Here is a 143764-nt window from a genome sequence, read left to right as displayed (position 1 = left end):
TTAGAGTTGAGCAATAGCATAAAGCTAAACAGTAATAATCCAACCCAAATAGGTAAGCAAGGATAGGGATAACAAAAGCTAGTCAATCCTTAGGTATAAATGTGTAAAGCGGGAGGTGAATTAAATAATGAATAGGACATAGATAGGTCAAAGGACACTTGCCTCCACCAACCGACTGCTGCTCAGGGGCTTCTCCTGCGAATTCCTCGGGCTCTTCGACCGGATCGTTCTCTATGCGAGCGCAAACATACATACATCCATATATTTAATACAAAAGAACAGTACACCATACAAGGGAACAAATAAAGTGAGTATGCATCAAGTATGACATTTGATATCGCATTTATTATGATTAAAAAGAAACGGGAAAGGGTCTCGCAGGGGGTTAAATCTTATGCACTAATGATTAGTTACAACTGGTTCTTGACAAAAGAATTCTGTTATATGCACTAATGGAAACCTATTCATTTTAAGTTGATCAACATCGCACGAGATAAACAGTTAATCACATGAATCAATTAGCGTAACGGAATTCTAAATTAAGCTTCCTATTTCAATGGCATGAACAATGATTAACCTACCTAAAATAAAGTAACTAGGATCACAGAAAGTAAATAAAATAAACTAAAAAAAAATAAAAAAAACAGAGGGGGGGGGGCGGTTGAACCGGCCCTAGGGGCGGTTGAACCGGCCCTAGGCAGGGCGGCCGAGCTGGGGCGGGCGCGCGGGGGAGGGCGGCTGAGCCGGGGACGCGCAGGGGGGGGCGGCCGGGCTGGCCAGGGCGGCCGAGCCGGCCGAGCGGCCAGGGGGCGCGGCCAGGGCGCGCGCGGCCAAGGGCCAGGCGGACGCGCGGCCAGGGCGGCCAGGCGGCCAGGCGGCAGGACGGCTGGGCGGTTGGGCCAGGGAGGGAGAGGAGGGGAGAGGGGAGAGGGAGAGGGAGAGAGGGGGGGGGGGCTCACCGGCGTTGGGGAGCGACGACGAGGGGCGGCCGGCAGTAGGGGGCGGCCGAGGGCGGCGGCGGCGGCTTAGGGCAGGGGCGGGTAGGGGTGATAGTCGCCTAGAGGGGGGGTGAATAGGGCGAAACTGAAATTTACAAATATAAACACAACTACAACCCGGGGTTAGCGTTAGTAATAAAGAAACGAGTCCGCGAGAGAGGGCGCAAAACAAATCCCAAGCGAATGAGCAAGTGAGACACGGAGATTTGTTTTACCGAGGTTCGGTTCTTGCAAACCTACTCCCCGTTGAGGAGGCCACAAAGGCCGGGTCTCTTTCAACCCTTCCCTCTCTCAAACGATCCACGGATCGAGTGAGCTTTCTCTTCTCAATCACTTGGAACACAAAGTTCCCGCAAGGACCACCACAAGATTGGTGTCTCTTGCCTCAATTACAAGTGGGTTTGATTGCAAAGAAAGGATCAAGAAAGAAGAAAGCAATCCAAGCGCAAGAGCTCGAAAGAACACAAGCAAATCACTCTCTCTAATCACTATGGCGTTGTGTGGAGTTTGGAGAGGATTTGATCTCTTTGGTGTGTCTTGAATTGAATGCTAGAGCTCTTGTAGTAGTTGGGAAGTGGAAAACTTGGATGCAATGAATGGTGGGGTGGTTGAGGTATTTATAGCCCCAACCACCAAATGTGGCCTTTGGGAGGCTGTCTGTTCGATGGCGCACCGGACAGTCCGGTGCACACCGGACAGTCCGGTGCCCCTGCCACGTCATCACTGCCGTTGGATTCTGACCGTTGGAGCTTCTGACTTGTGGGCCCGCCTGGGTGTCCGATGCACACCGGACAGGTACTGTTTGCTGTCCGGTGTGCCAGCATGGGCGTTTCTGACCCCTGCGCGCGCAGAGCGCGCATTAAATGCGCGGCAGAGAGCCGTTGGCGCGGAGAAGACCGTTGCTTCGGAGGCGCACCGGACAGTCCGGTGCACACCGGACAGTCCGGTGAATTTTAGCGGACGAGCCATTGGCGTTTCCCGAAGCTGGCGAGTTCCCGAGGCCGATCTCCCTTGGCGCACCGGACACTGTCCGGTGTACACCGGACAGTCCGGTGAATTATAGCCGAGTCGCCTCTGGGAATTCCCGAAGGTGGAGAGTTTAAGGCTGAGTCCCCCTGGTGCACCGGACATGTCCGGTGGCACACCGGACAGTCCGGTGCGCCAGACCAGGGGTGCCTTCGGTTGCCCCTTTGCTCCTTTGTTGAATCCAAAACTTGGTCTTTTTATTGGCTGAGTGTGAACCTTTTATACCTGTATAATCTATACACTTGGGCAAACTAGTTAGTCCAAAGATTTGTGTTGGGCAATTCAACCACCAAAATTAAATAGGGACTAGGTGTAAGCCTAATTCCCTTTCAATCTCCCCCTTTTTGGTGATTGATGCCAACACAAACCAAAGCAAATATAGAAGTGCATGATTGAACTAGTTTGCATAATGTAAGTGTAAAGGTTGCTTGGAATTGAGCCAAATATAACTACTTACAAGATATGCATGGAATGTTTCTTTCTTTATTTAGCATTTTGGACCACGTTTGCACCACATGTTTTGTTTTTGCAAATTCTTTTTGTAAATCCATTTCAAAGATCTTTTGCAAATAGTCAAAGGTAAATGAATAAGAGTTTGTAAAGCATTTTCAAGATTTGAAATTTTCTCCCCCTGTTTCAAATGCTTTTCTTTTGACTTAACAAAACTCCCCCTAAAAGAGATCCACCTCTTAGTGTTCAAGAGGGTTTTGATATACCATTTTTGAAATACTACTTTCTCCCCCTTTTGAACACAATAGGATACCAATTGATAAATACTTTTGGAAAGCACTAAGTTTTTGAATTTGGTGGTGGTGCGGTCCTTTTGCTTTGGGCTCATTTCTCCCCCTTTTTGGCATGAATCGCCAAAAACGGAATCATTAGAGCCCTCGAAGTAATTTCTTCCCCTTTGGTCATAAGTAAATGAGTTAAGATTATACCAAAGACGAAATCCGGTCCTTTTGCTTTGGGCTTTTACTTTCTCCCCCAAAGACAAGGTCCTTTTCTTGGAGCGATGGCGAAGGATGAGTTACGGAGTGGAAGCCTTTGTCTTCGCCGAAGACTCCAATTCCCTTTCAAGGGGCGGCGCTAGGGAGAGAGAGGGAAAATGAGAGGGAGGGGGAGGGGAATTGAGGGGAAAAGGGGAGGTGGGGGGGGCGGCTGGGCTTGCCAAGGCCCAAGAGGGGGCGCCAGGGGCGGCTGGGCCGGCCGGGGTCGGCCCACGGCGCGGGAGAGAGAGAAAAAGAGGAGAGAGAAAGAGAGAGAAAAAGAAAGAAAAGATCTCCTCATTTTCGAAATCCGATCTTTCTACATGAATGCATTTGCACTTTCAAAGCAATCAAAAGAAATGCAAGGTTCGGCATGGTGCATCAAACAACATAAAGTATTTAGGGTTTTTCATTACACGGGAATTCCAAACCGAATCCCGCTAGAACTTTGGAAAAGGTCAAGGTTTAGCGAGGGAAAAAAGAAAAAGAAAAGGTAACGCCCGAATTTTGGCGAGTAAAGAAAAGAAAAAATTCAACTGCAAAATTCGGGGCGTTACAAACCTATCCCCCTTAAAAGAATCTCGCCCTCGAGATTCAGGGCTGGCTAGCAAAGAGCTCAGGGTACTTGGCCATCAGATCATCTTCACGCTCCCAGGTTGCTTCTTCCTCAGAGTGATGATTCCATTTGACTTTGCACATTCTGATGGTCTTCCTTCGGGTGACTCTGTCTGCAACCTCAAGGATTTGCACTGGCTTCTCAACGTAGGTCAAGTCCTCCTGGACTTCCAGACCTTCCACTGGCAACTGCTCTTCTGGCACACGCAAGCACTTCTTCAACTGAGACACATGAAAGACATTATGCACAGCAGACAAATTCTCGGGCAAACTGAGCTGATAGGCCACTTCTCCACGTCTTGCAAGAATCTGATACGGACCAATGTAGCGGGGTGCTAGCTTGCCTTTCACTCCGAATCTTCTGACTCCTCTGATCGGTGACACTTTCAGATAGACAAAATCTCCGACTTCAAAACTCAGCTCTCTTCTTCTTGTGTCTGCATAGCTTCGCTGCCTCGACTGCGCTATCTTCAGATTCTCTCGGACCATCTTGATGTTCTCTTCGGCTTCAAGCAAAATATCTGGCCCAAATACTTGCTTCTCTCCAGGCTGATCCCATTGCAACGGAGTTCTACAACTCCTTCCATAAAGCGCTTGAAACGGTGACATCTTCAAACTGGCCTGATAACTGTTGTTATAGGAAAACTCTGCATAAGGCAATCGCTTATCCCATCCGGACTGATCTTGCAACGCACAGGCTCTCAACATATCTTCGAGAATTTGATTGGTTCTTTCGGTCTGGCCATCTGTCTGCGGGTGATAAGCTGAGCTGAAATTCAGATGCGTGCCCAAAGCTTCATGCAACTGCTGCCAAAAATGAGAGGTGAACTGCGTTCCTCTGTCTGACACTATCTTCTTTGGCACACCATGAAGACAAACGATCCGAGACATATACAACTCTGCCAATACTGCACTGTTGTAGCTGGTCTTGACAGGTATGAAGTGGGCTGACTTGGTCAAACGGTCCACCACTACCCAAATAGAATCGTAGCCGGCTCGAGTGCGAGGCAATCCGACTATGAAATCCATACCAATTTCATCCCATTTCCACTGAGGGATCTGCAACGGTTGCAACAATCCAGCTGGTCTCTGGTGCTCTGCCTTAATTCTTCGGCAACTATCGCACATAGCCACATGCTCTGCGATTTCCCTTTTTATTCTGTACCACCAGAATTTCTTTTTCAGATCCTGATACATCTTCTCACTGCCAGGGTGAATCGAATAGGCTGTCTCATGAGCTTCCTTGAGAATCAACTCCCGAATGGACTGGACATTGGGAACACACAAGCGGTCTTTGAACCATATCACGCCTTCAGCATCTTCTCGAAAATCTTTGCCTCTGCCATCTAGAATCAATCGCCGAATCTCACTGATCTTCTCATCATTCTTCTGCGCTTCTTTGATTTCACGCTCCAAGGTAGGTTCCAATTCAACTGTGACTCCTCGCGAATTGTTCAGAAACCCGAGACTCAACCTGTCGAACTCCTTGGCCAACTCATAAGGCATCGGGCGAGCGACCATCAGATTGACTTGACTCTTTCTGCTCAAAGCATCTGCCACTACGTTTGCTTTGCCTGGATGGTAATGAATCTCCAACTCATAGTCTTTGATCAGCTCTAACCATCTTCGTTGCCTCATGTTCAACTCTGTCTGAGTGAATATGTACTTCAGACTCTTGTGATCTGTGTAAACATCACATTTCTGTCCATACAGATAGTGCCTCCATGACTTCAGTGCGTGAACCACTGCTGCCAACTCTAGATCATGGATTGGGTAATTCTTCCCATGAACCTTCAACTGTCGGGACGAGTAAGCCACAACTCTTCCCTCTTGCATCAACACACATCCCAAACCTGTGTAACAAGCATCGCAATACACCGAGAAGGGCTTGTGCACATCAGGCAAGACTAGGACAGGCGCTGTAGTCAACTTCTCTTTCAGCGCTTCAAAGGCCTCTTGGCATTTCTGGGTCCACTTGAACTCAACTTTGTTGCCTAGCAACGCTGTCATTGGCTTCGCAATCTTCGAAAACCCTTCAATGAATCGCCGATAGTATCCGACCATTCCAATGAAACTCTTGATTCCTCTAGCATCTGTTGGCGCTTTCCAGTTCAGAATGTCTGCCACTTTCTTCGGATCCACAGCCAATCCTTCTTTGTTGATTATGTGACCCAAGAACAGGACTTCATTGATCCAGAACTCACACTTGCTCAACTTTGCATACAACTGGTGCTCTCGCAATCTCTGCAACACCATTCTCAAATGATCTGCATGCTCTTCTTCGCTTCGAGAGTAAATCAGAATGTCATCAATGAATACCACCACAAACTTATCAAGGTAATCCATGAATACACTGTTCATCAAGTTCATAAAGAACGCTGGCGCATTGGTCAAACCAAAAGACATCACTGTGAACTCATACAACCCATACTTGGAAATGAATGCCGTCTTCGGAATGTCCGAAGGTCGGATCCTGAGCTGATGATAACCTGACCTCAGATCTATCTTGGAGAACACACTGGCTCCTCTCAACTGGTCGAACAGATCCTCTATTCTGGGCAAAGGATACTTGTTCTTGATCGTGACCTCATTCAAAGCTCGATAATCGATACACATCCTCTTGGTGCCATCTTTCTTCTCCACAAATAGGACAGGGGCGGCCCAAGGCGAGGTGCTTGGCCGAATGTAACCTTTCTCTGACAGCTCATCAATTTGCTTCTTAAGTTCATCCAACTCTGGTCCAGATATTCTGTAAGCTCTCTTGAAAATAGGGGCGGTTCCAGGAAGAAGCTCTATAGCAAACTCAACTTTCCGCTCTGGTGGCATACCCGGTAAATCCTTTGGAAACACATCTGGGAATTCAGACACAACCTTGATACTCTCAACTGGATCTGCTTCACTGCTATCGACAGCCATCTGATAACAACTTCCTTTCTTCGGCTCAGGTGGGACTAACTCGGTCACCACTTCCTTTCCTAGTGGGGACACCAACTTGATTGTCCTTTTATCACAACTGATAACTGCCTGATACTTATCTAACCAATTCATCCCTAGGATGACATCTATTCCCTGAGTACCCATTACTATAAGGTTGGCGGGAAACGCTATCCCCCTTATTTCCACACTTATATTTAAACAAATGCTATCAGCTCGAATTCTACCACCAGCTGAGTCAATTTGAATGGGGGTTGACATGGTAGTAGTTGGAAGATTATGTGCTTCTACCCATGATGCAGTAATGAAAGAATGCGTTGCTCCAGTATCAAATAACACCTCTGCAATATGGGAGTCGACTGGGAACATACCTACTATCATGCCGGGGGTCTCCTGAACTGCTTCAGCCTCCAAGTGATTCAGTCTTCCATGATTATAGCGCTGTTGAGGGCGGTTGCCTGCTCCAGACTGAGGCACATTCTGCTTTGCTGGGGCATTGGGGCCTGACTGCTGCTGGGCTGCCTTCTTCGGACATTGCATCACCCAGTGGCCTTGCTCTCCACAGTGGAAACATGCCCTGTTTCCAACCTGAGCTGGTGCTGCCTGACTGTTCTGCTAGTTTGCTGGGGCAGGAAGACGAGGTGCCTGCTGATTCTGCCTTTGAAACTGACCTCCTGACTGATTGCTCTGGCGGTTCTGGTACTGGTGCTGAGGATACTGCCTTGGGAACTGCTGATGCTGCTGACGCTGCTGAGGTGGACGCTGGTTCTGCCTGAACTGCTGAGGTTGATTGCCTGAAAAACGAGGGCGGCTGCTGCTTCCAGGCTGGGGTCCACTGATCTTGCGCTTACGATCTTCCATCTCCTTACGCTTCCTTTCTGTCATGATCGCTCTATCAATCAGGTGCTGGAATGTCGGGAAGGTGTGATTCATCAGTTGATACTGCAGGGGGTCGACCAAGCCTCTCAGAAAACGGTACTGCCGCTTGGCATCGGTGTTGACATCTTCAGGAGCATAGCGAGACAATTGCAGAAATCTGTCTCGGTATTCACTGACAGATGATGACCCTTGCTTAAGGGCCAGGAACTCCTCCTTCTTCACTGTCATCAGACCTGCAGGAACATGGTACTGACGAAAGCTACCTCTGAACTCTTCCCAGGTGATGGTGTCGGGGTTGACATGGGTGGCGAGGTAAGACTCCCACCATGATTGGGCTGCTCCTCTCAACAGACGGGGACCATACAAGACTTTCTCCCTGTCATCACACTGAGCGGTATGCAACTCCCGCTCCACAGTGCGCAGCCAATCTTCAGCATCCATAGGGTCAGAAGAGTGAGCGAACGTTGGGGGATGACCTCTCATGAATTCAGCACGCTTGTCTCTGGGCATCTGAGGCATCTGAGGCTGGGGTGGTGCTTGCTGCTGTTGCTGCTGCTGCTGCTGAATGGCGGCCAAAGTCTGACAGATGGCTTGAACTGCCTGAGTTTGCATCAGAAACATCTGCTCGATGGACATCGGGGGCGGGGGCGGCAGGTGCTGCTGCTGGGGCACCTCTTCCTGTTGAGCGGCTCGCTCCTGCTGAGCACGCCTTCCTCCTTTGCGCCTGTTCTCTGACATCTGCAGAATGCAACCACTCATCAAAACTGATCTGGCAAATCTTGCAGCATAAGAAAAGAGTATAGAATTCTTCAACAGCACTGAACAGATGAGCATCTTCACTGATCTCCAACACAGACCACACAACTTCTCAGATAAAGAGGAGAGTGGAATAAAAGGTTTCCCAACTATATAACTAACTCCATTAACATAATATGTAAACCAAAATGCAGGGGATACCCACACTCTGGTGACAATCATTACAAAGATCCAAACCAAACATAGTTCATCATGACAAACATAAATGCACAGGATATAGCAAACTACCCTGTCTAACTAAGACTAACTAAGACCGAGACTAACGCTAAGACTGAAGCTTCTACGTATATATTTCGTATTAATTACAAGATCCAACTCTAACGATCTATGGTTCTAGAGTTATCTTGGTCTTGCAGTCGGGATTGCCATAAGACTGGTGTCCACGCTGAGGTGAGCGGTACGGGTGCTGAGTCCCGACGGGAGCGGGGGAACCACCATCCAGATGACGACGTTCCGCGCGCTCAGCCCGCAGCAGGGCGATCTCAGCACGAGCCCTACTCAGCTCATCTAATGCATGGTCCAGCTCCGTGTTTAGCACGGCGGCTAGGTTGACTGTGCTGCTCAACCTAGGATTGCCCTCACCGACAGGTGAGACAATCACGCCTCCTGTGCTGCCAGATGGACGGCGGGGGTAATACTGCAGGTCAAGACCGTCAGCTGCCCCACCGAAAACCGAGCAGTAGTGCGAAAGTGCACGCCGTGCAGCATCTTGCATGGCTGCCTCAGCTGAGTCCCGTTCAGAGATAGAATAGTGCTCTGAGCAGGCCTCTGCACCCTGGAGACTGTCCTCCGGGCAGCGCACCAAGCAAGTCGCCTCCCAGCGGTCCGGGTAGACCCCGTGACTGTGCTGGTAGACCACACAGCGATACTCGACGGACCAAGTATGCCGGTCGAATGCCCGACGTAGCAGGGTGTCGAGCGCGTCGTGGAAGTGACACCCGCGAGCAGCGTCGCGAGTGATGGGTCGAGCAACCCATCCTTCCGGCTCAGGGTTAGCAGAGAAGTCGGTGTCGTGGCTCGAGCTGTCGTCGCCATCTCCGTCGTCTGGGTCTCCTCCAGCAGCTACTCCAGAAGCTGGGGCGCCCAGTGGTGGTGCAGGGGGCGCCTCCAGAGGAAGCACAGGAGAGCAGCTCCTCACAGACTCTATCTCCTGGTGGAGCGAGAAAGAAGAGCTCTGCTGCTCCTGTCGTCGACGTTCCTGCTCCTCACGCAGGCGGTGGTGTAGTCTCTCCAAGTGGCTGGACTGTCCGGCCACGGGACGGCGAAGCGGACGCTCAGCAAGGCGGGAGGGTAAGAAGGGGATGACGGACTTTCGTGCAGTGTGTCTAAGTCGAGCCATCTACAGAAGACATCGCAAGCAAAAGGGTGAGAACAGAATTAATATGACCAGCAAATAATGAATCATAATTAAATGAAGGATTAGAATAAAACATGATTTTCAGCAAGGTATAATATATAGTAGAACATAGGTTTGGTCGGTATGACCAACTTTTGAAGGGATGTCAAAGTCAAGGCAGAGACAGAGGTCTATAGTCCTTAGAGCGACCATTCTACTCTAGGTTAGCGGTCCTACAGTCAGCACGGCTTTGATACCACTTATGTCACACCCGGTTTTAAAAGGCAAACCGAATGCGAACCATGTACGTGCCAGGATCAGTTATTCACGTACACAGCAGTTACATAATATGGACATCATCACACAGTGCTCAAAATAGTATTAATAAGGGAAATAGTCGATTACATCATACGTCTGAGACGTCCATATAGTTCTTACAATAAATCAAAGTGCGGAAAAGAAACGTAGATAAACGCGGCCTTCACAGGCAGCCGACTGGGGGTTGCCGCTAACCCACACCTAGAACTCGTCGTAGTCTTGGAACTCCTGGAAGTCTCCTTCCACAGCTTCATCTTCGCCTGAGCAGTGGTTGCAATGCTGACAACCTGGGGGGGGTTTGGTGTGTAGAGCAAGGGTGAGTACACATCAACATACTCAGCAAGTATCCTGTTTGGCTGTAGTGGACTAGCTTTATGTGGGGATAAGTCAAGCAGTTGCTTTTAGTTGGTCAGGTTATTACTTACTAGTAGAAAGCCAGGTTTTAACATTAACCCAAGTTATTAGCCCAATGTATCCTTTCCAAACGGAAAGAATACCACTTACCAATACCATAATCGTAATCAGAACCATCAATCTCATTGTCACCTGTACCAAAGTATCTCTGATCAAGTATCACTAATCTCTGGAGCTCCCTTGGCCGCTCATAACCGCGAGCACGGCTGATATATCAGTTTTTCAAACACTCTGCAGAGGTTGTGCACTTTACCCACAAGCCGTGATTCCCATTCTGCCCGGAGAGAGCTACTCCCCATTGACCACTACCTAGGTGGCCTAGCAGGGCATCACTACGTAGCCTTTACAAAGATTCCCCGGGGCTGTAGCCACCCGTTAGGTTTCCTAAATGCACCGCACTCCTCCCCAAGGGGCGAACCCAAACTTGGCAGAGCGAGCCGCATACACCGAGCCCCATTGACGGCACGACGGCTAAGTGAACTACACCCCGGATCCTCTAATTATTCAGCTAAGGGCACCCCATTCTACCCTCATGGTTGCACTGTTTTCCCGGGCGGTCATCCATAGAACAGGTCCTTACGGAGAGGCACTCGAGAAACCGCTCGAGCCCCCTTGAAGGTCACAAGTACAACATCATCATAAGAGAAGGGAAAACAGCGTATCATAGATAATCTCATCATGTTCATTGATTAGAGTTGAGCAATAGCATAAAGCTAAACAGTAATAATCCAACCCAAATAGGTAAGCAAGGATAGGGATAACAAAAGCTAGTCAATCCTTAGGTATAAATGTGTAAAGCGGGAGGTGAATTAAATAATGAATAGGACATAGATAGGTCAAAGGACACTTGCCTCCACCAACCGACTGCTGCTCAGGGGCTTCTCCTGCGAATTCCTCGGGCTCTTCGACCGGATCGTTCTCTATGCGAGCGCAAACATACATACATCCATATATTTAATACAAAAGAACAGTACACCATACAAGGGAACAAATAAAGTGAGTATGCATCAAGTATGACATTTGATATCGCATTTATTATGATTAAAAAGAAACGGGAAAGGGTCTCGCAGGGGGTTAAATCTTATGCACTAATGATTAGTTACAACTGGTTCTTGACAAAAGAATTCTGTTATATGCACTAATGGAAACCTATTCATTTTAAGTTGATCAACATCGCACGAGATAAACAGTTAATCACATGAATCAATTAGCGTAACGGAATTCTAAATTAAGCTTCCTATTTCAATGGCATGAACAATGATTAACCTACCTAAAATAAAGTAACTAGGATCACAGAAAGTAAATAAAATAAACTAAAAAAAATAAAAAAAAACAGAGGGGGGGGGGGCGGTTGAACCGGCCCTAGGGGCGGTTGAACCGGCCCTAGGCAGGGCGGCCGAGCTGGCGCGGGCGCGCGGGGGAGGGCGGCTGAGCCGGGGACGCGCACGGGGGGGGGGGGCGGCCGGGCTGGCCAGGGCGGCCGAGCCGGCCGAGCGGCCAGGGGGCGCGGCCAGGGCGCGCGCGGCCAAGGGCCAGGCGGACGCGCGGCCAGGGCGGCCAGGCGACCAAGGGCCAGGCGGCCAGGCAGCCGGACGGCTGGGCGGTTGGGCCAGGGAGGGAGAGGAGGGGAGAGGGGAGAGGGAGAGGGAGAGAGGGGGGGATCACCGGCGTTGGGGAGCGACGGCGAGGGGCGGCCGGCAGTAGGGGGCGGCCGAGGGCGGCGGCGGCGGCTTAGGGCAGGGGCGGGTAGGGGCGGCGCTAGGGAGAGAGAGGGAAAATGAGAGGGAGGGGGAGGGGAATTGAGGGGAAAAGGGGAGGTGGGGGGGGGGGCGGCTGGGCTTGCCAAGGCCCAAGAGGGGGCGCCAGGGGCGGCTGGGCCGGCCGGGGTCGGCCCACGGCGCGGGAGAGAGAGAAAAAGAGGAGAGAGAAAGAGAGAGAAAAAGAAAGAAAAGATCTTCTCCTCATTTTCGAAATCCGATCTTTCTACATGAATGCATTTGCACTTTCAAAGCAATCAAAAGAAATGCAAGGTTCGGCATGGTGCATCAAACAACATAAAGTATTTAGGGTTTTTCATTACACGGGAATTCCAAACCGAATCCCGCTAGAACTTTGGAAAAGGTCAAGGTTTAGCGAGGGAAAAAAGAAAAAGAAAAGGTAACGCCCGAATTTTGGCGAGTAAAGAAAAGAAAAAATTCAACTGCAAAATTCGGGGCGTTACAACGTTGTGGCGTCCCAACGGACGAGGGTTGCAATCAACCCCTCTCAAGCGGTCCAAAGACACACTTGAATACCACGGTGTTTTGTTTGCTTTACTCAATCCCGTTTGCGAGGAATCTCCACAAATTTGGAGCCTCTCGCCCTTACACTTGAAATTCACAAAGAACACGGAGCAAGGGAGGGATTAGCAACGCACTCAAGACAAGAAATCACAGTGACACCACGCACACAAGTCGCAACGAGAGCTCACAACACAACTCAATGAGTTCACCACTCAACTAGAGCTCTAATTGCTATCGCAAAGAATCAAAGGCGCGGAATCGATGTCTTGGTGCTTAGGAATGCTTAGGAGATGCTTGGTTTTCTCCTCCATGTGCCTAGGGGTCCCTTTTATAGCCCCAAGGCAGCTAGGAGCCGTTGAGAGCAATCTAGGAAGGCTGATCTTGCCTTCTGTCGACTGGCGCACCGGACAGTCCGGTGCACACCGGACACTGTCCGGTGCCCGATTTCCTTCCAAAAATGGCGCAGTCGACCGTTGGCAGCCTGAGAGCCGTTGGCGCACCGGACAGTCCGGTGCCCCCTTCTAACCGTTGGCTTGGCCACGTGTCCCGCGCAGATCGCGCGGCCAACCGTTGGCCCGGTCGATCGTTGGCTCACCGGACAGTCCGGTGCACACCGGACAGTCCGGTGAATTATAGCCGTACGTCGCCGGTGAATTCCCGAGAGCGGCCACTTCGCTCGAGCCAGCCTGGCGCACCGGACACTGTCCGGTGCACCACCGGACAGTCCGGTGCTCCCAGACTGAGCAGATTGTTGGCTGCTCGAGCCAAGACATTTCCAATTGGATTTTCCTGTTTCCAGCACTTAGACACAATACATTAGTCCATAAAACAATGTACTAAGTCTGAGAAACATACCTTTATCCTTGGTTTGTACTTTGTCCACCATTTTACATTTTAGCACTTGTGTTAGACACTAAATCACCAAAATACTTAGAAATGGCCCAAGGGCACATTTCCCTTTCAAAATACACCCAGCTACCCTCTCCCTCTCCACACACACTCAACACCCTCAGCCAAGGCAAACACCCCACCCACTCAGTTACTCCGCTCTGTCGGCTACACGCATAGTGTCGCTTCGCCTCCAGTCCACTCTCCTGGTAAGCACCTCCACTCCACCACCAGTAATATCACAACACCACATGACACAGATTCTACTCAAGACTCTACCCATCCATATATCGCTATTCTGACCACTATACTAAATATTTGTTGGTATACTTGCTGGTTTGTATGTTTGCTTGTTCATGTTGCATAGTTATCGGAGCGTTCGTGTCGGCTCGTGGAGGCCAGATCTGCAAGTCTACACCAGGCGGTGGAGCCAGAAGCCAGTTCCGCGAGCTCCCCTTCCCCTTCGCCGAATAAGCACGGCAAGCTCACTGGATCCCTTTGATGCATAAATTACCTATGTTTTACAACCACAACCCTCAGCCTGTTATTTTATGCATAATATGATTTTGAGACAAGTTATTATGGCCACCTAACCGCTTGCCGCAATCAATCCCTGATATAATTGTTACAAATGATTTGAGGAAAGGTGTGAGTTTTCAAAAGAAAATGCTTTTCAAAATGTGTTTGATGAAGGGTTTTCACCCTTATCACCTTTGAGTAGGGATGATCAAGAACTCCCTGGTTTAGGGGAGGGCCTAAGGTGATGGCTCAGCTGGTTTAGGCGTGAGCAGAAGGATTGTCCCCTCTTATAAGGACCAGTTTGTCATCTTTCACTACCTGTACTCATGATAAGTACAACCACTCGAGACTGTGTGGGCAGTCACTCAATCTGAACTCGTACGGTCCAACCCCAGGGTTATGAAGGCTGGGGAGCACCGGGAGGATAAGGAGGGGGAAAGTTTTGTCCGGTTTGGACATGGCGGTGGCTTGATTCCTTCCGGTATAACTGTTAAGGTTAGGACGTGCGAGGAAAGAAAGAGATTCGGATTCGGATCTCATCGGCCATGAGATCGCAGAGCCGGACTAGTGGGTAAAGTGTACACCTCTGCGCAGAGTTTGAAAACCTATTCGAATAGTCTGTGTCCACAGGAATGGACGAGTCTGGGGTGGTATGGCAATTAGTATTTTGTTTTCCAAAAAAAAGGTGCGTTTGAGAAAAGTGGTTTTTAAAAGGACCGGCGGTTGAGCCGTGAGCTATGGTGGACGGGAAGTCCAGTAGCTGTTTTTGAAAATGAAAACTAGTGGGAAACTGCTGAGATACCTGGATGGTTTAGTCCAGGGGATTTTGTTCTAATATTGAAAAACTTCATGCTCCTTTTGGAGAGGATGCGCTTTGCAAAATACAAAATGTTTTTCAAACAACCCTGCATAACATATTGCTGTCTCTGCAAATATCCTGAGCTCTACATATTCCATGCATTATATCTGATTTCCCCATTCCGCGGGTGAAGGTGGGCTGCTGAGTACGTTTGTACTCACCCTTGCTTATTTGTTGTTTTTCAGAAAAAGGAGATCGGGTAAGAGTTACGACTGTTCCCAACCTTGCCTGTGGCTGTTGGACCGCTGATTTGCTTCCTTGCGTATATCGGGCTGCTTCAGCCCCACTCTGATGATATGTCCCGAGTTGTGGACCAACTCTTAAAGTTGTTCGCCACCTTTGTAGGTTTGTCTCGTTTAAGCAGATTTGGTATCATCTGATGTATAAATGTGTTTACTAGCCTCCTGAGACTAGTAATTATATCACATTTGAGTCCCAGAGGATTGGGGACGCTTCAGGTGGTATCAGAGCTGTTAGGTTGGCCGCAGGACGTAACCCTTAGCCTGATCAAAAGTTTTTTGAGTCAAAACTATTTTCTTAAAAAAATCTTTCTCTCATCCCTTCATTTCAAAAATGCTTTCTGAGAGCACCTAGAGGGGGGGGGGTGAATAGGTGATCCTGTGAAATATGAAAACTTAAGCCACAAAAACTTGGTTAATTGTTAGCACAATAATTGCCAAGTGGCTAGATCGGAATCCTCAACAAAACACAATAACCAACAAGGATCAATCACAGAGATGACACGGTGGTTATCCCGTGGTTCGGCCAAGACCAACGCTTGCCTACTCCACGTTGTGGCGTCCCAGCGGACGAGGGTTGCAATCAACCCCTCTCAAGCGGTCCAAAGACCCACTTGAATACCACGATGTTTTGCTTTGCTTATCTTTATCCCACTTGCGAGGAATCTCCACAAATTGGAGTCTCTCGCCCTTACACTTAAAGTTCACAAGGAAGCACGGAGTAAGGGAGGGAAGCAACACACACAAATCCACAGCAAAATGCGCACACACACGGCCAAGAATCGAGCTCAAAAGACTATCTCAAAGTTCTCACTAGAACGGAGCTCGAATCACTGAGAATGACAAACGAATGCGCAAAGACTGAGTGTGGATGATCAAGAATGCTCTAAGGTTGCTTGATGTCCTCCTCCATGCGCCTAGGGGTCCCTTTTATAGTCCCAAGGCAGCTAGGAGCCGTTGAGAGCAAATCTGGAAGGCCAATCTTGCCTTCTGTCGTCGGGTGCACCGGACAGTCCGGTGCACACCGGACACTGTCCGGTGCCCGATTTCCTTCCTAAAATGGCACAGCCGACCATTGGCCGCCAGAGAGCCGTTGGCGCACCGGACATGTCCGGTGCACACCGGACAGTCCGGTGCCCCCTTCTAGCCGTTGGCTCGGCCACATGTCCCGCGCAGATCGCGTGGCCGACCGTTGGCCCGGCCGACCGTTGGCTCACCGGACAGTCCGGTGTACATCGGACAGTCCGGTGAATTTTAGCCGTACGCCGTCGGCGAATTCCCGAGAGCGGCCACTTCGCGCCGAGTCAGCCTGGCGCACCGGACACTGTCCGGTGCACCACCGGACAGTCCGGTGTGCCAGACCGAGCTGAGTCTTGGCTGTACCCAGCGAAGCCTTTTTTTCATCTCTTTTCTTTTCTTCTTCTTTCTGTTTCTAACACTTAGACAAGTATATTAGTACATAAAACCAATGTACTAAGGCTCAGAAACATACCTTTACTCTTGATTTGCACTTTGTCCATCCATGAGCATAAATTCACATTTAAGCACTTGTGTTGGCACTCAATCACCAAAATACTTAGAAATGGCCCAAGGCACATTTCCCTTTCAATCTCCCCCTTTTTGGTGATTTATGCCAACACAACATTAAGCAACTAGAACAAGTGCAATATCACTCCAAATAAAACTCAAATTTATTTTGATTCAATTTTGGCATATATGGATCATCCTTTGCCACCACTTGGTTTGTTTTTGCAAATTAAACTCAAATTCCTATCTCTAAGTCAAATCCACTTGTAGAGACATAAAGAGAGGTTTTCCAAAGAAATTTGATCAAGGATTTCAAAAACTCCCCCTTTTTTTCATAATCAACACTTCTCCCCACAAGAGGCCAACTTTTGACATAAGAGACAATAAAAGAGTTTTGACACCCAAAAGCTCTAATCTACTATTTTCAAAATTTCTCAAGTGGTAGCTGATCCATCTATTGCTTTGGCCTTTATTTTCTCCCCCTTTGGCATCAAGCACCAAAACGGGATCAATCTTGGCCCTTTAACCCCATTGCCTCACCAAAATCTTCAATTAAGAGCAAATAGGCAATAAGAGTTAAAAGATGAACTTGGAAAAGTTACTCTTTTCATCGGAGTGCAGTGGAAGTCTTGTATGGTCCAAGTCCACCTTTTCCCTTTCAATTCTCATTCGAGACTAAATCAAGCAAACTCAAGCATATGGTTAATCTCAAAGGGTCAAGTTGTAACACATCTCCCCCTAAAACTGTGCATCACTTTGCAACGGACTTGTGAGGTCCAGGGAGTGTTTGTACAACTTGAGCACCATACTAAGCAACAAAATGCAAGAAGGAACCTGATCTAAAACATAAATACATGTATGCTACAATTCAATCCAAGTTCCGCGAATCTAAGACATTTAGCTCACTACGCAGCCTGCAAAAGGTCTTCTCATCTAGAGGCTTGGTAAAGATATCGGCTAGCTGGTTCTCGGTGCTAACATGAAACACTTCGATATCTCCCTTTTGCTGGTGGTCTCTCAAAAAGTGATGCCGGATGTCAATGTGCTTTGTGCGGCTGTGTTCAACAGGATTTTCCGCCATGCGGATAGCACTCTCATTGTCACATAGGAGTGGGACTTTGCTCAGATTGTAGCCAAAGTCCCGAAGGGTTTGTCTCATCCAAAGTAGTTGCGCGCAACACTGCCCTGCGGCAACATACTCGGCCTCAGCGGTGGATAGGGCAACAGAGGTTTGTTTCTTAGAATTCCATGACACCAGGGACCTTCCTAAGAATTGGCACGTCCCCGATGTACTCTTCCTATCGACCTTACATCCAGCATAGTCGGAATCTGAGTATCCAATTAAGTCAAAGTTAGACCCCTTAGGATACCAGATCCCGAAGCAAGGCGTAGCGACTAAATATCTAAGAATTCGCTTCACTGCCACTAAGTGACACTCCTTAGGATCGGATTGAAATCTAGCACACATGCATACGCTAAGCATAATATCCGGTCTACTAGCACATAAATAAAGTAAACACCATATCATTGACCGATATGCTTTTTGATCAACGGACTTACCTCCTTTGTTGAGGTCAGTGTGTCCGTCGGTCCCCATCGGAGTCTTTGCGGGCTTGGCGTCCTTCATCCCAAACCGCTTCAGCAAGTCTTGCGTGTACTTTGTTTGGGAGATGAAGGTGCCGTCCTTGAGTTGCTTCACTTGAAACCCAAGGAAGTAGTTCAACTTGCCCATCAACGACATCTCGAATTTCTGCATCATCACCCTGCTAAACTCTTCACAAGACTTTTGGTTAGTAGAACCAAATATTATGTCATCGACATAAATTTGGCACACAAACAACTCACCATCACATGTCTTTGTAAAAAGAGTTGGATCAGCTTTCCCAACCTTGAAAGCATTAGCAATTAAAAAGTCTCTAAGGCATTCATACCATGCTCTTGGGGCTTGCTTAAGTCCATAGAGCGCCTTAGAGAGCTTACACACGTGGTCGGGGTACCGTTCATCCTCGAAGCCAGGGGGTTGCTCCACGTACACCTCCTCCTTGATCGGCCCGTTGAGGAAAGCGCTCTTCACATCCATTTGGTACAACCTGAAAGAATGGTGAGCGGCATATGCTAGCAAGATGCGAATTGACTCTAGCCTAGCCACAGGAGCAAAAGTCTCCTCAAAGTCCAAACCTGCGACTTGGGCATAACCTTTTGCCACAAGTCGAGCCTTGTTCCTCGTCACCACCCCGTGCTCGTCCTGTTTGTTGCGGAACACCCACTTGGTTCCCACAACATTTAGCTTGGGACGAGGCACCAGTGTCCAAACTTCATTGCGCTTGAAGTTGTTGAGTTCCTCCTGCATGGCCAATACCCAATCCGGATCTAGCAAGGCCTCCTCTACCCTGAAAGGCTCAATAGAAGAGACAAAGGAGTAATGCTCACAAAAATTAACTAATCGAGATCGAGTAGTTACTCCCTTGCTAATGTCACCCAAAATTTGGTCGACGGGATGATCCCTTTGAATCACCGCTCGAACTTGGGTTGGAGGTGCCGGTTGCGCTTCTTCCTCCATCACGTGATCATCTTGTGCTCCCCCTTGATCACACGCCTCCTTTTGATGAACCTGTTCATCGTCATGAGTTGGGGGATGCACCGTTGTTGAGGAAGAAGGTTGATCTCGTTCATCTTGTTCCTGTGGCCGCACTTCTCCAATCGCCATGGTTCGTATAGCGGCCGTCGGAACATCTTCTTCATCTACATCATTACAATCAACAACTTGCTCTCTTGGAGAGCCATTAGTCTCATCAAATACAATGTCGCTAGAGACTTCAACCAAACCCGATGATTTGTTGAAGACTCTATACGCCTTTGTATTTGAGTCATAACCTAACAAAAACCCTTCTACAGCTTTGGGAGCAAATTTAGAATTTCTACCCTTCTTTACTAGAATGTAGCACTTGCTCCCAAATACACGAAAGTAAGATACATTGGGTTTGTTACCGGTTAGTAGCTCATACGAAGTCTTCTTGAGGAGGCGATGAAGGTAGACCCTGTTGATGGCGTGGCAAGCCGTGTTGACGGCTTCCGACCAAAAACGCTCGGGGGTCTTGAATTCTCCAAGCATCGTCCTCGCCATATCGATTAGCGTCCTGTTCTTCCTCTCTACCACACCATTTTGCTGTGGTGTGTAGGGAGTGGAGAACTCGTGCTTGATCCCCTCCTCCTCAAGGAACTCTTCTACTTGAAGGTTCTTGAATTCGGACCCGTTGTCGCTCCTTATCTTCTTCACCTTGAGCTCAAACTCATTTTGAGCTCTCCTGAGGAAGCGCTTGAGGGTCCCTTGGGTTTCAGACTTATCCTGCAAAAAGAACACCCAAGTGAAGCGGGAAAAGTCATCAACAATAACTAAACCATACTTACTTCCTCCTATACTCAGATAGGCGACGGGTCCGAAGAGGTCCATATGTAGCAGCTCCAGGGGTCTTGATGTTGTCATCACATTTTTGGTGTGATGAGAGCCTCCCACTTGTTTCCCTGCTTGACAAGCTGCACAAGGTCTATCTTTTTCGAAATGAACATTGGTTAGACCTATCACATGTTCTCCCTTTAGAAGCTTGTGGAGGTTCTTCATCCCCACATGTGCTAAGCGGCGATGCCACAGCCAGCCCATGCAAGTCTTAGCCATTAAGCATGCATCTAGACTGGCCTCTTCTTTTGCAAAATCAACTAGGTAAAGCTTGCCGTCTAGTACACCCTTAAAAGCTAGTGAACCATCACATCTTCTAAAGACAGACACATCAATATTTGTAAACAAACAGTTATATCCCATATTGCATAATTGACTAACAGATAGCAAATTATATCCAAGAGACTCTACTAAAAACACATTAGAGATAGAGTGCTCATTTGAGATTGCAATTTTACCTAACCCTTTTACCTTGCCTTGATTCCCATCACCGAATATTATTGAATCTTGGGAATCTTTGTTTTTGACGTAGGAGGTGAACATCTTCTTCTCCCCCGTCATATGGTTTGTGCATCCGCTGTCAATAATCCAGCTTGAACCCCCGGATGCATAAACCTGCAAGGCAAGTTTAGGCTTGGGTCTTAGGTACCCAACTCATGTTGGGTCCTACAAGGTTAGTGCAAATATCTTTAGGGACCCAAATGCAAGTTTTGTCTCCCTTGCATTTTGCCCCTAAGTTCCTAGCAACTATTTTCCTATCCTTTCTACAAATAGCAAAGGAAGCATTTAAAGCATGATATATTGTAGAAGATTCATTTACTTTACTAGGAACATTAACAGCATTTCTCCTAGGCAAATTATGAACAACATTTCTCCTACCAACATTTCTATCATGCACATAAGAAGAACTAGAACCAAACATGGCATGAGAATCAAAGGCATTATATGTATTACAACTCCTATAAGCATTTCTAGATTGTCTCCTATCATGGTACATAAAAGCATGGTTCTTTTGCACACTACTAGCCATAGGGGCTTTTCCTTTCTCCTTGGCGGAGATGGGAGCCTTATGGCTTGTCAAGTTCTTGGATTCCCTCTTGTAGCCAAGTCCATCCTTAATTGAGGGGTGTCTACCAATCGTGTAGGCATCCCTTGCAAATTTTAGCTTGTCAAATTCATTCTTGCTAGTCTTAAGTTGGGCATTAAGACTAGCTAATTCCTCATTTAATTTAGAAGTTGAAACTAAATGATCACTACAAGCATCAATGTCAATATCTTTACACCTATTACAAGTTTCAACAATTTCTACACAAGAATTAGATTTACTAGCTACTTTTAGTTTAGCATTTAAATCATCATTAAAACTTTTTAACTTAGCAATAGTTTCATGACAAGAAGATAATTCACTAGAGAGCATTTCATTCCTCTTAATTTCTAGAGCAAGAGATTTCTGAGCTTCTACAAATTTATCATGTTCTTCATACAACAAATCCTCTTGCTTTTCTAACAGTATATTCCTATCATTCAAGGCATCAATCAATTCATTAATTTTGTCTACCTTAGTTCTATCTAATCCCTTGAATAAGCATGAGTAATCTATCTCATCATCATCACTAGACTCATCCTCACTTGAAGAAGCATAAGTACTAGTATTAGGAGTGCTTACTTTCTTCTCCCTTGCCATGAGGCAAGTGTGATGCTCGTTGGGGAAGAGGGATGACTTGTTGAAGGCAGTGGCGGCGAGTCCCTCATTGTCGGAGTCGGACGAGGAGCAGTCCGAATCCCACTCCTTGCCAAGGTGAGCCTCGCCCTTTGCCTTCTTATAGTTCTTCTTTTTCTCCCTCTTATTCCCTTGATCCTGGTCACTATCATTGTCGGGACAGTTAGCAATAAAATGACCAAGCTTACCGCATTTGAAGCATGAGCGCTTCCCCTTGGCTTTGGTCTTGCTTGGCTGTCCCTTGCGGCCTTTAAGCACCGTCTTGAATCTTTTGATGATGAGAGCCATCTCTTCATTATTAAGTCCGGCCGCCTCAATCTGTGCCACCTTGCTAGGTAGCGCCTCCTTGCTTCGTGTTGCCTTGAGAGCAAGGGGTTGCGGTTCGTTGATCGGACCATTCAAGGCGTCGTCCACGTACCTCGCCTCCTTGATCATCATTCGCCCGCTAACGAATTTCCCAAGAACTTCTTCGGGCGACATCTTGGTGTACCTGGGATTTTCACGAATATTGTTCACCAAATGAGGATCAAGAACGGTAAATGACCTTAGCATTAGGCGGACGACGTCATGGTCCGTCCATCGCGTGCTCCCGTAGCTCCTTATTTTGTTGATAAGGGTCTTGAGCCGGTTGTATGTTTGTGTCGGCTCCTCGCCCCTTATCATCACGAACCGTCCAAGCTCGCCTTCCACCAACTCCATTTTGGTGAGCAAAGTGATGTCGTTTCCCTCATGAGAGATCTTGAGGGTGTCCCAGATCTGCTTGGCATTGTCCAGGCCGCTCACCTTGTGATACTCGTCCCTGCACAAAGAGGCTAGCAACACAGTAGTAGCTTGTGCATTTTTATGAATCTGTTCATTAATAAACACAGGACTATCCGAGCTATCAAATTTCATTCCACTTTCCACAATCTCCCAAATGCTTGGATGGAGAGAAAACAGGTGAGTACGCATTTTGTGGCTCCAAAATCCGTAGTCCTCTCCATCAAAGTGAGGGGGCTTGCCAAGTGGAATGGGGAGCAATTGAGCATTTGAACTATGCGGGATGCGTGAATAATCGAAAGAAAAGTTTGAGTTAACCGTCTTTCGTCTATCGTGGTCGTCGTCGTCCTTTTGGGAGGAGGAAGATTCGTCGCTGTCGTAGTAGACAATTTCCTTGATGCGCCTTGTCTTCTTCTTCCTCCCGTCTTTTCTTTTGTGGCCCGAGCCTGAGTCGGTGGGCTTGTCATCATTGAGCTCGTTGACGAAGGTCTCCTTCTCCTTGTCGTTGATCACCATCCCCTTTCCCTTAGGATCCATCTCTTCGGGCGGTTAGTCCCTTTCTTGAAGAGAACGGCTCTGATACCAATTGAGAGCACCTAGAGGGGGGGTGAATAGGTGATCCTGTGAAATATGAAAACTTAAGCCACAAAAACTTGGTTAATTGTTAGCACAATAATTGCCAAGTGGCTAGATCGGAATCCTCAACAAAACACAATAACCAACAAGGATCAATCACAGAGATGACACAGTGGTTATCCCGTGGTTCGGCCAAGACCAACGCTTGCCTACTCCACGTTGTGGCGTCCCAGCGGACGAGGGTTGCAATCAACCCCTCTCAAGCGGTCCAAAGACCCACTTGAATACCACGATGTTTTGCTTTGCTTATCTTTATCCCACTTGCGAGAAATCTCCACAAATTGGAGTCTCTCGCCCTTACACTTAAAGTTCACAAGGAAGCACGGAGTAAGGGAGGGAAGCAACACACACAAATCCACAGCAAAATGCGCACACACACGGCCAAGAATCGAGCTCAAAAGACTATCTCAAAGTTCTCACTAGAACGGAGCTCGAATCACTGAGAATGACAAACGAATGCGCAAAGACTGAGTGTGGATGATCAAGAATGCTCTAAGGTTGCTTGATGTCCTCCTCCATGCGCCTAGGGGTCCCTTTTATAGTCCCAAGGCAGCTAGGAGCCGTTGAGAGCAAATCTGGAAGGCCAATCTTGCCTTCTGTCGTCGGGTGCACCGGACAGTCCGGTGCACACCGGACACTGTCCGGTGCCCGATTTCCTTCCTAAAATGGCGCAGCCGACCGTTGGCCGCCAGAGAGCCGTTGGCGCACCGGACATGTCCGGTGCACACCGGACAGTCCGGTGCCCCCTTCTAGCCGTTGGCTCGGCCACATGTCCCGCGCAGATCGCGCGGCCGACCGTTGGCTCACCGGACAGTCCGGTGTACACCGGACAGTCCGGTGAATTTTAGCCGTACGCCGTCGGCGAATTCCCGAGAGCGGCCACTTCGCGCCGAGTCAGCCTGGCGCACCGGACACTGTCCGGTGCACCACCGGACAGTCCGGTGTGCCAGACCGAGCTGAGTCTTGGCTGTACCCAGCCAAGCCTTTTTTTTCATCTCTTTTCTTTTCTTCTTCTTTCTGTTTCTAACACTTAGACAAGTATATTAGTACATAAAACCAATGTACTAAGGCTCAGAAACATACCTTTACTCTTGATTTGCACTTTGTCCATCCATGAGCATAAATTCACATTTAAGCACTTGTGTTGGCACTCAATCACCAAAATACTTAGAAATGGCCCAAGGCACATTTCCCTTTCACTTTCCCCCTTTCCTTCTCTCAGAAGTCAGATGGAGGTTCAGTGCCAAACCAGCTTCTGCCAGAATGAAGATGGTTTCCCCAAGTTGCTGAGAGCATGCACAGTCCGCCTCGGAATCAGGAGCCAGCCAGAGTATGATGGTCGTGAATTCGTCGAGCATGGCACAGAGAAGTGTGTCGTGACTGTATACATTGGATCCAGTCCGCACCATGTGGAATGGAGTGTCACTGCTGCTAGGCACAGATTCAAAGACACCTGCCAAGTCGTCGCCCGCAAGGCATTGAGGACCCTATGTCAGATCTATGAAGAAGAAGTGGCCGACACACCGCTCAGATTCTTTCCGCCCTTTCAGAGAGACCGTCCCGTTTGGATGGCCAGGATGCGTGCATTGGAAGGTCAGCAGCTGCTTGAGGATGACCCCACAGTCGTGTACCTCACTGCATACCTGCTCACCCTGGATGCCCAGTATGATTTCTTGGCTCGGCACCACCGTCAGATGATTGCCTGAGCAGAAGATGCAGAGAAGCGCAACCGTAAGCTCCATGTGGATCTCACCACAGCTCAAGCCCGTGTAGCTGCCTTGGAAAGTCGTGAAGCCATTGCTGTTGAAGCCTTGAAGCAAGCCAAGGATGAGCACGTCCAGAAGTTGATGGAGGCCTACTTGGTAACCCATAACCAACGTAGAGCCCTGCGGATCCAAGAGCCCGCTTCATCCAACCATGTTCAACCCATCAGAGCTGAAGACCCCCAGATTCTTGAAGGTCACCCGGTCTCTATCAGAGGAGAGAAGAAGGCTTGGGAACTACCGGAAGGAGCCATAGTCTTGGAAGGAATTCCAGTCTTCCCTCGGGCTATGGATAAGCAAGAGCACCCTGAATCCTCCCAAGATCCCCCGCCGGAGTTGTTTGAGCCCCTCACCATGAAGAAGATTCCAGCACCGCCCCGTGAAATCAAGGAAGAAGCTGCAAGCACCCCGCTAGCACTGCCGCCCTCTGAGGAGCTACAAGAGCCAGTCTCGCTTGAAGAAGAGTTCAACCCCGTGTTGCCATCTTAGTCGTCGCCAGAAGAAGTCATCAACATCAGCTCCCTCTTGACCCATCCAGGAGATGTCTCAGATTGAAGTTGTGTGCAAGCCTTGCCAGAAGTGAAGCTACTAGATCTGAGTTAGTTATGCCCAGTCCTCTGCATGCATCGGGTAGTGAAGTTTTCTTCACTTTGGCTAGAACCCTGCATGTATGAGAGGTAATCGTGTAGACCGTGTTTTGAAAAACTCTAATTGTGTGCCCCCTAGGGCATTTCAAAATGAATTTCGCTTGATGTTTTCTTCCCTTTGGAGTGCATATGTGATGCTTTAACGTTAGTGCTCATAAGTTGCATTTAGCATAGTTCTCAATTCAGGAGCCAAGCAATAGTAGTTAAGCTTAGCCCCCGAATCTGAGTAGTCCGTGCTTTGGAAAAACTCTATTCTTCCCCTATTCAAAACATTTGATTTGTTTGTGCTTATCATTGTTGAGCTTGTGTGTTTTCTTTCCGTTTGTCTTAAAAAAAAGGTTTTCTCTAAAAACATAGATCACAAATTAGATCTAATCCTCACCTTATGCTTCCATTCTCATCTTAACCCATCTTAAGAGAAAACTGTCTTACCTAAGAAGATACCGGGAAGCTTACCCTTGAAGCATGGAATAAGCTACAGAGGAGCCTATCCAGTCGCTCAGTCAAAAGGACCGACCGTGAGAATCAAAGCACTGCCCCTAAGTCAAAGTAAACAGGAAAATAGGACAGAAGAAGTTATTACCATGCGGAGAGGCAAATATTCTTGGAACCAGAGACCACAAACATCAGGGTCATTGACCCCACCACTCACTTGTGCCCCCCGCATGCGTGCCCGCCTCCATGCGCACTACCACCACCGCCCCCGCCCCCTTTGCAGCACACCCACCGCCACCATTGTCGCCGGCAACACCAGGCCCCCCTTTCCCCTCTGTCACATCCGCTGCCACGTGGCACCTAGTCCATCACCACCACTCCGCACCCGAGCACCACCTCGCATACCGCTCGCCTATAAAACTTCTGCACCAGCTCCCTCAGTTCCCATCCCAAGCAAAACACTCCCGATAAAATACCCTCTACCAAATAGCAAGCAACTCCATTTTCCACTCCCTCGCCCCTAAGATCACAATGCTTGGTGATTCTTGGGTTGAAGACTGTTGTACATGGTTCAGTCTTTGGTTTCCTCCTCTGTATGATGGTAATACTCTTTGATAGAATCCTCGAGTGGGAAGAGCAAAGAGAAAGAAAGAGGCAGTGAAAAGTGAGAAGTGAGAAGAGAAAAGAAGATAGTGAAGAGAAGATGAGAAGAAGGTTGTCCCAGAATCAACCCTGTGTCAGTCATCTCTCTGCAGCCTGGTCAAGCAGCAACAGCAGAAGAAGGCCCCGTAACACCCTTGTTATGAGGTACTTCAAGGAGTTCAAATCCCCAAGGTTCAAGAGTCCTACCCTCATTCATTTTAAGTGGGGTAGTGTTCCAGCCAAGTTCCTGCTATGGAGAAAAAGAAGAAGGCCTGTAGCAAGCTTGTGGAGTACCAGATCATCCAAGCATATAAGTTTCTAGATGAGAAGTGGTCACCCAAGTTCCGTTGATGAAGCACCAGAAGACCAATCAAGGAAGGAATCCATGTGGAAGTTCACAAGAGGAAGGTTTGCGTGTTGGCATCGATGCTTCTTCAATAAGCTAGCTGCCAAGCGAGACCTAGAAGCCTGAAGATGATCTTTGAGTAGCCAGAATCAGCGTTTACAATCGGCAATCAGATGCTCCTCAAGAGCCAGATTTTGTTGAAGCTCCATCTCCTCGAAGAGTTTGCAAAGCAAAGATTTGTAGCTGAAGTAAAGCTATACCCATAACCCTTCTAAGCCAAATCTCGAGGACGAGATTCATTTTAAGTGGGGTAGATTTGTAGCATCCCAAAAATTCAAATCCTGAAATTTTCTCAAACTTGCTCTAAATTCAAAATGAATTTCAAATTTCTTTTCAAAATGTTTATTTGCGAGTTGATATCATCAAATAAAATATAGTGGTCTATATTCTCTCCAAAATCCTCCTCAAATATCCTACAAATGTTTCTCCAGTGACCCCCCTCAAATTCTTTCCAGAAATACTACGCAGATATTTCCCGAGTAATCCCCTTCAAGTTCTTTCCAGAAATATTGCCCAAATATTCCACCAATATATCTCCAAGTATTTTCTTCCTAAGAAATACCTTCAGAATCATTTTTCAAGTCCCTACAAATATTTTCTTCATAACTTTTCTCATGCTCATACGTATACGTATGCCTCCGGTGTCATACGGTGAGCTCTACTAGCTAATCTACTACTTTTAAGAATGCAGCGTAGGCGTCCACATGGTGTGCGTTCTGCCTCCGACATCCTCCCCTTCGCTCCGCTCCCTGAAGCCATGATTGAAGCTGCCATCAATGCCCTCCTCTCCCTCCACTCAGGTCCCCTCCACGGAATCGGATCCGATTCTGCGACAGCCGGCATTCCCAGCCTCCCAAAATCCCATTTCCCTCTCCCACACCACGCGCCGCGCCTGCCTGATTCTGCCCGCCAGCCACACCCGCAGATCTCGCTTCGACGCATCACCGCCCCGCCTTCCATCGTCGCCCCCATGCCACGCTCCCCTTCCATCCTCGCTCACTTCCAGCTGCCCCCATTCCTAGTTGAAGGAGCCGTGCGCCACGAGAACCAGTTCCTGTCCTCCGAGTCCCGCCGCCTTGAGGTTCTCGTGTCCCAGGCCCGCGAGGAGGTCGCCGCCGCCAAGCAAGCTGCTGCCACCAACGAGAGCGAGGCCGCCACGCTCCGCAGCGAGGTCGAGCGCCTCGAGGGTCTCCTCGCCGCGGAGAAGGCTAGCCATGAGGAGGAGATGCGCAGGGGTGCACGACTCGGGGACCAGCTGCAGACCACGTACCAGGAGAAGGCCGCCCTCGAGGAGGAGATCGAGACCCTGAAGGGTTCCGCCACTGCTGAGGGCAAGGGCGTGGAAGAGGGATGTGATTCTGTTGATGCTAGGGCCGGGACGCCTAAGGATCAGGGCGTGGTGCCTCCCGCACTAGTCCGCGGCTGCTGGAGCAGCTGCCATGGCTGGCATCGCAGTGGTCTTGTTTAACCTCAAGAGGTAATCTGGTGGTCCGATGCGCGGAAGTTTTGATCTGCTGCTATGGCCTATATGAGAATGGGTTAATCGTTTTGTTAGTGTCACTGGAGTCGTAGTAGTAGTATCTTTACTATCAGCTGGATAATAGACTAGAGGAACATGTATGGCAAGTACCTTTATTTTCTGAAGTTTTCAATGGTAATAATAGTCGTGAACACAAACATGAGGTATAATTGAGTTCTTGTCTGATCTTTTGAGTTGCACCTGATTCTAGACTTTGAATTATTATGACTTGGATGGTTTGTACTGTTAGAGGAAAGATGGTGCTACTTTGTTTAGTTGATGCCTGAGATTTTTTTATTGCAAATTTGAAATATGCATGATTGTTTGCATGTCTCTCACAGCTTGATGCTTGTAGAGATGTTTGTTGGATGATATGCTGACTGCTAGGCTATCTCACAGCCCCATATGTACTAAAATTGGCAACATGAGAGCCATCATATGCATTGCCTCTTGAAGTCTTGATGGATCGAATCCAAAACAGTAGGAGTTGTCCTTGACTGAATTAACATCTATTGGTTTCACTAGATAAAGATGAATCCAAACAGAGTAACAATAAGCTTAAGGCAGAAATCGGATTATGAGTGCTTTGAAATGGTAGACTAATCACTTTGTGATCCATTTTCTACACAACAAGATAGCATCCATTAACTACAAGCCAGCAAAAAGCAAGAAAAAAGAGAATCAGGGACAAACTTGAAAGTAACCAACTATAAAGTCTAGCAATAGTGTAAGTAATTCTGCATTTGTTATCAGCAACTGCTCATGGTCCCATGACTACCTAATGTGAGAACAGAGGGGGCTTCCAGAGCACTAACTAAATCATTCAATAGTAGCAGTAACACACTATGTATTATGTACACTAGAATCTTGACATGACATGTATCTACCATCTTTAAATTATCTGGTATGTATTTTGTATACCTCTTTCAAATGATAGCATGCAACCCAAGGTGCTCAGGTCTTGCAAATTTTGCTGATTTAGCAAACTATGACAACTGGATATTTTCAGCATTCTTCATAAGCAAGTAACTGTGTGTTAGGGTCAAGAAATACTTTATGTAGATATGGATCTAATTCTCTAACCTCATAACAAACCTGCTACTTCTCTTATCCAAAATCTTGTAAATAGAATTAGTGTAAGTAATTCTGCATTTTTTATAAGCTTCTTCTCATGGTTCCATGACTACCCAATGTGAGAACAAAGGGGGCATCGGCCCTGAAAACCACACAGACAATTGACTTCTTTTTTTTATTCATCATTTTTTGCTCGTAAGGCTTGTTCTACAAGTGTTTATTATACTATACTATACTCATTCAGATCTAAACTTTTGCAGTTGCGAAGGGAATCTCAAATAAAAAATTGTCGATCTTAAGTTTCTTCATCAACCAGGTATTTTCTTAACAATTTCATTTGAAACTCAATTATGCCTGACTACATTGATCATAGAGTGTTTACTGAAATTGGGTATGGGGGTTTCATTGTAGTAGTTTGTTGCTAAAACTTCATGATAAATGGAGAACCTTCATAAATAAACTCAGATCTAAATTTATACAACTCATATAATTTTGCACCAACCACTCTAGGTACTTACTTTCCTCTCTAATACTATTATCCAGAAACCTCTGCTCCTTTTCCTGAACAAAAAAGGTTCAGAGATATGGAACATCGCAACCTACATGTTATAGTCATAAATCATAAGCTCCCTATTCTTGTAAAATTAAATGGTTGTCAGAGCCCGATATCCATGGAGAACCTTTTATCTATACTACTCCTTAAGATAGTAGTGTAGGCGTCCACATCCTATATGGTGCACGGTTCTGCCATCGTCTCCTCCGACATCCTCTCCGTGATGCACGCCCGAGATCCTCTCCGCGACGCACGCCTCCCTCTCCTCCGCTCCCACCCTCCTCCCCACGCCATCGGCGGATCCGCCCCAAGACGCCTTCGCCCCAGCCGCACCCCCTTCCATCCTTTCCGCGACGGACGCCTCCCTCTCCTTCGCCCCACCCACCTCCGCACGCCGTCCACGCCCTTTCCCACCGGATCCGGCAACACGATGTCATTTTCGCCTGTAGTCCCCGCCCCTCGCCCGGGATCCGGCAGCACGTGCCGCACGCCGTCCACGCCTAGGATCCAGCAGTGCACATGTCGCACCGTCCACACCCTTCCCCACCGCCCCTCGCAACGCGCTTGCCAAACGCCGATCCACGCCTCCCCCCCGGTCCATGCCCTTCCCCACCGGAACTTAACGGCAGCAGCAAGGTGACTACCTGGCTCGCCGCGTTGGTTGCTCTGGCCAGCCGAGCCGGCGTCGCCGGTGGTCGTGGCCTTGAGATCGGGGAGCTTGCCTGGGTAAGCAATGAATTCGATCACCGTCCGTCTGTTCCCTTTCTCGGTCTCAACACGCTAATCACAGGACAGATGGATGGAGCTCGCCATAACCAACAATGGCGGTGGCACGGGCGACTGGTGCATGAACGAAGACTGGAAAAGAATGGACTCATCTATCCGCTCTCTCTATCCGCCCGTCGGTCAGGCTCAGGCCAGGGCTCCCAATGGTCCATGGACATGACAGAGGCTGGCGCTGGAGGAGATGTTTCCGAACCCGTCGGTCCCACGGCCGCCACCGTCGGCGGCGCTTCCCTCGCAGAGTGCTAACGCCGTCTCTAGGTTGGCCACAATGTCGGCCATGGCGGGGCGGTCCTTGCCCTCCAGTCGGACATAGTGCACGACGGTGTACACCACCAGCTCAACGGCCTCAGCCTCGTGCGCCATGGGCTCCGATCCGTCGCGAGCGGGTCCAGCACTTCTCAAGCTCCCTTCCATTGATGCTGGGTACCGTGTAGTCCACCACGCTCACGGGGCTCCCGCCCTCTGCCTCCTTGAAAACCCAAACGCCAACAGGTTCCTCCAGTTATGCTGCCCTCTGATATAAAGGTTACACATAAGGAAAAGATTAATAATGTTTCTGTTTATTCCTCGAAAAAACAATTACCGATTTTATATCAGGATTTGGGAGAGTGCAAAGGCAGAAAAAGGCGCAAGCCACATTCTTTTTAAGGTACGTTGAACATGCACATAAACCAGTGCCGATCAGAATGGGCTAAATCATATGGGTAAAGCAGTAAGTATTCACATGACATTGGCGGAGGAAGAGTAATGCTTACTCCATTCATTTTTGTTCATTGGTTTACCTTTACAAGGGTGCTTTTTGTTTGTTTGTCATGAAAGGAATCCTTAGAGACACATAGTGACATCTTCATAGCATATTTAATGTTAACTATGCTTGCCAAGACTTAGTTCTTTTGTTTGTTTGTCACCAAGGGTGGTGGGTGCATGGCTATTAAAGTAGTAAAACAATAAAATGTTAGGAGGCACCTTTTCAACATTTAAACATTGAACACTGAAACATCATTTCAGACTTGACATAAAACAATAAGAAGCGTCAAGATATTGTATGGTTCTGTCACATATTTGATGTCAACTGTTTTTTTTTTGTCTGTTCAGTGTCAACTCAATACTCCTCTGATATGTTGTTTCTGAGATGTAGATAGATACTAGCCCACATGATCTTGTCAAGCATGTCTAATGATTGGGCTCTGCTTTTTCGTTTAGGTTGTTGAAAACATTGCAAGGAAGAATGGTATCAGTAAGAGTGAGTTACTTGATAGAGAAGCAGATGATTGCTATTCGTATTGCTCTTGGTGAGACACACATCATTGCAGAGACTAAGAAATTTCTATCAAGGTCTGGAGTTAATGTTGCTGCATTGGAAGAACATGCTTCTAAACGAAATGATAAGTTCAAAAGAAGCAATTATGTGATATTAGTAAAGAACTTGCCATTTAATTCTACTAAGGAAGAACTCGCGACACTATTTCAGAAACATGGTAGTTTGGATAAAATAATTCTACCTCCAACGAGAGTGTTTGCCTTGGTATGTTAGTATATTCCACTTGTGTTATCCAGTTGTTTTTATATATTGCAGCAACTTATGTTTTTACTGCACTTGACTTTTTTTAAAACTTCTGTCACTTGCCATCTTGAGTGTCTAAATTGCACAAATATTGCCACTTGAGGTTATTTATCTTGAATTACATTTTTTGTGTGTCAGGTGGTCTTTGTTGAAGCAACTGAAGCCCAATACGCATTCAAAAAACTATTATATACACCATATAAGTAAGTTCCTGCACTATATTTAGTTTTATTTATTTATTTCAGTGACTATCACAGCTCAAAAACTTTTGCATTTGCAAGTGATTTATCCTTTTTCCCTCTATGAAGATATACCAGCTCCGATTCTTTTGGCGGTTGGTGTATCTACAGTTATTTGTATAACATTTGTTTAATTTTATCAACTACTTAATTGAGCTTAAGATAAGTTGCTGTGATTATTTGGTTCTTTCTTATGGTTATATCATGTTATTTGGTCGCTTGCTAGCTTGATTTTTTATTTTCACAGATGCATGTTTGTATCTTAGTCTCTTGTGGTGCAGGGATACTCCTCTGTATTTGGAGTGTGCACCTGAAAACATATTGTCTCCTACCTCAGCACCGGTGGATGAGGAAGTAAAAAACGAAGATGGCGAGCGTATTCTTACTAAAGCTAATATAGATCAAACTGTAGAAGGAGTAAGCGCTGAAGATATTGATCCAGATAGAGTGGAGGTTTGAAGCTTCAATTTATTTGCATGAATATCATTTTTATTTATATGCTTGTACTCTTGTGTGCCCATCATCCATGTTCCACAATAAATAAACTGGAAACAAAGCCACGCTTGCATATACATATTTAGTGTGATACTTTTCTAATTTATTTGCACTTAATATTTGTTTGTATTGTAGAATAGTATTGTACTGTGAATCTGTGATAAAGTTATTCTTTATTTGTTCATAAAGAGAACAAGCAAAACAGTGGTACTTTTTATGTTTACCTCCTATCATAATAGATTTTACTGCGAACTCACAATGCGGACTTGGATATACCAATTAAAAGGTCAGTCAATTAACCTGCTTTTTAATAACCATCAGTAAGGAGGTTATTTGTTTGATGTGTTGCCTCTTTTTACATTACACGATGACACACGTCATTTTGCTTGTATAAAAAGGACAAACATAGTGGTCGAGGCTCCCAAGTGAGTGGGGTCAAATCAAGATTACATTTCAATTTGTGAATTAGATGGACGATTGTTTTTAAGAGGTAAAAAAACTCTTTGGTTAGATCCTATCTGTGGAAAGGTGACTGTCTTGGCAGGCAATGCAAATTTCTAGGTTGTTGGTTGTGAAGATGATTTCTTACAGGTGTGTAATATCCATTCTTTCAAATTAATTATGTGTTTCAATTTAGATGCTTCTATGCTCGTCAATTATATCCTAAAATCTGCATTTTTATTTTCTAACAATATGTAATTAGTTAGGTCTACACAAGATGTGGAGTGCGAGGAATGCCAGCAATGATGATGGGATCTGCAGTTTTTTATTGATTGTGAGGACTCCTGGAAATTGCTTCTTGTCACAAGGAGATGTCTAATGTACATATGAAACTTTTATGACACGACCTGCATTTTGCAGGACTCAGCTTCTTTGATTGCATCTCCAAATGAGTCATCTGCCATGCTGGTAACTATTTTATATCCAGACTTTGTTGTCGTTCTACGTGAGATGGCTCATCTAAACTTGGTTGCATCTTAGATTCTGCATGAGGTGTTTATTAGTTGTCCTTGCTTTGTTGACAGGTATAGTAAAGGTTATATCTACCACATTCTCAAGATGTGGATCACCCTTGGTTGTCCTTGCCAGCCGTCATGCTTTTCTTATGACATAAGCCTAAAGTACTGGTTAAGGATTGTTGATGATTGTTTTCCAGCATCAAATTTTGCTAGCACGTTTAGTTTCCCACAAGGTGGGGAGCTAGGGAAGTTGCAGATTGACATAAGCAAGTTCATGGCGAGAAAACCAGGTTAGAGTATACCTTCGATTACTTTAGTATTAAAAGGCTCTTCACAATTTTGTCTGAATCTACTTGTGTGTCTGTTTCTATTTTAGGATTACAGATGATAGGTTGCTGACACGTGCCCATCTAGAGACATCCTTGAAGCTGGTTTGTAGTGTCGCCAATTTTATTTGTTGCAACAGAGCAGATCACCTTGGAGCATTAAGCGTGTTTCTAATTAAAGATTTAAACCAAATTGAAGGAGGAACATGCCACTCCTAGATAGTTAGCATAATCTACACATTTTTATGTTTGTACACTAACATTATAATATATGTTTCTTTATTTTTATATAATTATTGTGCATTAATATTTTATCAAAAATTTTGTATGCCGTCGCAACGCACGGGCATTCTACTAGTTACACTCATATAAGACAAATACATGCTAATCTCCCACTAATCCTCTCATCCTCCCACTAATCCTCTCATCCCTCCCCCTAATCCCACCACCATGGCTATAAATAGAGGGGCAAGGGCCTCCTCTCATCCCACCCCAAGCCATTTCATGGCAACTCTCTTCCCCCCCCCCACACACACCCACTCCATGTTCCACACAAGGACACACTAGCACAAGGATCGTTCGATCGTTCTTCGATCGTTCGTCCCCTGTTCTTAGTTTGTTCGTTCGTTCGTCCGATCGTTCGTCCGATCGTTCATGGTTCGTTCGTCCGTTCGCCCGATCGTTCGTCCGTTCGTTCGTCCAAATAATCTTTTTCCAGCTGTTATGCTGCCGAAATTCTGATCGTTCGTTTGTTCGATCATTCGATCGTTCATCGTTCGTTCATAGTCCCTATTCATCGTTCATCGTTCGTTCATAGTCCCTATTCATCGTTCTTCCAGATAATCTTTGTCATGCCGTTATGCTGCCGAAATTCTGATCGTTCGTTTGTTCGATCGTTCATCGTTCGTTCATAGTTCCCTATTCATCGTTCATCGTTCGTTCATAGTCCCTATTCATCGTTCATCGTTCGTTCATAGTCCCTATTCATCGTTCTTCCAGATAATCTTTGTCCTGCCGTTATGCTGCCGAAATTCCGATCGTTCGTTCGTCCGATCATTCGATCGTTCGTCCATTCGTTCGTCCAAATAATCTTCTCCTGCCGTTATGCTGCCGAAATTCCGATCGTTCGTTCGTCCGATCATTCGATCGTTCGTCCGTTCGTTCATAGTTCCTATTCATCGTTCATCGTTCGTTTATACGAACTATTCACTATCACTATTCACCGTTACTATCCACCGTTACTATTCATCGTTACTATTCACATACACTATTCATCATCGTTACTATTTACCGTTACTATTCATCATCGTTACTACTCATCGATGATATCTAGTAACTTTTTCGTCGCCACTATTCATCGTTACTATTCATTGTTACTATTCATCGATTAGCCGATCACCCCAAATTTCAACTACTCATACATCATGATGTCCAGTCCACCTAAGACCAGCCAGACCCATATTCCAGTCATACGAACTCCGGTGACTGTGATTTTCCTTCCAGTAGGGAACCTCCTATCTGGTCACCCATCCTAGGTTTCTCCAAGTTGAGCATGCTTAACTTTGAGATTCCTTTGAACCAGGCTTCCAAACTCAGATTCCAATAATTCTTGTTTCTAAATTCTTATCAAACTATTCCCTATCCAACCATGTCATCCCTTAAGCCTGGTCCATATTCGAGAAAACTCCCAAAATACTCTTGTCCCATATTCTACCTATAACTCTCCTGTTCATACTAAGTCAGACGATTCATTCGTCATTATTCTCACCAACAGTGAACTTCACTGTGCTACACCACATACACTCAGCTATAAATACACCCAGCTACCCTCTCCCTCTCCACACACACTCAACACCCTCAGCCAAGGCAAACACCCCACCCACTCAGTTACTCCGCTCTGCCGGCTACACGCATAGTGTCGCTTCGCCTCCAGTCCACTCTCCTGGTAAGCACCTCCACTCCACCACCAGTAATATCACAACACCACATGACACAGATTCTACTCAAGACTCTACCCATCCATATATCGCTATTCTGACCACTATACTAAATATTTGTTGGTATACTTGCTGGTTTGTATGTTTGCTTGTTCATGTTGCATAGTTATCGGAACGTTCGTGTCGGCTCGTGGAGGCCAGATTTGCAAGTCTACACCAGGCGGTGGAGCCAGAAGCCAGTTCCGCGAGCTCCCCTTCCCCTTCGCCGAATAAGCACGGCAAGCTCACTGGATCCCTTTGATGCATAAATTACCTATGTTTTACAACCACAACCCTCAGCCTGTTATTTTATGCATAATATGATTTTGAGACAAGTTATTATGGCCACCTAGCCGCTTGCCGCAATCAATCCCTGATATAATTGTTACAAATGATTTGAGGAAAGGTGTGAGTTTTCAAAAGAAAATGCTTTTCAAAATGTGTTTGATGAAGGGTTTTCACCCTTATCACCTTTGAGTAGGGATGATCAAGGACTCCCTAGTTTAGGGGAGGGCCTAAGGTGATGGCTCAGCTGGTTTAGGCGTGAGCAGAAGGATTGTCCCCTCTTATAAGGACCGGTTTGTCATCTTTCACTACCTGTACTCATGATAAGTACAACCACTCGAGACTGTGTGGGCAGTCACTCAATCTGAACTCGTACGGTCCAACCCCAGGGTTATGAAGGCTGGGGAGCACCGGGAGGATAAGGAGGGGGAAAGTTTTGTCCGGTTTGGACATGGCGGTGGCCTGACTCCTTCCGGTATAACTGTTAAGGTTAGGACGTGCGAGGAAAGAAAGAGATTCGGATTCGGATCTCATCGGCCATGAGATCACAGAGCCGGACTAGTGGGTAAAGTGTACACCTCTGCGCAGAGTTTGAAAACCTATTTGAATAGTCTGTGTCCACAGGAATGGACGAGTCTGGGGTGGTATGGCAATTAGTATTTTGTTTTCCAAAAAAAAGGTGCGTTTGAGAAAAGTGGTTTTTAAAAGGACCGGCGGTTGAGCCGTGAGCTATGGTGGACGGGAAGTCCAGTAGCTGTTTTTGAAAATGAAAACAAGTGGGAAACTGCTGAGATACCTGGATGGTTTAGTCCAGGGGATTTTGTTCTAATATTGAAAAACTTCCTGCTCCTTTTGGAGAGGATGCGCTTTGCAAAATACAAAATGTTTTTCAAACAACCCTGCATAAAATATTGTTGTCTCTGCAAATATCCTGAGCTCTACATATTCCATGCATTATATCTGATTTCCCCATTCCGCGGGTGAAGGTGGGCTGCTGAGTACGTTTGTACTCACCCTTGCTTATTTGTTGTTTTTCAGAAAAAGGAGATCGGGTAAGAGTTACGACTGTTCCCAACCTTGCATGTGGCTGTTGGACCGCTGATTTGCTTCGCTGCGTATATCGGGCTGCTTCAGCCCCACTCTGATGATATGTCCCGAGTTGTGGACCAACTCTTAAAGTTGTTCGCCACCTTTGTAGGTTTGTCTCGTTTAAGCAGATTTGGTATCATCTGATGTATAAATGTGTTTACTAGCCTCCTGGGACTAGTAATTGTATCACATTTGAGTCACAGAGGATTGGGGATGCTTCACTAACCAGTTTACCGGAGAGTCTGTTTTGAAGAAGAAGTTGGGTGGTACACCAGACCAATCGTACACCTAACGGTCGGATGAAACAAACCAACAATCGACTGATGTGGCACCAATGTGGCGCGGTCCGGTGGTGCAACGGACAGTCCGGTGTATGTGTGTGTTGACAAATGACAACTTTTCCACAACAACTACTGATAAGACATAAGGGTCGGAGTTCTAGTGTGCACAAGACCAATACTATTTGAGGTCCAATGCATACAAATTTTGTGTAGTTTTTGGAGTGAACCATCAATGATTATTTAAGTGGCTAGGGCTATAAATATCACCCAAACTGTGCATTCAATATCCAAGTGGAGTGTAATAACTCCTATAAGCTAGAGTAACATCTCGAACACCTCTAAGTGATCCAAGTGCCTCAATTATGTAGTGTGGTTAGTGAGATCAATCCACTTGAGTGATAAGTGATAGAGCACTTGTCTTTGAGCTGAAAAGAGAGTGTCTTGTGATCGTTATGCTTTGGAGCTCGACTCCCATTGAGCTATAAAGCGATAAAGAGTCTCTAAGGTGTGGAGTGCCTTACAAGACTTGGTATCACACTTGAGAAAGGAAGAAGGGAATTCAAGTTTGATCTTTGTGAACACTTGAGTGAGGAAAGGGTTGAAAGAGATCTAGTCCTTAGGAACTCCTCAACGAAGACATAGGTTTGTTGTGAAACCGAACTCCAGTAAACAAATTGCCATGTTCTTGTGTTCTATCATTTACAATTAGTTTTCTTCTTTTCTCCCTAAGTTTTATTGGACAATCTTCATCTAAATCATTATTGCTCCAAGTCATAATCCTGCACATTCATTAGAGCAACATTCTGCAAGTTGAACTTGTCCCTTGTTTCGATTGACTTATATCCTATTCTAATCAATAGGGATCAAGTTGTATCTGAGAGCACCTAGAGGGGGGGTGAATAGGTGATCCTGTAAAAACTTCAGACTTAAAGCCACAAAACTTGATTAAGTGTTAGCACAATGAAATCAAGTGGCTAAGGAGAGCTCTTGTGAACCACAATTGACACAGTGAGAACAAGCACAAGAGACACAAGGATTTATCCCGTGGTTCGGCCAAGTACAATACTTGCCTAGTCCATGTTGTGGTGTCCCAATGGACGAGAGTTGCACTCAACTCCTTTCAAGTGATCCAATGATCAACTTGAATACCACAGTGTTCTTCTTTCTTTACTCTTTCCCGTTTGCGAGGAATCTCCACAACTTGGAGCCTCTCGCCCTTACAATGAGATGATCACAAAGAAGCACAGATGTAAGAGTGGGAAGAGCAACACACACAAGCCTCAAAGCACGAGCACAAACACGCACACAAGTCACAACTTGAGCTCTAAGATCACACATGGAGTTCTCAACTCAAGAGGAGCTCAAATTGCTATCACAACGAATCAAATGTGCTAGAGAGATGTCTTGGTGCTAAGAGATGATCAAAGAATGCTTGGTGTACTCCTTCATGCGCCTAGGGGTCCCTTTTATAGCCCCAAGGCAGCTAGGAGCCGTTGAGAGCAATCCAGGAAGGCAAATCTTGCCTTCTGTCAGATTTCTTTCCTATTCTGGCGCAGCCGACCGTTGACGATTTGGAGCCGTTGGCGCACCGGACACTGTCCGGTGCACACCGGACAGTCCGGTGCCCCCATCAGACCGTTGGCCCGGCCACGCGTCACGCGCGAATTGCGCGGCCGACCGTTGGCTCCGTCGACCTGAAAGTGCATTCATCCCTTTTGTGAGTTTTGGTGATTTGGATAACAACACATTTAAAGGTCTAACGAGTTTGCTAAGTGTTGAACAGGAAATTCAGTATGATGAACATACTTGAATAGTGTATAATGATCAGTGAACAAAGGTTCAACACGAGGTTAAATAACCAATGAGACAATGCAAATGGATATAATATGATCTCTACATTGGTTTGAATATATGGACAAGACCTGAGAAATCACTACATACATATGATCAGAATAGAGGATGAAGTGATTAAGAGGATAGGTCAAGCCAAAGTGAATAAGATATGAGGAATCGTGAATTGGCTTGACCATATTACTATCAGTCCATATATACTTCTATGAGAATCAAACTAGAGCTTGATTAATCTTAACAATTATATCTAGAAGACATTCAAGCAAGGTTCACAATATTGAAGAAATGATTCTCTCAATGGATGCTCAAAATGATGTGACTCAAGAATGGCTTGATATGGTGAAGATAGCAAGGAAAGGGCTTCGAGGAACTAAGCGAAGGTGAAGGCCAAGCGACGGCTTGTGGACCGAGGTACCATGGCTAAGGTGAAGAAGAGAGTACTTGCACTAAGTCGATGAACTAATCAGCTATGAAGAGTTATAACATGTTGATGCATCAGCAAGGTGACTTGAAGCCATGTTTTGAACTCATACATGGTGATATGGTACAAGTCACAGGATTTGATTTATGTTTGCTTCAAAAGGTGAGACAAAGATGTTTGTGATCCCTATGAAGCAACGCCATGGAGAAATCACACATGAGATGCCAATTACTCAAGGAGTTTACTTAATTATATTTTATTTAACTTGAGTATAGGAATCGTCGTACTATAAAGAGGGATCCAAAAAGAAGGTTGGTGTTTGCCAAAGATCAAGCCTCTATATTCAAAAGCTATTTTTGAAAACCAAAAATCTCTTGAACGTTCTATGGTTGACTGCGGTTAGGTTTGAGAAACCTAGAGTGTTCTTGTTCAAAAGCAGCTGAACTTTTTCAACTGCAGCTGAGCTTTTCAGTTGAGCTGAACTTCAGCTGAGTTGAGCTTCTTGAGCAGCAGATGAGCTGAACTTCAGCTGAGTTGAGCTTTCTCAACTCTAGCTGAACTTCAAGTTCAACCGGGGTCCAGACAGGTTCAACCGGGGTCCAGGGCAAGTTCAACCGGGGTCCAGAGAGGTTCAACCGGTGTCCAGGGAAAGTTCAGCCGGGGTATTTTCCCCGGACCACACTGGTCAAAACCGGTTGAACCGGTCCTAGGGGCGGTTCAACCGGTGTCAGGGTCACCTAACCGGTCTGACCTCCTGATTGGCAGACTGACTGCTAGTCTGACCCCCAGGCGGTTGAACCGGACCTAGGGGCGGTTCAACCGGTGTCAGGACCTGTTTTTGCAGTCTGACCTGCAGTCTGCCAGTCTGACTGGCAGACTGTCAACTTAGGGGCGGTTCAACCGGTCTTGGTCAACTTTACCAGTCTGCAGGTCAGTCTGCCAGGCAGTCTGACAGTCAGACTGGCAGACAGTCTGCCTGACCTGCGAGGGGCGGTTCAACCGCCCTAGGGGGCGGTTCAACCGGTCTTAGACAGAAAAATCTGCCCAACGGCTAGTTTTGAGCTCCACCTATATATACTCACTCCTACCTCTCTCCCCATATACAAGAGCACGACCCCAGCCCCATTTCTAACTTGAAGAACACCTCTCATTCTCTCTCACACATCTCTTGCCTCTCCCATTTCAAATCTTTGGAGAGAAATCTTTGAGTGAGTTTGAAAGCTGCGGTTTTTGTGTTTCATCTCCAAATCTCTCTTGCTCTTCTTCACTCGAGCTTTGGTACTACATCGAGTTCTTTGTGGATTCATTACTCTTGGAGCTTCTAGCTCCTAGATGACTAGGTGTCTCTTGTGAGTCTCCAAATCTTGTGGAAGACCACAAGAAAGTTTGTATTACCCGCTCGTTTGAGCAAAGATTAGTGTGTGGGCTTGACCTTTGTGGTCGGCAAAGGGAGGATTAGGGTTGAAAGAGACCCGGCTCTTTGTGGGCGCCTCAACGAGGAAGTAGGGCACCTTTTGTGGTGTGACCGAACCTCGGGATAAATCTTGTGTCTCTTGTGTTCTTGTTCATTGTGCTTATACGTGTTCTTCATTCTCTCACCATTCCGTGGAAGATTTGTTCATATCTTTTTGGTGTGTGGATTTTGAGAAGTGCCCTTCTCAGATCTGCTACTTTGAACCCTGTGGATCATTTAGAACATCTCATTTCCAAAGTTAACTGGGTGAATTTCGAGATCAATTCAGTTTTATATCTCATTCTTTAGTTGAGCTCATTCAAATCGATTGCACCAGTTTTGACACCGGATGGTTTTACCTAGTTTGTTTCTAGTTTTTGTTGAAATTTTTTTTAACTTGCCTATTCAGCCCCTCTAGGCAACTTTCAATTGGTATCAGAGGCTAATCCTCATTCCAACGCTTAACCGCGTGAGAAAAAGATCATGTTGGGGGGGACTAAGAAACGAAAGTGCTTCTATGCTTGAAAAAGTTGAGGTTGCCTCGACTTCATCTTTTGGTTCATGAGGTTGTGTTAACTAATTTGAAATGATACCAACCTCACATATGCACATGTACTCAAATAGAAACTATATTATCATGTGCTAACAAATGTTGCTCTGAAGAAAGCCAATCTTTCATTGAGCTAGAAATTTCAGGAATTAGTGATATTTTTATCACACAAGAAAATAAAGAGCTCAAGGAAGAAGTTGGAAGGCTAAGAAAGAGCTTAACTCTTTTGAAGGGAAAGTGTCATGCTCAACCTTCTCAAGATAACCGTGATAATATGGTGAAAAAGCTTGAGAAGGGGACAACCGTAGCATGCACAAAATCCCTTCAAAAGAATACCAAGCTTTCCAAGAAGGACATGAGCAAAATCCATGGTGATAAAATTAATGCTCATATGATTTGCTCTAACAATGTACCTATGTGCTTCAGCAAAGAAAGATCAAAGAGAAGCGATAGGAGGTGCTATGGATGCAAGGAGAAGGGCCATGAAATTGATTCATGCCCCCACATGAAGAATCAAGACCTTGCACGGTCAAGAAAGATAACCATAAAAAAGGATGAAAGCAAAAGGCAAATGCATTGCAAGGACAAGCATCACATTTGCTACAATTGCCGTGAAAAAGGTCATCTATTCAAGGTTTGTCCAAAGGGTAAAACTCCTAAGCCTAACTTGTCAATACATTCAAATATGCTTAGGAGACCCAAATTTGACTCTTGTGCTAGAAAGGTGATGAGTTCACCACATTCTAGGACCAAGGCTATTTGGGTGCCTAAGTCCTTATTGGCTAACCTTGATGGACCTATCATGAGATGGGTACCAAAATGTACTTAATAAGTTTTGCAGGTACCCAGAGATGATATGAAGCTTTGGGGTGCTTGAGCGGTTCAACTCAATTCTTATCTCAAGCTATTAATCTTACATTGTCTATCCTTTAAGATTGACCCAAAGATGAATTGAGTTGTTATATCACTAACTTCGTATTCATCTCTAGCAAGAACTTATGTTGTAGGGAATAAGGATTAACCTTTGTGGGAATCAAGCAAAAGGCCTACAACCAAGTGATATCCAAAGGATGGTAACAATTAATTCTTAAGTGCACATTGCTTTTAATTGGTATACTCCTTTGTGTCTTTTGTAGCCACATAGGAAAAATGAAGCACTTGAGAATGAACTTAAAAGATTTTACCTTGCTTTGGAAAGGATCTAATTATATGGTAGATTGCAAGTTCATATTTTTATATTGTGACAATCTACATGCTTTAAATTGATTGTATGTATCTTGTGGCATATTTCAAGTTAATCATCATATTATTTCCATGACCTAGACATAAAGAGTATTATCCCATGTTCTTAAATGAATAGAGTGCTAAGTAAGAAATTCAAATTCTTATAGCACTTACCAAATGGGGAATTCTCTATATGACTAGAGTTGTGAGACTAATGTTTCTATCTAAGTGTTTATGTAGTCTCACAACATGAGAATGTGTTTCCCAAATGGAGTGTGCCATTCAACATTCAAAGAAGATCGAACCAATACTATGCCATGTATTCATTCTTGTTTAAATTGGTTTTGAGTCTTCTTCATTAATCACTCACCATGCTATGAATTAAACTTGCCATGTAAACTTAATTAAATAATCATGCTACTTTCATCTTTTTTACAATTGATGTTATGCATGATGCTTGTAAGGGTAATTTAGTTCATATCATGAGGTTTCCTTGTTTTAGTAACCTTCTTGTCATTCATATACTAGAGGTTGCTAAATAGGAAACTATTGCTTGTGTTACTAATACATTCTCTTTTAAGATATTTAATGGAAATTCATAAGTAGAGATTGTGCTCTTTCAATTGGTAAAATCACAAGCTTTAAAGGTTAATCTTCACCTAAAAGGAAGATTAGGAATGTTCAAGGCAAAGGTATGGAACAAATTGCTTCAATTAGTAGTTGATCAATAGTAGTTCCTTCCAAGTGGCATTCTTTCAATTGGTAATAATATATTCTATGGAAAGGAATGTCAATATGAAGGTTAAATTCCTTTTGGCTTAAATTTGTAAATTAATGCATATTGTGAATTCACTGCTCCATGTGCATTAACTTAAAAGGAATTTAATTTATGCCTTTACGCCTCATAAATGATGATTTGTTTGCCATTCATATATAGATATCATCATTCATTAAATACTTCCTTGTACTACTAATACCTATTTTCAAAGTGTTTTATCGACTAGTTTTAAAAGGAAAAGAGATAACAAAGAAGGAAGTCTCCACAAATGATGAAAATAAGAATACTAAGGTGACACCACCACAGATAGTAAGATCTGTCAAATTGGTATAATAAATGGTACATTCTATATGGTGGTAAGTATTCTTAGGCATAAGTTAATTCATTGCAAATTTTCATGCCTTGACCATGATATGTAATATACTCCTCATGAGACTTTTAACTGAATTGAAAGTGCATGTGGCAAGTCATTCAAATACTTGATGCACATATCTAGTGGGAGAACATTATATATCTTGTGTCATAGAGAATAAGTTTCACTTGAGTAAGCTATACTAAGACAATCCAAAATGGTAAATTTGTATCTCATTCATATGGATTGTAATCTTTGTTTTCTAAATAGCTACTCTTGATGCAGTTTAAAATTCCCTTATCGTTAAATCTAAAAGTGCATAAGAATCCTTTTTGTTGATATTCATCACATACATATGCACTAACATGGATATGATTTTTAAACTGTACAAGGTACAATTAGTGATCCATACTCTCTAAATTTTGGAAACCCATATTTTGATATCTTAGAAATCTACTTCAATCGGTATCCATATGCTTCACATTGAATTGGATCACTAAGTTTTAAATTCCATGCATAACTTGTCTTTATGATATGAATGCTTGTGCAACTAACCTTGATAAGGTAGGTGCACCCAAGGTCAAGCTAGGTTCATCATCAAGAAGGCAACACAATGATGTATCAAGAAAAGGAGAAAAGGCTCCTATTCTTAACTCTTGCTCTTATCTGTGAGTTTACATATTAACTTGGAACCATAGTAAGATGGTTGTCAAGTATATGTGGATGCCTACACAAAGAGAAAGGCCACAATAAGGAATGTGTGGGTACCCAAGGCTCTTACTACTAATCTTAAAGGACCCAATTAAAATTGGGTACCAAAATACGAAGCTTAAACTTGTTTTGCAGGATCACTCCTTCAATGGATCAAGTTGGGTGCTCGATAATGAATATATAAATCATATTTGGAGATAGTAGCAAGGGTGGTAACAACTGAATCTCAAGTGCATATTATTTTCAAATCTTATCTCTTTTGTGACTTGTGTAGCCACTAAGGGAAAAGAAGCACTTGAGGATATACATCAGTTATTAATTATGAAATAAAGGTCTAATTGGAAGATAAATTAATATTATCATATGGTCAACAAATCCAAAACTATGTGATGTACTCTCTCTCGTTAATTTCGATTTGATTCTTCTATATTAGACACTCACCATAATATGGATTAAGTCAGCCCTTTAGACTTTATTGAATAACCATGCATATTATCCATACCATTCAAAATATATTTTGCTTAAGGGCTCAAGGAAAATTTAGTCCATATTATGAGGTTTTTCTGTTTTTAGCAACACGCTTGTCTTTCGCATATAAAGGGTTGCTAAATAAGAAACTAGTGCTTGTGCTACTAATGCCATCTCTTGTGTTGAGTTTATCCATAGAAAATCTATGTTAAGAGATGGTGCTTGTTTTAAATTGGATAAATCACAAGCTTAAGGATACTATTCAACTAAAGTAAGATGAAGTTGATAAGAGGCCAAGGTATGAAAACTTCCTCTCCTTCAGTTGTTTTAGTATTCTATCCTTAGTGGGATGTACCATAGTATAGGTTAAATTCCTTGCAATATAAAATGTTCAATAGTGCATATAATTTTGACATCAACTATATGTGTGCACTAATTTAAAGGAATTTAGTCTATCCTTTTGGGTTTCAATAATGATGATTCATTTGCCATCCACATATAAGGATCATCATTTCTGAAACCCTCTCTTGTGTTTCTAATGCTCTCTTTTCTAAGTGTTTCAACAAGGTCCTCCCAAGTTCTTTGAAGATGAATTCAAAATCTACAAATATAAGAGTCTTGGTTGTTTCAATCATTGAGTTTCAATTAATCTCATATGAAGTATGATCGAATCAAGAAAAGATGAAAGAAGTTCATGATCACTTGGTTGGATGAAATCGTAAAGAGAAAAGAGATCACAGTGATTCAAGAAGGGAGTTATATTTTTTGTGTCAACCAAATAATGAAGATGTAGTGACATATTTATATGATATCCTTCATTATGAGGTTTGAGGTTCATATTAGCATGCTTTACCCTTCAAGCTTTCAATTGATATACTTTTAGTTCTTAAACTTTTTAATTGGTATAATTTTCATCATCTATTTAAAGCATGTTATGTTAAACCAAGATATAGTGCAAACATCTCCTCCTTTAACCTCGTATTGTTGATGTGCATAAGTGTACTTTGTGTACTCTTGCATGCACAAATTGAGGGAGAGTTTAGCCTATATCTTGTGAGACTAATGAATTCTTTCAAGTTCATGTTGTGTAGTCTCACACCTTGGAGAACATAAAATGAGGATGAATGGTTCCATAGAAATGAAGAATTTCTCTTGATTGTTTGAAGAGGATAAGTTTCTCTTTGAAATGTCAAGCCTATCAAAAGCTAAGATGGAAATTCATGATTATAATGGAGACCATGTGGCGTAGAACAAAGGTGTGTCACTCCATGAACTATTGTATTACAATTGTGTATCTAGGCTCTTACATGCTAGTGTGTGCATGTATATGCAATATCTTAAGTCACGCCATAAGGTTGCACTTATGGTGACGATTAAAGAATCTCTAGATATTTGATTAATACCTCTTGTCGTGATGTCATAAGTTTGTCTTAAGTCATCTTAGTGAGGTATGAGTCAAATATGCTAACTTCTCAAGAATCTTGGCTTAAAATATTGCATATCATGTCTATTAGTATACCTTTTGGATTATGAGCAATTCCTTCAATTGGTACAATTTCACATTTTCGTACTTTATTTGTACCAAGGTTCAAATTGTAGGACTTAATCCCATAGCCTCACAAGTCGAAGTGCATAAGTTAAACAAGTATTCATCACTTGTATGCACACATTTAGGGGGAGAATAGTGAAAGGGAATTAGGCTTACACCTATTTCCTAAATAATTTTGGTGGTTGAATTGCCCAACACAAATAATTGGACTAACTAGTTTGCTCTAGTGTACAAGTTATACAGGTGCCAAAGGTTCACACTTAGCCAATAAAAAGGACCAAGTATTGGGTTCAACAAAAGAGCAAAGGGACAACCGAAGGCACCTCTGGTCTGGCGCACCGGACTGTCCGGCGCGCCACCGAACAGTGTCCGGTGCACCACCGGACATGTCCGGTGCACCACCGGACATGTCCGGTGCACCAGAGGACACCAACTCAAACTCGTCACCTTCGAGAATTTCCAGAGGCAACTCCGCTATAATTCACCGGACTGTCCGGTGTACACCGGACAGTGTCCGGTGCTCCAAGGAAGAGCGGCCTCAGGAACTTGCCAGCTTCGGGAATTCACTTCAGCTGCTCCGCTATAATTCACCGGACTGTCCGGTGTATCTGCGGGGCAACGGCTATTTCGGCGCCAACGGCTACCTGCAGCGCATTTATTGCGCGCCAGCGCGCGCAGAAGTCAGGCACACCCATGCTGGTGCACCGGACACTCTACAGTACATGTCCGGTGCGCCACCGGACATCCAGGCGGGCCCAGAAGTCAGAGCTCCAACGGTCAGAACCCAACGGCTTTAGTGACGTGGTTGGCGCACCGGACTGTCCGGTGCACCATTCGACAGACAGCCCCACCAAACGGCTAGTTTGGTGGTTGGGGCTATAAATACCCCCAACCACCCACCATTCATGGTATCCAAGTTTTCACACTTCCAACCACTTACAAGAGCTAGGCATTCAATTCTAGACACACTCAAGTGATCAAATCCTCTCCAAAATTCCACACAACGCCTTAGTGATTAGTGAGAGAGATTTGCTTGTGTTCTTTCGAGCTCTTGCGCTTGGATTGCTTTCTTCTTTCTTTGATTCTTCATTGCGATCAAACTCACTTGTAATTGAGGCAAGAGACACCAATCTTGTGGTGGTCCTTGTGGGAACTTTGTGTTCCAAGTGATTGAGAAGAAAAGCTCACTCGGTCCGAGGGACCATTTGAGAGAGGGTAAGGGTTGAAAGAGACTCGGCCTTTGTGGCCTCCTCAACGGGGAGTAGGTTTGCAAGAACCGAACCTCGGTAAAACAAATCCACGTGTCTCACTCTTTATTCGCTTGCGATTTGTTTTGCACCCTCTCTCGCGGACTCTATTATATTTCTAACGCTAACCCGGCTTGTAGTTGTGATTATTTTTGAGAATTTCAGTTTCGCCCTATTCACCCCCCTCTAGGCGACTTTCAATTGGTATCAGAGCTCGGTGCTTCATTAGAGCCTAACCGCTCGAAGTGATGTCGGGAGATCACACCAAGAGGGAGATGGAGACCGGCGACAAGCCCACTACGAGTCACGGGAGCACTTCATCGGAAGAGTCCCGCACCAAGAGGAAGGAGAAGAAGAAGGACTCCTCCAAAGGGAAGAAGTCTTCTTCACACTCCAAAGGGAAGGAGAAAAAATCCTCTTCTCACCACAAAGAGAAGAATGAGAAATCTTCTTCCCACAAGCCGCATCGGAGTGGGGACAAGAAGAAGAGGATGAGGAAGGTGGTTTACTACGAGACCGATTCTTCATCAACATCCACCTCCGGCTCCGACGCGGCATCCGTCACTTCTAAGCGCCAAGAGCGTAAGAAGTATAGTAAGATCCCCCTACGCTACCCTCGCATTTCTAAACATACACCTTTACTTTCCGTCCCATTAGGCAAACCACCAACTTTTGATGGTGAAGATTACGCTAGATGAAGTGATTTAATGCGATTTCATCTAACCTCGCTCCACAAAAGTATATGGGATGTTGTTGAGTTTGGTGCACAGGTACCATCCGTAGGGGATGAAAATTATGATGAGGACGAGGTGGCCCAAATCGAGCACTTCAACTCTCAAGCTACAACCATACTACTCGCCTCTCTAAGCAAGGAGGAATACAACAAGGTGCAAGGGTTGAAGAATGCAAAGGAGATTTGGGACTTACTCAAGACCGTGCACGAGGGTGATGAACTCACCAAAATCACCAAGCGGGAAACGATCGAGGGGGAGCTCGGTCGCTTTCGTCTTCGCCAAGGGGAAGAGCCACAAGATATGTACAACCGGCTCAAAACCTTGGTGAACCAAGTGCGCAACCTCGGGAGCAAAAAGTGGGATGACCACGAAGTGGTTAAGGTTATTTTAAGATCTCTTATTTTCCTTAACCCCACTCAAGTTCAATTAATTCGTGGCAACCCAAGATATACACTAATGACCCCCGAGGAAGTTATCGGGAATTTTGTGAGCTTTGAATGTATGATCAAGGGCTCAAGGAAGATCAACGAGCTTGATGATCCCTCCACGTCCGAAGCACAACCGGTGGCTTTTAAGGCGACGGAGGAGAAGAAGGAGGAGTCTACACCGAGTAGACAACCAATTGACGCCTCCAAGCTCGACAATGAGGAGATGGCTTTAATCATCAAAAGCTTTCGCCAAATCCTCAAGCAACGGAAGGGGAAGGATTACAAATCCCGTTCCAAGAAGGTTTGCTACAAGTGTGGTAAGCCCGGTCACTTTATTGCTAAATGTCCATTATCAAGTGACAGTTACAGGGATAACGACAAGAAGGGCAAGAGGAGAGAAAAGAAGAGGTACCACAAGAAGAGGGGAGGCGATGCCCACGTGTGCCGCGGGTGGGACTCCGACGAGAGCTCCACTGAGTCCTCCTCCGACGAGGACGCCGCCAACATCGTCGTCACCAAGGGACTCCTCTTCCCCAACGTCGGTCACAAATGCCTCATGGCAAAGGACGACAAAAAGAAGAAGGTTAAATCTAAATCCTCCACTAGATATGAGTCTTCTAGTGATGAAAATGCTAGTGATGAGGAGGATAACTTGCGTACCCTTTTTGCCAACCTTAACATAGAACAAAAGGAGAAATTAAATGAATTGATTAGTTCTATTCATGAGAAGGATGATCTCTTGGACTCTCAAGAGGACTTCCTTATTAAGGAAAATAAAAAACATGTTAAGGTTAAAAATGCTTATGCTCTATAAGTTGAAAAATATGAAAAATTGTCTAGTGAGCTAAGCACTTGTCATGAGACCATTGACAACCTTAGAAATGAGAATGCTAAATTAATTGCTAAGGTTGATTCCCATGTTTGTATTGATTCAATTTCCAATCCTAGAGATGATAATGTTGATTTGCTTGCTAGGATTGATGAATTGAATATTTCTCTTGATAGCCTTAGGATTGAAAATGAAAATTTGATTGCTAAGGCTAAAGATTTTGATGTTTGCAATGTTACTATTTCCAACCTTAGAAGTGAGAATGATATATTACATGCTAAGGTTGTAGAATTAAAATCTTGCAAACCCTGTACATCTAATGTTGAGCATGTTTCTATTTGCACTAGATGTAGAGATGTTGATATTGATGCTATTCATGATCATGTGGCTTTAATTAAACAACAAAATGATCATATAGCAAGATTAGATACTAAAATTGCCGAGCATAACTTAGAAAATGAAAAGTTTAAATTTGCTAGAAGTATGCTCTATAATGGGAGACGCCCTGGCATCAAGGATGGCATTGGCTTCCAAAGGGGAGACAATGTCAAACTTAGTGCCCCTCCTAAAAATTTGTATAACTTTGTTAAGGGCAAGGCTCCCATGCCTCAGGATAACGAGGGTTACATTTTGTACCCTGCCGGTTATCCCGAGAGCAAAATTAGGAGAACTCATTCTAGGAAGTCTCACTCTGGCCCTAACCATGCCTTTATGTATAAGGGTGAGACATCTAGCTCTAAGCAACCAACCCGTGCTAAGTTGCCTAGAAAGAAAACTCCTAGTGCATCAAATGATCATGGCATTTCATTTAAAACTTTTGATGCATCTTATGTTTTGACTAACAAATCCGGCAAGGTAGTTGCCAAGTTTGTTGGGGGCAAACACAAGGGCTCCAAGACTTGTGTTTGGGTACCCAAAGTTCTTGTTTCTAATGCCAAAGGACCCAAAACCGTTTGGGTACCTAAAGTCAAGAACTAAACTTGTTTTGTAGGTTTATGCATCCGGGGGCTCAAGTTGGATCATCGACAGCGGGTGCACAAACCACATGACAGGGGAGAAGAAGATGTTCTCCTACGAGAAAAACCAAGATCCCCAACGAGCTATCACATTCGGGGATGGAAACCAAGATTTGGTCAAAGGTTTGGGTAAAATAGCTATATCTCCTGACCATTCCATTTCCAATGTTTTTCTTGTGGATTCTTTAGATTACAATTTGTTTTTTGTTTCGCAATTATGTCAAATGGGCTACAACTGTCTATTTACTGATGTAGGTGTCACTGTCTTTAGAAGAAGTGATGATTCAATAGCATTTAAGGGAGTGTTAGAGGGTCAGCTATACTTGGTAGATTTTGATAGAGCTGAACTCGACACTTGCTTAATTGCTAAGACTAACATGGGTTGGCTCTGGCACCGCCGACTAGCTCATGTTGGAATGAAGAATCTTCATAAGCTTCTAAAGGGAGAGCACATTTTAGGACTAACAAATGTTCATTTTGAGAAAGACAGGATTTGTAGCGCATGCCAAGCCGGGAAGCAAGTTGGCACTCATCATCCACACAAGAACATCATGACAAGTGACAGGCCACTGGAGCTCCTACACATGGATTTATTCGGCCCGATCGCTTACATAAGCATCGGCGGGAGTAAGTACTGTCTAGTTATTGTGGATGATTATTCTCGCTTCACTTGGGTGTTCTTTTTGCAGGAAAAATCCCACACCCAAGAGACCTTAAAGGGATTCCTAAGACGGGCTCAAAATGAGTTCGGCTTAAGGATCAAGAAAATTAGAAGCGACAACGGGACGGAGTTCAAGAACTCTCAAATTGAAGGCTTTCTTGAGGAAGAGGGCATCAAGCATGAGTTCTCTTCTCCCTACACCCCACAACAAAATGGTGTAGTGGAGAGGAAGAATCGAACTCTATTGGACATGGCAAGAACCATGCTTGATGAGTACAAGACACCGGACCGGTTTTGGGCCGAGGCGATCAACACCGCCTGCTACGCCATCAACCGGTTATATCTACACCGAATCCTCAAGAAGACATCCTATGAACTCCTAACTGGTAAAAAGCCCAATATTTCATATTTTAGAGTCTTTGGTAGCAAATGCTTTATTCTTGTTAAAAGAGGTAGAAAATCCAAATTTGCTCCTAAGACTGTAGAAGGCTTTTTACTAGGATATGATTCAAACACAAGGGCATATAGAGTCTTTAACAAGTCTTCAGGACTAGTTGAAGTTTCTTGTGACGTTGTGTTTGATGAGACTAACGGCTCTCAAGTAGAGCAAGTTGATCTTGATGAGATAGGTGAAGAACAGGCTCCGTGCATCGCGCTAAGGAACATGTCCATTGGTGATGTGTGCCCGAAGGAATCCGAAGAGCCTCCACATACACAAGATCAACCATCCTCCTCCACGCAAGCATCTCCACCAACCCAAAATGAGGACGAGGCTCAAGTTGATGAAAGGGAAGATCAAAGAGATGAGCCACCTCAAGATGACGACAATGATCAAGGGGGAGATGCAAACGATCAAGACAAGGAGGATGAAGAACCAAGGCCGCCACACCCAAGAGTCCATCAAGCAATCCAACGAGATCACCCCGTCGACACCATCCTCGGCGACATTCATAAGGGGGTAACCACTAGATCTCGTGTTGCACATTTTTGTGAACATTACTCTTTTGTTTCCTCTATTGAGCCACACAGGGTAGAGGAAGCACTCCAAGATTCGGATTGGGTGATGGCGATGCAAGAGGAGCTCAACAACTTCACCAGGAATGAGGTATGGCATTTAGTTCCACGTCCTAATCAAAATGTTGTAGGAACCAAGTGGGTCTTCCGCAACAAGCAAGACGAGCATGGTGTGGTGACAAGGAACAAAGCTCGACTCGTGGCCAAGGGGTATTCACAAGTCGAAGGTTTGGATTTTGGTGAAACCTATGCACCCGTAGCTAGGCTTGAATCAATTCACATATTATTAGCCTATGCTACTTACCATGGCTTCAAGCTTTATCAAATGGACGTGAAGAGTGCCTTCCTCAATGGACCAATCAAGGAAGAGGTCTACGTTGAGCAACCTCCCGGCTTTGAAGATAGTAAGTATCCTAACCATGTCTATAGGCTCTCTAAGGCGCTTTATGGGCTCAAGCAAGCTCCAAGAGCATGGTATGAATGCCTTAGAGATTTCCTTATTGCTAATGGCTTCAAAATCGGCAAGGCCGATCCTACTTTATTCACTAAAACTCTTGACAATGATTTGTTCGTATGCCAAATTTATGTTGATGATATCATATTTGGGTCTACTAACGAATCTACATGTGAAGAATTTAGTAGGATCATGACACAAAAATTCGAGATGTCTATGATGGGGGAGTTGAAGTATTTTCTGGGATTCCAAGTCAAGCAACTCCACGAGGGCACCTTCATTAGCCAAACGAAGTACACTCAAGACATTCTAACCAAGTTTGGAATGAAGGATGCCAAGCCCATCAAGACACCCATGGGAACCAATGGGCATCTCGACCTCGACACGGGAGGTAAATCCGTCGATCAAAAGGTATATCGGTCGATGATTGGTTCATTGCTTTATTTATGTGCATCTCGACCGGACATTATGCTTTCTGTATGCATGTGTGCAAGATTCCAAGCCGACCCTAAGGAATCACACCTTGCGGCCGTAAAATGAATCTTGAGATATTTGGCTTATACTCCTAAGTTTGGGCTTTGGTACCCTCGGGGATCCACATTTGATTTGATTGGTTATTTGGATGCCGATTGGGCGGGGTGTAAGATTAATAGAAAGAGCACATCGGAGACTTGCCAATTCTTGGGAAGATCCTTGGTGTCTTGGGCTTCAAAGAAGCAAAATTCGGTCGCTCTTTCTACTGCCTAAGCCGAGTATATTGCCGCAGGTCATTGTTGCGCGCAATTGCTTTGGATGAGGCAAACCCTGCGGGACTATGGTTACAAATTAACCAAAGTTCCTCTTCTATGTGATAATGAGAGTGCAATCCGCATGGCGGATAATCCCGTTGAGCATAGCCGCACTAAACACATAGCCATTCGGTATCATTTCTTAGGGATCACCAACAAAAGGGGGATATCGAGATTGCATACATTAACACTAAAGATCAATTAGCCGATATCTTTACCAAGCCTCTTGATGAACAAACTTTTACCAAACTTAGGCATGAGCTCAATATTCTTGATTCTAGGAATTTCTTTTGCTAATTTGCGCACATAGCTTATAAGTATACCTTTGATCATGTCTCTTTTATATATGCTATGACTAATGTGTTTTCCAGTGTATTTCAAACCAAGTCATAGGTATATTGAAAGGGAATTGGAGTCTTCGGCGAAGACAAAGGCTTCCACTCCACTCTACTACTCATCCTTCGCCGTCGCTCTGCATCACTCTCCGTCTTTGGTATAATCTTCACTCATTTATTTTATGACCAAAGGAGGAGAAAGTACTTGAAAGGGCTCTAATGATTCCGTTTTTGGCGATTCATGCCAAAGGGGAGAAAATATGAGCCCAAAGCAAAAGGACCGCACCACCATCCTAATTTTAAAATTAATGATTTTCAATTGGTAAATTTTAAATTGGTATCTCTTTGTGTTTTAAAGGGGGAGAAAGTAGTACTTTCAAAATTGATATCTTAAAACCCTCTTGAACACTAAGAGGAGAATTTATTTGAGGGGGAGTTTTGTTTAGTCAAAAGGAAAAGCATTTGAAACAAAGAGAGAAAATTTCTTGAAAATGCTTCTCAAAATCCTATTTATTTACCTTTGACTATTTGCAAAAGACTTTGAAAAGGATTTACAAAAATAATTTGCAAAAACAAAACATGTGGTGCAAGCGTGGTCCAAAATGTTAAAAATAAAGAAACAATCCATGCATATCTAGTAAGTAACACTTATTGGCTCAATTCTAAGTAACCTTTGCACTTACATAATGCAAACTAGTTCAATTATACACTTCTATATTTGCTTTGGTTTGTGTTGGCATCAATCACCAAAAAGGGGGAGATTGAAAGGGAATTAGGCTTACACCTATTTCCTAAATAATTTTGGTGGTTGAATTGCCCAACACAAATAATTGGACTAACTAGTTTGCTCTAGTGTACAAGTTATACAGGTGCCAAAGGTTCACACTTAGCCAATAAAAAGGACCAAGTATTGGGTTCAACAAAAGAGCAAAGGGACAACCGAAGGCACCTCTGGTCTGGCGCACCGGACTGTCCGGCACGCCACCGGACAGTGTCCGGTGCACCATCGGACATGTCCGGTGCACCAGAGGACACCAACTCAAACTCGTCACCTTCGGGAATTTCCAGAGGCAACTCCGCTATAATTCACCGGACTGTCCGGTTCTCCAAGGAAGAGCGGCCTCAGGAACTCGCCAGCTTCGGGAATTCACTTCAGCTGCTCCGCTATAATTCACCGGACTGTCCGGTGTACACCGGACTGTCCGGTGTATCTGCGGGGCAACGGCTATTTCGGCGCCAACGGCTACCTGCAGCGCATTTATTGCACGCCAGCGCACGCAGAAGTCAGGCACGCCCATGCTGGTGCACCGGACACTCTACAGTACATGTCTGGTGCGCCACCGGACATCCAGGCGGGCCCAGAAGTCAGAGCTCCAACGGTCAGAACCCAACGACTTTGGTGACGTGGCTGGCGCACCGGACATGTCCGGTGTGCACCGGACTGTCCGGTGCACCATTCGACAGACAGCCCCACCAAACGGCTAGTTTGGTGGTTGGGGCTATAAATACCCCCAACCACCCACCATTCATGGTATCCAAGTTTTCACACTTCCAACCACTTACAAGAGCTAGGCATTCAATTCTAGACACACTCAAGTGATCAAATCCTTTCCAAAATTCCACACAACGCCTTAGTGATTAGTGAGAGAGATTTGCTTGTGTTCTTTCGAGCTCTTGCGCTTGGATTGCTTTCTTCTTTCTTTGATTCTTCATTGCGATCAAACTCACTTGTAATTGAGGCAAGAGACACCAATCTTGTGGTGGTCCTTGTGGGAACTTTGTGTTCCAAGTGATTGAGAAGAAAAGCTCACTCGGTCCGAGGGACCGTTTGAGAGAGGGTAAGGGTTGAAAGAGACCCGGCCTTTGTGGCCTCCTCAACGGGGAGTAGGTTTGCGAGAACCGAACCTCGGTAAAACAAATCCACGTGTCTCACTCTTTATTCGCTTGCGATTTGTTTTGCACCCTCTCTCGCGGACTCTATTATATTTCTAACGCTAACCCGGCTTGTAGTTGTGATTATTTTTGAGAATTTCAGTTTCGCCCTATTCACCCCCCTCTAGGCGACTTTCAAATAGTCTATGATTTGAATCTTTGAGACTAACTTCATTTTCAAGTCTATTATGTATGTAGTCTCAAATTAGAAAGGAATCTTCAGGCAAAGACAATCGCTTTCACTGCAAATTTGATGGGTATCAAAGATTCTTTGCTCCATTAAATGACAATCTTCATTTGATATCTTGGACATAAGTCACAACTATGCCAACAAGAGCTTGCTAATGAATTCTAAATCCAACACAAGTCTGGAAACCCCTTGAAAAGGTAAAACGCAAAGGTACATCACTTATGACACTTATCCATTACCTTTGTGCCATCTAAGGACCCTTTTCATAATAGTGTGTTCCCATCTTGCTTAATCATAATTTCTACCCTTTATATTCTTTGTATCTTGGAGATTTATGACAAAGGGGGAGAAATTTTGCATTAAAGCTTACCTTTAGTCTTATGTAACTAAGTGTTAGAAGACTTTAAAAAGGGGAGAAATAATTAACAAAAGGGGAAGTCATAAGAAAAACATAAGATGTAGAAAATTGATGAGTGCATACTATGTCATGAACATCATGTTTATTTTATGACACACTGCACCCCATGAATAGTATGATATAAGTTGTCTCCATACTTTGACCCAAATATGTGCTTTTGGCATTTGAGTACAAAAGTGTTATTTTTCTGAAATGCACATATTTAGGGGGAGGAAACTATATCATAAGATTCAAAATCTTATTTATCAAATCTTATGTAAGCTTTAAATGTGTTTTCATCAATCACCAAAAAGGGAGAGATTGAAAGTGCATTCATCCCTTTTGTGAGTTTTGGTGATTTGGATAACAACACATTTAAAGGTCTAACGAGTTTGCTAAGTGTTGAACAGGAAATTCAGTATGATGAACATACTTGAATAGTGTATAATGATCAGTGAACAAAGGTTCAACACGAGGTTAAATAACCAATGAGACAATGCAAATGGATATAATATGATCTCTACATTGGTTTGAATATATGGACAAGACCTGAGAAATCACTACATACATATGATCAGAATAGAGGATGAAGTGATTAAGAGGATAGGTCAAGCCAAAGTGAATAAGATATGAGGAATCGTGAATTGGCTTGACCATATTACTATCAGTCCATATATACTTCTATGAGAATCAAACTAGAGCTTGATTAATCTTAACAGTTATATCTAGAAGACATTCAAGCAAGGTTCACAATATTGAAGAAATGATTCTCTCAATGGATGCTCAAAATGATGTGACTCAAGAATGGCTTGATATGGTGAAGATAGCAAGGAAAGGGCTTCGAGGAACTAAGCGAAGGTGAAGGCCAAGCGATGGCTTGTGGACCGAGGTACCATGGCTAAGGTGAAGAAGAGAGTACTTGCACTAAGTCGATGAACTAATCAGCTATGAAGAGTTATAACATGTTGATGCATCAGCAAGGTGACTTGAAGCCATGTTTTGAACTCATACATGGTGATATGGTACAAGTCACAGGGTTTGATTTATTTTTGCTTCAAAAGGTGAGACAAAGATGTTTGTGATCCTTATGAAGCAACGCCATGGAGAAATCACACATGAGATGCCAATTACTCAAGGAGTTTACTTAATTATATTTTATTTAACTTGAGTATAGGAATCGTCGTACTATAAAGAGGGATCCAAAAAGAAGGTTGGTGTTTGCCAAAGCTCAAGCCTCTATATTCAAAAGCTATTTTTGAAAACCAAAAATCTCTTGAACGTTCTATGGTTGACCGCGGTTAGGTTTGAGAAACCTAGAGTGTTCTTGTTCAAAAGCAGCTGAACTTCTTCAACTGCAGCTGAGCTTTTCAGCTGAGCTGAACTTCAGCTGAGTTGAGCTTCTTGAGCTGCAGATGGGCTGAACTTCATCTGAGTTGAGCTTTCTCAACTCCAGCTGAACTTCAAGTTCAACCGGGGTCCAGACAGGTTCAACCGGGGTCCAGGGCAAGTTCAACAGGGGTCTAGAGAGGTTCAACCGGTGTTCAGGGAAAGTTCAGCCGGGGTATTTCCCCGGACCTCACTGGTCAAAACCGGTTGAACCGGTGCTACGGGAGGTTCAACCGGTGTTAGGGTCACCTGATCGGTCTGACCTCCTGATTGGCAGACTGACTGCTAGTCTGACCCCCAGGCGGTTGAACTGCCCCTGTTTTTGCAGTCTGACCTGCAGTCTGCCAGTCTGACTGGCAGACTGTCTGTCAGCCTGCCCCAGGCGGTTGAACCGGTCTTAGGGGCGGTTCAACCGGTCTTGGTCAACTTGACCAGTCTGCAGGTCAGTCTGCCAGTCAGACTGGCAGACAGTCTGCCTGACCTGCCAAGGGCGGTTCAACCGCCCTAGGGGGCGGTTCAACCGGTCTTAGACAGAAAAATCTGCCCAACGGCTAGTTTTGAGCTCCACCTATATATACTCACTCCTACCTCTCTCCCCATATACAAGAGCCCGACCCCAACCCCATTTCTAACTTGAAGAACACCTCCCATTCTCTCTCACACATCTCTTGCCTCTCCCATTTCAAATCTTTGGAGAGAAATCTTTGAGTGAGTTTGAAAGCTGCGGTTTTTGTGCTTCATTTCCAAATCTCTCTTGCTCTTCTTCATTCGAGCTTTGGTACTACATCGAGTTCTTTGTGGATTCATTACTCTTGGATCTTCTAGCTCCTAGACGACTAGGTGTCTCTTGTGAGTCTCCAAATCTTGTGGAAGACCACAAGAAAGTTTGTATTACCCGCACGTTTGAGCAAAGATTAGTGTGTGGGCTTGACCTTTGTGGTCGGCAAAGAGAGGATTAGGGTTGAAAGAGACCCGACTCTTTGTGGGCGCCTCAACGAGGAAGTAGGGCACCTTTTGTGGTGTGACCGAACCTCGGGATAAATCTTGTGTCTCTTGTGTTCTTGTTCATTGTGCTTATACGTGTTCTTCGTTCTCTCACCATTCCGTGGAAGATTTGTTCATATCTTTTTGGTGTGTGGATTTTGAGAAGTGCCTTTCTCAGATCTGCTACTTTGAACCCTGTGGATCATTTAGAACATCTCATGTCCAAAGTTAACTGGGTGAATTTCGAGATCAATTCAGTTTTATATCTCATTCTTTAGTTGAGCTCGTTCAAATCGATTGCACCGGTTTTGACATCGGATGGTTTTACCTAGTTTGTTTCTAGTTTTTGTTGAATTTTTTTTTAACTTGCCTATTCACCCCCTCTAGGCAACTTTCACGACCGTTGGCTCACCGGACAGTCCGGTGAATTATAGTCGTACGCCACCGACGAATTCCTGAGAGCAGCCTTTTCACCAGAGCCAGCCTGGCGCACCACCGGACACTGTCCGGTGCACCCAGACTGAGCAGAGTCTTGGCTGCTCGAGCCAAGTCTTTTCCATTTGTCTTTTCTTTGATTCTAGCACTTAGACAAATATGTTAGTACACAAAAACCAATGTACTATGTCTAGAATCATACCTTTGTATTGATTTGCACTTTGTCCACCATTTGACATAGTTTAACACATAACCATTTGTGTTGGACACTTAATCACCAAAATACTTAGAAATGGCCCAAGGGCACATTTCCCTTTCAGTATCAGAACCCATCACTTCATTTAGGGTCTAACAATCCAAAATGATGTCGAAGGAAGGATCCCAAAAAATAAGAGGGTGACTGAAAGGGAAATGTGCCTTTGGGCCATTTCTAAGTGTTTTGATGATTTAGTGTCCAACACAAGTGCCTAAGTGTAAAAAGGTGGACAAAGTACAAATCAAGAATTAAGGTATGTTTCTCAGACTTAGTACATTGTTTTATGGACTAATGTATTGTGTCTAAGTGCTGGAAACAGGAAAAATTCAATTGGAAATGTCTTGGCTCAAGCTGCCAAGAATCTGCTAAGTCTGGGAGCACCGGACTGTCCGGTGGTGCACCGGACAGTGTCCGGTGCGCCAGGCTGACTCGGCGTGAACTCGGCGCTCTCGGGAATTCGCCGACGGCGTACGGCTAAAATTCACCGGACTGTCCGGTGCGCACCGGACTGTCCGGTGAGCCAACGGTCGGCCGCGGCCAACGGTCGGCCGCGGAATCCGTGCGCGACACGTGGCCGAGCCAACGGTCGGAAGGGGGCACCGGACTGTCCGGTGCGCCAACGGCTCCCTGATCTGCAACGGTCGGCTGCGCCATTTAAGGAAAGAAATCGGGCACCGGACAGTGTCCGGTGTGCACCGGACTGTCCGGTGCGCCCGATGACAGAAGGCAAGATCAGCCTTCCAGAATTGCTCTCAACGGCTCCTAGCTGCCTTGGGGCTATAAAAGGGACCCCTAGGCGCACGGAGGAGCACACCAAGCATTCCTACAACATTCCTAAGCACCAAGACATCGATCTCGCGCATTCGTTTCATTGTGATAGCATATAGAGCTCTTGTGGAGTTGTGAACTCTTTGAGTTGTGTTGCGAGCTCTTGTTGCGACTTGTGTGCGTGTTGTTGTTCTGATCTTTGAGTCTTGTGTGCGTTGCTAGTTCCCTCCCTTACTCCGTATTTCTTTGTGAATCTCAAGTGTAAGGGCGAGAGACTCCAAGTTGTGGAGATTCCTCGCAAACGGGATATTGAAAGAAAAAGCATAACACTGTGGTATTCAAGTTGATCATTGGATCACTTGAGAGGAGTTGAGTGCAACTCTCGTCCGTTGGGACGCCACAACGTGGAGTAGGCAAGTGTTGTACTTGGCCGAACCACGGGATAAACCACTGTGTCTTCTTTGTGTTGATCTTTTGTGGTATTGTGTTTTGTTGAGACTCATCTCTAGCCACTTGGCGATTATTGTGCTAACACTTAACAAGTTTTTGTGGCTATAAGTTTAAGTTTCATAGGATCACCTATTCACCCCCCCTCTAGGTGCTCTCAATTGGTATCAGAGCCGTTCTCTTCAAGAAAGGGACTAACCGCCCGAAGAGATGGATCCTAAGGGGAAGGGAATCGTGATCAACGATAAGGAGAAGGAGTCCTTCATCAACGAGCCCAAAGATGACAAGCCTACCGACACCGGCTCGGGCCATAGACGGAAGGAAGGGAAGAAGAAGAAGACAAGGCGCATCAAGGAGATCGTCTACTACGACGACAGCGACGAATCTTCCTCTTCCCAAAAGGACAACGACGACAACGACTATGATAAACAAAAGACAGTTAACTCAAACTTTTCTTTTGATTATTCGCGCATTCCGCATAGCTCAAATGCTCATTTGCTCCCCATTCCACTTGGCAAGCCTCCTCACTTTGATGGAGAGGACTACGGATTTTGGAGTCACAAAATGCATACTCACCTATTTTCTCTCCATCCAAGCATTTGGGAGATTGTGGAAAGTGGAATGAAATTTGATAGCTCAGATAGCCCTTCGTTTATTAATGAACAGATCCATAAAAATGCACAAGCTACTACTGTGTTGCTAGCCTCTCTGTGCAGGGACGAGTATCACAAGGTGAGCGGCTTGGACAATGCCAAGCAGATTTGGGACACCCTCAAGATCTCTCATGAGGGGAATGATGTCACCTTACTCACCAAGATGGAGTTGGTGGAGGGCGAGCTCGGACGATTCGCGATGATAAGGGGCGAGGAGCCGACACAAACATACAACCGGCTCAAGATCCTTATCAACAAAATAAGGAGCTATGGAAGCACGCGATGGACGGATCACGACGTCGTTCGCCTAATGCTAAGGTCATTTACCGTTCTTGATCCTCACTTGGTAAACAATATTCGTGAAAATCCTAGGTACATCAAGATGTCGCCCGAAGAAATTCTTGGAAAATTTGTAAGCGGGCGAATGATGATCAAAGAGGCAAGGTACATGGACGACGCGTTGAATGGCCCAATCCATGAGCCTCAACCCATTGCTCTCAAGGCAACAAGGAGCAAGGAGGCGCTACCCAGCAAGGTGGCGCAAATTGAGGCAGCCGGTCTTAATGATGAAGAGATGGCCCTCATCATCAAAAGATTCAAGACGGCGCTAAAGGGTCGAAAGGGACAGCCAAGCAAGACTAAGACCAAGGGAAAGCGATCATGCTTCAAATGCGGTAAGCTTGGTCATTTTATTGCAAACTGTCCCGACAATGATAGTGACCAGGAACACGGGAGCAAGAGGGAAAAGAAGAAGCATTACAGGAAGGCCAAGGGCGAGGCACATATCGGAAAGGAGTGGGATTCGGATTGCTCCTCCTCCGACTCCGACAATGAAGGACTCGCCGCCACTGCCTTCAACAAGTCATCCCTCTTCTCCAACGAACGTCACACATGCCTTATGGCAAGGGAGAAGAAGGTATGCAATCAAAACAATGTCACTTATGATTCTTCTAGTGATGATGAGTCTAGTGATGATGAAATAGATTACTCTAGTTTGTTCAAGGGATTGGATAGAACTAAAGTAAATAAAATTAATGAATTGATTGATGCCTTGAATGAAAAAGATAGACTCTTAGAAAAACAAGAGGATCTTTTGTATGAAGAGCATGACAAATTTGTAGAGGCACAAAAATCTTATGCTTTAGAAGTTAAAAGAAATGAAGTGCTTTCTAGTGAACTATCTTCGTGTCATGAAACCATTGCTACTTTAAAGAGTGTTAATGATGACTTAAATGCTAAACTAGAAGTAGCTAGTAAATCTAATTCTTGTGTAGAACATGTTGAGATTTGCACTAGGTGTAAAGATTTCGATGTTAATGCTTGTAGTGATCATTTAGTTTCAATTTCCAAACTAACTGAGGAATTGGCTAGTCTTAATGCCCAACTTAAGACTAGCAAGAATGATTTTGATAAGCTAAAATTTGCAAGGGATGCCTACACGATTGGTAGACACCCCTCAATTAAGGATGGACTTGGCTTCAAGAGGGAAGCCAAGAACTTAACAAGCCATAAGGCTCCCATCTCCGCCAAGGAGAAAGGGAAGGCCCCTATGGCAAGTAGTACAAAAAGGAACCATGCTTTTATGTATCATGATAGGAGACAAACTAGAAATGCTTATAGGAATCATAATGCTTATGATGATTTTGACTCTCAAGCTATGTTTGCTTCTAGTTCTTCATATGTGCATGATAGAAATGTTGGTAGAAGAAATGTTGTTCATAATATGCCTAGAAGTGATGTTGTTAATATTCCTAGGAAAGTTAATAAGCCTTCTACAATATATCATGCTTTGAATGCTTCCTTTGCTATTTGTAGAAAGGATAGGAAAATTGTTGCCAGGAAGTTAGGGGCAAAATGCAAGGGAGACAAAACTTGCATTTGGGTCCCTAAAGACATTTGCACTAACCTTGTAGGACCCAACAAGAGTTGGGTACCTAAGTCCCAAGCCTAAATTTGCCTTGCAGGTTTATGCATCCGGGGGTTCAAGCTGGATTATCGACAGCGGATGCACAAACCATATGACGGGGGAGAAGAAGATGTTCACCTCCTACGTCAAGAATAAGAATTCCCAAGATTCAATTATATTCGGTGATGGGAATCAAGGCAAGGTAAAAGGGCTAGGTAAAATTGCAATCTCCAATGAGCATTCTATCTCTAATGTGTTTTTAGTGGAGAATCTTGGATATAATTTGCTATCTGTTAGTCAATTATGTCATATGGCATATAACTGTCTATTTACAAATGTAGATGTGTCTGTCTTTAGAAGAAGTGATGGTTCACTAGCTTTTAAGGGTGTATTAGACGACAAACTTTATTTAGTTGATTTTGCAAAAGAAGAGGCCGGTCTAGATGCATGCTTAATAGCTAAGACTAGCATGGGCTGGCTGTGGCATCGCCGCTTAGCACATGTGGGGATGAAGAACCTTCACAAGCTTCTAAAGGGAGAACACGTGATAGGTTTGACTAACGTGCAATTCGAAAAAGATAGACCTTGTGCAGCTTGTCAAGCAGGTAAACAAGTGGGAGGAACGCATCACAGCAAGAATGTGATGACCACTTCAAGACCCCTGGAGCTGCTGCATATGGACCTCTTCGGACCTATCGCCTATCTGAGCATAGGAGGGAGTAAGTATGGTCTAGTTATTGTTGATGACTTTTCCCGCTTCACTTGGGTGTTCTTTTTGCAGGATAAGTCTGAAACCCAAGGGACCCTCAAGCGCTTCCTCAGGAGAGCTCAAAATGAGTTTGAGCTCAAGGTGAAGAAGATTAGGAGCGACAACGGGTCCGAGTTCAAGAACCTTCAAGTAGAGGAATTCCTTGAGGAGGAAGGGATCAAGCACGAGTTCTCCGCTCCCTACACGCCACAGCAAAATGGTGTGGTAGAGAGGAAGAACATGACGCTCATCGATATGGCGAGGACGATGCTAGGAGAGTTCAAGACCCCCGAGTGCTTTTGGACGGAAGCCGTGAACACGGCTTGCCACGCCATCAACAGGGTCTACCTTCATCGCCTCCTCAAGAAGACGTCGTATGAGCTTTTAACCGGTAGCAAACCCAATGTATCTTACTTTCGTGTATTTGGGAGCAAATGCTACATTCTAGTGAAGAAGGGTAGAAATTCTAAGTTTGCTCCCAAAGCTGTAGAAGGTTTTTTGTTAGGTTATGACTCAAATACAAAGGCGTATAGAGTCTTCAACAAATCATCGGGTTTGGTTGAAGTCTCTAGAGACGTTGTATTTGATGAGACTAATGGCTCTCCAAGAGAGCAAGTTGTTGATTGTGATGATGTAGATGAAGAAGATGTTCCGTCGGCCGCTATACGAACCATGGCGATTGGAGAAGTGCGGCCACAGGAACAAGATGAACGAGATCAACCTTCTTCCTCAACAACGGTGCATCCCCCAACTCAAGACGATGAACAGGTTCATCAACAGGAGGCGTGTAATCAAGGGGGAGCACAAGATGATCATGCGATGGAGGAAGAAGCGCAACCGGCACCTCCAACCCAAGTTCGAGCGGTGATTCAAAGGGATCATCCCGTCGACCAAATATTGGGTGACATTAGTAAGGGAGTAACTACTCGATCACGATTAGTTAATTTTTGTGAGCATTACTCCTTTGTCTCTTCTATTGAGCCTTTCAGGGTAGAGGAGGCCTTGCTAGATCCGGATTGGGTATTGGCCATGCAGGAGGAACTCAACAACTTCAAGCGCAATGAAGTTTGGACACTGGTGCCTCGTCCCAAGCAAAATGTTGTGGGAACCAAGTGGGTGTTCCGCAACAAACAGGACGAGCACGGGGTGGTGACGAGGAACAAGGCTCGACTTGTGGCAAAAGGTTATGCCCAAGTCGCAGGTTTGGACTTTGAGGAGACGTTTGCTCCTGTGGCTAGGCTAGAATCAATTCGTATCTTGCTAGCATATGCCGCTCACCATTCTTTCAGGTTGTTCCAAATGGATGTGAAGAGCGCTTTCCTCAACGGGCCAATCAAGGAGGAGGTGTACGTGGAGCAACCCCTGGCTTCGAGGATGAACGGTACCCCGACCACGTGTGTAAGCTCTCTAAGGCACTCTATGGACTTAAGCAAGCCCCAAGAGCATGGTATGAATGCCTTAGAGACTTTCTAATTGTTAATGCTTTCAAGGTTGGGAAAGCCGATCCAACTCTTTTTACTAAGACATGTGATGGTGATTTGTTTGTGTGCCAAATTTATGTTGATGACATAATATTTGGTTCTACTAACCAAAAGTCTTGTGAAGAGTTTAGCAGGGTGATGACGCAGAAATTCGAGATGTCGATGATGGGCGAGTTGAACTACTTCCCTGGGTTCCAAGTGAAGCAACTCAAAGACGGCATCTTTGAAAGGGAAATGTGCCCTTGGGCCATTTCTAAGTATTTTGGTGATTAAGTGCAAACACAGGTGCCAATATGTGAAAATATGCCCATGGATGGACAAGTTGCAAATCACAAGTAAAGGTATGTTTCTAAGCCTTAGTACATTGGTTTTGTGTACTAATATCTTGTCTAAGTGTTTAGAAACAGAAAGAAGAAGAAGAAGAGAAGACTTGGCTGTGTACAGCCAAGGGGCTGCTTCGGTCTGGGGCACCGGACTGTCCGGTGGTGCACCGGACAGTGTCCGGTGGTGCACCGGACAGTGTCCGGTGCGCCAGGCTGCCTCGGCCGAAGAGGCCGCTCTCGGGTTTTTCTCCGGCGACTTCGGCTAAAATTCACCGGACTGTCCGGTGTGCACCGGACTGTCCGGTGAGCCAACGGTCGGCCGGGCCAACGGTCGGCCGCGCGATCGGCGCGCGACACGTGGCCGAGCCAACGGTCGGAAGGAAGCACCGGACTGTCCGGTGTGCACCGGACTGTCCGGTGCGCCAGATCTGCAACGGTCGGCAACGGTCGGATGCGCTGTTTAAGGAAACAAATCAGGCACCGGACAGTGTCCGGTGTGCACCGGACTGTCCGGTGCGCCACGAGACAGAAGGCAAAGATGGCCTTCCAGATTTGTTCCCAACGGCTCCTAGCTGCCTTGGGGCTATAAAAGGGACCCCTAGGCGCATGGAGGAGCACACCAAGCATTCCTACAACTCTTCTAAGCACCAAGACATCAATCTCACGCATTCGTTTCATTGTGATAGCATATAGAGCTCTTGTGGAGTTGTGAACTCTTTGTGTTGCGTTGCGAGCTCTTGTTGCGACTTGTGTGCGTGTTGTTGCTCTGATTTTCGAGTCTTGTGTGCGTTGCTCATTCCCACCTTACTCCGTATTTCTTTGTGAACTCAATTGTAAGGGCGAGAGACTCCAAGTTGTGGAGATTCCTCGCAAACGGGAAAAGATCAAAGGAAAGAAAAACACCGTGGTATTCAAGTTGATCATTGGATCACTTGAGAGGAGTTGAGTGCAACTCTCGTCCGTTGGGACGCCACAACGTGGAGTAGGCAAGTTTTGTACTTGGCCGAACCACGGGATAACCACCGTGTCAACTCTGTGATTGCTTTCTTGTGGTTATCGTGTTTTGAGTTCTCTCTAGCCACTTGGCTATACTTGTGCTAACCCTTAACAAGTTTTTGTGGCTTAAGTTTTGAACTTTAAACAGGATCACCTATTCACCCCCCCCTCTAGGTGCTCTCAATTGGTATCAGAGTCGTTCTCTTCAAGAAAGGGACTAACCGCCCGAAGAGATGGATCCTAAGGGGAAGGGAATTGTGATCAACGACAAGGAAAAGGAGTCCTTCGTCAACGAGCCAAGGGATGACAAGTCCAATGACTCGGGCTCGGGCCACAAGCGAAGAGATGGGAAGAAGAAGAAGACAAGACGCATCAAGGAGATCGTCTACTACGACAGCGATGAGTCCTCTTCTTCCCAAAAGGACGACGACTACGACAAACAAAGGAAACCGGTTAATTCTAACTTTTCTTTTGACTACTCTCGTATTCCGCAAAGTTCAAATTCACATTTGCTTTCCATTCCACTCGGCAAGCCCCCACACTTTGATGGGGAGGACTACGGATTTTGGAGCCACAAAATGCGTAGTCACCTATTCTCTCTCCATCCTAGCATATGGGAGATTGTAGATAGTGGAATGCACTTTAGTAGTTCGGATAGTCCTATATTCATTAATGAGCAAATCCATAAGAATGCACAAGCTACTACTGTTCTTCTAGCCTCATTGTGCAGGGATGAATATAATAAAGTGAGTGGCTTGGATAACGCCAAGCAAATCTGGGATACCCTCAAGATCTCTCATGAGGGAAATGACGCTACCTTGCTCACCAAAATGGAGTTGGTGGAGGGCGAGCTTGGACGGTTCGCGATGATAAGGGGCGAGGAGCCAACTCAAACATACAACCGGCTCAAGACCCTTGTCAACAAGATAAGGAGCTATGGAAGCACGCGATGGACGGACCACGACGTCGTCCGCCTAATGCTAAGGTCCTTTACTGTTCTTGATCCTCATTTGGTGAATAATATTCGTGAGAATCCCAGGTACACCAAAATGTCGCCCGAAGAAATTCTTGGAAAATTTGTAAGCGGGCGGATGATGATCAAGGAGGCAAGGTACGTCGATGACGCGTTGAACGGTCCAATCCACGAGCCTCAACCCATTGCTCTCAAGGCATCAAGGAGCAAGGAGGCACTACCAAGCAAGGTGGCGCAAATTGAGGCGGCCGGGCTTAATGATGAAGAAATGGCTCTCATCATTAAGCGATTCAAGACAGTGCTAAAGGGTCGCAATGGACAGCCGAGCAAGACTAAGACCAAGGGGAAGCGATCATGCTTCAAATGCGGTAAGCTTGGTCATTTTATTGCTAACTGTCCTGATAATGAAAGTGACCAGGAAAAGGGAAACAAGAGGGAAAAGAAGAAGCATTATAAGAAGGCAAAGGGCGAGGCGCATCTAGGCAAGGAGTGGGACTCGGATTGCTCCTCGTCCGACTCCGACAATGAAGGACTCGCCGCCACCGCCTTCAACAAATCAACCCTCTTCCCCAACGAGCGTCACACATGCCTTATGGCAAGGGAGAAGAAGGTATGTACTCGCAACTCTACCTATGCTTCTTCAAGTGAGGACGAATCTAGTGATGAGGATGAAGTAGATTATTCATGTTTGTTCAAGGGCTTAGATAGATCTAAGATAGACAAAATTAATGAATTAATTGATGCCTTGAATGAAAAGAATATACTTTTAGAAAAGCAAGAGGATTTGTTGTATGAAGAGCATGATAAATTTGTTGAGGCACAAAAATCCTATGCTTTAGAAGTTAAAAGAAATGAAATGCTTTCTTTTGAACTATCTACTTGTCATGAAACCATTTCTACTTTGAAAGGTGTCAACAATGATTTAAATGCTAAATTAGAAGTAGCAAATAAATCCAACTCTTGTGTTGAACATGTTGAAATTTGCACTAGGTGCAAGGATGTTGATATTAATGCCTGTAGTGAACACTTAGTTTCCATTTCAAAATTGAGTGATGAAGTGGCTAGTCTTAATGCTCAACTTAAGACTAGCAAAAGTGATTTTGAAAAGCTAAAATTTGCTAGGGATGCCTACACGGTTGGTAGACACCCCTCAATTAAGGATGGACTTGGCTTCAAGAGGGAAGCCAAGAACTTAACAAGCCATAAGGCTCCCATTCCCGCCAAGGAGAAAGGGAAGGCACCTATGGCTACTAGTGCTAAAAGGAACCATGCATTTTTGTATCATGATAGAAGACAAACTAGAAATGTAAGTCATGATGCTTTTGATTCATATGTTTATGATTCTCATGCCATGTTTGCTCCTAGTTCCTCTTATGTGTATGATAGAAATGTTACTAGGAGAAATGTTGTTCCTAAGAGAAATGCTATTCATCATGTGCCTAGAAGGAATGTTACTCATGCTCCTAGGAAAGTAGTGAATGAACCTTCTACAATTTATTGTGCTTTAAATACTTCATTTGCAATTTGTAGAAAGGATAGAAAAGTAATTGCTAGGAAGTTAGGGGCAAAATGCAAAGGTGATAAAACTTGCATTTGGGTCCCTAAGGAAATTGTGACTAACCTTGTAGGACCCAACAAGAGTTGGGTACCTAAGACCCAAGCCTAAATTTGCCTGGCAGGTTTATGCATCCGGGGGTTCAAGCTGGATTATCGACAGCGGATGCACAAACCATATGACGGGGGAGAAGAAGATGTTCACCTCCTACGTCAAGAATAAAGATTCCCAAGATTCAATTGTATTCGGTGATGGGAATCAAGGCAAGGTAAAAGGTTTAGGTAAAATTGCGATTTCTAATGAGCATTCTATCTCTAATGTATTTTTAGTAGAGAGTCTTGGATATAATTTGCTATCTGTTAGTCAATTATGTCATATGGGGTATAACTGTCTATTTACAAATGTAGATGTGTCTGTCTTTAGAAGAAGTGATGATTCACTAGCTTTTAAGGGTGTATTAGACGGCAAACTTTATTTAGTTGATTTTGCAAAAGAGGAGGCCGGTCTAGATGCATGCTTAATAGCTAAGACTAGCATGGGCTGGCTGTGGCATCGCCGCTTAGCACATGTGGGGATGAAGAACCTTCACAAGCTTCTAAAGGGAGAACACGTGATAGGTTTGACTAACGTTCAATTCGAAAAAGATAGACCTTGTGCAGCTTGTCAAGCAGGGAAACAGGTGGGAGGAGCACATCACAGCAAGAATGTGATGACCACTTCAAGACCCCTGGAGCTGCTGCATATGGACCTCTTCGGACCCGTCGCCTATCTGAGCATAGGAGGAAGTAAGTATGGTTTAGTTATTGTTGATGACTTTTCCCGCTTCACTTGGGTGTTCTTTTTGCAGGAAAAATCCGAAACCCAAGGGACTCTCAAACGCTTCCTCAGGAGAGCTCAAAATGAGTTTGAGCTCAAAGTGAAAAAGATAAGGAGCGACAACGGGTCCGAGTTCAAGAACCTTCAAGTGGAGGAGTTCCTTGAAGAGGAAGGGATCAAGCACGAATTCTCCGCTCCCTACACACCACAGCAAAATGGTGTGGTAGAGAGGAAGAACAGGGCGCTCATCGACATGGCGAGGACGATGCTAGGAGAGTTCAAGACCCCCGAGTGCTTTTGGACGGAAGCCGTTAACACTGCTTGCCACGCCATCAACAGGGTCTACCTTCATCGCCTCCTCAAGAAGACGTCGTATGAGCTACTAACCGGTAACAAACCCAATGTATCGTACTTTCGTGTATTTGGGAGTAAATGCTACATTCTAGTGAAGAAGGGTAGAAATTCTAAGTTTGCTCCCAAAGCTGTAGAAGGGTTTTTATTAGGTTATGACTCAAATACAAAGGCGTATAGAGTCTTCAACAAATCATCGGGTTTGGTTGAAGTCTCTAGCGACGTTGTATTTGATGAGACTAATGGCTCTCCAAGAGAGCAAGTGGTTGATTGTGATGATGTAGATGAAGAAGATGTTCCGACGGCCGCTATACGGACCATGGCGATTGGAGAAGTACGGCCACAGGAACAAGATGAACGAGATCAACCTTCTTCCTCAACTATGGTGCATCCCCCAACCAAAGATGACGAACAGGTACCTCAAGTAGAGGCGCTTGATCAAGGGGGAGCACAAAATGATCAAGTGATGGAGGAAGAAGCGCAACCGGCACCTCCAACCCAAGTTCGAGCGATGATTCAAAGGGATCATCCCGTCGACCAAATTCTGGGTGACATTAGCAAGGGAGTAACTACTCGGTCTCGATTAGTTAATTTTTGTGAACATTACTCTTTTGTCTCTTCTATTGAGCCTTTCAGGGTAGAAGAGGCCTTGCTAGATCCGGACTGGGTGTTGGCCATGCAAGAGGAGCTCAACAACTTCAAGCGCAATGAAGTTTGGACACTGGTGCCTCGTCCGAAGCAAAATGTTGTGGGAACCAAGTGGGTGTTCCGCAACAAACAGGACGAGCACGGGGTGGTGACAAGGAACAAGGCTCGACTTGTGGCAAAAGGTTATGCCCAAGTCGCAGGTTTGGACTTTGAGGAGACTTTTGCTCCTGTGGCTAGGCTAGAGTCAATTCGAATCTTGCTAGCATATGCCGCTCACCATTCTTTCAGGTTGTTCCAAATGGATGTGAAGAGCGCTTTCCTAAACGGGCCAATCAAGGAGGAGGTGTACGTGGAGCAACCCCCTGGCTTCGAGGATGAACGGTACCCCGACCATGTGTGTAAGCTCTCTAAGGCGCTCTATGGACTTAAGCAAGCCCCAAGAGCATGGTATGAATGCCTTAGAGACTTTTTAATTGCTAATGCTTTCAAGGTTGGGAAGGCCGATCCAACTCTTTTTACAAAGACATGCGATGGTGATTTGTTTGTGTGCCAAATTTATGTCGATGACATAATATTTGGTTCTACTAACCAAAAGTCTTGTGAAGAGTTTAGCAGGGTGATGACGCAGAAATTCGAGATGTCGATGATGGGCGAGTTGAACTACTTCCTTGGGTTCCAAGTGAAGCAACTCAAGGACGGCACCTTCATCTCCCAAACGAAGTACACGCAAGATCTGCTAAAGCGGTTTGGGATGAAGGACGCTAAGCCCGCAAAGACTCCGATGGGGACCGACGGACACACCGACCTCAACAAAGGAGGTAAGTCCGTTGATCGAAAAGCATACCGGTCAATGATAGGTTCTTTGCTTTACTTATGTGCTAGTAGACCGGATATTATGCTTAGCATATGCATGTGTGCTAGATTTCAATCCGATCCTAAGGAGTGTCACTTAGTGGCGGTGAAGCGAATTCTTAGATATTTGGTTGCTACGCCTTGCTTCGGGCTCTGGTATCCAAAGGGGTCTACCTTTGACTTAGTTGGATACTCAGACTCCGACTATGCTGGATGTAAGGTCGATAGGAAGAGTACATCGGGGACGTGCCAATTCTTAGGAAGGTCCCTGGTGTCATGGAACTCTAAGAAACAAACATCCGTTGCCCTATCCACCGCTGAGGCCGAGTACGTTGCCGCAGGTCAGTGTTGCGTGCAACTACTTTGGATGAGGCAAACCCTCCGGGACTTTGGCTACAATCTGAGCAAAGTCCCACTCCTATGTGACAATGAGAGTGCTATCCGCATGGCGGAGAATCCTGTTGAGCACAGCCGCACAAAGCACATAGACATCCGGCATCACTTTTTGAGAGACCACCAGCAAAAGGGAGATATCGAAGTGTTTCATGTTAGCACCGAGAACCAGCTAGTCGATATCTTCACTAAGCCTCTAGACGAGAAGACCTTTTGCAGGTTGCGTAGTGAGCTAAATGTCTTAGATTCGCGGAACTTGGATTGAATTGTAGCATACATGTGTTTATGCATTTGATCAGGTTCATTCTGCATTTTGTTGCTTATTGTGGCGCTCAAGTTGTACCAACACTCCCTGGACCTCACAAGTCTGTTGCAAAGTGATGCACATGTTTAGGGGGAGATGTGTTACAACTTGACCCTTTGAGACTAACCATTTGCTTGAGTTTGCTTGATTGAGTCTCGAAGGAGGATTGAAAGGGAAAAGGTGGACTTGGACCATGAAAGACTTCCACTGCACTCCGATGAGAGGGTAACTAATTCCAAGTTCATCTCATGAAATCTTATTGCCATTTGCTCTTAATTGAAGACTTTGGTGAGGCAATGGGGTTAAAGGGCCAAGATTGATCCCGTTTTGGTGCTTGATGCCAAAGGGGGAGAAAATAAAGGCCAAAGTGATAAATGGATCAGCTACCACTTGAGAGATTTTGAAAATAGTAGAATAGAGTTTTTGTTTTGTCAAAAGCTTTTATTGTCTCTTATTGTCTCTTTTGTCAAAAGTTGACTTCTTGTGGGGAGAAGTATTGATTATGGGAAATAGGGGGAGTTTTTGAAATCTTTGATCAATCTCTTTTGGAATGACTCTCTTTATGCTTCAACATGTGTGTTTGACTTAGAGATAGAGATTTGAGTTTGATTTGCAAAAACAAACCAAGTGGTGGCAAAGGATGATCCATATATGCCAAAATTGAATCAAAACCAATTTGAGTTTTTATTTGAAGTGATTTTGCACTTGTTCTAGTTGTTTTATGTTGTGTTGGCATAAATCACCAAAAAGGGGGAGATTGAAAGGGAAATGTGCCCTTGGGCCATTTCTAAGTATTTTGGTGATTAAGTGCAAACACAGGTGCCAATATGTGAAAATATGCCCATGGATGGACAAGTTGCAAATCACAAGTAAAGGTATGTTTCTAAGCCTTAGTACATTGGTTTTGTGTACTAATATCTTGTCTAAGTGTTTAGAAACAGAAAGAAGAAGAAGAAGAGAAGACTTGGCTGTGTACAGCCAAGGGGCTGCTTCGGTCTGGGGCACCGGACTGTCCGGTGGTGCACCGGACAGTGTCCGGTGGTGCACCGGACAGTGTCCGGTGCGCCAGGCTGCCTCGGCCGAAGAGGCCGCTCTCGGGTTTTTCTCCGGCGACTTCGGCTAAAATTCACCGGACTGTCCGGTGTGCACCGGACTGTCCGGTGAGCCAACGGTCGGCCGGGCCAACGGTCGGCCGCGCGATCGGCGCGCGACACGTGGCCGAGCCAACGGTCGGAAGGAAGCACCGGACTGTCCGGTGTGCACCGGACTGTCCGGTGCGCCAGATCTGCAACGGTCGGCAACGGTCGGATGCGCTGTTTAAGGAAACAAATCAGGCACCGGACAGTGTCCGGTGTGCACCGGACTGTCCGGTGCGCCACGAGACAGAAGGCAAAGATGGCCTTCCAGATTTGTTCCCAACGGCTCCTAGCTGCCTTGGGGCTATAAAAGGGACCCCTAGGCGCATGGAGGAGCACACCAAGCATTCCTACAACTCTTCTAAGCACCAAGACATCAATCTCACGCATTCGTTTCATTGTGATAGCATATAGAGCTCTTGTGGAGTTGTGAACTCTTTGTGTTGCGTTGCGAGCTCTTGTTGCGACTTGTGTGCGTGTTGTTGCTCTGATTTTCGAGTCTTGTGTGCGTTGCTCATTCCCACCTTACTCCGTATTTCTTTGTGAACTCAATTGTAAGGGCGAGAGACTCCAAGTTGTGGAGATTCCTCGCAAACGGGAAAAGATCAAAGGAAAGAAAAACACCGTGGTATTCAAGTTGATCATTGGATCACTTGAGAGGAGTTGAGTGCAACTCTCGTCCGTTGGGACGCCACAACGTGGAGTAGGCAAGTTTTGTACTTGGCCGAACCACGGGATAACCACCGTGTCAACTCTGTGATTGCTTTCTTGTGGTTATCGTGTTTTGAGTTCTCTCTAGCCACTTGGCTATACTTGTGCTAACCCTTAACAAGTTTTTGTGGCTTAAGTTTTGAACTTTAAACAGGATCACCTATTCACCCCCCCCCCCCCTCTAGGTGCTCTCAACCTTCATCTCCCAAACGAAGTACACGCAAGATCTGCTAAAGCGGTTTGGGATGAAGGACGCCAAGCCCGCAAAGACTCCGATGGGGACCGACGGACACACCGACCTCAACAAAGGAGGTAAGTCCGTTGATCAAAAAGCATACCGGTCAATGATAGGGTCTTTACTTTATTTATGTGCTAGTAGACCGGATATTATGCTTAGCGTATGCATGTGTGCTAGATTTCAATCCGATCCTAAGGAGTGTCACTTAGTGGCGGTAAAGCGAATTCTAAGATATTTGGTTGCTATGCCTTGCTTCGGGCTCTGGTATCCAAAAGGGTCTACCTTTGAGTTGGTTGGATACTCAGATTCCGACTATGCTGGATGTAAAGTCGATAGGAAGAGTACATCAGGGACGTGCCAATTCTTAGGAAGGTCCCTGGTGTCGTGGAACTCTAAGAAACAAACCTCTGTTGCCCTATCCACCGCTGAGGCCGAGTATGTTGCCGCAGGACAGTGTTGCGCGCAACTACTTTGGATGAGGCAAACCCTCCGGGACTTTGGCTACAATCTGAGCAAAGTCCCACTCCTATGTGACAATGAGAGTGCTATCCGCTTGGCGGAAAATCCTGTTGAACACAGCCGCACAAAGCACATTGACATCCGGCATCACTTTTTGAGAGACCACCAGCAAAAGGGAGATATCGAAGTGTTTCATGTTAGCACCGAGAACCAGCTAGCCGATATCTTTACCAAGCCTCTAGATGAGAAGACCTTTTTGCAGGCTGCGTAGTGAGCTAAATGTCTTAGATTCGTGGAACTTGGATTGAATTGTAGCATACATGTGTTTATGCCTTTGATCATGTTCATTCTGCATTGTGTTGCTTATTATGGTGCTCAAGTTGTACAAGCACTCCCCGGACCTCACAAGTCCTTGTGCCAGTAATGCACATATTTAGGGGGAGATGTGTTACAACTTGACCCTTTGAGACTAACCGTTTGGTTGAGTTTGATTGTTTTAGTCTCAAAGGAGGTTTGAAAGGGAAAGGTGGACTTGGACCGTGAAAGACTTCCACTGCACTCCGATGAGAGGGTAACTTATTCCAAGTTCATCTTTAAACTCTTATTGCCTATTTGCTCTTAATTGAAGATTTTGGTGAGGCAATGGGGTTAAAGGGCCAAGATTGATCCCGTTTTGGTGCTTGATGCCAAAGGGGGAGAAAATAAAGGCCAAAGCAATAAATGGATCAGCTACCACTTGAGAAACTTTGAAAAAACAGTAGAATAGAGCTTTTGGTTTGTCAAAACTCTTGCATTGTCTCTTTTGTCAAAAGTTGGCCTCTTGTGGGGAGAAGTGTTGATTATGGGAAAAAGGGGGAGTTTTTGGAATCTTGAATCAATTTTCTTTGGAAAACCTCTCTTTATGTCTCTACAAGTGGATTTGACTTAGAGATAGGATTTTGAGTTTGTTTTGCAAAAACAAACCAAGTGGTGGCAAAGAATGATCCATATATGCCAAATAGAATCAAAACAATTTTGGGTTCTTATTTGATTTGATTTTGTACTTGTTCTACTTGCTTTATGTTGTGTTGGCATAAATCACCAAAAAGGGGGAGATTGAAAGGGAAATGTGCCTTTGGGCCATTTCTAAGTGTTTTGATGATTTAGTGTCCAACACAAGTGCCTAAGTGTAAAAAGGTGGACAAAGTACAAATCAAGAATTAAGGTATGTTTCTCAGACTTAGTACATTGTTTTATGGACTAATGTATTGTGTCTAAGTGCTGGAAACAGGAAAAATCCAATTGGAAATGTCTTGGCTCAAGCTGCCAAGAATCTGCTAAGTCTGGGAGCACCGGACTGTCCGGTGGGTCACCGGACTGTCCGGTGGTGCACCGGACAGTGTCCGGTGCGCCAGGCTGACTCGGCGTGAACTCGGCGCTCTCGGGAATTCGCCGACGGCGTACGGCTAAAATTCACCGGACTGTCCGGTGTGCACCGGATTGTCCGGTGTGCACCGGACTGTCCGGTGAGCCAACGGTCGGCCGCGGCCAACGGTCGGCCGCGGCCAACGGTCGGCCGCGGAATCCGTGCGCGACACGTGGCCGAGCCAACGGTCGGAAGGGGGCACCGGACTGTCCGGTGTGCACCGGACTGTCCGGTGCGCCAACGGCTCCCTGATCTGCAACGGTCGGCTGCGCCATTTAAGGAAAGAAATCGGGCACCGGACTGTGTCCGGTGTGCACCGGACTGTCCGGTGCGCCCGATGACAGAAGGCAAGATCAGCCTTCTAGAATTGCTCTCAACGGCTCCTAGCTGCCTTGGGGCTATAAAAGGGACCCCTAGGCGCATGGAGGAGCACACCAAGCATTTCTACAACATTCCTAAGCACCAAGACATCGATCTCGCGCATTCGTTTCATTGTGATAGCATATAGAGCTCTTGTGGAGTTGTGAACTCTTTGAGTTGTGTTGCGAGCTCTTGTTGCGACTTGTGTGCGTGTTGTTGTTCTGATCTTTGAGTCTTGTGTGCGTTGCTAGTTCCCTCCCTTACTCCGTATTTCTTTGTGAATCTCAAGTGTAAGGGCGAGAGACTCCAAGTTGTGGAGATTCCTCGCAAACGGGATATTGAAAGAAAAAGCATAACACAGTGGTATTCAAGTTGATCATTGGATCACTTGAGAGGAGTTTAGTGCAACTCTCGTCCGTTGGGACGCCACAACGTGGAGTAGGCAAATGTTGTACTTGGCCGAACCACGGGATAAACCACTGTGTCTTCTCTGTGTTGATCTTTTGTGGTATTGTGTTTTGTTGAGACTCATCTCTAGCCACTTGGCGATTATTGTGCTAACACTTAACAAGTTTTTGTGGCTATAAGTTTAAGTTTCACAGGATCACCTATTCACCCCCCCCCCCCTCTAGGTGCTCTCAGTGACATTAGAGGAGAAGGAGGTGGAGGAGGAATCCTTTAAGTCAGATTCCATATCGTACAAGAAGGATGTCAAGAAAACTAAGAAGAAGATAATCATCTACGAGAGTGACACATCGACATCAAGCTTAAGTAGTGATGAACCCTCTACAAGAAGCGACACAAAATAAAGACGGTTAAATCCAATTATTCTTGCATGTCTTTCAATTATGGGCAATTACACAAGTGCCTTTGTTTTGGGCTGTAACTGTAGATTTGTCCCTGTTTTTTAGGCTTCGCGTGTTTGCCTCTGTTTTTCAAAATGAAACTGATATATGCCTCTTTACCGTAAGTTGTAATTAATCGTGTTAAGTCTTGATAAAAGACAATTATACCCTTCCACAATTTGAATAACAGTTTAACTATATTTAAAATGTAATAGCAGATATAACAACAATTCAAATTATTTGTAGAACCATTCAAGTTATTTTGACATAAAATATTTGGCAAGAATTCGGATTCTTTTTCAAAATTAAAAAATGACGACGATTTAACTATATTTTTAACATATTAATAACATAACACCTGTGGCAGAACGTCCCAAGTTATTGGATCCAGTGCACTTGTCTTCATCTTAAAAACCTCAGACGGCTATGCATGTGCACGAGATAACTTAACAGGATCCGTCTGAGTGTCCTAGGGACTTCGGATAAACCACTCATAACCAAGATTGCAAGATTAAGTAAACACAAATCACACACCAACATTTGTAGCAAGAATTATTTATTACAAAATGTTACAAGTTACAACAGATTTAGATTATACACCATCGAAGTTATTACAAAAGAGAGTGGTTCAAAAGAACTGCACCTTGAGATGTTATAAAATAATTATAAGTTTGAAAATACATGCTAGCTTTAGTGGCAATCATCATAAGAAACTATAGACGTGACATACTTATTTAAAAAGGCCGAGCCCACCGGTATTTAATATCAACCACAATCAAAGCAAACTTAGAACCTGCAACAACATAGGGAATAAAAGCCCGAGTAGGCAATTACTCAGCAAGACTTATCCGACTAAAGAAAATGCTCTCAAGGGCATACTGGTTTAAAAGGATTAAAGGTATAACTTATCAAGTTTCAAAGACTCATTTTTGCAGAAGAGCTTACTAATACTGGATCCTTAAGCCAAAATTTTATTTAGCAAGTCGAGTTCTTTCCTGATTCTAGATTTGCCTGATCTAGAGCATTCACTTGTCCTATACTTGCTTTCTTTTACCACCTTGTCCTATAAATTTAATTTCTCATCATCAGATCCATTTATTTCTTAGGAGTTTTTAGTGGTTAACCTACATGTTTATTCCCATTGAACATCATCATGCTCCAAGATTAACATGGTGGATGCAACATGAGTTAGTGATCTAGTGACATTATAACGAGGAACACAATGATACAAGTAGGGATAAAAGCGGACAAGTTCAGTCAGAATAATCCCTCTCCCGTTTTTCATTATGATATTTTCTTTCGGAAACAGGACTAATGGGATGATGAAAACTAACCAAAACAAATGAAAAAATCGATAACGAATCAGAATCGAACGTAAAAAGAAAACATCGGCATATAGTGTATAAAAATAAAGTACCATTGTGATCACTTAAAACATCTCATCTAGATATATAAAAGTAATATATTATAATATACATATGGCTAACAAAGAAAATGATCAATTATTAATGAGTTTGTTACACAATAAAGTTGTCTATAATTTATTCATTGTATTATCTAAAACGGGATATTGTATACTGATAAAAACTAGATATCCCTACTAAAAACGGGAAAAGCGAAAACGGTAAAAAAAACACACACATATTGTTTTCGTCCTATCTTCACCTTCGTCAAAAACTAAAACAAAAAATGATCTTAGTGTCCATAAATAGGAATTCGAACGGATCAATATAGAAATCGATACGGAACGGAACAAGATATATGACAACCGTTTCACCCCTAGATACAAGTTCAGTAGATAGACCATTAAAAGTTTTAATTTTATACTTCTTCTATATTTTAGTTGTCTTAACTTTAAATCATGTTAGACAACTCTGAATTAGTAAAGTAAATTATTTCTTTTGTGATTTATTATCTGTCTCTGTGTTACACCATATTAATTTTTTGTTCTTGTCCGGCTATAAAAATATTTGGTAATTGTCTTCCTACTATCACAAATAAGATTTTGTCGGATCTAGGATTTGTCTAACGGTTTTTTACTGTCGAAACAAAAAAATATATAAATTATGTCTATAAAAATGGCAACGAACTGAAGCTAGAATTTTAATATAAAATATACAAACTAGCCATAGCATAAAAAACTAAAATTCAGACAGACTTGATTTGTTTTTAGAAAAAAAAGATCACCGGATGTTAGAATCGATACACCATTTTCAACTAGTACAACAGATAAGCATGTTGGAAATTTCCCTTATACCAATGCAAAGTTACAAAAAGCAAATGTATACCTAACTAAATTCACCATCCCTGTCACAAAAAGATGGCCAAACTACATGTGGCTCGTGCCCAGCACAAGTTAGATTTTTCATACCGTCTCATTTGACCTAATTTCCAACAGTATATATAACGCAGTATATGTATAGCGGCCCAGCAGATCCTTCTGTTAATGTAATTAATTTAGTCCCTCCAAGACCTTTTCTTGTGAGGTGAGACGACGACGTATACCGGTATATGTAATTTTTGCTGCATGTGATCGGTCAGACAAATCGTCTTAGCGGAACGACGACGTCGAGCCGCTGGCCCCGAAGCCGTCGCCGTGGAATAGCGGGTCCGGCGCCTCGTCGGTGACGCGCCACACCTTGATCGACTTGTCGAGGCTGCCTGTGTACACTATCCACCGTGACGCCGACGACGACCCCCCTCCGGCGGCGGCGCCACCGGCGTTGGATTCGCTGCTGTTTTCGCCGTTGTCCTCGACGACGGCGATGCACCTGATGGGCTCGGTGTGGCCCGTGAGGACCGAGAGGCACGAGTGCACCCCGCCGTCGCGCCGCCACACGAAGATGGTGTTGTCGGCGGAGCCGCTGAGCAGGAGAGCGCCGGCCGCGGCGAGGCAGAACACGGCCTTCTTGTGCCCGCGCAGCACGCCGCCGTGGACGAGGTGACGGTCGCCCTCCCAGAAGTTGACCAGCCCATCGGAGGAGCCGCAGTAGAGCACCGGCGCGACGGCGCTCACGGCGAGCGCGTTCACCGCGTGTTCCTGCTTCAGCAGCGTCTGCACGGCCGTGTGTTTGGTGCCCTTCCCCTGCTGCTCGCGCCGCCACACCTTCACCGTGCCGTCCGCCGAGCCCGTGAACACCAGCCCGTCAAACGCCGCCACGATGGAGTTAACGTTGTCGTCGTGCGCCACCACCGACTCGAGGCACTTGGAGTCGCTGATGCGCCACACCTTGAAGGTGCGGTCCCACGAGCCGGAGTAGAGGAACCCCTGCGCCGGGTCCGTCGGGCTCAGGCACGACACGGCGTCGCTGTGCCGGATCCACAGCGCCGATCTGTTCTTGCGCACCTCGACGTAGTTGGACGGGTTCAACGAGCCGCGCAGGAAGTCGCGCAGCCGCGGCAGGCTGCCCACGCGCTTGTGCATGCCGTTCTTGGGCGACACCTTCCACACTCTGATCTTGCCGTCCTGGTGGCCCGTGAAGATGCGCTCGCTGGAGATGACGATCGCCTTCACGAGGCCGCTCGAGGACTTGAACCCGCCTGAGTCCTTCTGCTTGCGCCAGACGCGGATGTTCTTGCTGTCCGAGCCGGTGTAGAGCGTGTCGCCCTTGGCGGCGAGCGAGTAGATATGGCCCTCCTCCCTCACCAGCGAGCTGATGAGACTCGTCCCCGGCGCCATTGTGGGCGGCCCCCCGAGCCCGGCGGCGGACGCCTCGTTGTGGTGCGACCAGGGGGACGCCATGGTCTGGTTCCAGGGGGACATGTTGTACGGCGAACACTCGCCGCTGAAGCTAGACGGGTAGTCCGAGTAGTACCCGGGGCTCGCGCCGCCGGTGGCAGAGGAGCTGCTATTCCGGCTCGAGGACTCATCGTCCGTCCCACCCGAGAACTGGAGGTTCGGGTCGGACTGTGGAGTCGGAAGCGGGAGATTGGAGGGGTGCGAGCGGGCGACGCCACCGCCGGTGCCCTCGCCGTCGCTGTCTTTCATCTGTTTCTTTCCGGAGGCCGTGGTGGAGCTCCGGTACAGTGGACGCGAGAACTGCGAGAGGAGGGGAAGCGCGGGCCTGTGTATCTGCGGATCGTAGGAGGTAGAGCGGGAGGCGAAGAGAAACTGGCGGGAAGGGAAGGGACAAGTCGTTAGGAGCGTTAAAGAGGTTGACAGGGAAGAAATGGTGGGACCACCTCCCGCGAATTGCTCCCTCTCATCAGTTTAGGAGGCTAATTTGAGCTCGGGAAGACTATCTTTAGACATGGAGCACAGGAACTGTACCCACTTCGTAAGAGTATATATACACATTTGAAGCGTGAACTCGAGTGTTTCACATAAACTTAAAAATAAATTAGCAATAATGTGTAAGGTGATTTGCGTGAAATGAATAGTCAACGCGATTATCCTCTTGTTTTGCCCCCTTTTTGCCTCTATTCTGATTTATGTGAAAATTAGCACTTTAGTTTTTAGAAACATATTTAAGGTCTGTTTAGATCCTATGAACTAAAATAAAGTGACTAAACTTTAGTCACTTTAGAAGCTAAAAATCTAAACAAGAGCTAAAAGTGAGTAAAATGGTAAAAATGTATTCTTTTAATCACTTTTAGTTTTTTTTCTGTTTGGATCTTTAGCTTACAAAGTAACTAAAGGGATGTTTGAATGCACTAAAACTAATAGTTAGTGACTAAAATTAGTTGAGACATCCAAACAACCTAACTAATATTTCAGCTTATTAGCTATTTTTGGTAAATTAGTTAATAGTTATATAGCTATTTGTTAGCTAACTAATTCCACTAACAATTTTTAGCCAACTAACTATTAGTTATAGTGCATTCAAACACCCTCTAAACTTTAATCATCTCGCTTTTGTTCATGGGATCCAAACATACCCTTAGATAGCTATGGAAAAAATTAATAGGGCAATTTTTGCTCCATCTTTGTATTTTGTATTTAAACTATGAATGAAATTTACCTTCCCAAAAAACACACATGAGCCAAGTACATAGGTAGGGAAATTGTGTGTTAGGGCATATACAACTCAGCGACTCTAGGTCGGTTTTCCAAGTGCAATACAATTTTATACCTTTGGATCATAAACACAAATAAGAGACAATATGTATAGAGAATCATATAGACACGTACTTCTAACGAAGAGCTTGTCTCGTATTTTTTTAATTAATCTCTTAGAGACCTTTTAAATGAGGTTGTACATATAGTTATACTGTCTTCATTAGTTTATCCACATAGTCATCTAAAACACTATTTTGCACCGTAGACTATAACTTTCACATAGTATAGTTTGATTATAGAGATGAGTAGATAGCCTTGCGGGCAGGGTGACGTGTGCTTGTGAGTGGGGATGGGGGTGGAGTGTGTGTCAGGATGTACGTTTTTTTTTTTTTTGAACGCAAAGGATGTACACATATGGAAATGCAATTGTCCGGTCAATATAGCATCTCGCGGTATGTGTCTACAATATGATTGACGAAAGTTCCACATGCTGTAAATTGCCAACATCTCTTTAACATAAGATGCCATTACACCATGGTTAAACTCCCAATAATCATCGTGGCATCTTGCTTCGAATGCTTACTGCAAGAAGAGTGACCTCATTCTCTTCTGCAAATGGATAAGAGGGAAGCGCTCAGCCAAGTAAGAAAACGGCAGTTCCAGCTCCGGTACCCCCTTTCACAACTGAGCTACTGTATATTAGAATGCATAATGACTAAACCGTGCAAAGATAGAGCATACCTTGTCATCCAGATATTAGTTCTTGTATTTCATGGTCTCTTTCTCAAATCCAATTGTTGGGAATTGTTTTGCAAATTCCTCTACATCATGGCGAAGCTTTGCAATCTCAACTTGGATGCTATCAGATTGCAAAGTGGCAACAAAGTCCTTCAGCTTTGTTCCACCTAAATTGCAAGAATTAAAAACAAAACATAAATCAGATCATCCAACTAGTGATAAGGACACCTCAACGAATGCAAATGCATCTAAAACAGTCACTGTGGTTTGTTTTCTTAGGGAGAAAAAACCAAGACTTTGAGTGACCTGTCGTTGCAGCCTTAATCTTCAAGGCCAGATTCACTGCTGCATCGAAGAAGTCAGCAACTTTAGCGAAATCTTCTTCAACAAATCCTCTCGACGTAAGGGCTGGGGTTCCTGCATGACGGGAGAGCTAATATTAAGAATTTGCAAAATTAAGAATAAAGTATACAAACATTCTATGACAAAATATCGTACCCATCCTGATGCCTCCTGGCACCATAGCTGAAACATCACCAGGAACTGTGTTCTTGTTTGCTGCAATATGCACACTTTCTAAAACCTTCTCCACCCTTGAACCATCTATCCCCTATATACATAAATTTTTTTTAAAAATACAATATTGTTCAGACATGGCATTAGAACTGGAAACAAGTAGGTTTTGTCTATTTAGCACATTTAGATAATACGTACAAAAAAGTAGCTAGTATGTATAAAGCAATAGCTAATATCTATAAAAAAATGACAAAACGTGAAACACACTTTTATCCTACCTTATTCTTGAGATTCACCAGAACTAAATGGTTGTCAGTCCCACCAGAGACGAGTTCATATCCTTTTGAAATCAGGCTCTGATAACAATATACCCATCAAGTAAGTGATTCAAACTGTATAGCATCACAATTAATATTGCTTCAAGACAACACATTTGTGTTTCTTCCAGCTGAAGTTAATAAAAATGCAAGGTAACATCATTGCAAATAACGTTATCTAATGTAGCTTGTTAAAGTATAAGAGAATTGCATGCTTTCTCCATTAGAACTAGTCGGTGCATGCAACTCAATATAGTACTAGAGCCAGGTCTTAAGCTCGAATCCTATATAGCTTCATTAAATAAAATAATTGTTGTTCGCTCTTATTCTATGTCTGAGGCCAGGGGGTGGGGCGGTGAGGGTGGACAGTGTTGAATTATCAGAATTGCCCACTATTTCCATCAGCAAGATTTTGGGTTGAACTACTCTATGCATGAAACTAAATAGAGCTAACTCAACCAAATGCTTTCAAATCAGGGAAAAATATTGATCATCTACTACGGTTCCCTAAAAACTGCTACTAGTATAAACAGTGAAGATGCTACGCATCCTAGTGGTGAGCAAGTATCTTAAACCTAATCCTCCAAGAGTTGAAGATAAGTTTTTTGTACTAAATGTGAACACAAATACCTGCGCAAATTTAGCACAATTACTGATAACTTGCTCTTGGTAAGCTCTGTATTCTGGAGTAGTTGCCTGAAATATAAAATAAAAGCTGAGAGACTCATAAAAAGGCAAACAATATGAATAAAGGATAATATTAAACAACATGAATAAGTGGAGCAGACCTGTTTGAGCGCAACAGCCAAGCCAGTAATGGTATGGTTATGAGGCCCACCTTGCAGACCAGGAAAGACAGCAGCATTGATTTTGTCCTCAAAATCATACATAACCTATAGAATATTAAGTATATCACTAAACCTTTGGTTTTTAATGCAAGAAGCAGGTTCAACACCTGCTAGTTTTTTTTATCGTTTTCATCATGCCATACCTCTTTTCCTTGTTTATTTATTTCTTTGACTCCCTTCCTGTAAAAGATCATGGCTCCACGTGGCCCACGGAGTGATTTGTGAGTAGTGGTAGTCACTACATCTGCATAATCAAAAGGAGATGGAACAACACCAGCTGCAACAAGCCCACTAATATGTGCCATGTCTGCTAGAAGTATTGCCTTCTGCTTGTTGCATATCTGTCGACACATAACATTATGGAATTATTTGATTGATAAAAAAAAAAAGATCGCGGTTCAATGTTCTGTATAGTTCTCTGTAATATAATAATGTGCAGCTCCCTTGCATCTTGGAGAAAAAATACTATCGTGGAAAGAAACCTTGCCTTCCGCATACGGTCATAATCATATAGCCGAGCATATGCACTTGCACCAGCAATGATCAACTTTGGCCTAAAAAGAACAGCGCTTTTCTCCAACTATACATAGGTAGCAAATGAAGCATAGGAGAAAGTAAGGTGTTAGTGTGATTCATCTCAAAATATGTTTACCATACAAAGAGAAATGACAGTGACAAATATCCTAGATAACCCTTCTCTTTTTTTTGGCTAAAATGCAAAAAACAACAAATTATTGCTCGCCATGCTTAATATGTGTATCTATAAACTAGAACGGGGAGGAAAATGACCTGATCGTAATCAATCAATCCAGTGCTTTCATCCAATCTGTAAGGCATTGTCTCAAAAAATATTGAAGTTGCAGATATCTTCTTAGTGTCAGTCTGCAAACAGTAGGTAGAACCTTTGAGCTATAGGAGTATCTAGAGCATCATATCTGAATGTTACTAAGAATTTATGGGAAAATGTCATTCATTTGCAGATAGTATGTATGCATTACATAATCAAGCATGCAGGCAGAACTTAATTTTGCATAGCAGGTGCCAGTGCAATAATGGAACAGCCATAAAGAAATCCAAACCAACCACGGAGACAGAAAGGAAAGAAAGGCAACAGAGAAGGAAACATCCATGCTTGTGTGCAGCATCAAAATAAAAATAGTTGGAGGTACAAGGAAACTCCAGACCCATGTACCTGGTAACCATGAGAAAGATGTCCACCGTGAGGAAGATCCAAAGCCATGATCCTTTCATGTGGCTTCAAGAGTGCAGTGTATACATGGAAGTTGGCGGGCGAACCGGATAGAGGTTGCACATTCACTATAAAGGTTGAAAATTGGTCATGAGTTAAGAAAATTTTGGTGAAAAGGCATCTAACATTATGAGAGAAATATGGTCAGAAACAAAAGATAAATATTGAAAAACATATATAATAATGTAGAAGAGTGGCCACACATTATATGTAGGTAAGATGGGCAAGTTGTTTAGTCTGTGATGGAACAATTCCTACATATGCAGAAGTTAATTCTCTCAACTGATCCTATGTAATCTGAACTCCTTGCAAACTTTGTAACATTTCTAAATTGCTACAAACTGTTCTTAATCTCTCATAGGTAAAACAGAGTGTTTTCCATCATTGCCTTCTCTAATTCACATTACCCAAACCAGGAAAGGAGAAAAGTACTACAGCTTTAGTGCAGTAAAAGCTTGACTGCAAAGAGATATGTTCACAAAAAAGGAACATACGACATGGCAACATAATAGATATTGCTGCTAGACTATACAAGATTTTACCTCCCCATTTCGCCGGGTCCAAACGGAAAGCCTCCAAAGCACGTTTCTGACACAAGGACTCTGCCATATCAATAAACCTGCGACCAAGAACACACAGAATAAAAACCCCAATTCAGATTATTCACCCAGACAGTCACTCAATTTGCACGCGTGTTTCCACTGAAACAATCACGAGAATGACAACCGATAGAGCAGGGCAGTACTCATTTCCCCCGTAGTATCTTGCGCCAGGGTACCCCTCGCTGTACTTGTTGGTCATGACGGAACCCACTGCCTGCATCACTGACACCGACGTGAAATTCTCCGACGGGATGAGCTCCAGACCCTGCCACCAGACGCATTGACACGGACAGAACTCAGTAGGGTCTTGGAAAAAAACAAATAATAATATAATCCAACAAAACAATGACTGGAGAAGTGGAAATGACTGAAAAGAGTACGTATAGGAAAAGATGACTGAAGAAACAGGGACCTTCCATTGGCGGGCCTTCTCGTGCTCGATGATGTCAGCAATCTCGGGGTCGACCTCTTCCAGCGGCGCGTTCAACTGCTTAGTCCACTGCCGCCGATGCCGAGAACACGAGATCAACAAAAATCAAGCGGAGCAATGGGCATACCAATGATTTAGAACAAAGTAACCGGGACATACGGTGATTCCGGATCTCTCCTCCGTCGCCGGAAGGGACGCCTGCGCGCACACAAAAAAAAACAAATCAAATCAAATCAGAAGAACGGATCATGAGTCGTGCTTTCTTTGTTTGTTTTCTTTCGAGGGGTGGGTAGGGTAGAAGACAAAGACAATGACAGATGACCGCCGTGGCGCCGTGCCACGATAATAAGAACAAGAAGCAGCAGTCGGTGTCGTACCATGTAGTAGAGCGGCGTGATGCGGGAGAGCGGCTGGCGGCGCAGAGCGTTGGCGGAGAGCTTGCGGAGGGCCGTCGCCATGGCCATGGTGGGCGCGTCGTCCTCCTCCTCCTGTGATGTGCCGGGGTTGGAGCCTCGACTCGCTCGCGAGTTTGGGAGGTAGTGGAATGGTAGCTTTTTATGGGGTTATTTATATACTTTATTTTATTTACATGGATAATATATGCCAGTCCCGTGCTTGTGGCCTCGTGGGTTTGGTAGCACTATAGGATGGCCAGTGCCCGGTGCGTCTTCATCAGCGCCCACCACTTCACACCAAACGCATCAGCGTCACCAACCCTTAAACACTGTATCCCCATTCATTTCATTTTTCTTGCATCCAATTTATTCGGCATTCCTGTTCCTACTCGGCTACTCCACATATCTGGTCGTGTTTTCCTCAAATCGATCGGTTCTTTCTTCCAAATCCTTTTATATATATATATACTGTATTTATATATTACACCTGTGTGCATTCAATATAGAGAATGCACCCAGACCGAACCTACGCGCCAGGTCCGAGCCAACCGCCCCACCCAGGCCGTCTTCACCCCTCCCGCACGCTCCCGATAGAACCTTTTCATTTTCCCGCCCCTCTTTCTCCGCGAACGACTCAACCTCTTCACATAAGTTGCAATCACACCAGACCAGCAGTTGCAATTACAGCAGACAGCAGTTGCAATCATTGTTTTGTTTAACAGATTTTTGGACATAGTTATATAGAAGTTGCAATCACACCAGACCAGCAGTTGCAATTACACCAGACAGCAGTTGCAATTATTGTTTGTTTAACAGATTTTTGGACATAGTTATATAGAAGTTGCAATCACACCAGACCAGCAGTTGCAATTACACCAGACAGCAGTTGCAATCATTGTTTGTTTAACAGATTTTTGGACATAGTTATATAGAAGTTGCAATCACACCAGACCAGCAGTTGCAATTACACCAGACCAGCAGTTGCAATCATATTTTTTAACAAAATTTCTCAGAGTTATTCAGTACTTGCAATCACATCAGAGCAACTCAGCAGTTGCATCCACACCACACCAACAGTTGCAATTACAACACACCAGCGGTTGCAATTACAACACACCAGCAGTTGCAATCATTTCGTTTATATTTTTAACAGATATTTGTGTAGAATTATATAGCAATTGCAATCACACCTAATGCGGGGGACAGAGAGGCGCGCTGACAGAGAGACGTGCGGCGGCGCGGGGACAGGGAGGCGCGCGGCGGCGGTGGGGGAGAGGGTGGCGCGGGGACAGGGAGGCGTGTGGCGGCGGCGGGGGGCAGGGAGGCACACGTATAGGAGGGCCGAGGGCGTGCTCTTATGGGGAGGCGTGCTCGGGGTGTTATTGCAGCTGGGTGCATTCAATATAGAGAATACACCTAGGTGCATTTTAGTGCCGCCGTATATATATATATATATATATATATATATATATATATATATATATATATATATATATATATATATATATATATATATATATATATATATATATATATATATATGTATGTATTTAGAGCCCTAGGCTCTATTTAACTATAGGAAGCCCCGACCACGTACCGACCAGGTGCGCGATCGCACCGGACCCTTTTTGGCTTATTGTACCTAACTGCTTACGCCAAAATATAATACGAGTTATGCTGATGTGTGTATCAGTTTATGCAAATATAGTCTGCGCATATTACGTGCATCGGGCCCACGATCCGGCCCACGCCACCACTATAAAAACACCCCCACGCCGCCAGGAATTAGGTTTTAGCGGCGGCGGCGGTTTTCTAGGGCGTGCGAGCGGCGGTGATCCTGGGGGCCAGCAGCGGTGTCACCTCGAGGCAGGCGACCGACGGCGGCGCTCCACCAGGAACGAGCGACAACGACGCTTCGAGGCAGGCGAGCAAGCGGTGACGGCGCTCTTGAAGCGGACGGACGACGGCAGCGCACCCTAGGCCCGGTGACAACGGCGGTTGTCCCGTCCGTCTCTGCGATGGCCACTGCCACCGCCGCTCCAGCATCTGTGGCGCGACGACAGATCTGGGACACGCTCGCGACGGCGGATCTGGGGACACGCTCGCGATGACGGATTCCTGTGGCGCGACGACGAATCTAGGGACACGCTGCGGCATCGGATCCCGAGGGCACGCACGCGGCGGCGGCCCCATGAGGTGCGCACGACGACGATGTGCCAGCGGTCGCGACGGCGGATTTCCCTAGGCGCTAGGGACGACGGCATCCTCCCCTAGGCACGAAGTGGTGGCGCATCCCAGATGCGAGGCGCTGGTTCCGTAGGACGGCGATCCTATTTTTATGCTATTTTGTATACGTATTTATGCCAATGTCAATAGGATTTTATGACCTATATTTCAGTTCATGGATCCGCTTCCATCTATTTGTCTGTTTCTGATATTTCTATTCATTTACGCTAAAATTTATACTCATTTACGCTGTTTTGGTTCACGATTTACACTTAAATCCGCTCGAGCCAGAACCCGTCATTTACGCTGTTTTGGTTCACGATTTACACTTAAATCCGCTCGAGCCAGAACCCGCGCACGATTTTTACGCCGTAATTTGTCCCCATTTGCCGTTACGAAATCAATCGATGATTTACGCTAAAATTCATACTCATTTACTCTGTTTTGGTTCACGTTTTATGCCGAAATCCGTCCGAGACAGCGCCTGTGGCGATTTTCATGCCGTAATTCGAGACCCATTTGTCGTTACGAAACAGATCGATGATTTACGATAAAATTTGTACTCATTTACGCTGTTTTGGTTCACGTTTTACGCTAAAATCCACCCGATCCAGAACCCGCGCACGATCGGGTGCACACGATTTTTACGCCGTAATGTTAGGCTCCGTTTGCTGTTACAAAACAGATATAGAAATTACGCTAAATTTCGTACTCATTTACGCTGTTTTAGCTCACGTTTTACGCTGGAATCCGCCCGAGCCAGAACCCGCGCACGATCGGCTGCATGCGATTTTTACGCCGTAATTTTAGGCCCCGTTTGCTGTTACAAAACAGATATAAGATTTACGCTAAATTTCATACTCATTTACGCTGTTTTAGGTCACGTTTTACGCTGCAATCCGCTCGAGCCAGAACCAGAACCAGAACTAGATCGAGCGCGCGTAGATATACCTGACTGGGGCTTCCCATACTAATGGAAGCCCAGGGCTCCCATTACCATCACCCTATATATATATATATATATATATATATATATATATATATATATATATATATATATATATACTATATGTATTTAGAGCCCTGGGCTCTATTTAGCTAGAGGAAGCCCCAGCCAAATATGAACGCATGTGCATTCACTGCCGACTGACCTTTCGGTTTCCATATAAATACCTACGTGATCCCGCGATTAGCTCCTTTGCTCCCGGCTCAGTTTCCATAACCACAAAACCCCAACCCCGGCACGACTCCAGGAATCTCCGCCGATTCTTCCATCCCGGCGACTCCGCTCCCCTTTCCGACGACTCTTCCAGCCCCTCGCCGCTCGCTGTCGATCCAGTCGCAAGCGGCATTTGAGCGGCGCGCCCTCGGTGTCCCCAATCCTCGCTCCAACATTCGCGCCGCTGCGTCCGGCGACCGGCGAAAACCCTACCTTCTCCGGCGACGCTTCTGCTCCTTCGCTCTCCGCCGACCCGACTGCTTCCACGGTCTCCGCCATCCTCAACATTCGCCGCCGTCAACGGGTACCGCTCCAATTGGTAGTCCATCCCCAAACATTTTCGGTGTGTTCTTCCCAACCCTAGCTCGCGCGCATTTCATTGGATCGAGTTTGACCGTCAACAAACTAGTTGTTTTTTGTTCATTTTGCATTGTGTGGATCACGGCTAGGGTTGACATTAGTTATGCAGTTGATGTATTACATTTACGCACATTTACACAGTTGGTTACGCACACTTACACAGTCGGTTACGCTCATGTACACAGTTGGTTATGCTCATTAGGTTACATGTTTATGCACATTAGTTAAAGTTTTTTGCATCATATTATGTTCAATTGGTATTTGGGTGGTCATCTAGTTGTTTTTGTGACTGCATACACTTATTTATTCAATTATTGTTATAGTTAATACATTGTGTGACAGCATGTATTGTTTTATTGGATCATATCCAGTTTTTTATTATTTTAAAACAGACATTATTTATTAAACTAGTTCACAGTTAATACAGATTGTTTATAGCAATTTTTGTTTTGCTCAAACATATCAGGTTGCAGGCAAATTGTGTTTTATGTTTGCAACTGTATGCAATGGTATGCAACATATTCAGATTTTTATGAACGTATAACAGGACAGAACATATATGCTAATGTGTTTCATGTATGCATCTGTATGCAACATATTCAGTTTGTTATGCTGGTATATCAGGTCAGAATATGTATGCATCTGTGTTTAGTAAATGATCAGCCAACTAGTTGTATTTCATAGAGTATATGTTTTATATAAAATTTCATTTCTGTTTAGTGCATACATTTATGTATTTTCAGATGATTACAGCTAATACATTATTTGGTTACAGCAAGGTCTGTTATTCACTTATTTTTTGAACAGTTCAGTACATGTTTTATTGAATCATATACAGATTTGTATTATTACAAAACAGACATTATTTATTACACTAGGTCACAGACAATACAGCTTGGTTATAGCAAGTTTTGTTTTGCTCAAACATATTCAGATTTTTTATGCAAATGTGTTTAGTAAATGAGCAGTCAACTAGTTGTTATTCGTAGAGTATATTTTTTATTTAAAATTGCATATCTGTTTAGTCCATACATTAATGTATTTCAGAGCATTACAGCTAACACATTATTTGGTCACAGCAAGGGTTGTTTTTATTGAAACATATTCAGTTTTTCCTAATAATTGAAACAGTTCAGTATGTGTATGCAAATGTAAATAGAGAACAGTATATTCAGATGTTTTAAGTTTGGTATTTAAAACAATTAGGTTCATTGATTCAATCATACCACACCATAAATACATATGCATATATAACATTTTATTTTTTACAACATTGTATATTATTTATGCAGCTTTTAATTTAAAAAAATGAAGCAAGTCGACCGTCCTCCAAATAACCCCAAGCGTATAACAATCCAGTCAAGCCAGGAGTGCTTCAGTGTTGACATTCCCTCTGCAGAACAGCCTAGTCCATGTCCAGAAGTTGAAAATCCTCCAAATGCTGACAGTAAAAATGTGACCAATGAAACAGTTCAGATTGATTCTGATGAAGATGACTTCATGCCAGCTCTGAAGAAGCGTAATGTTTCTGAAAGCCACACAAGAGTGTTAAGAAAAGTCGTGACAAAGAGGATTAAACATGAGGAGCTACCCCGACAGGTTAATGTTATGCATACCCAACAAACAATTTCATATTTGTAATGTTCTGATTATTTTTTTCATAATAACAAAATTATTTCATGTTGTATATTGTTTAACAGAGGCTTAATGTGAGGTGCAACCCTCAAGATGTCATTGCAAGCATTAACATTTTGAATGAAAGACAACGTGAGGCTATAAGACGTAATGGCTTCTCTTCTATTCTTGATATGACAGTAGATGCGCTGTGCAGTAGATCACACCTCCAATGGTTGATGGACAAGCTAGACCCCAAGGATATGACAATACGTCCTGGTCCAGGAAAGGAACTCAAGATCACAAAGGATATTGTTCATCTTATTCTTGGCGTGCCAAATCATGGAGGTGGTAAACCTTTGGGTATTGATGAAGCAGTTGCAGCAAGCAACTTGAGGGCAGAGCTTGGTGTGGCCAAAGATGAGTTCAATGTGGCATTTCTACAGGATCGTTTAAGGAAAGGCGAGGATGATGACCTTTCAATCAGATGTTTCTTCCTCATTCTATTCAACCGTTTGTTGTTTCCAACTGCTAGCTGGGGCATCACATATCATGAGGTGCTTCTCACAGAAGAAATGCACCGTTTCCATGAGATCGACTGGTGTCAGTTGATTTTTAATGATCTATGTGAAGCTGCCAAGAAGTGGCACAACCGGATAACCACAAATGTCTCCACGACTATATATGGATGCTCCATCGTTGTCCTTGTAAGTATAGTGTTTTTCCGTATGCACATTTATTTCATTATTGGTTCCTAACTTTTGGTAGTTATGTAACATGTTTTACGATGTTGGTTATGTCTACTTACATTGCTATTGAACATTGTAATTCTTTTTAATGTAGTTGTATTACTTGGATCACCTGCATACAACCGCTGCCCCCCATAATAAGAGTGGCACACCTCGCATTAAATTTTTTGATAAGAATAGCATAAAAGCTTTGACCAAAGCTGACAAGAGGAAGGTTCGCCATGGGGCTGAATCTTTCAGACACTGTGAAGTAAGTTATTCATATTTTCACAGTTGGTTATGCACAGTTACACAGTTGGTTACTCACAGTCACTACAATTTTATTTCTAGTTCCGAAGCTCGACGGAGACATGCTATGCAGTTGGACCTAAGATCGATCGCCAATCTGAGGCAAGTTTATGATGTATTATATCCATTGTTTATTATTATTTATTGAACAAATAGAATACGAAGGTGGACATGGATTCTTACTATTTTTTGCTGAACAACCAGCCGGAGTGCAGGACCAATATTTTTGATGCACCGCGCCCTGGCCCCATGCCTCGGCCAACTTTTAACATCAAACTTCCATCTATCAAAGAGATGATGTCAAGTAAGATCAACGATCTCCCACATCGTCATCGATCTAAATTCACAGATATTCTTGCTGCATATGACTTGGAGGTTGACAAGTCATGCGTAGCCATAAAAGACAGCATCGACAAAATTATTGTCAAGCAATATGACATAGCAGACAAGTTTATAGAATTGATAGACGAGGTACTACGTGCCGAGTCTGAAAATTTGGAAAACGAGACTGATGAGCCACAGCAACCGGGGAATTCGGCTGATTCAGCAGGTATTCCTTATTCAGAACATTTTATCTTTTGACATGTGCATACGTTTTTTGTTATAAGTACAGTTAACATCTTATGTTTTTGTCAAGTATACACAGCAACATTTGATTTATAATTCAAGTTTTGACATATATTATTTTCAATATAATTGTGTACAAGGACACACAGTTGATGCCACCCAGCCCACACCCGATATGCCATCCCAAGCTTCGCAGCTTGAGACCCAACTGGGTGCTACTCAGTTTGAAGAAATTCACGAAAGACAACAGCATATCCGTACAGTCCTTGAGACCTTTCCCGACGAATCGGATGTGGTTTCAGATCAACAGGTAATTTGTCCAACGACAATACTATTTTTACTCATTATACGTACATGTATGCATACTTCTTTTTAGCAGTATGCGAACCACACTTTTTTTGTCAACAGGATTTCTGTTTTGATGTTCGAAACATAAGTTTGAGGAACACAAATATCACACCTCAAACCACATCAGCTTGCACCTGCTTGCCCAAATTTGACGTGACACCGGAAAAAAATGTTTGTTAGCAGTCCATGTCTCATGTTATAATTACATTTTACTATACATACAACACAGTTATACTAATTATATACCTTTGTGTAGAGAGGTGCAATTGCAACAGAGGAAATGGAACACAATGACAGTGGGCCAGTTTTTGACCAGACCCCAACTCCTCATGTCAGTATGATAACATACATATTACATAATGCTTTTTATGATATTAAACTGATTTTTTTAATGTTCAACCACTTACAACCATGTTGCATTTCAGGGTGATACACTCAAAGGTACTACAAACTCTGGATCTGATCCACCACTTACAGAGCAAGAGTGTATCCGTTCTCTGTGGGATTTAATTTGTTCCAAGGACATTGACCAAAGCAGGTACATGTAACCCAAATTACGAATAACGTATTTATAAGTTCGTTTATTTATGAAATAAGAATCTATACCTTTGTTCATCATACAGGGTTGTTATTGATTACGGTGATTACAGTGCAAACTGTATGGATATTTATGAATCTTTCGCGGAGGGTAAATGTCTTGAGGATGTCTTCATGCAGTGTTTCATAGAGTGTGTTCGTGATGATTCTAAAAATCATCGTCGAACTCTGACATCTAACAGATTAATACTTGATGTCAACGTTGGGGTAGGTTCTTCTTCACAGTTATTGTAACTATACACATAATATACTTACACACTCTATTTTTTTATAGGCTCTGTTAAATTTTGAAGAACAGGAACGTCACAGCAAGAATTCTCAGCCGTTTGATCAAAATGTCCTACAGAATTGCTTGCACAACACATTGCCTGCTATGGTGAATCTGGATAAATGCAAGTCGGTAAGTCCCATTAACATTTTGTTCACAGTTTCATCAGCTCATTAACTGTACATTTATATTATCATGACTTTACAACAGCAACATGTAACCTATATTTACTTTTCTCATCAACAGATAATGGTACCTATGCTTAGCAGGGGTCATTGGACACTGTATGTGATCAATCTACACCACCGGGTTATACACATTTTAGATTCGAATCCCTATGGTATACAACTTGGTGGCACCGAATGGAAGGACTATCATTATGATCCAATTTATTTAGGTGGCAGGAAATTCCCATGGGCTAGGGTGATAATGAGTAGGCTGAGCAAAGCGTTACAACACGTTTGCCCCAACGCAGAATTACCTAAGTTTGGTAATTTTCCATTGGATATGCCATCTAACTGCCCAACAATGAGGACAGGGTCAAATGACTGTGGATTTTTTGTGATGAGTTACATGAAATCTTATGATCACAATGCAGGTGTCATATCTTCTTTCAATCAACCAGTAAGTGTCTGTGCTAACTGTTTCTATAATCCGGTTGCCATCAGTTGTTCATGTTAGCTATAGACGTGTCTAATGCAAGCTATGCTTTTATTGCAGGACAATTCCCGAGACCTACGTGCTCATGCCCTTCATCAACTCACATTCCATCGCATCAACAAGGCGTTGCCACTTCCATTAGATATCCAGAGATTTATGTTTGCGCGCAATTAGTGAACTATGTCAGATCTAAGCAATGGTGTGGGCAATGTACCGTACTGTGGTATTTTGGCCATTTTGTTCAGTTAACAATTGTAGGAAGCTTCCTTATATGTGCTGTTTTCAGAACAATTGTCATGCTACTTTGTGTTAGGGGTGTTACCCAGGTTCTTTCTGTGAACTTTAGTTGGCTGGATACTTATGGTTATGTCGCGAATATGTGAACATCAGATGTTTTCACTTCTGTGTGCTTTAAATATGATCTGTTTTTATGTTCTGAAGATGTTATATGTATACCTCATTCCTTAATATTACCATCTGTTTATATGCGAGTATCATCCAGGCCATATACGATGTTTCCTACTTCAAATTATGCAACATTAGTAAGCAATATACGCTCTATTTATCAGATTTCAACAACTTTATATCTTAGATTATTCGTATCAGATACAACAGACTACTCGCGCGCCTGACTCACTGCTGTCGTTATCAACAGTACTGGTATATAGTTTACAAATTATACGATCATCCCACAAGTTATATACGATGTTTTGTAGTTCCAGTTACGCAACATTATTAAGCAATATACGCACCATTTATTAGATTTCAATATCCACCTCTATATAAATCAGTTGCCAAACAAGCAAGGTTTATTGTAAACAAATTAATCGTATCTCATACAATATTCTAATCACTGTCTGACTCACTACTATCGAACTCATTTGCGTGTTTTTTAGATGTTGTTGTCTCATTCCAATCAGGAGCTTTACTGCCACCCTTGTTCCTAGATCCTGGAGGTCGTCCTCTCTTACGTCCAGCAAGGCTTGCCAACCTTTGTCTATTTTCCTCCATTGACAAACATGTCCTACTGTTGTGACCATCAGCAATTCCACACTTCTGACATTTCCTGGTCATTTTCTTTGTACCTTTTGCTCCCAATTTAATAACCCTTTCTTCACTCCCCTTTATTGTTCTTCCTTTGGGTCTTGAGTTAGTTGGTCTTGCCAAGCTTATCCCATCGACTGCAAATTCCAGTTTCTGCAATTCAAAAGTAAATACTTCTCAGCATATAATATTATGTAGTCCAACATACAGTATTTATACCATTATTACCTTTCTGGCATTATCATTTTGTTCACTGACACCACTAACATTCATTATTGCGTGATCATGCAAATTAATCTGTAATTGACAACACATTTTGTTAAGCTCAATCATAACCCTTTAACTCAAACGTATAAATCATGTATATGTATAACTGCAAATCATTAAAGTTGTTAAAGATATTACCTCTTCTAATGGACGTACTGGTATATGTATTTGATCATTGGCCACACCTTGTTCAAGTATAATAGATACGTCTTGAATTTCCTGAAAATTTGGATGAAAGATCATTATACATCATTTACAAATAAACATTAACAACAGTACGATCCAAACCTTGTTATTCCTTTCATCAAATTCATCATCCTTTTCGTTGTCTCTATTGGCTTCATCATCGTCCTGAGATTTTATTGTTTCACACCTCATCAATATAATATGATTAATAATATGTTACAACATACATATTAAAACATTACATACCTGTATACCATCTCCTCCACTAGTTCCACAAGTTTCCTCAACATCTATATCTGTTTCCAAACGCGAAAGTACTTCGAGAAGCTCATCCATTACTGTTAGGGCTCTATCATTTCCTGCTTTGGATAAACTAGCATGATGCACTACTTTCATTGCCTTTTTAAGCAACATCTTCTGTCTATATGACTTAGTTTCTCCATCCTTCCCCTTCAAATTCCTATCATCTCTTGAAAACGGAACATCTTGCCTTGCAGAGGTGGTGTATCTTTGTAAAATATATTCTTTCGGTATCCGGTCAATCTGAAGATGCATAAACGCGCGTAGTACATGTACACAGAATAGCTCTATAAAACAATAATGATCTTAAGATTTTGTTCATATGTTTTCAATGTATATATTTACTTTTTAGTACTTCATACCTGTATGTTCCCAATGTTTGCATTCACAAGTATACTTTCCTGCATCTTCATCAGCTGTGACTTTGAATTGGTGCTGTCCCCAAACAATTTTATTCGATCTAGTTGTATGTTGTACTACCCAATCATTTGCACCCCCTTCTTCGTCGTGCGTTATCTTGAATGCGGTTGCATATTTCAAAGATTCCTGGAATCTACACATCACAGCCCTTGTGTATGCTCTTGCAACCCTTATCTCAAACATGTATAGCGTGTTCGTTTCCTTTTGACCCTGTGGCATATATAATACAAATTAGTTTACACTTATATTAAAGTATCAATATACGACATAACAATTTTATCCTCACCATGCTTCCCACTGCTTCTTTTGACTCTTTCATCTTTCTACTGTGTAGAAGTTTCATCATTTGCTTGGCGAATTGATGAAGCGGAGTATTTGCATCAACATGTGCACTTTTGACAAGCCTGTTCATGCTTTCGCTACGCTGTGTAGACAACATTAGACCACAATAATGATTTTTAAAAAAAGCAGGCACCCAATCCTTACGTATTCCATACAGCTTATCCAGAGTACTGTTATCGTGCAGATCAAAATCTTCAAGTAGCATTGACCATGCAGTCTCAAACTCCAACTCAGTCAAAGGATGATGTATTATAGATTGAAACCGTGTCTTAAAGTCCATTTCCTCAAATCTTGCATACAACTCGTTTAGAAAAGGCATATACCTATTTTGCACATGCCATAGACATAAACGATGTATTGTGTGTGGGAAAACCCTCTCGAGGGCTACTGGCATTGCAGGATCTTGATCTGCAAACATATATGACACAATTGTACGAATCTTATTCCATGTTATATAAAGAAAATAATATCTAATTTAAGCCATAGTTGATGTATATACATTTAATTCATTATTATCAGTCGTACCTGTCAGCATCACTCGTGGCCCTTCGGTTCCCATGCATGTTTTGAAGGCGTTGAATACCCATTCAAATGTATCAACAGTTTCATCCCCCAACAATGCGAAAGCAAATATCGTGCAATGTAGGTGGTGATTTGAACCAACAAACATACCTAGTGGTTTTTCATACAGATTAGTCTTATGTGTTGTGTCAAATGTAACCGCATCACCAAAATCAATGTAATCCCCTTGCTGGCTTGCATGTGACCAAAATATGCTTAAAATCTTGCCTTCTTTATCCAATTGGAAGTCAGAGAAAAATTGTGGATTATCCTTTTTGCAGGATGCAAAAAAGGATAGTAGCTTTGCCACATCATTTGCATTTCTTTCTCGTTGCTTTGCCTTTTTCCTGAAATTATTGTGAAAATTTAGCATTAGGCAGAAACAACAATCCGTATATATCAATTATGTATATCAATCGGAACATATCATAAACTTACAGGTTATACATGTCCTGTGCTGTTACAGGCACACTCTCAGGACCACCGTGCATTTCTGATACATAATCCATAATACAATGTTGCGGGATTTGACTCTCTTGCATTGAACTTATGAACTCCATGTATTCAGGATCATGTGTCTTGTTGCATTGTAATTGATTCTTTTCGGTATCCTTTTTAAAAAATTCATGATTATGATCCAAGTGCAACAGATCAATACGCACTGATATAACTGTCTCTTTTGCATCATCATAAATTTTTTTAAGTTTCATACCGGCCTTGCATTGTGTCCGTTTCGAACTGGTACTACGTACCTTTGGGTTTGATATTCCCCTTACTGATCTTTTGCCTTCCATCGAGCAATTCAACCACTTACAATTTTTCCGTTCCCTATACTTTTTCAATGGAAATCCAACTTCATATGCATACCTACTATAAAATTTATATGCTTCATCCACCCCACTGAATGTCATACCAACTTTAGGTACTAATCACGGATCAATTGTAACTTCCTGTGCAAAAAATATAAATTGTATCATCTATGGTACCCTACATATTTTTATGTTGTATGTAGATCATAACAATTTTCAGCCAAAAGTTTCACAGTGTATGCACAATATAAATATTGAATGTCACACCATCTCTAGCTGCCTTATACTGTATACAATTCAACGTACAATACTGAAAATTCAAAACAGTTCAATATTACTTACATGTCTCTGCAGAATCACTGGTGTGTCCTGTTCATGATCACCAATAGTACGCATAGTATTAAGGTGCTATCCTCCTTGAGTTACTGTCATCCTTGATGCCTCAAATATGGTCTGTTCATCAACCCCTGGGGCCCTCAAAGCTGCTGGTGGAGTAATTGCGTCTACAGCAGTAGCTGATTCTGTATGCGTAATTCCATCTGACGCTAACTGGTACCCTCCTTGTTCTTCTTCCTGCACCATTGTTACGATATCCAAGCATTGATTTTGTTTATGAACAGACGTCGGCGTCCCATACTCACTTATGGTCTTGTTTCCACATGGCGCCGCCATCTTCCAGATCAAAATCGCCCTTCACCCAGCAGCGGACTATCAAATGATGCGTACTCTCCACTTTTCTGGAAGATTATGATTTTTTCCCCTGTACCAAGCGTATACCCAATATCGTGGACGCATATTTCACGGCGCATATCCATTACCCGCTTAATTTTAGGATCGTGGCCGCGCTGATCGTGGGCGCTCTGATCGGGGGAGTAACAGTCATCTATGCAATGTTATGAATACATTTACGGTGTCGTAACTGTCTGTTTAAATGCGCTTCCCCCTTTTACGGGTTACACGTTACCGATCCACGTACGAACACGTGGCCCACGTTGGTTTACGCATATTTGTATAAGCTATTATACTTGCATAACTGTAGTGCATTAAAACGGGCCGCCTGGATCGATCCATTCGGTTCGACCACGTTCGGCTCGTCTGGCTGGGGCTCCGCGCACCTATATGAAACCCAGGGCTTCCATTACCAACGCCATATATATATATATATATATATATATATATATATATATATATATATATATATATATATATATATATATATATCATACGGTGGAACTATTCATCAAGCCAAACCTTCCGATCTAACTCACCACCGACCTGGCATGTGCCATCCTAAGACCGACTGCAGCAGTCTATTCAAAGTTTAACTAAAACATTGTTTTACACTATTCTGTACTATATTTTGTGTTGTTCACGGAGTAAAATTTAAATATGGGTAAGCTGCTGAAGATAGACTAAGGGTCTGTTTGTTTACCCCCCAGATTATATAATCTGGATTAAATAATCCTAAGAGGCAAACAAACAGTCTAGCTTATTTGCCCAGATTATATAATCTAACCCCTTGGATTATGATAATCCATAAGCAAGTGAGGAGGTGCTTATTTCAGATTATTTTTTCCCACTTCTCCACTACCCTTTCAAGTTTCCTAGAAATTACCCACCATTGCCATTATAATCTACCGAATCGTTTTTGCGCCTATCGGATCGGAGAAGCCCGCCGCCCAACAGAAACACGCCAGATAATCTGGGTAAACAAACAAGACTACTCAGATTATATAATCCAAATTATATAATCCAGATTATATAATCTTTCAAAAATAATCCAGATTATATAATCTATTGGGGTAAACAAACAGGCCCTAACATCCACTATTTCTCACCATTGTGTATCCATCGCAGCAGCTATATCCTTATCCTCGACTCATCACCTTGGATTGATGAATGCTTGTTTTCAAACGACTAAAGTAAACTTAGATTATTAAATATTTTTTCTTATAAAATTTTAAAAACGATAAATAACTGAAATAAATATTGAATAGCTGAATATTTATTTTTGTTGTACGTTGAAGACTTGAAGTAAACCTTAGATGGCTATAATAAACTTGTGGAAAGATAAGGAAAGACTGTTGTTAAGGAGATGGTATGAGGGGATTGATCCCCGCCCATCACAACCTACATCCACTCCTGCCGTTAATTATTGTTAAACTTTCACGACCACCACCAACCCTGGCAGGAATTTTTCACATCGAAGAAATATAGTTGAGCCTGCAGGAGCGGAGGCCCTACCATGGAGATATTTGGTAAAGTGGCACGAATCATAAGGCAGGACAACAAACCGCAAAAAGAAACAACAGCTCAACCACTGAACCTACACTCATCATCACCAAACACCCGGAAAACGACATTACAAGAGATGGCATTTTTTCACATAAAGAGCAGGTTGTTGCAAAAATAATTGTTCCTTCTATTATTTGTACCGAATATATATATATATATATATATATATATATATATATATATATATATATATATATATATATATATATATATATATATATATATATATATATATATATATATATATATATATATATATATATATATATATATATATATATATAAAGATACCGTAAGATACACCATATGAAATGCATGAACAAATTATTTAACATTACAGCATGGCGTGAAAGGGCATACCATACCATATGAAATGCATGAATGAATAATTTAACAACATTACAGCATTGACAGAATAGGTAGGTCCTATCAGAAAGTCTATGATTATGGCGGGGGAAAAGTAGATTTTATCGGAAAGTCTATGGAGAGGCATGCGCCAGGGTGTTGCTGCATCCAAGCCACACGATCCCTATCTGTTCCACGGCCACAGGTGAGCAAAAGCGGAAACACTGACCACGAGTTCGTACTTGAAAGTTGGGTAAAATGATCATTCTGAGTCTCAACTAATAAAAAGAGCCGAAAATTAGTATATGCAGGTAAGCATGTGATTTTTTGTTAAGTTTCTACATCCATGAATTTGATTTTTTTTCCCAGCCCAAGGACCAGTGCCAAGCAGAACATGTCCTTCCCACAAGACTACTTGATGAGTAGCTACCAGTCCGAATCCAAATAGAAACAAAGGTAGAAAAACGAGACAACAGTAGGCATAAGCAAGTGAGAACCATTAACAGAGTTTAGGTTATTGCATCTCTAATATTATATTTAAAAGTAATTTTTTTCTGACAACTTTAAGAGGTTTTGCCCTTGGATCAGCATGTCATCATGTTCATTTTAAATAAGAGAAGCAACAGAGTTCCAAAAATTGTATTTCCAACATCTATGTACGATGAACGCCGTCTCAGTCAACCAAGTCATGGGTTCAAAATAGCCTCTCCTGCCTCAGTTTACTCCACTACACCCCACAAAGGTGGAAGACTGGCAGTGGGTCTACCTTTATATGTTACAAAAGGGAACTACCAAAACCATAGGTACAGCATGTACATTATATTTGAACCAGATAAAGTCTACATCAGTTGATAAGGTTCCTATGGAGAAAAGAGGATAGTTTTTTTTTCTGCACATCATTATCTTAAGAAGAGGGGTCCAAAATAGACCAACAATCAAGGGTCAGCCTAAAGTAACTTGCCTTCTCATCTTTTCTTCAATGTTCTCTGCCTCTTTGGCCAGGTCAACCGTCGCTACAAGGTCTTCAACTCTTAATCCAGAGGGGCCGTGTACCGTGTCCCCATCAAATTGCAAATGCTGGGTCGTTCAATTGCACATTTGACGCATACCATGTGCAAGCCCGATTACAAAAACAGTACACTAGCTTAGCGTTCCACATTGTTGATATTCGGAATATATGGGGTTCGGCAGAAAAGATATTGTATATGACCAGGCCATGGGCTGCACGTGTATGCTCGATTGTTATTTGGCTAATTCACTTGGACCAATCCATAGCCATTCAACATTCATGCGTACCATGGAGCCTCTTCTTTGCCAGCATTTGAGGGGCTGGATCGAATTCAAACCCTCCTACATCTCATGTTTAAACAGTTAATCACAGCCTCTGCTTTGGATAAAAGGGAAAAAATAATAGACACAATCAAAGATTTTAAACCTGTTTCACTAGCATCCATAGCAGCCATATCATGTGTTGGTCGTGCTACGGTTCCTTCGTTTTTTTGTGCAGCTGGAAATATGATAACAAGATTAAATGGACATATGTGAGTGCTAATTCCAAATGTTGTAAATAATTAGAAGGTCAAAATTGTCCAATCAATATTAACGGAATTTTATCCACTAGATAAAGGTGAAAAACACATGAAAATGAGCGCTGCTGACCTTATGGGGTGTGATACAAACATTTCTGTATGAAAAATGGTAGCCAAGTATAACTGATATATCGTGTTAGAGTATATGCTATGTGTCTAGGCCCATGTGGCCCATGTAACATTTCAACATGGTATCAGCTAGGGTTTCTTTCCTTCCCTCCTCTCCTCTGCCCTCCAGCGCCGCCGGCCTCTGCTCGCGCTAGGGCCCGCGCCGCCGCGGCCGTGCGCCACCCCGCCCGGACCCGCGCGCCGCCCCGCCACGCGCGCGTCCGGGGCCCCGCGCCAGGAAACCAGCCCGCCTGCCCAGCTACGGCCGGGCCGCCGCCGCCGCCCTCTACCATGCGCGGCCGCCCCGAACCCATGGCCGGCGACCCCCACTTCCCTCCCCTCTCTTCCTCCTCTTGGGCGTGCGCTGCCGCCCCTGGCGCACGCGCCGTCGCAGCCGCTGCTGCTATGATGAGACCTTCAGCCCGGTTGTGAAGCCGGCCACCGTCCGCACGGTGCTCTCGCTGGCCCTTGCTCGCTCTTGGCTAGTTCACCAGCTCGACGTCAAGAACGCCTTCCTGCACGACACCCTCACCGAGACCGTCTACTGCTGTCAGCCGGCGGGGTTCGTGGACTCCTCTCGCCCTGACATGGTCTGCCGGCTCAACAGGTCCCTCTACGGCCTTAAGCAGGCCCCCCCGGGCGTGGCACTCCAGACTGGCTACGTTCCTGGTGACACTGGGCTTCGTGGAGGCCAAGTCAGACACGTCTCTGTTCGTCCAACACCATGGAGCAGAGACTGCCTACTTGCTCCTCTACGTGGATGACATTGTCCTCACCGCCTCCAGTCAGTCACTTCTGCCGCCTCGTCGACGCGCTCCAAAGGGAGTTTCCGGTCAAGGATATGGGCGTGCTTCACCATTTCCTGGGGGTCACTGCTGAGCCTCGGCCCTCAGGACTCCTACTTCACCAGCGCTAGTACACTCTTGACATTCTGGAGCGGGCCAAGATGATTGACTGCAAGCCCTGCTCTACCCCAGTCGACACGCAGGCGAAGCTCTCTGGGGCCACAGGTGACCAAGTCGAGGACCCCACCGGGTACAGGAGCCTTGCAGGTGCCCTTCAGTACCTCACCTTCACTAGGCTGGACATCTCCTACGCCGTGTAGCAGGTCTGTCTCCATATGCACGACCCCCGAGAGCCTCACCTCGCGGCTCTCAAACGCCTCCTTCGCTACCTCCGAGGCACCGTCGACTACGGGCTGCTTCTCCACCGATCTACCTCCTCCGAGCTGGTCGTCTACACCGACGCTGACTGGGCTGGGTGCCCGGACACTCGGCGCTCCACCTCCGACTACGCCGTCTTCTTAGGCGGCAACCTGGTGTCCTGGTCGTCGAAGCGCCAGCCGGTCGTCTCCCGCTCGAGTGCCGAGGCGAAGTACCGTGCTGTGGCCAACGGCGTGGCGAAGGCTGCGTGGCTCCGGCAGCTCCTCACCGAGCTCCACAATCCCCTCTCCAGGAGCACGTTGGTCTACTGCGACAACGTCAGCGCCGTCTACCTCTCCACCAACCCGGTGCATCACCAGCGGACCAAGCATGTAGAGATCGATCTACACTTCGTCCACGATTATGTCGCCGCCGGTGCCGTTCGGGTCCTCCACGTCCCGACCACCTCCCAGTTTGCTGATATCTTCACCAAGGGCCTTCCGTCCTCGACCTTCGCCGAGTTTCGCTCCAGCCTCAACATCAGTAGTGGCTAGTTGCGGCTGTGGGAATCCTATGGTGTGATGTACGGTGTGGTTACGTCTTCCTTTTTGAGTCCAGTCTGTGAACTCCGTTGCGACGGAAGTTCAGACTGCGGGGGGTGTTAGAGTATATGCTATGTGTCTAGGCCCATGTACAACATTTCAACATATCGCTCATAAAAAGAAGAAAGGGTACAACCAAAAGTATACCCAAGATCCATAGAACCATGGATACACAAAGGAAAGATGTATTTACAAAAGTGATCCACAGATTGTTCAGGAAAAAAACAAAAAATCTGCCATAAAGATTAAACAGCAAACAGGGCAGAAATCAACTCAGAAGGGGCCCATACAAACTAGGCAAGCAAAAGCGAATAATAGAACACGAGATGTTCACCGAGTTCTCAGCTTCAGCTGATGCTGGACGTGATGAAAGATTGTTTGGAATCATTTTCACCTATAAGTTCTCAGCTTCAGCTGTTTTGCATGTGGTACCCGCGTAGACATGTCGTGCAAACAGTCTTCGACTGATTTTCATCTATTGCCCGTGGACCATGTGGGTGTTAAACCCAGTGGAGTTTTAGCCCAATTCTAGAAATTGTGCACGTGTTTAGCAAAATCAATTGAGCTCAACGAACATTCAACATGCATTCATGCAAATTGACACGTGTCACCATGCATTCTGTGTGACATGTAGCTTCCCTGACCCCATAGCAAGAGCGTATTCAACAAGACCACTGCAACAAAAAGCCCCTAATCTCTCTGCAAAATCCAACCAAACACCACCCAAATGCCAAATCCAAATATTTGACTCAACTTTGCTATTTTACCAGGATAATGTGCTGCCACACCCTCTACCTGCCTTGTCGTCATGGGAATCTCCTAGCCTTAGGGTGTTTGAATGCACCAGAGCTAATAATTAATTGACTAAAAAATTGCTAGTGAAATTAGCTAGTTAATAAATAGCTATCTAACTATTAGTTAATTTGCTAAAGTAGCTAATATTTGAACTATTAATTAGACTGTTTGGATGTCTTCAACTAATTTTAGTAGCTAACCATTAGCTCTAGTGCATTCAAACAGTGCATGGTGTTTGAATACACTAGAGCTAATAGTTAGGGGGTGTTTGAATGCACTAGAGCTGCACTAGAGCTAATAGTTAGGGGGTGTTTGAATGCACTAGAGCTAATAGTTAGCTGCTAAAATTAGCTAAAGACATCCAAAGATTCTAACTAATAGTTTAACTATTAGCTACTTTTAGAAAATTAGCTAACAGTTAGTTGCGAAAGGGCCTCTAGCCTAGTGGCTAAAGCCTTCCGAGTAGCACCTCCAAGTCCTGGATTCGATCCCCATTGATGGCGAATTTTCAGGCTTGGTTAAAAAAATTCTCTCGTTGTGCTCCATCCGCTCTCGGGTTACGATGTCATGTGCGCCACCCTCCAGTTGGGCCGTTGCAGAGTGAATGGTTGACGCCAAACCCGTTAATGATGGGGGCCAGGGTTCGGGGATTTTCTCGGCTAAGACCATTGTTTCGGTCTCTTTTTAATATAATACCAGGAGGGAGGTATTTCCCTCCCCGACCGAGTTTTTTTTAATAGTTAGCTAATTCTACTAGCAATTTTTTACTAACTAACTATTAGATCTAGTGCATTCAAACACCCCCTTGGCTAAAAAATTGCTACGCTCCATTTGGATGTAGATATTGGAGATGGTGGAATTGAATTGGATCCAATACCAAATCAGACTGGCTTTGGAATTCATATGCAATACCAAATCCAGTTCAATTCCGAGCAAAGCATAGGGTGGGGGTCGGAATTGGAGGGTGGGGACGTGTGTAGAGTTGAATATCGGCTAGAATTTGGTGGATTTCCAATTCCAAATATTGTGACCATCCAAACACCAGAATTCGGGTTTGTCATTTCCAATTCTGAATTCTTGGTCTGAATTCCGACATCCAAACGGAGTGCTAGTGAAATTACTTAGCTAACTATTAACTAATTTGCTAAAAATAGTTGATAGCCGAACTATTAGCTAGACTGTTTAGATGTTCAACTAATTTTAGCAGCTAAATATTAGTTCTAGTACATTCAAACATGGCCTTAGCCATATAGCTGGCGTCTAAGAAGTGAGCACCACGAGAAATCAAGCAGTGAGGCCCATGTCAGATTTTAAGGTCCACACTGGCAAGTGATGGGCCAGACATTTGCCACATCAGGTGTCCACACGAGCAGCCACTTGCACGATTAACACAGGTCCAAAGCAAGGTGAGAATTTGAAACCACATAAAACTTGTGAGAGGTTGAGTGGAACAAATGTACTTGTGTGTGTGTGCTCTCTAGGGGAGGGGGCGGGCTTTTGTTACTTATTTCTAAGAATAGTCCAATGTGAAAAGGTTTTATAACTGAGCAAGAATCCTGCAATCTGATGAATTTTGAACCCTGGTGCTGTTCTCCTTTTGGATCAGGTAAGACAACACATCTTTGACAAAATTAAAGAAAAAAAATCACTATATTGTCCTTAGATTTGTAGTGAATGATCAGGCAGGTCCTTAAACTTTCAATCAAAAAATTAAAGAACGAAGTTCAATATATTGTCCTTAAACTTGTAGTATATGATTATTCAAGTCCTTAGACTTCAAAATTAACTACAGATCCACATAGTTGCAAATCATCACTTACATACTTAAACATGGAAATTATGTCAACTAGGTTGTTAGACCTCATTATGCTACTTTTCTGACAAGAGTTGCTCAGTCGTCACACAGCAAGAAGGTACAAATGAGTTGTTCATCAAGAAAAATGAAGGCTTTGATGGCCTTTATCAGGATTATAAAGTTAGTGAGGATCCCTTGTGCCGCTCAGAGTTACCCTGGTGTCAGAGTCAAAGCCAATACTGCTGCTCAAGTTACATCATTATCATCTTTTCATTAGGCAAGAGCCAATCAGTTTCTAAGATATATCAAGCTTAGCTTTTCCTAACAGTCAGCAGTCTATTACTGCAGAGTGCCCTCCTAAGTCACTGATAACCATGTACATCCCAGCTTCAGTTTTATATCAAGAACATCATCAAAAAAACAGGTTGAGATGTAACCTATAGATTTCAGTATGTTGTTACGATTACCAGCAGACACATATAAGGAGAACTATGGTTTTTTTTTTATAAAAAAAACATAAAGCGAGGTAAATAGAAAAGATTCAGGTAGCATTGTAAGCTTGCGCATAATATCAAGTTATTACCTGGACTATTTGTCCATGCACAATGAAGGAAAGTCACATCTTTGAATCATATCCAAGGTGTCCATCCCTCGTACATATTGCATAAGTTGTCAATGCTTGTTGCTTGTTTAAGAAGATAGTCAACTTGCTCAGAAATATTCAAGGACCTTGACAGAATAACATGAGATCAATAAAACCAGAAATGTACATAAGTAAAATTGACTGCTAAAATCCTTTCCTCTTAATTACCGACCTGGTGCCATCTATATTCTGTCCATGTAACTTATGCTCCACTTGCTTCAGGATGGACAGGGCAAAAGGATTTTTACCTGTGGCCATCAATGAGAACAAGCAAATGCTAGCTATAAATTTGTTTCAACTTCAGAATGCTTAAGGCGATTACTAGATTCTGCTAAGGTCTCGGACAAAAAAAAGACTATGAAAATACAAAGGTTTATGATTATTTACAATATTCAATCTCACATAGCAAAGATACATGAGAGAAAATTACTCACCTTTCCGCATTGATCTTTTTTATATAAACTAAAAGTAGATAGCATACTGAGTATAAGGTTTATGAAGTTAAAGATGTATAATGTCTTATACTTTTTTTTTGCAGTATACCCCCTCCGACCTCCGTCCCAAAAAGAATGTGATTCTAGCTTTGAATCTGGTTGCTACAACCAGATTCAAAGCTAGAATGTAGCAACCAGATTCAAAGCTAGAATCACATTCTTTTTGGGACAGATAGGGTATGCAATTTTTGTTGCTTCAGATGAAAATTGTTCAGTGTCAGCATAGTGATGACTGTACATTTATAAACCGATTAAAACATTAATGATCTCTCCTGCGTTTTTCGAAAAAAAAAACATTAATGATCTGATAATTTAAGTGTTGAGATACAATATTTTCTTATATTAGTTTCAGAGCGGCATAGTTTTGTTAACGTAAAGAGCACCATAGTTTGTCAGACCAAGATAATTCAGTAAAACCAAAAAGAAGTATCAGGTATCAAACATCAAACCTTTTGTTTTTGTCTTACCTCTGGTCACTCGAGTAGTAGAGTCTCCATAGGATTTAGGATCGCTGTTGTCACATTCTTGTCCTCTAACTTGTCTGAAGGCTGCTGCACTGTTGTTATCCACACTTTCAATTCTTCCCACCACCAAATCGGTTTCAACTTCCTGATTACTGTCTTTTGTTTCCAGGTCAGTAGAACCAGAACCATCTATTTCAGCCCCATCATCCATAAGAGCATCTATTTTCTCTAAGTTGTCATAGGGATTAATCTGGGTCAACCCTGTGGTACATCCAGAACTGCTAGTATATGAGTGCTCTGGAGGTGAAATCCAACATCTATCTTGCAAACAAATGTCAGTATTCAATTCCAAATCTGGAGAGCCAGAATCCATGCCAAGAGAGGCTCTATCCTTCTCAGTTGATGAATCACTTTGCAAAAGATCAGGATGTGTTGAGAGCAAATCCTGGGATCTCATAGATTCCCTTTCTCCTGGAACTTCTAGAGCCTGTAAATAGGGGGGAGGGGGGGAGAAAAGTGAGATAATTGGGACCTAAACAAATGTAATGAAAGTTATGTAGCAAAAAGGAAGTGTTTGTGTTAAACTTGTTGTTATGTACACCAAAATACATCTATATTCCTTAGAGCAAAAAATAGCAATTAAAACTGAGTAAACAGACAAAGCAGAAATGCCTCTATGTCACATGAGTATTTAGAAAGTCAGGTTCACATACATTGACCAGGAAGTTCAAACAAGGTCAAGTTTCTGCAAATATATTACTGCAAAATGTTCACCTCTTTTATCATTTTTATGACTTAAATTTCAAACTGTGGTTGCAAATGATTAACATGCTCTCAACATATAGCATTTCTTAGCTAAGTACCTTGTGAAGATTCCCAGCATGAAGACTTGAAAGGTGTCCAAGCTTCATTACCATGGAATGCAGTTCCTTCGCATTGTCAGAAAGTGGACCCACCAGAGGTTCCAAAGTTTTGCAAGCTTCCCTAACTTTAATATTATAAGATTGGTATAATGCCTTTCCATGAATAAGAGGCATACTAGCATTGTTCTTCTCTCTTTCGTTTGAAATCGCTTCAGACATAACAGTTACATCAGCACATAGACAAACCTCAAGTGGAAACAAAATTGTATTTGCCTGTTGAGCACAAAAGACAAAACATAAGCTTTTCTTCAGATTAAAAAAAGGCAATACCATGTTCTACCAAAAACATATTGACAATAAGTATTTACTCTGTATATGTTACAGGAATATTGTTTAGCATATTCCAATATTGTTTTTTATGGTCCACATATATCAAAATCATACAATAATTGGTTGTTTGGTTGCTGCATTAGTGACCTTGCGCCTAAGGTTTTTGAAGCTGTTCCTGTTCAGTTTTGTTTAAAGAAGACAGTTGAAGAAGCTTTGGTGGACTTTAGCTGGACAGCAGACATCCAAGGCAACCTTTCCCTCATATGCTTATTTGATTGAATATTTTCAGCTGTGGGATGCCATTCAGGAAGTGAACCTATCAAGATGAGTAGATGACAGCCACATTTGGAGATTCACGGTTCCTGGAGTTTACTCTTCCAAATCTGCTTTTAGGGCCTTTTTTTTCTCGAAAACGCGCAGGAGAGCTGCGCCCCTTTATATATTAAGAAGATAGGAAAAAGGTCTAAAATAGACCAAACAACAGCAGGCCTCCTCACGGGGGCCAGAAAATAGCATACAAAAAAGAACTCATCATGTGAAAGGAACAAACAACACACCACTCTAGGGAGCAGCTGCAGAAGCAGCCAGAGAACATAGGCCCTTCGCCCCAGCTGCCTCCCAACGACTTCTCTCCTCGTCTGCCCAAGCAAGGATATAGGTGAGGCAAGGAGACAATCCATCGAAGACACATTTGTTCCGATGAATCCAAATAGTCCAAGCACCCAGGATAATGAGGGAGTTAAGGCCTTTTCTGGTGACACCTGAGACCACCTCTGAAACCTCCTCCCACCAATTCAAGAAGGAGGTGACCGCCCACTGGGGAGCTAGAGAAGTAGGGAGTGAAGCCCAAATTTCCGGAAAAACTGGTACCAAAAGACTCTCGAGAAGGAGCAAGCCACCAGAAGATGATCAAGGGTTTCTTCAGCTTGGTCACAAAGCAGACATTTCTCATGGTGGTTTAGGCCTTTCTTAGCTAAACGATCTGCTGTCCAGCATCTATTATGGTCAGCAAGCCAAATGAAAAAACGACACTTTGGCGGGGCCCAGGTTTTCCAAACCCTTGTGAAGTGTCCAAAGGAAACTGAACCCATGAACAGTCCATTATAAGCAGATTTTGCAGAGTACATTCCATCCGGGGCAATACTGAAAATATGTCTGTCTTCAACTCCAGGCTGCAGCTCAATGGCTGAGAGCATCTCCCATAGCTGAAGGTAATCAATCAACACACCCACTGAGAGAGCCCCTTTTATATCGGCAATCCATTTTCTGTTAGTCAAAGCTTCAATCACAGTTCTGTTGTTCACAATCCGCTTAGGAATTGTAGCTAGGAGTCTAGGTGCCATGTCTGCAATTTTTTTACCGTGTAACCACTTGTCTTTCCAGAATTTGGTGCTGGCCCCGTCACCAACTTCAGTGAGCACTACCTCATTAAAGAAGGAAGTGGCCTTTTTTGGGATTTTCATTGGGAGACCAATCCAGGGCCTGGAGGGGTCTGTTTTAGACAGCCATAGCCATCTCATTCGAAGGGCCCAGCAGAGTTCTTTTAAACTGGAGATACCCAGCCCACCAAGCTGAAGGGGGCGGCAAACCTTTCTCCAAGCTACAAGGCAGTGCCCCCCATTTACCTCTTTTCGACCTCGCCAAAGGAAACCTTTCCTTAATCTGTCAATGGCATCTAAACCCCATTGTGGGATATCCACTGCCATTGCCATATAAACCGTCATGCTGGTAAGAACATGTTGAACTAGGGTTCTTCTCCCTGCCTTCGTCAATAAGTCTGCCTTCCAATTTGATAGCTGGTCAGCAATTCTATCAATAAAAGGTTGGAGGTGCTGCCTAGACAGCTTGTGCAAGGATAAAGGAAGACCCAAATAACGGCAAGGGAACGAAGATATTCCACAAGGCAGCAGACCTTGGGTTTCCACCATATCCTCCATTGAGCATCTGATAGGAATGACATTAGATTTCTGGGCATTATTGTGCAGCCCAGAGGCATCCCCAAAAAGCTGAAGAATACCAAGAGTGATAGATAAATCTGCTGCTGATGGGTGAACAAAAAGGGCAACATCATCAGCATATAAGGAGATCCGATGGAGCTTTTCCTGTTGGATAACTGCTGGAGTAAACCCTCCTCCTCTGCCTTGGAAAACATATATACCAGGACATCCATGGCAAGAATAAACAATAAAGGAGACAGGGGATCCCCTTGCCGAAGTCCTCTCCGGTGGATGATGTGTTGTCCTGGAAACCCATTCAGCATCACTTGAGTAGAGGAAGAGGTCAACAAACCACAAATAATATCCCTCCAAATCTGACCAAAACCAAGCTGCTTCAATACTTCAACTAGGAAAGGCCAAGAAATCGAGTCGAAAGCCTTAGTAATATCCAACTTGTAGAGCGAAGAAGCCTTATGCTGTTGGTGAAGCAATCTTGAGGTTTGTTGAACCAACATAAAATTGTCCTGGATGAATCTACCTTGAATGAACGCACTCTGGTTAGGTGACACCATCTCATTAAGCCTTTTAGCCAACCTATTGGCTAGGATCTTTGTGATCAACTTAGCGAAACTATGCACAAGGCTGATAGGCCTGAAATCCTTCACCATTTCAGCTTCATCATTCTTTGGGATCATGGTTATATATGCAGAATTAAGGCACCCAAAATTATCAAACTTCCTACCCCAAATAGCGGAGATTGCAGCCATCATATCAACTTTTATAATGGGCCAGCATACCTTGTAAAAGCGACCAGTAAAACCATCAGGCCCAGGGGCCTTGTCAGCAGGGATCCTTACTTTTAGGGCCTTCTCCAATGGTTCTATCTCCTTCGAACTTTGGAAGAGGCTTTGGAAGTCTTGGGCGCCTACAAAGTGCAAGGTTTTTCTTTGGATGGCCATTGGAAACCGTTGTTGGACAGCTGACAGGTTAAAGAAGCGAGGCCTCCCTCATCCGGAACATTGTGCTTTTGTGACCAAGAGGAGGTCATTCAACACATTTTAGTTTTTTACCACTTGTGTCTTTGCCCGGGACCTTTGGCATAAAATCTTAGCTCCTCTTAGCCTTGCTTCAAAAGTTCACAGAATCGTGGAGGAAGGTATGCAAAAATCTCCAAAAGGATATTAGGAGGGGTCTCAACTCAGGTTGATCTGGAGGCTTGGACTTTATGGAAACTTCGTAATGCTTGTGTTTTTTACTTTTTTAAGGAGCCCAACCGCGGGTACAAGCTGCTGTGCAGGCCTATTTGGAGGAGCGCCACCTTTGGAGTTCCTTAGGGCTCTAGTGTGTGTGGGGCCGTGGGGGTCAAGTGTTTCTCCTTCCTTAGACCAGGTCTCTCTTTAGTTTGTTTCGGTTCAAACCCCTCACTCTTGGTTTCGGAGTGGGGGTGTAGTTTTCTTTTGTAAGAACCCCCCCCCCCCCTCTTTTCTACCTTAATACAATGATATGCAGCTTTCCTGCGTATTCAAGAAAAAAGGCTAGAGTTGAATCAATAGAAACCACAAGTCAAGGTTCAGGCACATGGATAGTTGTTTTCCATGCACATGAAAAACCATGTCAATATAAATTTTTAATATACTGAAATCTAAAAACGCCAAGCACAATAAAAACAGGTAAATATATTGATCTTAGAGAACTGAATTTAATGAACAAACAGAAGCAGTGACAAGCCTTGGAAAGATTGGTCATAAGGGAACTGTGAGCAGCAGCAGCTTCCTTCCCCAGAGTGTATACATCATGCAACCCATCTGCTATAGCTAAAACCTGCAAATAATTCAACAGGAAAACAGGAACAAGAAGTAACTGGTTCAATCACGTTGTCAAGAACAAATAAAAAGAGAGTGTAATATAAAACAGACCACCAGATATGAAAGCTCTAGTTCATTATAGTTGAAGAGTTAAAAACCAACATAGAATTGCAAATACGATTTAGCAATACCAAACATCAAGCTAAATACCATTAATTTCTCAATTCAAGGTCAATGTAGTTACAAACCATTTGCAGATTTCCACAGCCCAATTCACACAATTGTCTTGACTAACTCTTATGCAATCATAAAACTCAAAACATAAAGTTCCATCAAGATGTTATTTCGTTATTTACCTCCTCGAGCAACGAACCACATTCAGAAGTCAAAGCAGTGCAGTCTTGTGATACATGTTTGAATCCAGATAGCAATGCACTTGCTTCACAAGCATGACCATACATGGCACCAAGAACATCCTGGAGATTAACTGGCAAAAGATACCAATATGTTAGTGTATTGTGTGTACCCTGTAATGGGCCTTGGCCCATGTCTTGACTTTATATTAAATTAATATATCCCCTGCCCAATTAAGGTCACTCTCCATCAATCTCCAACATGGTATCAAGCCTTCTTCCCCTCCCCTGCTCCTAGCCGCCAGGGGAACCCCTCCAGCCGGCGGCCACACCCTCCCCCCTCTCCTCTGCTGCCGGCGGCAGCCACCCTCCCGCCAACCTCCTCCCCCTCCCCGTCGCCTCTCCGTGATAGTTTCGATTCTCCTTCTTCAGTCCTCTCCGACTTCTAAGTTGGTCGTCTACACCGACGCTGATTGGAATGGCTGCCCCAACACGTGTCGGTCCACCTCTGGATACATCGTGTTCCTGGGCGCCAACCACGTCTCTTGGTCCTCAAAGCGGCAGCCCGTCGTCTCCCGCTCCAGCGCTGAGGCCGAGTATCGGGCTGTGGCCAACCGCGTGGTCGAGGTGTCATGGCTCTATCAGCTGGTATAAGAGCTCCACACCCCCTCGCATGGGCCACACTCATCTACTGCGACAACGTCAGAGTGGTCTACCTCTACACCGATCTCGTGCAGCATTAGCACACGAAGCACGTGGAGATCGACCCCCCACTTTGTCTAAGAGCATGTTGCTATCAACAATATCCGCCTTCTCTGCGTCGCGGCCACTTCGCAGTTCGCCGACATTTTCACCAAGGGGCTCTCATCCACAATGTTGTTCTCAGAGTTTCGGTTCAATCTCAACATCTATATCAGATAGAGTTGCGATTGTGGGGGTGTTAGCGTATTGTGTTTGTGTGTCCCTTGCAATGGGCCTTGGCCCATGTCTTTATTATATACTAAGTGTCCGTCTGGGAGAGCTCCTAGGCAGCTCCGGCTCCTTGTCGGAGCCCTCCCAAACGGTACGCCGAAAACGGCTACTCGATAGGAGCTTAACGAGAGGTGGAGCTATTTTAGGTGCCGGAGCGGGAGCCATAAAAAGTGGCTCTGAGCAGCTCCATATGTGCTCGTGCAGCCATTCTACTTGTCTCCAGAGGCGAGTGGACGAGTGGTCACCTTCCTTCAAAGACGACAAGACGTGGAGACAAGGTGACAAGACGTGGAGACAAGCAAGAAGCAGTCAGCGGATGTGGGCCTGCGGTCTACGCTGGCACTGGTCTGGCCATCTGCGTGACTGTGGACAGCCGTTGCAAACAATTTGCAAAAAAACAGCGGCTCTAGTGGAGGAGCAGCTCCTATAGACGAGTTAGAGCCGGAATCATTTTCAGAGGAGCCGGGGACCTGCCAAACAGGCCCTAATATATCCCCTACCCGATTAGGGTTAGGGTGTCACTTTCCATCAATCTCTAACACAATCTATTATACAACGATAAATGCAGGCATATCTTACAAGTCCCGACACTGGATGACAAATAAGAAACAAAGCAATAACTTCATAAGTAGGAGTGGCATACCTAAAGCAGAGTTTGCTTTCACAGAGACTACTGAAACCTGGTTATTAGCTGAAAACAGGCCTTTTCCAGCAGCTTCCAGACTGAGCTGGCCAAGTTTCCATTCTTGTTCTGCACCTGTTTGTAACATAAGTAAACTATTATGAAACAGGAGAAATTTATGTAGCATGACAAGAGGAACCATAATGAAAGAAGTGTGCATAACTTTAAGATTCTGAGACTTTTGTGATGCCCATATATTTTGTTTAGTGGTAGTTGCGTAGCTGTGTACTATAGAGCACAAATGAAAAGGTAACAAATAAACACAAGTTGTGGCACAAACAAGCAACCACAGCCTATATACATAGCACATCAGCACAATTAACACCATAAGAAATCATCAGGCTATCTTCAGAAGATGCAACTTTTTTAGAGAAAGACTAAACTAATCCATCTTGATTAATTGAGTGGGGCACAACATTCTCCGCAGAAATTTGGATACACCCATGTGCACATGGACAGCATTGAGTATTAACTTTAATGGAAATATGAAAGGATGAATAGTCAACGTACATGTAAAAGAATGAAATGCCGCATCTAGACGTGCCAGGAGATTCAAGAAAGTTTGATGCCAGGCCCTGCCTTTGTCCGAAGATTGTTCGGAAGCTTTATCCTCAGGAACGAAGTAAAGTCCATCTCTGGATGCTTCAAACTCCAAAACAGAGGTGCAAACTTTAACAAGATCAGATGCCTCTTTTTGAACCACCCGAAGCAATTTCCTTCTTTTTAATAGATGACCATGAAATTCAGGGGGGATTCCTGAACCCTTTGCCGTTGAACCACCTGCACTGGAAGTATTTGGCCCAGCACAGGCCCATCCCATTGCTCTCTCAAGTTGTCCTTCGGCCGAAACAGAAATGCTTTCACAAGCTTGCAGGACTTCAATTGACCTTGTTATTAATGAGACAGAAGATTGGATCTTATCTAACAAATTGCTTCTGCTCAGATTTAACATCAAAGAGATGAACTTATCATCACTAAGAATATTTTGTGACAAAACCTTCACCTTCTGTGCATGAGACGATGAAATATCATGTAGCCATTCAACCTGAACTATTTCCAAAATAATTTTGCGCAGAGCCTCAGTGAGCTCATTTAATTGCCTTTTCATTAGCGAAACTGCAGTCCCGGCAGCTCTAGCTGTTTCATAAGCATTACAATACTCCTCAAGCATTAATGCAACCCTTCCAACGGCAGCAGAATCTCTTTTAGGCTGATCTGATGCTCTTATTCCTTGACTCAGCTGCAGCAAAGCGCTAATTTCTTCATCTAACTTTAGGGTGAGCGCAGGAGCAATCCTTTCTGTAACATACCGGAAAACTTGTTTTTCCACATAGATCGCAAGCTTCTTTTTAAGAGTCATGTAAAGTTGATTGGCATTAATGCCATGCTCAAGAGAAGATGAAATCTCACGCATGCATAAAACAAGAACCGAATCAAGAAGATTGAGTTCCCAAACAAAAAAAGCATGATCCTTCAATATGCCAGCTAAAGGCCACACCACGTCAGACAATGAAGAGCCCAAAGACAAAGCATCTTTAATATTGGAAATGGGATTGTCTATGTGAGGAAACATGCCAGATGATGATAGCATATGGTCCAGCGATTCCAGGTCAGCAAAGGGCTTTGCGAAGATTGAAAGGAGGGCCTTAATTTGTCCATAATGAAACTCACTTTCCTGATCATGGTCCACCAAAGATGAAACATACTGTTTAGAAGAAAGCAGCGAATTCATGATATTGTCTTCTACTTTCATAAGTGACAAAATACGCATATCTTTCTGTCTCCATGTTTCATGTAATTGTTCCAATTGAGCCCTACAGATTTCCTCCTGTGAAGCTAGCTCCTCTGCTTCTTCCCATGATAGATGTTCTCTACCTCTTGCAGCAGCTTCTTCAAGAGCTATTTGCTGCTCAGTAATTCTGCCAACTTTCACAGAGTAGTTCTGTTCCAATTCAGCAAGAGATGTTCTCTCAAGTTCAACCTCAATCAGCTTCTCTAGAGCATTATCAACAGAACCACGTACCTCAGAAATTGACCTGACGGTTTCCTTTACCTCTGAATTATGTGGAACAACTGATCTGATAAATTCTGGAAGAAAAGCTTCAGTCATTTGTTCAATCAAGTTGATGCTTGAGTGCAAAGCTGCCTGAAAAGTAGAGGCCCAGTGCCTAGGACTGGGCTTTGCATAAGCAGCACTTGTTTCTGCTAAGGTTCTCCCAATAACTTCATGCACTTCATCAACAACTCCAGAAATTAATGCACATTTTTCTATATGTTGTTCAAATACTTGCAAGCTCATTCCAGCATCAGCTTGAAGACCAGAATCATCTGTCCTAAATTTAGCTTTTCCAATAGCTTTAATTGAGAGTTCAGACACTTTGGCTCTAATATCACCATATAGCTGACTCACAGCAATCCCAAGAATAGAGAGGACCTTACCTGTTGTCTCCTGTACATCGCCCTTGGCTGGAGTTTTGATCTCACCCTGCTGAGGACTTCCTGAATGCGATAAATGAGTACTATCACCATCCTTCTTTTGTGAAGGCAACTGAACAGAGTTCATGAATACAGAAAGTATCCGCTCTTTTGATTGCACTTCGTTATTCAACCCAATAGAATTCATCAGTTCAGAACACTCCCTCGCAAGTTTCTCCACACATGAAACATAACTTTCCATTTGATTTACGAGATCCTGATATCTTTGTTGCACCAGATTAATGCCTTCACCTTGAACCTTAGCAATGACTTCTGCAGCCTGTATTTTAGCCAGGGAAAGCATATCTTGCGATGTACTCCTTACAGATCGCTGCAAGACTTGCGCCCAACTAGTAACCGGACTGGTTGTGATGTAGTTAACCGGAAGAACTTGCTTCAAGACTAAAGAATATTCACCAAGTGAGTCTAAAGCAGAGGAAAGTCCACCCTGTAACTCAGATAATAATTGAGAAATCTCCCTATCCAATTCCGAGCATTGCGCTCTTGTTGGTTCTGGTACAACTGTAAGTGGGACCCCTGATTCTAGGACGGCTGAAATAAGGCTCAATGTCTTGTCCTTACAATTCAATTGCATGCATGACTCAATGCACGCAACAGAGTTCTCCCGTATAGCCTCAAGAACCAGTGCATGTTTTTCGACCCATATTGCAAGCTTGTTAGCTTCATCAACTGCCGCCGCTTTTGCTTCTGCTAACTCGTGAGCATGAATTTCAAATGAAGTGCGAGATTTCTCAGCACCCGATGTAGCATCAGCTAGGACCAACTTAGCCGACATTTCATGCTGCAAAACACTTGATCTCTCTTTCTCAGCATGATAAAATATAGCCGATGCAACCTCATACTGATCTAAAATATCCAAGAATTTCTGCACATAGTAAAAAGAAGGTAGCAGGAGATTAAAAAATTTATTTGAAATACTTAAACTTCGATGAACAAACTTGTACATAATACCTTTAGAGACGATACTGTAGCTGGCAAATTAGTTAAGAAAAGATCCTTGTGCTCCTGGGAAAAGGAAACAACTGTTCAAACAGATAGTGACAGTGATAATAATAATGTATAGTTCAGGACAGGCCACAGCTACAAAATGGGCCTTAATCCTGAAACAGTAATACAAGTGTATATGTACTAGTGTGTGAAAGACGGAATCAGAGAGGCTATATCATCCATTTGATTCATACAAGGCTACAACCTTATCGGAACTAGTGTTAAAAGTGTCATTTTGGTGTCGCTTAAGCGCCAAAGCGCAGCAGGAGCAACGACACAGCAGATGATTTGCCTTATATTCGTATGTCGTTCGCCTTACGGCCAAGGCATCTGAAAAACGTCACTTTGGCGTCCAATTCACGTCAAATTGCTTATGGCTGGCACCATATGGGGAAGCCTCTGTTCTGGGCAACAGAAAACGTGAGAGGGATTGGAAACGGCGGAGAAACTGAGAGAGAAGAAGCACATGGGAGAAACAGAACACGCAGGAGAGAGAGAGAGAGGGTGCGCCGGTGATTCTCACACCAGTGAGCGGGAGAGGAACCAGAAGCCACAGCTCGCCCGTGCCAATGCGTTCCCCTGCGCCGACGAGTAAAGTTGTCGCCCGCCCACCGCCGAGGCCTGCGGTCATCTTCCCCCAATCAGTGTTGGCCTGCAACATCCTGCCTCCTCTGTTCCTCCATTGGGCTGCAGCGTCCAAAACTGTTCTGTTCCTCTGTCTCAAGCAAGCAGAGCAGCGCATCTAGAGGTAGGGAAGCAAGAGAAAGTGAGGAGCAGAGACGGAGCGGTAATGGAGAACGAGAGAGAGGTGCTGCAGGGCTGGGGAGAGGATCAGGAGTTCGAGAGATGAAGCATGAAGGTGAGGAGCATATAAGCTGGGCCAGACTACTTGCTCCTTCTCCATTCTTTTCCTTTTTCCTTTTCGGTTTTCTTCATGATACTCTAAGCTGCTTTTTAGTTTTCCTTATGCTGTTAAGGCGTCACCTCGCCTCACGCCTTAGTCGCTTAAGCATAAGGTGGTAATCAATCACCACGTCTCGCCTTACAGCCAATGATAGATAATGAAAAAGTTATTTAATCATGCACCAATAACCTACTGTATATTTCTTAGGAATAAATTAAAAAAAAACTCGACCTGCGGGGGGTAAGACAGCCCCCGGGCATTGTATTAAGAAGAAGACCTTCTCACACAGATCGAGAAAACCCCCGAACCCCTGCCCCACCCATACACAGCGGCATCGAAGCCCATGTGAGAACGACCACGACCGGGGCTGAGCCTTAGACCTGTGCTTTGGCGTAGGACAGACGAAGGGATTTTTTTAACCACAGCCTGAAATTCGCTCCCACGGGGAGTCGAACCCAGGACCTGAGGAGTGCTACTCAGACCACCTAACCAACTCAGCTAGAGGCCCTTTCGCTTAGGAATAAATTAAACAAGAAAGTTTGGCTATAACCATACATACAACATCAGTTAGCTAATTTGCTAGTGTCCCTACATTTGCTTCAATCATCGATAAATACAATTTTTCCAGATCAAATAGTACTCCTTCCGTTCAATAATTTATGACTCTTTCGACAAGTCATCATCTTCACAAGCAACTTTGGCAAACCAAAAGTGAATTATTCATAGTTATATGTTGGTAAATGGGAAAAAAACATGTTTGGAAGTACTTCTGATGACAAATAGAAAGTCTAACAGTGCAACCTTCACGTGAAAAAACTAATAAATCCAAGCAGTCAAAGCTTATGTCTGACCACTCAAATTCCAAAGCAGCATATATTTCTGGAAAATTTTGCATAGTAAATACAACAAGGGCATGTTTGGGTCCCATGAATTGAAACAAATATCTAGAAAGTGCTTCTCATTTTATTATTAGATTATTTTCCAATTCCTACGGACCGAAAGGACCTAAGAGGAGAGTGAAAGTTTTCCACGATGAAGCGTATGTTTAGTAACAGACCCCTGTTAAATTAATCACAAATGGTAGATTCAGAGAAACTTTCCGGCTCAAATAGATAACAGTTACCTGCAAAGGAACACGAATTTCTTGAATTCTAGAAGAGAACAAGCTCAAACTAACTGCTAATTCCATTCCTTTCTTCTCTTCACCGGCAATTCCTGCTTCATCTTGGATATTTCCACGTGTCCACTCAATCAATGGATCCCAAATAAATACTTCCAACAACATCAAGATAATATCTTTGTTCTTCAAGAGGACACCCATAACTTCCTCACAAGTAACTCTAAAAACACCTTCCACGCCAGTCAATCCTAAAGCTGATTCAATTGTTTGAGTGAGACGGAATGGAACAATTTCTGGAATCTTCAACCTCTTCCCTTTATCAAAGCATATGTTGTAATCAATATGAACCACATCCCCATTGCTGAAATCCATAAGAATGTTGTCCAAATGTCTATCTCCAAGACCCAGTATATGGCCAACTATGCTCATGGCTGCTACGCTCCTGGAGAATCTGTAATGAGAAAATGATTCACAGTTAAGCAATCGCCAACATCAAATTTAGTTATCAGCCATTCAAATCAAGAAGAAGGGCTATCATAGCACTCTTTGGTAACCTGCATTATGTTGAACAAATGAGTAACCAATAATGTGTTCATCAATGCATTGTTGACCTTCTTTATTCTTTAAATTCAGTTATCATTCTCTTTCTCTACTTTAAAGCACAAGTTTCGTCTGTCGTGCGTCACGAGCGAAGAGCGTAGAGTAGTTATGTTTTTCTCCATCACGTCTCGCCTAACAATTAGGTCGTTACCTGTCAGATGGGCCGTGAGAACACGAAGCCACACGCAGCGCAACGCTTTCGGATAGTACCACCTCGCTAGTTGAAGGAGGATGAGCGACCGAGCGAGCTATAAAAAAGATACAGATCTCCTTTTCAACTCATACCTTTCTTGGCATTTTGACTAAGATAAAGTGCAGTATCTACAATTTAATATCTGGCATGTGGGCCATATGTCCACTTTAATTTTAAATTTATTTTTTGTGGAGACTGGAGAGGGTCCACTTTAATTTTAAATTTATTTTTATAGGGAAAGTCCATCAAACTGTTATTAGACCCTCGGGTGTCATACAACTGTTGGAGTATACCATCAAATATGATTAGTGTACTGTTGCAACGCACGGACATTGTACTAGTATGATATTAAAAATTTAAAATACATCATTGCATGACAAGCATTACTTCACAAAGTTACTTAAGCCATGTTTGGATCCATTAGCTGTATTAGTTAGCTAGCTCTTTCCCTTGCACTACTCTTATCTCACCTTTGTATTCTCTCTCTTCTTAATGAAATGACAAGTAACTCTCTTGCGTTATTCAAGAAAAAAATAGTTACCTAGCTAAAGCTCATAGCTGATATTAGCTAGCTAACTACTAGTTGATATTAGCTGGTTTGGTCCAATTAGTAAGATAGTTGTTAGTTGGGTATTCAGCTCCAAACAGGGCCTTATATACACAAAGTTCTTAACCAGAGTTCCTAATATTAACATGAGTTTTAAATTGAAAATACTGAAGATGGCCTGCACACACAACAAACTCTTGCCAACGTTAGTAGAATCAAATCCATGACAAAGCACTGTGCAGAAAACTACGAAGACTGTCTTCGCCTCAGCCTCCACGGAAGGCCCAAATCTAAGGACTAGGGATTTGCAACCACTTAATTCGGCAAATTCTCCTCTTTCTTCCTTCCAAGAAAAAAAAACTCGACCTGCAGGGGTACCTGGATTATTAAGAGGACCTTCTCACGCAGGTCGAGAAAATCTCCGAACCCCTGTCCCACCCATACACAGCAGCACCAGCGTAGCCCATGTGAGAACGATCGCGACCAAGGTCGGGTCTTAGGCTTGTGCTTTTGTCATGGACAAACGAGGGGATTTTTTAAAAATCCTAGCCTGAAATTCACTCCTACGGGGAGTCAAACTCAGGACCTAAGAAGTGTTACTCAAACCACCTAACCATAGAGGCCCTTTCACTTCCTTCCAAGAAAAGAGTAAACATCTTTAATATGTCAACTGTTGTTTAAGAATACTAACTAAAGCAGAAATTCAATTTAATATATTATATACTCCCTCCAGTGACAAAAAAGGATGGTGTTTTGGACAAGATTTAATTAAACCTTTAAAACAATAAATTTTGTTTGAAAACATGTATGTTATGTGTGTACAATTGTACTGAAAATTACTTGCAGTTGCAGGATCTTATAGATGTGAAGGAATTTAAGAATATATTCTAGAAGAAATTAGTGGCAAAGAGAAAGTGGTGGTGGATAAAGTATACTGTGTTCAAAATAAAGGTGTTGTGCCTCCACATACCTATTTACTTTGGAGTTAAAGTTTCTGAACCCTTCGCTTGCACACCACATTTCTTGCCACAGAATCTGTTTCGGAGTCTCATTCATAAGCTCCAATAGAACTTTTCTTTTAACGTCTAATGGCCAATCTCTTCGTGAGACTACCCTTTTTATCCCTTTTTCTTTCAGTGCTGGTATAATCTTTCCATAGAACATGTCACTTGGACGGGGAACAGGTGCAACAGGGTTGTGAATGTTACCAGTGCTAACTGAAGATACTTGTGCCTCTGCATGTGCATGTGCCAACTGTGAACGCTTTTGCCATGATTTGTACACATTGTATATGCTGCTTACATTTTCCACCCACTGGATCAGTCCAGCTCGTCCACTAACCGGTGTAACGGAATAGAACCGTAGTGTGATATTTCGACTTCGAGTGTCGGAAGACGAATACAACAGGCTATTTATTGCCTCCAACAGTTGCATTATCCGTGAATCAAGGCGTAAATCTTCCCGGCCCTTGAGAAGGTAAGTGTACCTCTGACCATCCGATCCTTGCAAGATGAGCTTCTTAGGCCTTGTCTTTGTTGAAAGTATTGTTACCTCTTTACAGAAGGAAGATATGGTTACAATGCCATGGTTTCCAGAAAAGGATTCTGAGGAACCAAGTATCTTCTCAAAACCAGGCATTGGAATGTCAGAGGTTGACAAAACAGCTAGCTGTGGAGCAATTTCACTTAACATTATGTGTGACCTTCTTTGATGTGTGGCTAAAGAAGCAGCAATTGAATCAAAAGGTTGCCAAATCTCTCCTAATGCTGCTGGAGATCCAGGGGGCATCTTAAGGGTTGTGACTGCAGATTTCAGCTTAGCATTGTATTCTTTATGGAACCACATTTCATGGGGTGTTTTTGGTTCACGAGATGTAGACACCAGACGACGTTCCAAGGCTACAACTATTGGAGTCATAACAGCAGAATATTTTGCAGCATTAATCTTGTTCTTTTCTGCCGAACTCAGTGTAGAATTTGCAGCAACCCTTACAGCTTCATCTTTAAGTATATTGATTCTCCTCAAAACATCTGCATTTAAATAGAAATTTGGCCAATATTAGCATCTGCATCTGTCCTCGTGAAGTGTAGTTCACAACTTTACATGACAGAAATATATTGTCATATAGTCATTGAGACCCAGAAGAAAGGTTAGTATAGAAATACCAAAGGCTAGATACAACTTTTTTCTACATGTAAATTGTTTTATGGAACAATAGCTGGACGACCCTTTCTTTATGGAGACATTCATCATCACGAGTTGGCAAATTTAGAAGCAAAGAAATGATTTTATCTTTGATAGAGGCTGCCCTTCCTTTGAATCTTGGAAAAGCTATTTCTATGAAGAAGTTAGATTGCAGGCACGTAGATTCAGTACTGATAAGTGTTGTCTTTATTTCTTGTATAGCTGCTCTAGATTAGCCCTGCAGCCCACCTCGGGCATGCTTCCTTGTGCGTCTCCTTTTGTACAGTGTTGTTCTTTTGTTTTTGTTAAATAAAGCTCACAGTGGGACCTCCCGGTGTTGGAATATAATATAAGTGAATTGTCCACCTCTTCCTATCAGCTTAAGTTTTTGGGTTGAATTGGTTGGTGCATGCAACTTAATATGCTATCAGAGCCAGAGGTCACGAGTTCGAATCCTGGTTAGCACAATTAAAAATAAAATAATTGTTGCTCGCTCCTATTCCACGTCTGAGACCCAAGAGAGGCTCGACGTGAGGGGGAGTGTTGGAATATAATATAAGTGAATTGTCCACCTCTTCCTATCAGCTTAAGTTTTTGGGTTGAATTGGTTGGTGCATGCAACTTAATACCCGGCTGTATTTTCCGCTCAAAAAACAGTAGCTGTACAGTATGCTTCCAATTGCACCATGCTACTCCCAGTGACAAAAAAATCATTTGCATATAAAAAAACTCGGCATATAGGGGAAAGACCGCCCCATGGTATTCCACTAAGAAGAGTTCAACCGAAGCCCAGCCGAGAAAAGCCACGAAAGCTGGCCCCCTCATACATGGGGATGTCGCCCCCCATGGTTCAGGCCTTAACCCGTGCTTTGAGGCCCAACCCACACGACCACCGTAGGTCAGTTCACTCATACCAACCAAGGGAACCAGCGAGTGACTTTTTTTAATCTCAGCCTGAAATTCGCTCTCACGGAGAGTCAAACCCAGGACCTGAGGAGTGCTATTCAGACCACATAACCAACTCAGCTAGAGGCCCTTTCACAAATCATTTGCATATAACCAAATCATTTAACAGTATTGTTGTTTTGTGCACCAGTAACTGTGCAATATGCTTGGTAGATGTCGTGTGATTTTTTATCTGATATTTCTTCTTGTTAATACAATGATACACACCTCTCGTGTGTGTGCGTGCGTGTGGGCGGGCGGGTGGGCCCTCGTGTAAGGGGTGGTCGTGTGGGTTGGGGCTCAAAGCACGGGTTAAGGCCCGAACCAAAGAGGTGGCTTCCCCATGTGTGTGGGGGCGTGGACGTGCGTGTGCGTGTGTGTGTGTGTTTTACGGGGGGGCACCTGGACAATATGCTTCCAACTGAACTTACAGATGATTTACTGCCAGCAACGAGAAGTTTTATTTGCATACAAGCAATTATTAGAGTATAGCAAGTTGAGAGCACCATCAATCCTAACGCATCTATGCAGCAAGTTTTCATCCTTTCCTTTCATGGCACTGGAAAGTCTGGAACCTAGTTAACTTGTCATGTGCAGTAGCACATAACAATAAAGGGACATCCGGACATGTAATTCCATAATGTGTAATAACTGAACGGACCTTAGGATGCTTTTCATGTTACAGATATCTTTTAAAATCAACTGTATTTTACCAATATCACCTAGCCACTAACATCTTTTTCAAGTCATAAATCAAAAAACATATTACTCAGGTTGGTAGAGAGTGAGACTACAAACTCAATTGTGAAGGAAAGCACAACAGTGTCAAGCATAGCTGAACCTTAAACTAAGTCCTATGTTGGTATCTAAGTTTTTAATCAAATCCTACCTCCTAGTTGATCCATCAGCCAACAAGAGGGGAAGGGAGGCTTACCTGAATGGAGATCTTGTAATGTGCTGAGCCATTGTTCCTCCCAGAGAACAGTAATCATACCTAGCTCCTCAATTGCAAGCTTAACATCTTTAATTAAATTGGGGTATAGCTTAACCTATGAAAAAACAGAAAGATTCCAAACAACATTAATTGGAATAACCGCTTAGAGTCTAAAGCAGATAACCATAGTCTGATATGTAAGATAAAATACCATAAAGTCCGATATGCGCTGAAGCTCCTCAGAGGGTTCTCCTTCGCAAGCACTGATATCAACCAATGTAGGATATACAATAGAGCAAGGAGATAACTTTCCTAGCTTCAGCAATATACTCTCCAAAAGTTCCCTCACTATCTTCTCTGGGTGGGAACTCAAGCGTGCAAAAAGTTGAGGTATAATCTCCTGCATATTTCCAAAGCATATAAGTATGCTGTAAATATTAACATACACCCAAAATTATAGAATATAGAACACTATCATGACGTACCTGCCATGGCAATAAAGGAACTGTTGAAAGCCCACTTTCAAGTGTTTCCTTCAGTTCCACCCCATAGTTCAACATTATGTGAAGTAGATACAGCATCGCACGCATAGTGTAGCTTCTTGTTTTCCCTTTCAAAGCATCATGGTGATATGAAGATTGAAGCTCAGTTGATGAATGGGAAAGATACTGAAAATAAGCATGTGCCGCATGTCCGAAGAGTGATACCCTCCTTTTCCTTAAAGACCACCATATTTCAGTAAGCTTGCCAATCAAAGGTGCAGTGTCCTTTCCAGAATCACATTTACAAAGAACCACCAGCTCTGATGCTAGAACTGCAGAGGGATCATCACCTTCGCGGGACTCAAAGCCTGGTGCTCCAGCTGCAGTTTCTATCAAACTAATTGCCTGTTCAACAAGTAAAGATATGGGGTGCTCTGGTGCAGAATTGTAACACCCTGGTGTCATTGGGTATTCACAACCCACATGATTTGCATGTTCATCAGCACAGATACTTCTGATTATTTCACCCACCTCAGATTTCTCGTCATCTGTTAAATGACATCTACTCGGGGAGAGTTCAGACTGAAGAACAGGGGACAGTGAATTCTGCAAATTTGAATCAGTTCCAGACAGAGAATAACTGCCATGAGCAAAGCACCAGGATGCATAAGCAAGCCAAGCCTTACCCATAGTGGGGCAAAGTTGCCAGGATATCTTTCGAGCAGTGCCTATGATTTCTTGAGCAAGTGCATGATAATCCAAAGTCGAAACAGATACACTATCACCAGATAGAAGTTTCTCTGCCCCATCTTGAAATCCATCAGAATCGCTGAAATCTTTTACTACCATTGGAATGATCGAATTTAAAGGACTTGAGTTCGCTTGCTCCATCCAGGTTGAGAGTTTCAAACAAGCCCTAGCAACCAGTGAATGTGAAGTGCCAATGCCAGATGAACAACTAACTCTAGACAGAACACTAGCTCGGACCAGTGACCACAGATCAGATAGAGCCTCTTCATTATTTCCATTTGCATGCTTCAGCAAGGCACCTTCATACTTAATGTTCAATTCAAGTATTTCCTTGTCCATCTCATCAGATGACTTCAAAGGATGATCTATGAGGTATTGATTTAAACGAGTAGCCAACATAAAATTGCTCTGCTTTCTAGAAAGACTTGCAAGCTTCTGACAGAGAAGAAGAGTGGATAAAGAAGATGGCCGTGTATTACGGTACACTTTGAAGACCTTTAGCCACATGTTGCAATCTTGATGCATTTTATCGACAGGATCATGCAGTGCTTTCAGTAAAGAATCCATTATTGATTGTGATTGATTAAGTCCATTTTGGGAGGTCAACCCCAAGGCTTCTTCCAATGCAAATATGCAATGAAGCTGGCCAGCGCAAGCAGCAGCTTGAGGCAATCCATTGAGTGGGACAACAGTGAGTGCTTCATCCAACATCAATTTAGCCTTATGAAGCTCCTCTGTTATGCCCTCTAACTTGCTATTACATCGCAGCATTCCACGCAAAAGCATAAGTTCACTTCTCTCAAGTGCAACCTTGGGATCAAGGGTGAGCTCATTGCTGCTTTTTGGAGTCAGGTCAAGATAACCCCAAGCTGAATGAAAGTCCCCCTCATCAAAGCACGCCATTGCATGGATAGCATTAAGTTCGTTGCCAGCACTTGTTAGAGCTCCTGAAAAAGGTTTGCCGGCGTGTACAGCACGGAGCACTTGTAACTCAGCAAGCCAACTCTCTAAGCATTTCCAATCTGAAAGGGATGTGTAGCACTCAATAACACGCTCTATGATGTACTGAATGCCATCAGATTTCATGGAGATAAGGGCTTCCTCCGACTGCAGTAGATGTGAATAATGTGCAGCAGCCTTTTCATACTGCCCCTGGGATTGATAGATCAATCCTGATATCCAGGAGAAGCGATTGTCGCGATCAGATACGCCCCGAACTAGTTGATTATCTTGCTCAAAGTAAGAATAGAATGTTGATGCAGCCCACTTCTGAAGTCCAACTAAGGCATCTGTTTCATGACATCTGCAGAGTGCCAGGGAAGCATGCCGGAGGACTTTCATAACATCTGCTTCTAACCTCTCTCTAAAGGCATGACTTTCAGTAGCCCCACCCATGTGACTATTGCCTCTGAGAGATGATGCAGCCAGGTTTCTGAGATCTACCAGCCGCAGTGAACAATAGTGAATGACTGCATCACTGCAATGCATAGCTAATCCTGCATTCAACATTGGATCACAAATTCGTGAAAACCACTCTTCACAAACTCGTTTGTTTGCATGGAAAAACACGGAACTTGCTTTTGGTGGGGGTGATAGAACAAAGGAACCTTCATATGCATTGTAAGCATATTTTTTCAATGCCTCAACAAAATCCAATAGAAGACGCATTGGCAATAAGCAAATGTCAGCTGGCCCTATATACCTTCCTTCAGCTTCCTTAGCTTCCACCATTAATACATTTGTTACATCCAAAAGCATGCGTTCTAGAGCTGCAAATGTCTGAGTGGGACCACCTAGATGAGTTCGAAGCCGAAGGTTAATGCAGTGCCGGGCAGCTTCATGGATTCCCCACCAAACAGCAGCATGATTATTTACTGAGTATATTATATCAATAGTATTTCTGTCCACACCAGGGCCTTTGGGGAGTTCATTCCCATCAGCATCTCCAAACATATCAATTTGACCATAACGCGTATCTTTCTTCCCACGGTAACTAAAGACCAGCCGTTGCACCCAAGACGAAAGAGGTAACTTCAATCTGAGAGAAAGGTAACTCAAAACAGAAACAAGCTGCTGCCAGTGGAGTTTCCTAGGCTGTTGCTTCACAGCAAGCACATGCCTCCAGTTCATGCAATGGTTGGACATGTTAACAATATCTGAGGAATTACGATAATTATGTTCATCTGCAAACAAGCCAAACGCATATGTTGTGATAGGCAAGGTGATTGAAAATAACCTTAAGAATGCATCCTTTACATTACTATCTGGATCACTAAGCTTGTCTAGCAGAACCTGAGCAACAACATAGAAATTCATGGGGTTGATGAGCCTTCCCAGAAATAGTAACTCCAAGGTTATTGCAACATGGTACCTTACTTTAGACTCCCTATCATATGCACAATCCAAGACAGCAAAAAGGATATCACTCGAAAGGGTAGCATCCCAAATTACCTCATAAGAGAAACTGAAATTATCCACACCCCTCTCCAATCCATGGATCAATTTTTCAAATGAACCTATCCAATCTAGAGCCTCTAATTTCAGTGTCAAAGATGATGATGCATTAAGGCCCTGAACTATGTATTTGCCATATTTATGCACAAACTTCTTTTTACATTCACAAGAAATCTTCTTTTCTAACACAACCGGCTGTGTTTTATAACCTCCAGAGTCTCTTTCAAATGGTTCAGATGCTGGCATATTGCTTGAGAGTTCCATGTTGCTCAGTTTGTGTAGTGTAGAGAAAATCTGAAACTGCATCTCAAGGAAATTATGGAAAGGGGCACCAAATGGGTCAAGCTTCTTTAAGATGAATTGTATCAAGTTAGTTGTTCTCTCATTTCTCTTTTTTGTATCCAGTGCAATAGTCGCCAGAAGAATCTTGAGATCAAATTTCATTAGGCAAAGCAACTGATCCTCTGAATATTGTGGCCAACAATGCACACCTGAGTTCGACTCGTTTTTCCTTTCACTGTTCAATTCTAAGGGGGGACTATGGATATCAGGGCAACTTGCTTGCCCTTCCGCTAGCAGAGATTTTATCAGCTCCAACTCATTCATCACTGATGCAATTGCTTGATCAACTACATCTTCCAATCCATGCTGTAAGCAAAAAATGTAGGTAGCTGCTGAGTTTGCAACCACGCTGTGGTTTGGATGAAGACGTGACTTAGATAAAATTGAACTGAAGTCAAGCAAAGCTCCAACAGAAGCTGCATGGAGCCCCAAATTTTGCAGTGATAGAACTTGCAGGTTAGTCTTAAGTGCTGCCGCCAACTGTGCCGAGGAGGCAACTTCCAAGCTCTGGACCAACACATCCACAAAATGGACATAAAAATCAGCAAACCTTTCCTGCAGAATCTCTGCAAGCAAGACCAAGCATTTGGATGCGTCTTCCATCCTCTCAGACCAGCCAAGGTTAGAGGCTATCACTGATGCACACCTTAAAAGTTGAGGAGCTAAACCTTCCAGAGGCCCAGCTACAAGTTCTCTTAGGTTATTTCGCTCAGCCACACCAGAAGACATAATCTGCAGTACCGTAGAGAAACAAGCAAACAGCGAACGAAGCCTCCCAGGATTATGGCTGCCTCCCAGGTTGAGATCATGCACAAGCCCCTCCATATCGGCCAAGAACTTGGGCAGTAATCCAAGTGAAAACTGCAGATTCCCAAGCCAATGCCACTGAAACTGCGGAAAACTATCAATGATCATGCTGCGATCTGCATCAGCTAGGTCCTGCACAAACGCCCACCCAAGAAGCAGGTCCATGATATCAACAAACTGTGGACGGAAGCAGTGGGGAAACTTGGCGGCAACCAACATAAGCAGGCTGAGCAGACACCGGAGCACAGCGGGCGACATCCGCTCATCCTCTAGCACGTCACGGCAGGCTGCAAGGAGAGGCGGCACGAACCTCTCGACTGGGGACACGTCCCCAGTGGACAGGAGCTCCCGGAGCCCCTCGGCGACGAGAGCAGCTGAGGAGGGGTCACCCAGGAGCGGCAGTGCCCAGGCGACGAACCCGTCCGGCAGGCCCCCGGGCGCTTCGTGCGAGCACAGCACCGCGCAGAGCGCCGCGTACGCCGATACCGCCGCCCGCCGCACGGCATAGGACCTGCACAGCAAACAATAAAGCATGAGCCGGGTGAATCGAGTGATTCGTCACAAATGGGGAAGGAAAGCGATGAGGAGAGGAAGGTTCACTTACGCATCGTCGGCGAGGAGGACCGAAAGGGGCGGGGCGAGGAAGGGAGCGAGGGCAGGTAACAGGGGGCGGTTAGGTGGGTGGAGGAAGGAGAGACGGAGGTTGGAGAGGGCGGCGGTGCGGGAGGCATCGTCGGAGGGGTGCGGGGGATCGGCGGCGGCGGCGGAAAGGAGGGAGGAGAGGTGCTGCTGGAGCTGGTGGTGCGCGTAGGAGGGACGAGGGGTTTGCATTGTCGCGACCGCCACGCCGTCAATCTCATCGGCCGCCGCGCTGCCTAGCCCGCCCGGCACGGAGAATCAGAAGAGCAGTCTCGCTCGGGGTCGGCGTCTCCGCTGTCTTCTCTCGTTGAACGCCCGGTGAACCGACGGTTCAGATCGACGTAGGGCAATCGGAATTCTCGGTTGGGATACATTTGGGGCGCGTCTGGTGGATCGGTCTAAATCACGAAAAAAAAACAGTACTCAGACACGGCATAACTCGAAATAATTTAGCGTCGGTCCGACATAGCCCGATATATTAGGATATGTTTGGACCGAGATCGCGGCCCATGGACGGGGCACGAGCACGGCTCGTTTAAGACAGACACGAAATGACCCATATAGAGGCACGAAAATGCACATGTATTTATTAAAATCACACTTCATTCCACACTTTCATGTACTTGATAAAGAACACACAGCTAGAGATAACGGTAGTTAGATGTTTTTTGTAGTTTCGAATTAGAGTATGTGATGTAATTTTACTTTTGTTATGAACGTTAGATAATGAACTAAACTTACGAACTTTGTATAGAGCTGATTATACTCTTTTTCTTTCTAACAAAATAATTTGTAAACGAGGCAGTCATTGCATAGCTCTGGTAACTTAATACAAATATTAAGTTTGCTTTTGGTCGAATTTATTTGTCTTATCTTTTATTTGTTTTATTAAATTTGTTTTGAATTTAGGCATTGATGTGAATTTTGGGCCCTAATGTGAATTTCGGACCAAAAACTGGATTTCGAGCCGCCTGAAATAAGCCCGACACGTTTAAGCAATTACGTGTCGGGTCGTGGGCCGAGGACTAGGACCGTGGGTCGGCCCGGCACGGCCTGAAATTCAAACGGGGCGGGGCGGTCCAAAATTCAAACAATACGGCCCTTTTTGGGCTTGGGCTGGGCCGAACCGGGCGGCCCGAATGTGCACCTATAGGGATAAGGTTGTACTAGGGGTGGCAACGGGGAATTCCCCGTCGGGTTTTAGCTCCTCATCCCTGTTCCTGCGACAAAAATTTGTTCCCGCGAGGATCCCTACGAACGCTTGCGAAGGGCATTTCTTCTCCATCCTCATTCTCCGTGGGGATAAATCCCCGTCGGGGAGCCCTGTCCCCGCTTAAATTATAATTAGAACACACTTCATATGTTGTTAATGTAAAACATTGTCACTTATACACAATGTTAGATGTAAAAATTCATTATGTGTACATCAAAATAAACGCATTTGTACAATGAGTGATCTATTGATAATGTAATTATTTATTTTTATAATTAGTTATTAAATAAAAACATCGTTACATGTAAGTTTAACGGGTCCCCACGGGAAACGGGGATGAGAAACCGTCCCTGTTTACCCGTCGGGGGAGAATTTTTTCCCGTTTACATCCCCGCGGGGAATCAGGGATCGGGTCCCCATTGCCATCTCTAGGTTGTACGCAACGCTGCCCCTCCCCTAGCACTGTATCGGCTACAGTTCCGTGCTATATGCAGCAGCGGCGGCCTCCAAACCAGCTACAGTGTAGGGAGAGGCACTCTCTTCCCACAGATTTGAAGGAGTGGCAGCCGGCCCCCTCCCCTTAAACCATGTGCACGACAGTCATTTATAGTAGACAAAAAAATGGTAAATGATGATGTATATGTATTGAAAATAATATTTTATGGTTGTAGTGAGGTAAAGAGAGAATTTAGGGGAAATCGTCACGAGAAGAGTGAATATATGGGAAGGAATCTTGCTGGTGTGGCTGCATAGTAGCATATAGGGGAAAAATTTAGAGGACACCATTACGTATAGCCTAATGGCTCCTCACACCAACTCCAGGAAGAGATCACATATGGGCACGGATCCGTAAAATAGGAGCCCGAGTCCACTATTCACGCGCACAACAGACTCTGTATTCGGGGGCGCAAATCACCTGTCACTCGTGTTCACTCCATTTTCTAGCATCGTCTCTCTTCTCCCCGCACTTCAACCATCGCGTTTAAAAACGAGGTACGTCTCTCCAAGTTTTTTCGTCCATACGCAGGCACGGATTCTAGATAGAGCTCTATCCTGGTTCTTGAGTTTCGATTGCGTATTATACAAGTGTAGATTGCACGGTGTCGTGTTTGGAGCGAAGCTAGAGCGGAGAGGGAAGCGGCAGCGGTCGACGTCTCCGAGTAGTGCCTACTCGTCATCGACCAAGGTGGAGTTGCCGGGGAGCCGGGCACCACTTACCTAGATTCGTACCTCCACAACGCGAAGGTGGACTTGCCGGGGAGCACGTTGGAGCTCCAACAAGCATTGATCCTTCGGCCACGACGATGGAGCGACCTTGGACTATGCCGCCTTCCGCCAGGACGAAGAATGCATCACGTACGCCGAGCTCTAGATGGGGGGTCGAGGTCGCGGTGGAATGTGCCGCGCGTAGACGCCCGACCACCTCCGCAAACGTCGGTCTTCGTGGTTGCCTCCGTCAACGGCGCTCGAAGGAGTTGGCTACGAATGTGTGGGGGACAGATATCCCCCGGGTCCACTGGAAGGATAAAAGACCTCATGAAAGGCCCAAGGGCCCAATAAATCGTAAGGTTACTCCTTCATGGGCCTGGGGAGGAACGATCAGTAAAGCAGATTGACATAAGGCCGGATCGGTGCGAGCCCGGATGGCCCAGCAACATTGAGCAAGCAACCACAACAGAAGACCCGACTTTCCCGCGCTGGAGCCCCGTACAACGTAACCAGGCGAGGATAAGTCGGCAGAACTATAGGAAGATAGACTCAATCAGTTCACTATCTCTTAGGTGCAGTTTGTTATCTCATCTGCATGTATTGCCTCACGGTCGAATATATAAGGCCTAGGGGGCACCCCTTCAGAACGATCGATCTCACTACTCACCCATTCACCCCAACTCTCTATTCTCTAGTGTAGGAGAGCTCCCGTGTAATCCACCACGTAAAACATTCTCACCAGGACGTAGGGTGTTACGCATCTCCAAGCGGCCCGAACCTGTAAACACTGTCCATTGTTCCTCGTGCATCCGGCACGAACCATTTAGCTACAGTCGGCGACACTGTCCTACTCCTAAAAACACCTTGAGGGGCAACCCCGGGTGTGCGGTCGGACCCAAAACACCGACAGCTGGCGCGCCAGGTAGGGGGTGTGTCGTCGATCTAAGCTAGCTTAATGGCCGTCACCTTCCACCGCAAGATCACCCTCCGTCCCGGATCTGTATTCTGCTTCGGAACTATCTCATCCGTAGCAGATGAAGAGGGAACTCTACACCACATCGCAGATCCGCCAAAGAAGAAGTCCCCTCCAACATACTCCGAGAATATCGGGGTAAAGAAGGAAAAAGCGCAACCTCCAGCGCTCCGAAAAAAGATCGCCTTCAGTAAGCCAGGGGCCGAGGGCCCGCTGACCCAGAGAACTCCGTTGTCTACTTCCTCGACGAAAGAATGGACACAAATCGCAAGGAAGAAGGAGACAAACAAAACCGGGAGGAAGCAAGTTGTTCTTTCCGTGCCTCCACCCTCAAAGGAGAACGGAAAGAAGATCGCCACGACAGCCGTACCATTCTACCCCGACGTTCTTTTCATCGGGAGAGTGGAGTCGCCCCCCGTCTCCGACGATGAGCCGACCGCGCCCGGAGAAGAACCACCTCAGCGGGAGTCCCGTCGACGGAGGAACCGGCGCCGAAACATCCGGCGACATCACGAGGCCGGAGAGCGGGATCCAGAGCAGCCTGTCTCGCGAGACGAGGTCTCAGAGATAGGAGAAACTCCGGAGGAATGCGTTTTCAGAGAACGAAGGAACTCCCGACGGTGTGATCACCGACGAGCTCAGGAACAAGCCGAGCAGGAGGCAAGGCAACGTCGGGAAAATCCACTCTTCGGGCGCAACCTAAATCTCGACTTCGCCCGAGCCATGAACACGCCGAGTGAAGTTGGAGGGGTACTAGCTCGGATAGCTAATGGACTCCCTCGGACTCCCGACGCCGAGGGCTATCGACGACTATTCACCCAGGCAGCCAACCATCTTCTACCTCTCGCTCACCCGCCGAACGATCTACGACACGCCATCAACAGTCGCTGGGACGCGCGAAGCTCCATCAATGCTTCGCGTGAACGACGGTATGAGAACGAGATCCGCCGCCGGGAGGAGTACGACAGGGATCATGGCACCCCGGCTCGGAGTCAGGCCACCAGAACTGAGTCGGCAACGACCTCGACTGGAGGTACTACCCGGGACGGTCGAGGAACCCCAACAACTACTCCCCTCCCCGGGACAGACATCATCCCCGACAACAAGAAGACACGTGTGGAGTGTCTGCCCTTACTCCACGCCTTAGAGCCATTCAATGGCCCCCTAACTTCAAGGTGTCAAACGTCGACAAATATGAACCTAAGCAGGATCCAGGAGGCTGGCTGGCCGTCTACACCACCGCGGCTCGAGCTGCCGGGGCATCCGAGGACGTGATGTCCTCGGGCAAGACGCGCTGCAATGGCTGCGACATCTACCCCGACACTGCATCGACGACTGGAGCGACTTCAGTCGACGCTTTACCGCCAACTTTCAGTCCCTCTCCAACAAACCAGCGCAACCATGGGACCTCAAATCCATCAAGCGCCGGGGGACGAAACTCTCCGGTCGTACCTCAAAAGGTTCCAGACCATGAGAAATCGTATCCCCGAGGTCACAGAGGCGGCCGTGATCGAGGACTTCTATAGAGGATCCAATGACTCGGCCTTCGTCCGAGCTATATTGCAGAAGGCGCCGACTACCTCCGAGCAGCTGTTCCGGGAAGCCGACCTCTACATCACCGCCGACGAGCGAGCTCAGGACCTCATCGGAGTAGCGAAGCCCGCACCGGCAGCGCCACGACGCGACGCGAACCAGCAACCCGACAAACGCTGGGAGAAGAGGCCTCGCGAAGAAGTGCACGCCGCCGGACCACCTGCCTCTCGCGCCTGGGGAGGACCTCACGGAGGCGAACGCACGCTGGACGACATCCTCGACGCCCAGTGCCCGTACCACAAGGACATGCGCCACACCCTTCGGAACTGCAGGGACTTCAAGCACTCCGTCAGACACGGCTGGCCTTTCCAACCTCTACCTCCTCCTCCGCCGCGGGGAGGACCAGGAGAACCGCGACAACCCCAGCAGCAGGAGGAGGGAGGAGGTGAAGCCTTCCCGCGCGTTGACGGAGAGGTCAACGTCATCTTCGGCGCACACGGATCGCAGGAGAACAGAAGACAACAAAAGCTCAACGATTCGCCAGATATTGGTGGCGACCACCGGTCCTCCCGCTCCGTACCGATGGTCGGAGCACCCGATCACCTTCACTCGGGCAGATCAATGGCTCAACTTCGACCACCCAGGCAAATATTCGCTCCTCGTCGATCCGGTGATCCGAGAGAGCAGGGTGAAGAAGGTGTTAGTGGACGGGGGGAGCAGCATCAACGTCACCTTCCCCCGGACACTCCAAGGCTTGGGAGTTCACCTCAAAGAGCTCCACGAGTCAGACACCCCTTTCTTCGGCATCATGCCGACCGAAGGGGAATACCCGCTGGGCCATATCTACATGCCTGTCACCTTCGGAACTCCGGAGAACTACATAATCGAGTTCCTGAGGTTCGAAGTGGCGAACTTCGACTGCGGGTACAACGCCATCATCGGGAGGCCGGGATTGGCAAAATTCATGGCCATTCCACATTACACGTACATGGTATTGAAGATGCCAGGACCGCAAGGAATCATAACTATGTGCGCTGACTTCTAAGGCGCCGCAGAGTGTTTCCGAGTGGTCATCCAGGCGGCCCTCACCACCAAACTGTCGGTAACTTCTTCAACGCAGGCAAACTCTAAGCCTGAGGAAGACCTTGCAGCACCTGCAAATGAAGCTCAAGTCGCCACCTCTATGCGGCCGACTGAAGAAACTAAAAGGATCAACCTTGGGTTCGCTGATGAGCGCAAGACTGCCATCATCAGCTCCAGCCTGGACGATAAATAGGAAGGCGCGCTCGTCCAGTTTCTGCAAGATAACCGAGACGTATTCGCATGGCAACCTGCGGATATGCCGGGAGTCTCGAGAGAACTGGCCAAGCACAAACTGAAGGTCTACCCCCAGGCGAGGCCGATTCGGCAAAAACTACGTCGCTTCACGCCCCACAAGAGAGAGGCCATCCACGCTGAGCTGGCTCGCTTGGTGACGGCTGGGTTTATTAGAGAGGTGTTACATCCCGAGTGGTTAGCCAATCCTGTTCTTGTACTCAAAAAGAATAAAGTGGATTGGCGCATGTGCGTCGACTATACGGATCTCAACAAACACTGTCCAAAGGATCCCTTCGGGCTTCCTAGGATAGATCAGGTGGTAGATTCCACCGCTGGATGTTCTGTGCTGTCTTTCCTGGATTGCTACTCCGGATATCATCAGATTAGCTTGGCAAAGGAAGACGAGGAAAAAACAACGTTCATCACTCCGTTCGGTGCTTTCTGCTATACCTCCATGCCGTTCGGCCTCAAAAACGTTGGAGCGACTTATCAGAGAGTCATTCAAACATGCTTAGCCGATCACTGGGGCAAGCGTGTGGAAGCCTATGTAGATGATGTGGTAATCAAAACAGAGAACTCAGAAAACTTCATCGAAGACTTACAGCTGGTTTTCAACAGTCTACGGCGATATCGATGGAAGCTTAATCCTGAAAAATGTATCTTTAGGGTACCAGCAGGAAAGCTACTCGGATTTATTGTCAGCCACCGGGGAATTGAAGCTAATCCGGATAAGATTGAAGCTATCATGAAAATGGAGGCACCACGATCACAAAAGAAAGTTCAGAGACTTACCAGATGTATGGCAGCCCTGAGCAGATTCATATCCAGGCTGGGAGAAAAAGGTTTACCATTTTACAAACTACTCAAGAAAGTGGATAAGTTTCAGTGAACTTCAGAGGCACAGGAAGCCCTAGATGCACTGAAAAAATTCTTGACGACACCACCAGTGCTGAAGCCGCCACGGCGAGCCACGTCAACTCAACCAGCTGAAGACTTGTTGTTGTATATCTCTTGCACAATTCACGTGGTAAGCACCGCGTTGGTAGTCGAGCGAGCCGAAGAAGGACATGCCTACCCAGTGCAACATCCTGTTTATTTCATCAGTGAAGTTCTGGGTCCCTCAAAGAAAAAGTATCCTCAAGTTCAGAAGCTATTATATGCAGTACTTCTAACTGCCCGCAAGCTACGTCACTACTTTGACGACCACAAAGTCATATTAGTCACTGGTTTTCCGATAGGGGATATTCTTCACAACAAGGAAGCCATTGGCCGAATAGCCAAGTGGGCCTATGAACTAGGATCTCATGACATCGAATTTCGACCTCGCACTGCCATCAAAACTCAAGCGTTGGTTGACTTCATATCAGAATGGACTGAACAACAAGTGCCAGATAACCCAGAAACTGCTGAAGTATGGCGAATGTATTTTGATGGCTCGCTGAAGCTGCAGGGAGCAGGCGCGGGAATTCTCTTCACCGCACCTAGAGGCGAGCACCTCAAATATGCCCTCCAGTTGCTATTTCCAGCCTCTAACAACGTAGCCGAGTATGAAGCTATAATTCATGGACTGAACATTGCTATATCACTAGGCATCAAGAGACTGATGGTATATGGAGATTCTTTGGTAGTCATAAGCCAGATAAACAAAGAATGGGACTGTTCGAGCGATTCAATGGGAAAGTACTGCACCGCCGTCCGAAAACTAGAAGATAAATTTGAAGGTCTGGAATTTCATCATGTAGAAAGAGATCGAAACACGACAACCGATATATTGTCCAAGCTAGGATCCAGTCGAACTCAGGTCCCACCTGGAGTCTTTGTACAAGAAATACCACAGCCAAGCATCTCAATGGATCAGGCAGAAGAGTGTAATATTGTGAATCAACCAGAGTCAGACTCTGATGACTGGAGAAGGCCGATCATCAGATATATAAAAAATGAAGAGGA

The 143764-nt window shown here is 44.4% G+C and overlaps 7 protein-coding genes and 3 pseudogenes across 8 annotated transcripts; 5 read left to right on the top strand and 5 right to left on the bottom strand.

The window, feature by feature from the left end:
• Window positions 1-27783: 27783 nt before the first annotated feature.
• On the top strand, window positions 27784-28716 carry LOC103645601 (uncharacterized; annotated as a pseudogene).
• A 2675-nt stretch (window positions 28717-31391) lies between these two features.
• LOC109939401 (protein HIRA-like) lies at window positions 31392-34836 on the top strand (annotated as a pseudogene).
• Window positions 34837-81291: 46455 nt separating this feature from the next.
• Window positions 81292-84313, bottom strand: LOC118476175 (protein JINGUBANG-like). The gene has a single exon (XM_035964379.1). It carries the CDS (start codon window positions 83041-83043, stop codon window positions 81607-81609), a length of 1437 nt encoding a protein of 478 aa, XP_035820272.1. The 5' UTR covers window positions 83044-84313; the 3' UTR covers window positions 81292-81606.
• A 148-nt stretch (window positions 84314-84461) lies between these two features.
• Window positions 84462-89522, bottom strand: LOC118476174 (serine hydroxymethyltransferase, mitochondrial). Its single transcript, XM_035964378.1, has 16 exons — window positions 89132-89522; window positions 88914-88952; window positions 88737-88823; window positions 88468-88589; window positions 88265-88341; window positions 87666-87790; window positions 87263-87355; window positions 86961-87053; window positions 86617-86814; window positions 86414-86518; window positions 86256-86321; window positions 85587-85664; window positions 85291-85402; window positions 85099-85209; window positions 84796-84959; window positions 84462-84663 (listed from the first exon to the last, which is right to left on the bottom strand). Exons 1-15 carry the CDS (start codon window positions 89216-89218, stop codon window positions 84811-84813), a joined length of 1542 nt encoding a protein of 513 aa, XP_035820271.1. The 5' UTR covers window positions 89219-89522; the 3' UTR covers window positions 84462-84663; window positions 84796-84810.
• Window positions 89523-94250: 4728 nt separating this feature from the next.
• LOC103639835 (uncharacterized) lies at window positions 94251-95647 on the top strand. Its single transcript, XM_023301018.2, has 3 exons — window positions 94251-94553; window positions 94655-95275; window positions 95591-95647. The coding sequence occupies exons 1-3, from the start codon at window positions 94263-94265 to the stop codon at window positions 95645-95647; spliced, it is 969 nt and encodes a 322-aa protein (XP_023156786.2). The 5' UTR covers window positions 94251-94262.
• Window positions 95648-96780: 1133 nt separating this feature from the next.
• On the top strand, window positions 96781-98531 carry LOC109943793 (uncharacterized). The gene is made up of 6 exons (XM_020547296.1): window positions 96781-96851; window positions 96946-97058; window positions 97144-97324; window positions 97392-97517; window positions 97632-98009; window positions 98106-98531. Exons 1-6 carry the CDS (start codon window positions 96801-96803, stop codon window positions 98217-98219), a joined length of 963 nt encoding a protein of 320 aa, XP_020402885.1. The 5' UTR covers window positions 96781-96800; the 3' UTR covers window positions 98220-98531.
• Window positions 98532-98783: 252 nt separating this feature from the next.
• On the bottom strand, window positions 98784-99647 carry LOC109942317 (uncharacterized). Its single transcript, XM_020544221.3, has 3 exons — window positions 99495-99647; window positions 99318-99386; window positions 98784-99242 (listed from the first exon to the last, which is right to left on the bottom strand). Exons 1-3 carry the CDS (start codon window positions 99597-99599, stop codon window positions 98892-98894), a joined length of 525 nt encoding a protein of 174 aa, XP_020399810.1. The 5' UTR covers window positions 99600-99647; the 3' UTR covers window positions 98784-98891.
• On the bottom strand, window positions 99606-101725 carry LOC109942313 (protein FAR1-RELATED SEQUENCE 5-like). The gene is made up of 6 exons (XM_020544218.1): window positions 101604-101725; window positions 101130-101512; window positions 100549-101012; window positions 100323-100472; window positions 99789-100085; window positions 99606-99707 (listed from the first exon to the last, which is right to left on the bottom strand). Exons 1-6 carry the CDS (start codon window positions 101723-101725, stop codon window positions 99606-99608), a joined length of 1518 nt encoding a protein of 505 aa, XP_020399807.1.
• A 3500-nt stretch (window positions 101726-105225) lies between these two features.
• LOC103643975 (serine/threonine-protein kinase SMG1) lies at window positions 105226-135920 on the bottom strand. Of its 2 annotated transcripts, XR_561409.3 has the most exons (17): window positions 135538-135920; window positions 130584-135444; window positions 130310-130498; window positions 130099-130213; window positions 127006-128065; window positions 124699-125146; window positions 122636-122689; window positions 119699-122549; window positions 119150-119263; window positions 117538-117668; window positions 117105-117197; window positions 113110-113382; window positions 112250-112733; window positions 111461-111536; window positions 111229-111374; window positions 106050-106121; window positions 105226-105964 (listed from the first exon to the last, which is right to left on the bottom strand). XR_561409.3 is itself a non-coding variant. In XM_008667149.3 (16 exons), exons 1-15 carry the CDS (start codon window positions 135762-135764, stop codon window positions 111275-111277), a joined length of 11076 nt encoding a protein of 3691 aa, XP_008665371.1. In that variant the 5' UTR covers window positions 135765-135850; the 3' UTR covers window positions 105226-106121; window positions 111229-111274. The 2 variants fall into 2 exon arrangements, 1 of the variants encoding a protein (XP_008665371.1); XM_008667149.3 differs by having other exon boundaries at window positions 105226-106121; window positions 135538-135850.
• On the top strand, window positions 125577-125739 carry LOC111590649 (uncharacterized; annotated as a pseudogene).
• Window positions 135921-143764: the final 7844 nt, after the last annotated feature.

This window comes from Zea mays, chromosome 1 (assembly GCF_902167145.1).
Source record: "Zea mays cultivar B73 chromosome 1, Zm-B73-REFERENCE-NAM-5.0, whole genome shotgun sequence".
NCBI lineage: Eukaryota > Viridiplantae > Streptophyta > Magnoliopsida > Poales > Poaceae > Zea > Zea mays.
This window is presented reverse-complemented; position numbering and strand designations above follow the sequence as displayed.

Coding starts and splice junctions, on each gene's coding strand:
- LOC118476175 (XM_035964379.1), bottom strand. CDS start 83,043: ATGAAAGACAGCGACGGCGAGGGCACCGGCGGTGGCGTCGCCCGCTCG.
- LOC118476174 (XM_035964378.1), bottom strand. CDS start 89,218: ATGGCCATGGCGACGGCCCTCCGCAAGCTCTCCGCCAACGCTCTGCGC. Junction 86,519..86,616: donor TAAATAAACAAGGAAAAGAG/GTATGGCATGAT, acceptor AATATTCTATAG/GTTATGTATGATTTTGAGGA. Junction 85,665..86,255: donor ATTGTGCTAAATTTGCGCAG/GTATTTGTGTTC, acceptor TATTGTTATCAG/AGCCTGATTTCAAAAGGATA.
- LOC103639835 (XM_023301018.2), top strand. CDS start 94,263: ATGAAGCAAGTCGACCGTCCTCCAAATAACCCCAAGCGTATAACAATC. Junction 94,554..94,654: donor ATGAGGAGCTACCCCGACAG/GTTAATGTTATG, acceptor ATTGTTTAACAG/AGGCTTAATGTGAGGTGCAA. Junction 95,276..95,590: donor GATGCTCCATCGTTGTCCTT/GTAAGTATAGTG, acceptor ATATTTTCACAG/TTGGTTATGCACAGTTACAC.
- LOC109943793 (XM_020547296.1), top strand. CDS start 96,801: ATGGAACACAATGACAGTGGGCCAGTTTTTGACCAGACCCCAACTCCT. Junction 97,059..97,143: donor AAGGACATTGACCAAAGCAG/GTACATGTAACC, acceptor TTCATCATACAG/GGTTGTTATTGATTACGGTG. Junction 98,010..98,105: donor TATCTTCTTTCAATCAACCA/GTAAGTGTCTGT, acceptor CTTTTATTGCAG/GACAATTCCCGAGACCTACG.
- LOC109942317 (XM_020544221.3), bottom strand. CDS start 99,599: ATGATCTTTCATCCAAATTTTCAGGAAATTCAAGACGTATCTATTATA. Junction 99,387..99,494: donor CAGTACGTCCATTAGAAGAG/GTAATATCTTTA, acceptor TGTCAATTACAG/ATTAATTTGCATGATCACGC. Junction 99,243..99,317: donor AAAATGATAATGCCAGAAAG/GTAATAATGGTA, acceptor TTTGAATTGCAG/AAACTGGAATTTGCAGTCGA.
- LOC109942313 (XM_020544218.1), bottom strand. CDS start 101,725: ATGGAGTTCATAAGTTCAATGCAAGAGAGTCAAATCCCGCAACATTGT. Junction 100,086..100,322: donor AAGGGGGTGCAAATGATTGG/GTAGTACAACAT, acceptor ATGCATCTTCAG/ATTGACCGGATACCGAAAGA. Junction 99,708..99,788: donor GTGGAGGAGATGGTATACAG/GTATGTAATGTT, acceptor ATAAAATCTCAG/GACGATGATGAAGCCAATAG.
- LOC103643975 (XM_008667149.3), bottom strand. CDS start 135,764: ATGCAAACCCCTCGTCCCTCCTACGCGCACCACCAGCTCCAGCAGCAC. Junction 128,066..130,098: donor ATTACAAGATCTCCATTCAG/GTAAGCCTCCCT, acceptor ATTTAAATGCAG/ATGTTTTGAGGAGAATCAAT. Junction 122,550..122,635: donor CTACAGTATCGTCTCTAAAG/GTATTATGTACA, acceptor TACTATGTGCAG/AAATTCTTGGATATTTTAGA.